Source organism: Halichoerus grypus, chromosome 6 (genome assembly GCF_964656455.1).
Source record: "Halichoerus grypus chromosome 6, mHalGry1.hap1.1, whole genome shotgun sequence".
NCBI lineage: Eukaryota > Metazoa > Chordata > Mammalia > Carnivora > Phocidae > Halichoerus > Halichoerus grypus.
This window is the reverse complement of record NC_135717.1, coordinates 54,953,420-55,097,598: the sequence shown is the minus strand read 5'-3', so window position 1 is coordinate 55,097,598 and position 144,179 is coordinate 54,953,420. Positions and strand designations below refer to the sequence as shown.

At 36.3% G+C, this 144,179-nt stretch overlaps 1 protein-coding gene across 4 annotated transcripts; it reads left to right on the top strand.

Annotated features, from left to right (window-relative positions):
* The first annotated feature begins 53,737 nt into the window (after positions 1–53,737).
* Positions 53,738–140,419, top strand: MINDY3 (MINDY lysine 48 deubiquitinase 3). 4 transcript variants are annotated; one of them, XM_036097042.2, is made up of 15 exons: positions 53,739–54,066; positions 65,929–66,008; positions 69,929–69,989; positions 71,674–71,847; positions 75,096–75,147; positions 76,007–76,121; positions 78,785–78,858; positions 79,701–79,780; positions 93,916–93,986; positions 98,843–98,923; positions 116,660–116,732; positions 131,668–131,740; positions 133,927–134,014; positions 137,549–137,620; positions 139,452–140,419. In XM_036097042.2, exons 1-15 carry the CDS (start codon positions 53,973–53,975, stop codon positions 139,599–139,601), a joined length of 1,338 nt encoding a protein of 445 aa, XP_035952935.2. In that variant the 5' UTR covers positions 53,739–53,972; the 3' UTR covers positions 139,602–140,419. The 4 variants fall into 4 exon arrangements, with proteins under 4 accessions (XP_077931303.1, XP_035952935.2, XP_077931304.1 ...); XM_078075178.1 differs by lacking the exon at positions 65,929–66,008 and adding an exon at positions 73,626–73,800 and having other exon boundaries at positions 53,740–54,066; XM_078075177.1 differs by lacking the exon at positions 98,843–98,923 and having other exon boundaries at positions 53,738–54,066.
* Positions 140,420–144,179: the final 3,760 nt, after the last annotated feature.

Here is a 144,179-nt window from a genome sequence, read left to right as displayed (position 1 = left end):
TGTTCTCTTTGTGAAGGGCTCATATTAAATATTTTTCTTTTCTTAAGTCTTTAGTAGGTTAAGCATTTTATTTTTTATAATATATAAAAGTATTGATGTGCTAAATCAAAATGTGCTGTTACCTAAATGAGTTGGTTTTAGAGGAAACTAGTCCGTTCCATCCTACCCAACTATGACAAAACGAAGTAAACTGACATGCAGTTTTACTTAAAACATGTTTGACGAACCTCCTAAACATACTAAATAAATCTTTTCCAAAGGACTTCAGATTTTTCACATTTTTTGGCAATTATGGGATACAATGTTTGCAGCAACATACAAGTTGGACTCTACCATTTTGGCAAACAGTCTAGTGGCTTTTTTTTTTAAGATTTTATTTATTTATTTATTTGACAGAGAGAGAGAGAGCACAAGCCGGGGGAGCTGCAGGCAGAGGCAGAGGGAGAAGCAGGCCCCCCATGGAGCAGGGAGCCTGATGCGGAGCTTGATCCCAGGACCCCAGGATTATGACCTGAGCTGAAGGCAGACGCTCAACAGACTGAGCCACCCAGGCGCCCCTGGTCTAGTGACTTTTAAACTGCTGGTTTCAGTTAAGAGTCCACTGCCAACACTGGGTGCTTTTCCCATTGAGGACCATTGGTGTGTTTGTCAAAATACTAAACTGTGTTTACTATTCTACACATACATATTTTTAAAGACATTAATTTGCTATATCAGCATGTCAATTTCAGGTAAGTATCAAATACATGCTACATATCTGTAGTTTGATGGACTCAATATGTATAAAGTCTTCTATTTTCAAATTTATTTAGACATCAATATTCTCTTTAGCCAGAAATGTGAAAATTGTTATCTACTTAAGTCCAATATAGAGCATAAAGAGGATTTTCATAGAACTAAAGCACCATTTACTCAAATTTAAATTGAAGGAAGTAGTCTAAGATAATATACTATTTGAAAAAATTGCATATTGCAGGCAATACACAGTGAACCCAGTTGGAGAAATCTCTTCACGTTATTAAGAAGAGTGATGCAAGAGGAAAGCATTTTAGTGAACTGAGAAATGTATTCCCTTATGGAATGAAATATCCCATTAGTGCAAATGTGGCCCTGAACTCTGTATGAAGATGAACCTTAGGTCAAAAGCAATGTAATCTGTGGAACTCAATTCAACCACCTTCCAGCTAATACTGTACAATTGAAGGCTTTGTGGGCTCATCATTTCTTATCACCCATTGCAGTTCCCGAAGGTCAGGATTGCTTTAATTGCACTTAAATAAAACTAAACACAAGGAAAGTACTGATACAGTGGACTTGTTTTTCTGCTGATTTTATGGCTTTCTTTAAGCAATATGAATATTCCATTGAGAAAGTACCTGCATTATCACAAACAGTGATCACCGTGCCCTGTAACTCCCAACACCCTCCAAATCCATTCTCCATCCTTCTCCATGGATGCAAGAGGAAGTCAGCCTCTAAGGACCATAGCAACATGGTTGATTCCTCCATGGCTTGCTGTTGGGTAGGTCAGTCTGGAGCCCGGAAGACCAAAAGGAGAAAGAAGAGTGCAGTTGTTTCCTCTGGATGGTCCTCTTCCTTGACAGAAGGTCTGTTTCCCTCAAAATATATGATTTTCTTTTTTCAAGTTCCAGTACTCTGAGGGGGTGGCCACATCCCTATTGATATTAGCCCCAAAGTTCTACACTACCTCTTGAAGTTTCTCACCCCTTTTCTGTACTCCCCTTATGAAACATATCCCAATCCCCCTCTCCCCCAGTGCATTATCCCAGTTGGAGTGTGCCGTCAGATTCTACTTGGGGCCCTGGCTTATAAAAATTAACAACATAAGAAAAAAATGTTTTAAGCTCTCAAATGTAATACATTAGCATTTAGAAGTTGTATTAAAATTCTCTGTGAATCAGGGATATATAACCTCCCTTTTATGTGTAAAATAGTTTAAAACATTTTAACTAAAATAACCAGAGAACTTACTAAATCCTTTCTTTATCCTTTACTGGACAATATAAATGACATATCAATTTCTGACTTAAAAGACTGTTCTCCTTTTTTTTTTTATTGAGCACTTATTATATACCAGGCACTCTGCTAAGCTATGAAGATGTAATGATTGATAAGAAAGTGATCTCTGCCTCTGAGGAGCTCAGATGTATAAGCTGATAATTATAATGGCATGTGACAAGTATGATGATGAATAAGAGAAAGAACATTATAAAAACTCAGCTTGGGAATACATGAGAGAGTGTCCTGCAGGAAAAGGGATTATTTTAAAAGATGTAAGAAATTGATTTTTTTATGGCCTTGAGAGAAGGAGCAAATTCCTGGAAAAGATACCAAAGTATTGAATTAAGAATAAGAACAAAATTAAGGTGTCATAGTCTAATGCCGTATCTTTAAAAAAAAAGAAATTCTTTAACAAGAGATACCTTCTGTTTACTTGGATGATGCATGGTAGAGTATTTTAAATTATTAAAATCAGTTCAAGTGCTGCAGTCCAGAAGGAATCTATCTCAACCTGAGGATTTATTATCACTCAGCCATCTGTGACCAATAGTCCCAACAGAATTGTTCCAAATTTATTTTCCAAAGTTAAATCTATGATAGAAAAAAAAAAAAAAAACTGGCACCTTTTCAGTAGGTGAACATCTGGATTCATTCTGAACAGGTAAGAACCAGATACCTGATATTTTAAATTTTTAATGACCATAAGGAATAATGTAGAAATATTTTATTCTATTGTAATAAAGTAGAAAGAATTACCTAGGGCACCTGGGTGGCTCAGTCATTAAGCATCTGCCTTTGGCTCAGGTCATGATCCCAGGGTCCTGGGATCGAGCCCCACATTGGGCTCCCTGCTCCATGGGAAGCCTGCTTCTCCCTCTCCGACTCCCCCTGCTTGTGTTCCCTCTCTCGCTGTGTCTCTCTCTTTAAAAAAGAAAGGAAGAATTACCTAGCTAAACTGGAAGAATACTGAAAGTGGTTGGGATATTAAAAGGTCTACAAAACTGCAGAATACAGTTTTTAAGATTTCTTTGTAAAACAGCAGGCCATTAGGGGAAAAAATGTTTAATTTAGGATGGGTAGTCCCCAACTTTCTTTAAAATGAAAGATTGGTAATTTAGAAGATTATCTTGAAAATGCATTTCAAATCTGAATGTCTGCAAGTGAGGTAACATGCATGTAATAGGGCTGGTGAAGGGGTGGAGAGCAAAATATTATAGAAAAATTGTTAATTATAACCTCCCTAAGACCAAGGAACTAGGAGCATAAGAGTTATCAGAAACACCAGTTTGAATCTATTTCTATTCCCAGCAGTCCTGAACACAGGGTGCTTCCCCCCTCACCTCGATCTACCCTAGGGGTCAATGCAGATGGATATGTAGTTCCTAATCTTTAAACCTCCTTTTTAATAAGCGGTGAGTACCACATTTTATATTTTCCATTCACCCTCCAGAGCCACTCTCACTTGTAACCTGCAAAAGTGATGGAGGACAGGGGTCTGTCTTCCCAGGCCACAAGACTAGAAGCAAATCGAGCCTCTGTGCTGCTCCCTCCCAGACTGTACTATACCTTGAATGTCTGTGTCCCCCACCAAGGCCATTTGTTGAAACCTAATCCCCAATATAATGGCTTTGGGAGGTAGGGCCTCTGGGAGGTGATTAAGTCTGAAGGTGGAGCCGACATGAAGGGGATTAGTGCCCTTTTAAGAAGAGACTCCAGAGAACTCTCTCACCCTTCACCATGGGAAGACACAGTGGGAAGAGGGGTGTCTGTGAACCAGGAAGCAGTCCCTCACTAGACATAGAATCTGCAGGTGCCTTCATCTTGGACTTCCAGCCTCCAGAACTGTGAGAAATAAATTTCTGTTCTTCATAAGCCACCCATTCTATATTATATTACAGCACTCAGTAAGGAGTACTGTGACCCCTGTGAGGTCATCCACATAGGAGCTGGGGATTAAGATGTCAGGAAGGTAGCTCTCTCTTGTCAGGAGGTAACATCAGAGCCAGAAGTGAGGGGTCCCTTATGAAAAGGCAAGCTCTGGGCCATGGCCAGCAAGGGGGGTTCCAAGGGTCACTCCTGGCCTTGCCATCAGGAACTGTGAACATCCCTCTCTTCTTCAAAAGTAATGGGATTATCTGCACATTTGCCTTTATATGAGTTTTCTTATATTTCCTTAGAATTTATAAAGGATTCTTAGTAGGTTAAGTGTATGAACTTTCTAAGGTCTGTGGCATACACAACCACAACCAAGATCCTTTTTAGAGAAAGTGTAACCAATTTTCACTCCTACCAACAGTCTATGAAGCGTTGCCAACAGTGAGTAGCATCTTCTTTCTTTCAGTTGTAGCTAATAGGTGCAGAATTGTTTTATGTTGTTATTATAAACTGTATAAATGTGATGAGACTAAAATTGTTTTCCACTTGCAGTCACTTCTGCAATGTGCCTGTGTGAGTTATCTTAGATTGCCATTCTTTTAAATTGGCCGTATCAATATAATTTCATCTCTTTACATACTAATGTCATGTCATGCTAAGTATAATGGAATTTAGTCATAAGGTTACCCAACATATGACTTTCAGCTGTTTGAGGGAGCTTTCAGAGACTGTGCAGTATTTGCATTTTGATAGAGGAAAATTATGAATATTTGCTCTATCCTTTCTAGGTTAGTAAGTCAAAAACCTTAAGAAATTTATGGAGAAATGCCCTAGGCTTGGCTTAACATAGCAAGTCTTATAAATAAAGTATACAAAATTCATTTACTCAAACAGGGTAGTACCCATACAACACTTTTTCCTTCCTATTCAAGGGCAAAGTATGGGAATGAACTCATTGTTCTAAATAACGAATATATCAGTGCTATCTTTTTTATAACATGTCTTGATTCAACACATAATGCATCTTTAAAATAATACTTTTTTCCTTGTAAGGGATCCATAATCATTTTGCAAGAGAATTTCTTAACCACATAATGTTTCTTAACAACTCGAGATATTTTAAGACATTTAAATATATTTCAAGTGCTTTCTCCAATTCTTATTGTTAAATCCTGAAGTTTCTAATTAGCACAGAGTTCTTTCTTACAACTATTTTTCGTTTTAGAATGAATAAAAATTCACTGTCAACACATTAGTGTAATACAAATTAGGTAATTTCAAAGCCCATTATTGCTTTCAAAAGTGATAGCCCTTCAAACTGTAATAATTTAGCCACATATTATACTTTGATCCTTTTATTTATTGAGCAACCACTATGAGCTGACACTGTGCTCTGAGGTTATGAATATGAACAAGATAAAACTCTACTGTCAAAGTGCTTATGATTAGGGTTACCCAGCTTGTCAAATAAAAAAACAAAATGCCAGTTAGATATGAATTCCAGATAAACAATTTTAGTATAAATGTGTACCAAATATTTCATAGGACATACTTAGACTAAAAAAAAGGATTTGTTGTTCATCAGAAATTCAAATTTAACTGGGTGTCCAGTATTTTATCTGGCAAGCCAAATATGATATAGTAGAAGAGTAGCAAAAAACATTATTTCTTCTAATAAACATAAATAGTTGTATTAATGCTATAAAACAGGAAATTCACCATGCTATACAAATTCAGAGTTGGGAGATCAGAGGATTATTAAAGAGTTATTTCTGAACTGGGTCTCAAGCAAGACAAATTTAGAGAGGTGATCATCATTGATGGTTCAGAAAAGGAGAAAGCATGAGTAAAGGTGGATGGGAAAGGAAGAGCCAAAAATATCTTGGTAATATAGTCCATTTCGACTGGCAAAGAAATTCATACCGGGAGATATGTAAAAAGGAGTATCATAAACAATGTATGCAGAAGTCCCAAGTTATAAATTATGAAGGATATTAATTATAAATTCTAGGGTATAATAGTTTAAACTATAGGTTGGTGGCGTTATTTCTACCTGGAGAGAAAAAACTCTTTATATCAAGAGTCATAGCTCCCTCTGCTGGTCAAAAGTAGAAAAATCCTCAGCTGCTATCAAAGATAATTGTAAGGTTGAGACAAAGACTGGACATTTCATTATAAACTATTTGGTAATATTAGCGATATCTTGGAAGATCTTTTTTAAAGTTAAGCATGTGGGGTTTTTCTATATACCGCAATTCAGAAACTTCTTAGTGACAGAAAAGGCTCGAAAAGTTGGGGGATTCGTTCAAAGCCATTAAATGGAAAATGTCAAATTGCTTAAATGAACTTTTCCAAAGGTCTTTCTTCCTCATCATGGCTGTCTTTTCTGCCTAATCTCACTGAAGTCAGGGCAAACACTAAATATGTTATCAAATGCATTTTCTAACTATCTAGAATAGAGCTATGCATAAACAAGATTCGCTCTGCAAGCTTATAAAAACAGTTTCTATCCAAAATCCACTGAAACATAAATGCCAGAAGAGGGGCTTGCCAATCTGCACTTTTTAAAAAAAGATTTTATGTATTTATTTGACAGAGAGAGAGCGAGAGAGCACAAGCAGGGGGAGCTGCAGAGGGAGAAGCATGTTCCCCGCAGAGCAGGGAGCCCGACATGGGGCTCAATCGCAGGACCCTGGGATCGTGACCTGAGTTGAAGGCAGACGCTTCACCGACTGAGCCACGCAGGCACCCCCAATCTGCACTTTTAACAATTGCCCCAACAATTCTTTTCAGACTAGTGTAGGAAGCACTTCTCCGATACAAACATTCCTTAACAAACTAAAACTCTTTAGCTAGCTTGTTGCTGAGCAGCTGACTTCTGATTATCCTCAATTAAATAGCACCACCTGTTTAACAAAAGTGAATCACTCCCCATTGTCTATTAGATCAACTCTCAAACCACTCTCTGGCAGGAATTCAGGCTCTCTACCAGCTGGTCTTGTCTCCTATGCTCACATCCGTGTCTGAAGCCCCAATTCCAGCCAGGCAGCTCTTCCATTGGTCCCCACTCTGCCCTGTATCTCCCTGAACAACAATTACCCTGCAGGAAAATGTGACTTCTCCACTTCTTTTGAGGCTTAGCTCAAGTTTCCACATTTACAGCACTGACTTATAGAGCCTGCCATGGTCTTAACTCTCTGAATCCTATATGTGTTTCCTGTTTTAGACTTGCTTCTAAGTGCTATGTAGTATTTATTGGTTTCTTACCAATTTATGAGCCGGTACATATGTGAGCAACGCCAACAGGTTTCTAATTCATACTAGTTAAACATTAGTTTAACTTTTATGTAAAAGAGAGGCTGGTGTGATATGGGGGAAGGACACAGGAGCACCAAATGCTCAGCCACTACTCTACTGTTCCCAAGACTTTCCTACCCCACTCCCCAAAACACAAACCCTGCATTACGGTATGCCATCTGGGCACCTCACCATTCTCATCTTTGTCATCAAAAAAGCTACACAAAAATACTTATTCCAACTGCCCAATGTACAGACCTTAGAAAAGTGCCAATAATATGATATTTTCAGTCTTATTCATTTCTTTTTTTATGTTTGGCAAAGCCTACAGACATGAATGTGCAGTTGCGGGGCCAGCCTACCTCATGGCCAGCTCTCCGTGTATCAGAGATAGGTCTCAGCTACCCAGCAAAAATATCTAGCTATTTTTTTTAGACTTCTGTATATTCCATGGGATCTCTCATGATTCAGTGCACACTAAAGCTCTTCAATAAATACTGGAGAAGTTCACCACAGTGTGAGCAATCGTCATCATGCCTTACTTAGCATAAAGTCACTTTGGCAATTCCAAACCTGTGGAATTCATTCATACTTCAATTTCTAGCTATATGGCTGACTAGGTAACCTGAAAACATCAACCCTAGGGTATGACAGGTGCTATATAAGGATAAGCAAATATTCTTTTAGATATATTAAAGACAAATTTTTAAAAGATTTTATTTATTTTTGCGAGAGACAGAGCAAGAGTGAGCAAGCATCAGTGGGGGGAGGGGCAGAGGGAGAGGCAGACTCCCCACTGAGCAGGGAGCCCAATGCTGGACTCAATCCCGGGACTCCAGGATCATGACCTGAGCCAAAGGCAGATGCTTAACCAAACCTACTGAGCCACCCAGGTGCCCCTAAAAGCAAAATTTAAAATCACTTCCCATATACCCAACATCCAGCCAAACAACCATCAACCACTGTCAACCCATCACCCCATCCAAACTCCCATCAGTCCACTTAATATGTGAAAGCAAGTTTCTTATATCACCTGTATGGATTTGCATATGAATCTCTAAAAGGAATGACTTTTTTTTAACAAAACCATATGCCAATATTACACCTAAAATATTCCTTACTATTCTTAAATATCCAGTGTATAAATTTCTAATTGCCTCTTAACCGTCACTAACGGATTTTTTTAAGCATTAAAAAATTCAAGATCTATTTCTTAAAAATAAGAGAATCAGGATATCATCCAAAAGTTTTTTAAAAATTAAAATACCAAAAAAATTATAAATGCCAGGCATATTTGACAAAGAACCAAACAGAACTAGTGATTACAAGATAAATGTACTTGCTACAACAGAAGCCCCCTGAATAGTCAAACTTTAAGGTTATTATGTTCACTTCTCTGACATAAAATTTTTGTCTGCAATTATGTCTCTGCTGTCATGAGCTAGAACGTCAAACTGTTCTGACTATGTATATTATATTCAGGGCTGATTTTCAGCCAGATCCCTGCGGAGTGTATGAAATGTAGAATATATTCCATAACAGTTTGTTACTTGATTTGAAATGACCAAACTGCCTTGGACTAAGCACTCTTGCCTACTTAACAAGCATCAATTCGATGTGGGAGCACCTATCCTCTATTAATTAGACAAACAAATAAATAGACCAAAACAGAGCAGAACTTATGTATCCAATTGATCTGATGAGGCTGCACACTAGTTGTACTAGTTTCCTATTGCTGCAAAGCAAATTACTATAGACTTGGCAGGTTTCAACAATCCCCATTTGTTATTTCACAGTTGGATAGGTCAAGGGTCTGGGATAACATGACTGGGTTCTCTGCCTAGGGTCTCACAGGGCTGAAATGAAGGTGTCAGCAGGCTGGTCTGTTACCTGGGGGATGTAGCAGAATCCACTTCCAAATTCATAAAGATTGTCGGCAGAATTTCATTCTTTTGCCATTGTAGGACTCAGGTCCCCATTTCCTTGCTGGCTGTCAGATCCTGGGAGTCATTTGCCATCCATGGCACGTGGTCCCCTCTGTTTTGAAAACCAGTAACAGTGTATCACATGTCCCTCAAGCTTTGGATCTCTGACTTCATTCTCTTCTACCAATTATTACAACTCTGCTTTTAAAGGGCTTGTGAGATCATATTATGCCCACCCAGATCAACTCCCTTTTGCCACATAATATAATCATGAGAGTTGTATCTAATTTCACCACACTCAAAAGGGAAGGGAGTCTACAAAGGCAAGAGTCATTGGGGACATGATAATCTGCCTACTGCATATGTCAAGTATATAACTTAGTAGTTATGTTTAATTTTTTTTAAAAAGATTGCGTGTGTATTTATTAATTCAGCAAACATTTATGGCACTCCAGCTATATACCAGGGCTGTTCATACAAAGTTTAATAAACCATGGTCGGTGCCCTCAAGGAGAGTGAATTATGAATCTATCTTTACTGTGATGAATGCAGCAACAGAGACCCTAAAAGTTACTCTGGTGGCATAAAGGAAGGAGGGGGCAGATCTGAATTTTGATGTAGGATTGTAGGTGGGTAGTTGCTTAGGAAGAGGATGCTAAAGCAAAGTAAAGAATTTTTACTAAAGTAAAGAATTTTTACTCTACTCCATAGACAGGCTAGAGCCATTGGTGGTTATTACGCAAGAGAATGAGATTCTCCCAAACACCAGACACTGAGACTGTGAAGTTATCGCTAGCAATAAATAGTACAATACCAGCTACACCATATGCAGACTGACTCACTATTATCGTTACTGCGTTTGGGAGAAGTGAATTCTGATGACCTAGTGGCCAAAAATGTTAGTGCAATCTTCAAAAAAACCTAATTTATAACCAGATCGTCACCTAGGCACTGAGAAAATCTGACTCAGCCTGGCATCTCCTCCATCACTATCCTGTGACAAATTTCTAATTTACCATAATCTATGTCATACCTCCGAAATTCCATGACTTTCTCACCCTCTTCCAGACTTTTCAACTACCTACAAAAAAAGGTTTTCTTTTATATACTAGAATTAAAGCTTTGCACACATTAAAAAAAGAAAAAATGCACATTTCATACCTATACTTGCTTCCTGAGAAAAGGTTACAGGAATCTCAAGTAAATTTTAATGAGTTAGATTCTTAGGTCTCAGAACTGATTTACGTGGGGAAGCATTTGAGATTTTGTAGTAAGTTCACAGTCAACATGAATTATCAGGTAGGTGTACACCATTCCACATGCATTGTCCCCTTATTTTAAAAAGTATCCAAGTTACAGAAACGAAATAATTTTTAAATATCACTGTTGGATCTCTGGTAACTAAGTATATAGAAAATCAAATTTCTGTTTCCTAGAAGTGACTCATCATTAAGTTTTCGTCGGTGAAATACATTGTTTAAGGAAATAAAAGTGAGGGAGGAAAAATTATTTCCTGATTGAGATGAAGGGGGAAATTAAGTAGCTCCATTCCCATTATCTTCTGTATTTGTACATCCATTCTCGTCTCCCTCATGTTACCAGACACGTGTATGACTCAGACTCTTTTTTTTTTTTAAAGATTTTATTTATTTATTTGACAGAGAGACAGCGAGAGCAGGAACACAAGCAGGGGGAGTGGGAGAGGGAGAAGCAGGCTTCCCACTGAGCAGGGAGCCCGATGCGGGGCTCGATCCCAGGACCCTGGGATCATGACCTGAGCCGAAGGCAGACGCTTAACGACTGAGCCACCCAGGCGCACGTATGACTCAGATTCTATTTGAAGTTTCAGCTCAACTAATCTCCCCTTAGAATGGAGTTTTCTGCCAAAATCTATGAAGTAGAGAATTAGAGGAGCATGAACATTCAAGGTTTCTGACTTACAAGAAGACAGGTCTTGGGGCACCTGGGTGGCTCAGTCGGTTGGGTGTCTGCCTTCCACTCAGGTCATGATCCCAGGGTTCTGGGATCGAGCGCCAAGTTAAGCTCCCTGGTCAGCGGAGAGTCTGCTCTTCCCTCTCCCTCTGTGCGCACGCACAAGCGTGCACTCTCTCTCTCTCAAATAAATAAATAAATCTTTAAAAAAAAAAACATGACAGGTCAACATTTTTAAATAGGAAAGATAAAAAATCAACATATTAGTAGAAACTCAAAGGAATATAATGTCATCTTTTGTATAGATATTATTTCAGAAATTCATATCACTATAAGGTAATGGGAAATTTTAGGGCTTCTAAAAATTACCTTTTAAACTATCTAAATTTCTCAAAACCCATTTTATTTTATTCAACCAAAAAAAGTTTTCTGAGAACTTACTGTGTGGCAGCATTCTACTAGGCATGAGAAATATAATAGTGAATAAGGTACTTCATCAGATTTTATTTTAACCATAGGGTGTTGGGAGTCTTGTCCAATTTTTTCAAATACCAACTGGATATAGGAAGTGGGTTTTTTATTTTTACTTCATTTTTTTCATTGTTATTGATACTTAATTGGCATATAACATGATGTAAGTTTAGATGTACAGTGTGTTGATTTGATACATTTATATATTACAAAATAATCACCAGTATACTGTTGCTAACACCTCCATCCCATCACATACCTACCATTTCTTTTTTGTGGTGAGAACATTTAAGATCTACTCTCTTAGCAACTTGCAAGTATATAATACAGTATTATTAACTACAGTCACCGTGCTGTACATTAGAACCCAGAACTCATTCATCTTGTACCTGGAAGGTTGTACCCTTTGACCACACATCTCCTCATTTCCCCCACACCCAGCCCCTAGCAATTACCATTCTACTCTTCGATGAGCTTGGCTTTTTTAGATTCTCCTTATAAGTGAGATTGTACAGTATTTGCCTTTCTCTGTCTGACTTATATCACTTATCATAATACCTTCAAGCTCCCTCCACGTCATTACAAGTGGCAGGGTTTTCTTCTTTCTTGTGCTGAATCATCTATCACACATATATGCCACATGTTTTTGATCCATCCATCTGTTGACAGACACTTAAGATGTTTCCATATCTTGGCTATTAAATAAAATGATCTTCCCAACCAGATGTTATGTCTTCTCACTCTGAAGAATCCAATTTATGTTTGTCTTTCTTAGAGCCCTTAGCCCATTCTTCTTTGTATTCAAATTACTTATCTATTTGTCCATTTAATCACCACTGTCATACCATCACTGTTCACTATACCCTACCCCACCCCAACATACCTCTTCTGAACTAAATCTCCTAAAACAAGGACTTTCTGTTTCTTCCACAGCCCTCAGCACAAGTGTTAAGGAAATATTTGTCAGATTGAAATGTATTGATTAAATACATGTAATTATCTATAACTTCAGTGACTCAGTGAAGATTCCAAGTGCATGATGTGAGGATTTCATAGAGCTATGAAGGAGTTTCATGATGCTTCAGAGCACCTATTCCTGTGGTCTCACAGAGTTATGGAAAAATCTATTATTTTGCCTTTCTCTGGATTAGCAAAATTGCCAAAACACATAAAGCCCATTGAATAGTACTAAGGAATAAAATCTTATTCCTTATTTTTAATACTGTATTAAAATATGGATTGTCAGCAATTTAAAGGACTTGTCCGATTCCAAGGATAACTCCCAGAGTCATTTGGTATCCACAAACCAGGTCAGCCAAATTTCTGTGAGATAGGCCTCTGGGCAATTTTACAGGTTGAAAAATTAACCTTCCTTGCCTTAAAAAATACAATAATTGGATAATTTTTACCAACATATATAAGAGTATTTAAATCTTTGTTTCTACATCAGCCAAGATATTAGATGTATTGAAGAATTTGGAGAATTAACAAATATTTCTGGAACTTTGGATAATTAGCAAATAATAGTTTTCAAGAACAAGATTCAATTCACTTAATCTACCAACAGGCTCCAAATTCACAGACTTTGAGTGCAAACTAGAGCACCTACCTTTTGGCTGGAGATCTTCTGAGTGACAAATAGCTTCCTCTCGTGCTACCAACAGCGATGGAAAATGGCTTATGAGTGATTTTCTTTGTGGTAAGTACCTTATCTTATACTTTTCATGAGATAAAAACATACTAAAAATAAGATAATTCCCACTCTCAACCACACTCTACTGTTCTAACACTCACCCCTTGAAATCAGATAGAATCCTTGTTGTAACAGCAAACATTTTTAGCAATGTCCTCCTTAACTTGATTCCCCTGATATTAACAAGTATTCATATTTTGGAAGACACTTGACCAGACCGCTGTTAGCCTAAAGTCTTTATTTGACAGGGCCTGGCAGGGAAAGTTCTCTAGGGGTATTCTCTCCTGGGAGAGGAAGACAAGATGTTTTATAAGGCAAGAGAGCATCACCAAAGTGTAGAGGAACTGTTACTGAAAGTCAAAGGAAATAGAGGGTGGAGAGGAACAAGTACCAGAGACAAAAACATGTAAATGCCAGAGTGGGAAACACTCAAGTCTGAATTCCTTCAGGGTTTACACAGCATTGGTAAGTATGTTGACAGTAAAGTCCAAAACAGCCTAAGAAAATCAAATTTTAATAACATACAACGACAAAAACCCATAGTAAGTGGATAGCTTCTAGCTCACTACATGTGTCATTTCTAATAGTGGCTTTTGTTAAAAGTCTTTTCCAGCTCCAGCTGAGTAGAGGATATTAATCTTTGTTAACATTTTGCAGAATGATGGGGTTACTTGTTGGCAGAAATCAATTTCAAACAATGGTTACATGAAGTCTTTTTGTAATTTAAAACAATATTAGCTTTGGTTACGTGATTTTTGTAAGTATTTCTGTTTTGGTTGCCATGTAAACTGCAGAACTACCTTTTATGCATTTTTTATTTACTTGTTCATTTTTAAAATAGATATTTATTAAACCACTAATAGAAGTAAAATGTTTTGCTAGGATATTATAGAAAATAAAGTGTTGGATTTAGAGGCTTTGACCTGCTTGGGATAAAATAGAGATAAAAATATTAATGAGAATCATTGGCACCATACAGTACATCATTAGTTTGTGATGTAGTGTTCCATGATTCACTGTTTTCGTATAAACCCAGTGCTCCATGCAATACGTGCCCTCCTTACTACCCATCACTGGGCTAACCCATCCCCCTACTCCCTCCCCTAAAAAATGCTCAGTTTGTTTCTCAGAGTCCATAGTCTCTCATGGTTCATCTCCCCTCCAATTTCCCCCCCTTCATTTTTCCCTTCCTTCTCCTAATGTCCTCCATGCTATTCCTTATGTTCCACAAATAAGTGAAACCATATGATAATTGACTTTCTCTGCTTGACTTATTTCACTTAGCATAATCTCCTCCAGTCCCAACCATGTTGATGTAAAAGTTGGGTATTCATCCTTTCTGATGGTTGAGTAATATTCCATTGTATGTACGGATCACATCTTCTTTATCCATTCATCTGTTGAAGGGCATCTCAGCTCTTTCCACAATTTGGCTATTGAAGACATTGCTGTTATGAACATTGGGGTGCATATGGCCCTTCTTCTCACTACATCTGTGTCTTTGGGGTAAATACCCAGTAGTGCCATTGGTGGGTCATAGGGTAGCTCTATTTTTAATCTTTTGAGGAACCTCCACACTGTTTTCCAAAGTGGCTATACCAACTTGCATTCCCACCAACAGTGTAAGAGGGTTCCCCTTTCTCCACAACCTCTCCAACATTTGTTGTTTCTTGCCTTGTCAATTTGGCCATTCTAACTGGTATAAGGTGGTATCTCAATGTGGTTTTGATTTGAATTTCCCGGATGACTAATGATGATGAACATTTTTTCATGTGTCTGTTAGCCACTTGTATGTCTTCTTTTGAAAAGTGTCTGTTCATGTCTTCTGCCCATTTTTTGACTTCATTATTTGTTTTGGGGGTGTTGAGTTTGAGTTCTTTATAGATCTTGGATATCAGCCCTTTGTCTGTAGTGTCATTTGCAAATAACTTCTCCCATTCCATGGGTTGCTTCTTTGTTTTGTTCACTATTTCCTTTGCTGTGCAGAAGCTTTTTATCTTGATGAAGTCCCAAAAGTTCACTTTCCCTTTTGTTTCGCTTGCCTTTGGAGATGTATCTTGAAAGAAGTTTCTATGGCTGATGTCAAAGAGGTTACTGCCTATGTTCTCCTCTAGGATTTTGATGGATTCCTGTCTCACATTGAGGTCTTTAATCCATTTTGAGTTTACCTTTGTGTATGGTGTTAGAGAATGGTCAAGTTTCATTCTTCTGTATATAGCTGTCCAATTTTCCCAGCACCATTTATTGAAGAGACTGTCCTTTCCATTGCATATTTTTTCCTGTTTTGTCAAAGATTATTTGACCATAGAGTTGAGGGTCCATATCTGGGCTCTCTATTCTGTTCCATTGCTCTATAAGTCTGTTTTTGTGCCAGTACCATGCTGTCTTGGTGATCACAGCTTTGTAATATAGCTTGAAATTGGGCAACGTGATGCCCCCAGCTTTGTTTTACTTTTTCAACATTTTCTTGGCAATTCGGGGTCTTTTCTGATTCCATACACATTTTAGGATTGTTTGTTCCAGCACTTTGAAAAATGTCACTGGAATTTTGATCAGGATGGCATTGAAGGTATAGACTGCTCTGGGCAGCATAGACATTTTAACAATGTTTATTCTTCCAATCCATGAACATGGAATGTTTTTCTATCTTTTTGTGTCTTCAATTTCTTTCATGAGTGTTCTGTAGTTCCTGGAGTATAGATCCTTTACCTCTTTGGGTTAGGTTTATTCTGAGGTATCTTATGGTTTTTGATGCTATTGTAAATGGACTTGATTCTCTAATTTCTCCTTCTACAATTCATTGTTAGTGTATAAGAAAGCAACTGATTTCTGTGCATTGATTTTGTATCCTGCCACATTACTGAATTGCTATATGAGTTCTAGTGATTTGGGGGTGGAGTCTTTTGGGTTTTCCACATAAAATATCAAATCATCTGCAAAGAGAGAGAGTTTGACTTCTTCTTTGCCAATTTGAATACCTTTTATTTCTTTTTGTTGTCTGATGCTGATGCTAGGACTTCTAGTACTATGTTGAACAATAGTGGTGAGAGTGGGCATCCTTGACATGTTCCTGATCTTAAGGGAAAGACTCTCAGCTTTTCCCCACTGAGGATGATATTCGCTGTGGGTTTTTCATAGATGGATTTTATGAACTTGAGGAATGTTCCCTCTATCCCTATACTCTGAAGAGTTTTAATCAGGAAAGGATGCTGTACTTTGTCAGATGCTTTTTCTGCATCAACTGAGAGGACCATATGGTTCTTCTCTCTCCTCTTATTAATGTGTTCTATCACATAGATTGATTTGCGAATGTTGAACTACCCTTGCATCCCGGGGATAAATCCCACTTGGTCATGGTGGATGATCGTTTTAATGTATTGTTGGATCCTATTAGCTAGGATTTTGTTGAGGATTTTGGAATCCATATTCATCAGGGATATCAGTCTGAAATTCTCCTTTTTGACAGGGTCTTTGCCTGGTTTGGGGATTAAGGTAATGCTGGACTCATAGAATGAGTCTGGAAGTTTTCCTTCTGTTTCTATTTTTTGAAACAGCTTCAGGAGAATAGGTATTATTTCTTCTTTGAATGTTTGGTAGAATTCCCCAGGGAATCCATCAGGCCCTGGACTCTTGTTTTTTGGGAGGTTTTTGATCAATGCTTCAATCTTGTTGCTGGTTATTGGCCTATTTATGTTGTCAATTTCTTCCTGTTTCAGTCTTGGCAGTTTATAGGTTTCCAGGAAGGCATCCATTTCTTCCAGGTTGCTTAATTTATTGTCATGTTGTTGATAAATTTCTAATAATTGTTTCCATTTCCTTGGTTTTAGTTGTGATCTCTTTCCTTTCATTCATAATTATATTAATCTGGGTCCTTTCTCTTTTCTTTTGGATAAGTCTGGCCAGAGGTTTATTGATCTTATTAATTCTTTCAAAGAACCAGCTTCTAGTTTCATTGATCTGATCTACTGTGTTTCTGGTTTTTAATTCATTGATCTCTGCTCTAATCTTAATTATTTCTCTTCTAATGTGTGGCTTAGGCATCGTTTGTTGCCTTTTCTCTAGTTCTTTAAGGTGTAGAGTTAGATGATGAATTCGGGATCTTTCTATTTTTTTGAGAGAGGCTTGGATGGCTATGTATTTCCCCCTTAGGACTGCCTTTGCAGTATCCCATAGGTTTTGGACCGATGTGTTTTCGTTCTCATTGGTTTCCATGAATTGTTTAAGTTCTTCCTTGATTTCCTGGTTGACCCAAACATTCTTGAGCAGAGTGGTCTTTAGCTTCCAAGTGTTTGAATTACTTCCAAATTTTTTCTTGTGATTGAGTTCCAGTTTTAAAGCCTTATGGTCTGAGAATAAACAGGGAATAATCTCAGTCTTTTGATATCAGTTGAGACCTGATTTGTGACCCAGTATGTGGTCTATTCTGGAGAAAGGTCCATGTGCGCTAGAGAAGAATAAGTATTCTGTTGTTTTAGGGTGCAATGTTCTGTAAATATCTATGAGGTCCATCTGGTCCAGTGTGTCATTCAAAGCTCTTGTTTCTTTGTTGATTTTCTGCTTAGATGATCTGTCCATTGCTGAGAGTGGAGTATTGAGGTCTCCTACAATTAATGTATTATCATCAATATGACTCTTTAGATGGCTGCTCCCATGTTGGGGGTGTAGATATATACAATTGTTAGATCTTCTTGTTGGATAGACCCTTTAAGAATGATATAGTGTCCTTCTGTGTCTCTAACTACAGTCTTTAGTTTAAAATCTAATTTGTCTGATATAAGAATTGCTACCCCAGCTTTCTTTTGAGGTCCGTTGGTATGGAAGATGGATCTCCATCCCTTCACTTTCAGTCTGGTTGTATCTTAGGTTCAAAATGAGTCTCTTGTAGACAGCATATGGATGGGTCCTGTCTTTTTATCCAATCTGCAACCCTGTGCTGTTCTATGGGAGCATTTAGGCTGTTCATGTTGAGAGCTATTATTGAAAGATATGAATTTATTGTCATCATGTTGCCTGTGAAGTCCTTGTTTCTATAGATTATCTCTGTAAATTTCTGTTCTATGTCACTCTTGGGGTCTTTCTCCTTTTATGGAACCCCCCTTAATACTTCTTGCAGGGCCGGCTTAGTGGTCACATATTCTTTCAGTTTCTGCCGGTCTTGGAAGCTCTGCATCTCTCCATCCATTCTAAATGACAGCCTTGCCGGATGAAGGATTCTTGGCTGCATGTTCTTCTCATTTAGTACCCTGAATATGTCTTGCCAGCCCTTTCTGGCTTGCCAGATCTCTGTGGGTAGGTCTGACATTATTCTGATGTTCCTCCCTCTGTATGTAAGGAATCTCTTCCCCCTAACTGCCCTTAAGATGGTTTCCTTGGTTCTAAGATTTGTGAGTTTTACTATTACATGCCAGGGCGTTGGTCTGTTTTCCTTGATCTTGGGAGGGGTCCTCTCTGCCTCAAGGACAGGAATGTTTGTTTCATTCCCCAGATTAGGGAAGTTCTCAGCTATGATTTGCTCAAATATATCTTCTGGTCCTCTCTCTCTCTCCACCCCCTCAGAGATCCCAATAATTCTGACACTGGAACGTTTCATGGCATCACTTATTTCTCTAATTCTGTTTTCATGGATTTTGAGCTGTTTCTCCCAGGCCTCATCTTTTTCCTTCTTTTCTATTAATTGGTCTTCTAGATCACTAATTCGTTCTTCTGCCTCATTTACCCTAGCTGTTAGAGTATCTAGATTAGATTGGATCTCATTGATAGCATTTTTAAGTTCTGCCAATTCAGCTTTCATTTCTGCCCTTAGAGACTCTATGTTGCCATTAATTGATTTCTCCATTCTAGCTATCGTCTTCATAACTGTTACCCTAAAGAAATCCCTAACTTACAGAGGAAGACCCCTAAGGCTAGCTGCAGATCTCTCCACAGAAACTTGGCAGGCCAAAAGGGAGCAGCATGATATATTCAACATGCTGAATGGGGAAAATATACAGCCAAAAATACTCTATCCAGCAAGGTTGTCATTCATAAGAGGAGAGATAAAGAGTTTCCCAGACAAACAAAAACTCAAGGAGTTTGTGACCACTAAGCCAGCCCTGCAAGAAGTATTAAAGGAGAGTCTCTGAGTGGGAAATAAAGACCAAAAGTGACAAAGAGTAGAAAGGAACAGAGAAAATCTCCAGAAACCATGACAAAACAAGTAAGAAAGCACTAATAACTAATAAAGCACTAGGAACAAGCACTAAATACATATCCATCAATAATTATTCTGAATGTAAGTGGACTAAATGCTCCAATCAAAAGACATACAGTGTCAGAATGGATTTAAAAAAAAAAAATCCATCTACATAAGCTTACAAGAGACTCATTTTAGACCTAAACACAACTGCAGGTTGAGAGGGAATGGAGAAACATTTATCATGCAAATGGATGTCAAAAAAAAAAAAAAGCCAGAGTAGCCATACTTAAATCAGAAAAATTGCATTTTAAACCAAAGACTGTAACAAAAGATGAAGAAGGGCACACTATCATAATAAAGGGGACTATTCAACAAGAAGATCTAACAATTACAAATACTTATGCCTCCAACATGGGAGCACCCAAATATATAAAGCAATCAATAACAAACATAAACAAACTCATTGATAATAATACAATAATAGTAGGGGACTTTAACACCCCCCTTACATCAATGGACAGAAAATCAACAAGGAAAAAATAGTTTTGAATGATATACTGGACCAGAAGGACTTAACAGATATATTCAGAATATTTAATCCTAAAGTACCAGAAAACATTCTTTTCAAGTGCACATTGAACATTCTCCAAATAGATCACATACTAGGTCACAACAAGCACAAAAAAATTAAGATCATACCATGTATCTTTTCTGACCACAGTGTCAACCACAAGAAAAAAAAAATTGGAAAGACCTCAAATACACGCAGGTTAAACAACATGCTACTAAAGATGAATGGGTCAACCAAGAAATCAAAGAAGAAATACAAAAAAATACATAGAAAAAAAGTGAAAATGAAAATATGACAGTCTGAAACCTTGGAGATGCAGCAAAAGCAGTCATAAGAGAGAAATATATAGCAATACAGGCCTTCCTCAAGAAGCAAGAAAAGTCTCAAACAATCTAACCATACACCTAGAGGAGCTAGAAAGAGGACAAGAAACAAAGTCTAAAAGCAGCAGAAGAGAAAATAATAAAGCTAGAGCAAAAATAAATGATATAGAAACTAAAAAAAAAACATGTTAGAACAGATCAATGAAACCAGGAGCTGGTTCTTTGAAAGAATTAATAAAATTGATAAGCCCCTAGCCAGACTTATCAAAAAGAAAAGAGAAAAGACTCAAATAAATAAAATCACAAATGGGAGAGGAGAAATAACAACTCTAGAGAAATACAAACAATTATAAGAAAATATTGTGAAAAATTATATGCCAACAAATTGAACAATCTGGGAGAAGTGGATAAATTCCTAGAAACATATAAACTACCAAAACTGAAACAGGAAGAAATAGAAAACTTGAACAGGCCAATAACCAGCAAAGACATTGAATCAGTAATTAAAAATCTCCCAAGAAACAAAAGTCCAGGGCCAGCAGGCTTCCCAGGGGAATTCTACAAAAACATTTCAGGAAGAGTTAATACCTATTCTTCTCAAACTATTCCCAAAAATAGAAATGGAAGGAAAACATCAAAACTCATTCTATGAGACCACCATTACCCTGATTCCAAAACAGACAAAGACTCCACTAAGAAAGAGAACTACAGGCCAATATCCCTGATGAACATGGATGTAAAAATTCTCAACAAAATACTAACAAATCGAATCCAACAGTACATTAAAAGAATCATTCACCGCAATCCAGTTGGATTTATTTCTGGGCTTCAAGGGTGATTCATTATTCACAAATCAATCAATGTGATACACCACTTTAATAAAAGAAAGGGTAAGAACCATATGATCCTCTCAATGGATACAGAAAAAGCTTTTGACAAAGTACAACATCCATTCAAAATAAAAACTCTCAACAAAGTAAGGATAGAGGGAACATACCTCAACATCATAAAAGGCCATTTGTGAAAAACCCACAGCTAATATCATCCTCAATGGGGGAAAAACAGAGCTTTTCCTCTATGGTCAGGACCAAGACAGGGATGTCTACTCTCACCAGAGTTATTTAACATAGTACTAGAAGTTCTGACCTCAGCAATTAGACAGCACAAAGAAAAGAGAAAAGGCAGCCAAACTGGCAAGGAAGAAGTCAAAGTTCCACTATTTGCAGACAACATAATACTCTATATAGAAAACCCAAGAGACTCCACTGATACACTAATTCAGTAGAATCGCAAATCAATGATGTACAAGATCAATGTACAGAAATCTATTGCATTTCTATACACCAATAATGAAGCAGCAGAAAGAGAAATCAAGGAATTTATTCCTTTTACAACTGCACCAAAACCATAAGATACCTAGGAATAAACCTAACCAAAGAGGTAAAAGATTTGTACTCTGAAAACTATAAAACACTGATGAAAGAAATTGAAGGTGACACAACGAAATGGAAAAACATCCCATGCTCATGGATTGGAAGAGCAAATATTGTTAAAATATCTATACAACTCAAAGCAATCTACAGATTTAATGCAATCCCTATCAAAATACCATCAGCATTTTTCACAGACCTAAAACAAACAATCCAAAATTTGTATGGAACCACAAAAGAGCTGAAATAGCCAAAGTAATTTTGAAAACAAAAGCAAAGCTGGAGACAATTCTGGATTTCAAGTTATATTACAAATCTGTAGTGATTAAGACAATATAGTATGGGCACAAAAATAGACACATAGATCAATGAACAGAATAGAAAACCCAGAAATGAACCCACAAATGTATAGTCAATTAATCTTTGACAAAGCAGGAAAGAATATCCAATAGAAAAAGACAGTCTCTTCAATAAATGTTGTTGGGGGGGCGGGGGAGGGCGCCTAGCTGGCTCAGTCAGTTAAGTGTCTGCCTTCGGCTCAGGTTATGAATCAGGGTCCTGGGATCAAGCCCTCCATCGGGTTCCCTGCTCAGTGGGAAGTCTACTTCTCCCTCTCCCTTTGCTGCTCCCCCTGCTTGTGCCTCTCTCAAATAAATAAAATTTTTTAAAAAATGTTATTGGAAAAAGCAGAAAAGAATATCCAATGTGGGGAAAGATAGTCTCTTCAACAAATGGTGCTGGGAAAACTGGACAGCAACATGCAGAAGAATGATATTGGACCACTTTCTTACACCGAACACAAAAAAATAAATTTAAAATGGATAAAAGACCTAAATGTGAGACAGAAAACCATCAAAATCCTAGAGAACACAGGCAACACCTCTACGACATGGGCCACAGTAACTTCTTACTAGATAGGTCTCCTGAGGCAAGGGGGAAAAAAGCAAAAATGAATTATTGGGACTTCATTGAGATAAAAAAGCTTCTGCACCTTGAAAGAAACAATCAACAAAACTAAAATGCAATCTTCAGAATGGGAGAAGATATTTGCAAATGACATATCTGATAAAGGGTTACTATCTAAAAATACATAAAGAACTTACAAAACCGAACACCCGAAAACAAATAATCTAGTTATGAAATGGGCAGAAAACATGAATAAACATTTTTCCAAAGAAGACATCCAGATAGCTAACAGACACATGAAAAGATGCTCAACATCACTCATCACCAGGGAAATACAAATCAAAACCACAATGAGATATCACCTCACACCTGTCAGAATGGCTAAAATTAACAACATAGGAAACATGTATTGGTGAGGATGCAGAGAAAGGGGAACCCTCTTACACTGTTGGTGGGAATGCAAACTGGTGCAGCCACTCTGGAGAACAGTACGGAGGTCCCTCAAAAAGTTAAAATTGGAACTGCCCCACGACCCAGCAATTGCACTACTAGGTATTTACCCAAAGAATACAAAAATACTGATTTGAAGGGATACATGCACCCCAGTGTTTATAGCAGCATTATCCATAATAGCTAAATTTTGGAAAGAGACCAAATGTCCATCAACTGACGAATGGATAAAGAAGATGTAGCGTATACACACACACACACACACACACACACACACACACACAAACACACAATGGAATATTACTCAGCCATAAAAAGGAGTGAAATATTGCCATTTGCAACAATTTGGATGGAGCTAGGCGTGTATTATGCTAAGCTAAATAAGTCAGAGAAAGACAAATACCATATGATTTCACTCATATGTGGAACTTAAGAAACAAAACAGATAAACATAAGGGGGGGGAAGAGAGAGAGGCAAACCAGAAAACAGACTCCCTTTTTTTTTCAGACTCTTACCTATAGAGAACAAACTGAGGGCTTCTAGAAGGGAGGTGGGCAGGGGAATGGGTAAAATAGGTGATGTATATTAAGGAGGGCCCTTGTTGTGATGAGCCCTGGGTATTGTATGTAAGTGATGAAACACTAAATTCTACACCTGAAACTAATATTACACTGTGTTAACTAACTAGAAGTTAAATAAAAAAATTTAAAAATAGAGTATTTAGAGCCCCCCAAAAAAACTAAGTTTCTAATATCTCCTGAAGCTAGTATTTTCAACTTGACCCAGAAGTTATATAAAAAAGGTATTTTGTATATTTCTAGGTATATTTTTATTAATCCTTTGATATTAATTTTTATTTTATTGTTTTGGGACCAAAAATGTGTCCTGTATAATTTAAACATTTACTGTGAAATGTATTTGTGACCTAAAATACCATTGATTATTATATATGCTCTAAGGCAATGTTAAAGAGAGTGTTTATACTCATTTTAAGAAGCAAAGTTTATTATATCCATATATACAAGTATGTATTTAACTGTAAAATTCACTTGGTTTATTATATTAATCACATGTGCATTTTTGGAAATATGATATACAAAATATCCTGACGTTTTTTTCCGTCTTCAGACCACCTAGAAATGATAGATAAAACCAAACAATCCCCTTTAAATTAAGTGCTGAACTTTCCAGAAGTAAGGAAAATTCTTCAGAAGATAAACAGAAGTGGAGTGTAGGCAGCAGGAATCAGAGTGGTAGCTGAAGCTGAAGCTTATTGACTGTTTTTATGAGACTTTTAGGGGACAGGAAATACACCTGTACTTACCCCCAAGGAGTTGGAACTGAGAACCTACCACTCACAGCTGTTAAAAGTTGCAGGGTTTCCAACATACATAGAAGTAAAAGGTATGGCAGTAACAGCACAAAGGACAGGACAAAGGAAATGAAAATTCACCATTTCAAGATTGGTACACTCCATGTGAGGAGGTAAAGGCAAGCTCTGATGATTTAAAGATACATAGTAAGCCCAGAGCAGCTACTGAAAGATAAAGCTAGCCAAGGAAATAAAATGGAATTCTAAAAAAAATTCATTTGTTACAAAAGAGGGCAGGAAAAAAGAACAGATAGACCAAATAGAAAACAAAGAGCAAGACGATAGATTTGAAGGTCACCGAATTGATGATAGTATATGTAAAGTAGGGACCTAGAGGACTCAGTGAAACAGACCTGGGCCAGAACTTCATTTATTACTTTGCCCCATATACCTGTACTCAAATAGGAAGTGTGGGGCAAGGATGTCATTATTTTGGGTCCCTCAATATCAGCATCAGCTTGGACCTTATATCCATCAGTTTACAAATGATCTGGGAGTTTCCCCTTCCTCAATCTACATTTATCAAAGTAAAGGGTCTTTGTTAAAGGACTAGGAGAATCACTATCTTCTACACCTGCTGTGGAGTTGCAGAATCCTTGCCAAAGCATGAAAAAGAATTAAAAATGTATCCAAATTAGAAAGGAAGAAGTAAAATCATCTTTATTTGCAGATGACATCATATTTTATATAGAAAATCCTTGGAATATCACTCAGCCATTAAAACAAATGAAATCTTGCCATTCACAACAACATGGGTGTACCTAAGGGTATTATGCTAAGTGAAATAACCCAGAGAAAGACAAATACCATATGATTTTACTTTTATGCAGAATCTAAAAAACAAAAGCAAATAACGGTGCAAACCAACAAAAAACACACAGACTCATAAATACAGAGAACAAACTTGTGATTACCAGAGGGGATGGCAATAGGGGGTTGGGCAAAATAAGTGAAGGGGATTAAGAAGTACAAACTTACAGTTATAACATAATCAAGTCATGGGGATGAAAAGTACTTTTCATAGGGAAATTAGGGAATACTATCAATGATATTGTAATAACGTTATATGGTGACAGATGGTAACTAAACACAGTGACCACTGCAAGTATATATAGAACTGCTGAATCACTATGTTGTACACCTAAACTAATCCCAACATTATCTACTATACTTTGATCAAAAAACAAAATCCTAAAGACCACCAAAGGCTGTTAGAACTAATGAATGAATTCAGTAAAGGAAAAAAGAAAGAAAGAAAGAACGATGAGTGGAGGCTGAGGTTTGTGCCCCAGTGGAAAATCATGAACCTTTGTCTAGTGACTAAATGCCAGAGCTAGTTTTCAGACTCTGAACTGAATAACTGAGAAAGAGATCTGGTTCCCATGAGGAAGGACTCTGTGATAGATAGATAGATAGATGGATGGATGGATAGATAGATAGATGATAGATAGATAGATAGATAGATAGATAGATAGATAGATAGATAGATGATAGATAGATAATAGATGATAGATAGATGATAGATAGATAGATAGATGATAGATAGATAGATGATAGATAGATGATAGATGATAGATAAGTGAACAAACAAAAAACTCACTTGATATTTTGTTGAGGAATTTTGCATCTATGTTCATCAGGAATATTGACAGGTAATTTTCTTTTCTTGTAGTGTCCTTATCTGGTTTTGGTATCAGGGGAATACTGGCCTCATAAAGTGAGTTTGGAAGTGTTCTATCCACTTCAATTTTTTGGAATAGTTTGAGAAAGATTGGTATTAATTCTTTTTTAAATGTTTGGTAGAATTCACCAGTGAATATATCTGGTCTTAGACTTTTGTTGTTGGGAGGTTTTTTATTATGGATTTAATCTCCTTACTAGTAATTAGTCTATTCAAATATTCTTTTTCTTCATGATTTGATCTTCATTCTTTATTTTTTTAATACATATATTAAGCAATACCTTTATTGACTACTGTTATGGACATTGTGGTGCCCCACTCAGATCCCTCTTCAGTGAAGGACTTGATATCCCAGATGCTGGTGCCAATGACAATGGCAGATAGTCTTCAGCTGCCTGCACTCTCAGGCATCACCTGAGCTGCAGAGACACCCTCAATTAAGGTCACGCCCCTTCTCAGAGTGGTACACATCCAATGACTGCTTGATGCACGAATATAAAATGCTAGCACTTTGAGGCACCCAGGTGGCCCAGTCGGTTAAGCATCTGCCTTCAGCTCAAGTCATGATCCCAGGGTCCTGGGATCAAGCCCCACATCAGGCTCCTTGCAGCGGGAAGCCTGCTTCTCCCTCTCCCTCTGCCTGCTGCTCTCCCTGCTTGTGCTCTTTCTCTTTCTTTCTGTCAAATAAATAAATGAAATCTTTTTTAAAAAATGCTAGCACTTCACCTCAACTTAGGACAACTCTATAGGACCCTTTTGGCTCCAGAGCTCTCATGTGGTCAGCCAAGGCTGGTGTTGGGTCTGCAACACAGCTGGATCTTCCTCTGCCCAATCTTGTTTCCATGCCCTCCCTTCCACAGGTGATTATTCCAAGTACACGTCTAATAAACATCTGGAACACTAAACTCTGCCTCAGAGCCTGCTGCCCAGAGAAGCCAAGCTGCAACAATTGGTACTAGAAATAGTCCGTGAAAGCAGGAGATAAGATGGGGTTTTGGAGCTGGATTACTTGCCATGAGGACAATATCACTGTTAGTAGGCAGAGCAATGAGGACCATATCACTGTTAGTAGGCAGAGCATAGGTAGTCCCAGGAACAAAGTAACAATCCAATTGTTAAAACTTCCACTGGTGATGAACTGTGGTGGTAAGTCAGTGGAAGAGAATGCACTAACTGCTGCAGTGAATCAAGCATTTGAGAGATATGGTGGAAATAGTAACTACAGGGGCACCTGGGTGGCTTAGTCAGTTAAGCGTCTGCCTTCGGCTCAGGTCATGATCCCAGGGTCCTGGGATCAAGCCCTGCATCGGGCTCCCTGCTCAGCAGGGAGCCTGCTTCTCCCTCTCCCATTCCCCCTGCTTGTGTTCCCTCTCTCACTGTGTCTCTGTCAAATAAATAAATGAGGACTTTAAAAAAAATAGTAACTACAAAAATAATGAAAACGGTGAATATGGTTAAACCGTATTAAATGCTGGAAAAAGATAACAAAAAGCTCAGAGTGATTAGTGACTAGCTGAAAGCTAAGTCTGAAATCCAGATGGTTTCCTTTGTAGTTTATCAAGTATTGGGAGGGCAGTGAAAGCTGAGGATCATGCCCAGGAATAAATTTTCAGTGTACAGTTACACTGAAACTCTAAAGAAAGATGAAGTCAAAACTGAGACCGTTCTGGGTCAGGGTCTGATTGGGAAAGAATGGGTCCTGACACATGAGAAGGATACATCTGGCTTAATGGCCTCAAAATCTTGAATCCCAAGATTCTCCTGAATCTTCTGAACCTGCACAAGTGTTCCACCCCTATTAAAAGCTAGCATCCTCTTAAAGAGAATGCAAAAGCCTTTTCAAAGCAACGTGTACCCTTCTCAAGATCTGCCCCATCTCCTCTCTTGGTGTCTAGGCCTATAACTAGGATTATGTCACAATATAACCCAGTCAGGAACGTGCTGGGCCTGATAACAGAAGAAAAAGACTATACTTCAAAAGAACTACAAGATTAGCTTATATATACTGGAAAGAACCAGGAATATTCTCATAGGATTAGATTCTAAGGGAGTTATGATGAAATGAGCTAGTACATAAAGTTGAATACATATTCCAAAGATTCAGGATTTAATATCCTGGCAAGGACCCCAGAAGATGGTACTAGAAGCATGGAAAAAGCAATGGACCACACTATAGGAATTTAAAATACCAGAATTGCCTTGGAATATAGTAGAAAAACAGATTCAAAGGCTCAAAGAAGTGTTCATGCTAGAATGAATATATCATGTAAGGCCAGGAAGCCTATCAAATTATTATGTTCTATTGGAAATACAAAAGAGACATTATTTCCAGTCCATAAGAAATACACTGGTGAGAGATCACCAATGACATTAAAAACTTCAGTAGTACATCTCCTATGTAGTCTGGGACTGACCGTAGGAGAGTCCTTTAAAGAGTCTCCCTGGTAACTATGGGGTTGATAGAAGCCCTTACAAGTTAGAGTCCAGGTGAATGCACATAATCACAGGAAACCAGTTAGGTGCAATTATAATGGGTAGCAAAGTTGGAAAGGCATCTAGTTGGACCTTATACACAGAGAGTTGTGGAGATGGTTTAATAGAACATGCTCCCCCAGGGGAAATATGGATGGATAGCCAACAAGGTTACTATTCAATTTGTCCCATCAAAAGAAAGAAAGGATTGATATTGAAGGCAATTGCCACAATTTTTTTGTGGCAGCTTCCAGACCTCAATCAGGTTTTAGAGATGGAACTCATTGCCTTAAAAAAAGACTGGGTCTCCAGGAAAAAGGATCTTGTAACAATAAAGCAAGTGTACACAGGTATTTACTCATGTAACTGCACTGGGGAAAGGGAAATACCCAAACATTTCTAGAACTCTTTTCAACACAGAATCCAAGTTAACAGTGACACCCAGAGGGGCACCTGGGTGACTCAGTTGGTGATGCAACTGCCTTTGGCTCAGGTCATGATCCCGGGGTCCTGGGATCGAGTCCCACATCGGGCTCCCTGCTCATCAGGGAGCCGGCTTCTCCGTCTGCCTCTGCTTGCCACTCCCCCTGCTTATGTGCTCTCTCTCTCTCTGTCAAATAAATAAATAAAATCTTAAAAAAAAAAAAAAACAGTGACACCCAGAGACCCAAAATACTATTATGGCCCCCTATTATTTCAGGAGCATATGGGAACAAGGCATTAAAAATTCTGGACAAGATGTGACCCTCAGTGGGTTCACTGGGTCCATGTACAAACCTGATGGTCACTTCCCTGGATCCTAAAAGAAAAATTGGAATTGACATTACTTAGAGATTAGCACAACCCCCACCTTGGGTTCTTGGCCTACAGGGTAAGATCTATCATAATGGGAAAGACCAAGTGGAATCTCTGAATCTGCCTCCCATTAAAGTTAAGGTAATAAAAAATTGTCATATTGGGCATGGGTCAGGGGCAGAAATGAGTGCCACTCTTAAAGATTCAGGATGAGGGAGTGATGGGTCCCACTACCTAATTCACCAGCCTGGCCCCTGTAAAAATTAGATATTAGAGAATGACAGACAACTACCACAGACTTAACCAAGTACTAGATTTAATTGCAGCTATGTTGCTAGATGTGGTCATCGTTGCTAGAGAAGATTACTAAAGCCTTGGGTACGTGCAGCTGTTGATTTGGTCAGTGAATTTTTCCAATCCTATGATCAGAATCTGTTCACGTTCCCATGAAATGGACAACAATATATACTACGAATTTTCCCAAAGGCTCTAAATCTCCCACCTTTTGTTAAAATATTGTCTGAAAAATATGTGGACATCCTTCAGAATATCACATTGATCCACTATATTGAATGTTATCATGCAAAACATCATGTGGCTGGCATGCTGGAGACCTTTGTAAGACACATATACTCCAGAGGTGAGAGATAACCCTGCCAATACTCAGGGCCCTGCCACATCAATAAGATGTTTAGGGGTTCAGTTGTCAGGGGTGCACTAGAATATCCCATCCATGATAAAGGACAATTATGACATCTTGTAACTTTCACCAAGACGAAGGAAGTACAAAGCCTGATAGATATCTTTGGAGCCTAGAAGCAGCATATTCTATACCGGTATATGCTCCAACCCATACACTGGGTGGCAAAAAGCCTGGAGCAGGAAAGGACTCTATACCAGTTCCAGACTGTGGTGTAAACAGCCCTGTTCTTTGGTCTGGACTACCTATTAGACACTATGATATTAAAAGGATCAATATTGGGAAAAGTTGCCGTGTGATGTTTTTGGCAAGCCCCACATGAGAATCACTCCGCAGAGCCTTAAAGTTCTGGAGAAAGGCCATTCCACCTTCAGATATGCTACTGGGACCTAGTAAAGACTGTATCCAACTGATGAGACAACAAGAGATCATATGGCTACAACTGCCCATCTTGAGGAGATTTCTGTTAGGCCCAACAAGTCTTCGTGTTCAGAAGCCCAGCAATAATCCATCACAGATAGCAGTAGTACAACTGGGATCAAACCAGAGCAGGACCAGAGAGCACAAATAAGCTCCATGAGCAGATAGCCCAGACCTCCAATCATCACCACAGTTGTACTAGTACCTGTGTCTAAGTCACACTGAGGGATTCCTTATGTCCAGGTGACAGGGGAGGAAAAAGTTCAAGCTTGATTCATGGATTGGTCTTCTTGGAATGTGGGTGCAAGCTGAAAATGGATGGCAGTATAAATCTACTCAAGTACAGCCTTGAAAAACAGGAGAGGAGTGCCTGGGTGGCTCAGTCAGTTAAGCGTCTGCCTTCAGCTTGGGTCATGGTCCGAGGGTCCTGGGATCAAGCCCCGCATCTGGCTCCCTGCTCAGCAGGGAGTCTGCTTCTCCCTCTGCCCCTCACCCTGCTTGTGCTTGCTCTCTCCCTCACTCTCTCTCTCTCTCTCTTTCTCTCAAATAAATAAACAAGAAAATCTTAATAAAAAAAAAAAAGAAAATAGGAGAGAAGAAAATATCCTCCTTGTGGCCAGAGCTTTGACAATGTACCTGGTCAGACATTTTATGGAGAAAGAGACATTGCTCAAGGTTAAAATATATACAGACAGATTCTTGGGCAGTGAAAATGGCTTGGTCATCTGGTCAGGGACATGTAAGGGAAGAAAGATTAGAAGATTAAATACAAGGAGGTCTGGCATAGAGGCATGAAGATGGGCATGTCGAAAGGGCATGAAGTATGAAGACATTCATGGTACTGTCCATCAGAAAGCATTCACTATGGATGAAGTATGACTCAAGCAGATGACATTAGCCATCTCTGACCTCAGTTGTTCTACCACTGGCACAATGGACACATGTCCAAAATTACAGGGATTGAGGACTTTTGTAGAGTAAACATGGACCCCACTTACCAAATGTACCACACACCAGCAAAAAACTAAATCAGAGTCCCTAATATGGCACCATTTCTTGGCCATTCGCTGGCAAGATGACCACAATGGACCTTTTCAGCCCTGGAAGAGATAGGAATTTATTTTAGTAGAAATAGATATAGCCATTACAGCTTATGCTATCCAAGTTCTGCAGTTCCTTTGATGAATAATGCCCTTCTTTCCTAAGCAAACCCAGAAATTCTCCAGCTGGGTTATGTAAAAGCCATCAGGAAGAGCCACTCCCTGGCCAAATTGGAGGCATTTGGGGCATCAGAATAAATAATGATAGTAACATATTCAATGATGATTTAAATGATTATAAAAATAAACAAAAATTTCATAGCAAATATACCAGAAATTAATTAATTACTTTAGTACTTGATGACATATGAAATGTTTACATAATTTCAAAGTATCCCATTATAAAATACTTATTAATGGCAAAAGAGGAAAAAGTAACTTTGTAGTAGAAAGGCCTAGAAGTCACTATTTTGATCACTTGAGTGACCAAAGTGAACATCATTAGTAATGGGATAAATTGAAATCACATGCCATTTGACAGGATGCCATGAAGAGAACACAGCATCACTATCAAAGATGTATAACCTGAGTCTCATCATGGGAAATATTAAACAGATGCAAATTGACTGATATTCCACAAAATAAGTGTCCCATATTTCTGAAAGTGTCAAAGCCATTGTTATGAACTGAATCATGTCCCTCACAATGCATATGAATTTTGGATTGAAGCCCTAACCTACGATGTGACTGTACTTAGAGATAAGGCCATTAAGGAGGTAATTAAGGATTAATAAGGTCATAAGAGAAGGCTCCTAATCTGATAGACTGTTGTCCTTATAAGAAGAGGAAGAGAGAGAGGAAGATAAGGAGTGAGAGAGAGAGAAAGAGAACAAGAGATCTCTTGGCGTCCGTGCAAACAGGAAAAGCCATATGAGGACACAATGAGAAGAATGGCCTAGAGGAGAAAGAGGTCTTATCAAAAACTGACACTGACATCAGCTTGATCTTGGACTTGCAGCCTCCAGAACTGTGAGAAAATAAATGGCTGTTGTTTAAGCCAGTCTGTGGTATTTCCTATGGCAACCCTAATAGACTAATACAGCGTGAAAGTCAAGAAGACTAAGTAACTGGCTTTGCCTTTCTAACATGTACACATGAATCTTTCTTAAGCAAAAGAATTTCTGAAATTATATTAGCCATACTATTTATCTCAAATGTCTTCTTTATGAATTTTGTAGAAAACATTGTGGTTAACTCCTCAAGATCCGATTTCATCTTTCTGCCACTATATGGCAACAATATGGTTGAGTAAATTGCTTGAGCTCCAGGAATGATTTCTGATTAATACAAACCAATCATTGCAATCATAAAACTCTTCTTACAGAGTGGTTCCTAACTTCAAACTTAAACCAACCTCAGCATAGCAATCCCCTGGCAACAGAGATGGATTTCTAAACTATTGGCCAAATTAAGGAAGAACACTTCTTCAAAGGTTGAGGAAGAGATGTTCTCTTTATTCCACTTAGACATGAATGAGGAAATAGCCATCATCTTAAAACTCCAAGATGAACAAGCCTTAAAAAGAAGCATATACTTTATATACCAGAGATGAGCAATAGTAAGATTATAGGTCCTTGAGGACATTCTTGAACTACTGGATCAACCAATCTTGACCTTTATTCTACTTCTGGACTTCTAGTTATGTGAACCATTTTCATTAATGATTTAAATCAAATTGACTTGTGTTTTCTATGTTGCAGATTAAAGCATCCTAATTGAAGCAGTAAGCAATTATTTTTTCAACAAGTACAACCATGACCCAGGCACTCTCCTATACATGAACAAAGCAGAAACAATTGCCTTTCCCTCATATAGCTTATTCTAGCCAATTATCTTTATTTTGATTCTCTATCCTCTCTACCTACCATTATCTTACACATTGCTCTAATATTTTGTATAATCTTCCCTCTACTTCCCTACTATATTTTTAGTTTCTTCACAATCCTCTCCTATTGTGAATCCATTTGGTGTCATCCATCTTCACTTTCCTTTTGATCTACTAACATTTTATCTCATATTTTCTATCTTCATTGGTTTTTTGATAAATAAAGGGAATTTCTTTTTTATACTACTGATGATGCAAACAATACCTTAAGTTGACCTCCTACAGTATTTTCCACTGAAAGCATATTGTCTTCAACCTATTGTAACTTCACCTGTTCTCCATGACCTTCAACAATAACAAAAAATTAAATCCTCTATTTTCCCCAGTTTCTTAAGTTATACAAACTTCATTTGTTATACGTTTATATGTAATATACAATATGAATATATATAACCACTTTGCATAAAATTTCTGTGAAAGAAAATGATAAGCAACAACTTTTTCAATGAATAAAAGCATGCTTTCTGCTATCAAGGAATACAAAGTCTCAAAAAGATAAAATGTCCAGCCTAATTAAAAAATCATTATTCACCTCCCTGGCATAAAGAAAAAAGGGGCAAATGTAAAATCTTATGATCTCTCATAGAATGGATAAGTACCTGCAAACAAACTTTGAGAGAGTATATGGCAGATAGGATTTGAATATTAACAAAATAAGTCTGGAATATGCCTTTATTCTGTTTTGTGCCAGGAAAAATGATACTCCCCACTCCTAACTACTCCAGCCAGAAGAAGAACCACATCTGAAAATCAGAGATTCTGCCTTCCTAATTTAAACCCTAATGAAGAGTCACAATATGGTAGGATAATTCATGGAGAGGATAGGATACATATCATCTGTTAACATGATTTAATAGAAATAACATTTGTACTATTCTGTACACTGCCTTTGTCCTCTTAACTTCCTCACTTACTGTACTATAGAGTAACTATTGTAGATAAAATTTAATTTTTTCAATCCCTATTTTGTAATGAAAAAGAACACATAAATTAGAGTGATCTGGCTTAGTCTAGGCTACAACACTTAATTTCAGTGTAACTTTTGAAGATTTATCTTAACTGTGAATTGTGAAAAGAAATGGATTGTTACAGAGTTGTATAGTAAAATCAATGAGAATAAATTTGAAAATATGTCTTTAAACCATAGAAATACGTTAAAAAAATTACATATTAAATTTTTCACTAAAGGAACATAATTTTAAGAATATCTCTTAGCTTATTAATAAAACCAAATGTGTTTACTGTTTGATAATTGTATCACTTAACATATAGCCCCTAACTTGGGTCTCTGCTCCCAAATGGATTATATTTTATCTACTTTGAACTGAGTTTTCCATCTGCTGACCTACTCATCTAACCAATACAAATGATTTTAAATATGTTTGTTTCATTTGTTAATATTAGTGTTGCCTACATTTTTAGTACTGCTGAAGAACTGTATCATTTTCATTTACTTTTTCTCAGATCATCCATATCAACAACACAGGACTAATTAGCTTAGAAGAGCTAGCTGTTCCTGAAATCACTGAGGAGAATCACAAGAAGCCTCAAAGTAATCTCTGTCAGTGAGTTCCCACTTCTTATTCCTACCTTCTGTGATCATGCTGTGACTTTGACAACCACCCTTGAGGGAATAGTTTTGCCAACTTACATAGTGAATCAAAGGCAGAACTAGGAAAAGGATGGAGCCCAGTATTTTCCACTATTTGTCGTCTTTATGCAGTGCATACAGGGTTTCCTATTCCAAACTGACCCTGCATGACTTGCTGCAACTTGATAGCATCCCCACAGTGGTGGTATTTCTGGGAACACTTAGGTACAAAGAGAGCTCTTGACATAGCTGTGACCAATATAATATTTAATAGCATACATAAAAGAAAAAACATAAATGGGTATTGTCTTGCTCTTTCGGTATTAAAAAAAATGCAGTGTTTTTACAAATACAAAAGAGTACTTTGAAATTTATAAAATTAAAATGAGAATTTGTGATGATCTAAAATATTAAATCATATATCGTAGATAAGTAGATATCAAAATATGTAGCTACCTGTCACAAATATTATTTTTGGTTATGAATTGCTTTGTAAACAAAATAGCATACAAGTGCTTCTACAATTTCTAAAAGTATAATATACATTAGAAGAATCTGGCCAATTTTATTCCACATGATTGTAATAATATAACAATTTTATAAAAAGAAAACCTAAAATCATGGGGAACCTGGGTGGCTTAGTCGGTTAAGCATCTGACTCTTGATTTCGGCTCTGGTCATGATCTCAGGGTCCTGGGATGGAGCCCCAAGTCAGGCTCCCCGCTAAGCAGGGAGTCTGCTTGTCTCCCTCTCCCCCTAACCCTCTCCCTGCTAGTACACATACTCTCTCACACACAAATAAATAAATCTTTAAGAAAAGAAGAAAACCTAAAATCACATTTTCTTAGGGCACAAAAGCAATGACAGAATCATCTAGAGAAGGTAGTGAGATGCTGACTGAAAGGTGCAACTATTCCAAAATGTTTTTTTTTCTTTTGCAATATTCAAACCATAATACAATGCCACCACCTATTGATGGAATGGCAGAATTAAAATCCAAAAATTACAAACAACACAGTATCAAATATTCATGGGAATTATAAATCAAGGTACAGAACATAGGTCATTAACCATTGATTAGATGACATATATCAGTAATACGTTTAGATGGTAATTGATTTGTTTACATCAGTTGCTTCTTTGACTTTCTGGCATTCTGTGGAAGGACACAGCATTTCTTTAAGGGCTAATTATTGCTTGAACATAAGAAAATACATAATTGATTTTAGTTTTCTTACATATATTTAAAAGTAGATTTTAGAAGAAAATATTGTAAGAATTATTTTTTCATATAACACATAGTCACACTGGATTGAATATTAGGGATCTGCAGAACACATTTTGGGGAATCTAGACTTCATTTTCTGGAAATATGTTGGAATGGATAACATCCAGTAAAAACATTTAAAAATAAACTTTATAATAAGGAAAATATACTCTCCAGTGCATACTTACCCTTGCAAGAAAGCAAGAGACATCCCCATACACCAAACCTGAAGAAGATCCCCAAAAGAAGAGCCATAGCCAATGAACTAAATATCCCCCAACTGTCCTGAAGGAATGTGTATCTGTGTTTGGGGGATAGGGATTGCTTTCAAAGTTCTTGGGTTTTAAGAGTCAAATCAAAAGATAGTAACCTGAACTTGTATGATGTTTTTAGATGAAAGTGAACCTTTCAAATAGCTATACCTTTAGTAAAAGTACAGAATAGAAAAAAAATACACCCATCAACTTGGGAAAATGACAAGGAAGTTTGTGTTGATGCGAATCTAAATGGATCAATAAAAAGTTGGGCTTAAGAATTTGTGATATTGGAGTTTTCCTCTGACAGGATGAAGTTCTTATTTCCACTATGTAAATGGCCCAGGAATGTTTCAGCCGAGAAAGCAAGACAAAATTAGTCTATGGCTCCATTACTGTACAATATCACTGGAATATCTGGATGAATGAAATTCAAAATCTCTTTGAAGGACAAATCATCTAGATCATACAGCCATACAAGATTCTCACAAATAAAGCTTCACAGAAAATATGCTTATAATCCAAAATCATAAAACCAACAAAGAAACATTTCATCATAAGTGAGTCAGATAACACTATTAGAAAGCTCTGGCAAATCTGAAAAACAACCAAATATTTTGATTTGTACAAATTAAAAACAATCATTGATATTTAAAATTCAATAAGTTGGTTAAAAGCAGGTAAAACAAAGTTAAGTAGAGAATTAATAAATATAAGACTTTATTTCACATATATAATGCTGCAGCGACAGATAAATGAAAAATATGAAAGACAATTTGAAACATAGAATATTAAATGACTAACCTAATGTGTGTTTCTTCAGATTTCCAGAGATAGACAATAAGTGGAATGACTGAGAGAAAATATTAAAATTTAAGTGGTTGATACATTTCCCAAGTTGATGAAAAACATAAATCTCGAATTTGAAAATGTAACAAATACCAAGCAGGATAAATAGAAAAGAACCACACCTACACAACACAATGAAACACAGAAAACCAAAGGTAAAGAAGTACTCTCATGTGCAAGCGGAGAGACAAGACAGATTTCCTAAAAGAAATGACAATTACATAAACCACAGACTTCCCAAAAGAAACAGTAAACAGCAGACAATGGTAGAATGTTATGGTTAAGCAATGGGAGAAAACAACTCTCACATTATTCATGTATTTTATTTTATTATTTTATTTATTTTATTTTATTTTTATTGATGTAGGCTTGACACATAACATTACATTAGTTTTGGGTGTACAGCATGGTGATTCAACAAGTCTATACCTTATGCTATGCTCACCACAAGCGTAGCTGCTACTTTCTGTTGCCATACAACACAATTAACAATATCATTAACTATATTCCCTATGCTGTATCTTTTTTCCACTTCACTGTTTCATTCCATAACTGGAATCCTGTATTTCCCACTCCCCTTCACCCATTTTACCCATCCCTTTTCCCCCTTCACCTCTGGGAACCTTCAAATTGTTCTCGATATTTATGAGTCTGTTTCTACTTTTTGTTTGTTTTGTTTTTTTAGATTCCATGTATAAGTGAAGTCATATGATATTTGTCTTTCTCTGTCTGACTTATTTCACTTAGCATAGTATCTTCTAGATCCCCCCATCTTATTGCAAATGGCAAGATCTTATCCTTTTTATGGCTGAGTAATATTCCATTGCATATATCATTTCTTCTTTATCCATTCATCTTTGGATGGACACTTGGGTTGCTTCTATATCTTGGCTATTTTCAATAATGTTGCAATCAACAAAAAGGTGCATATATCTTTTCTATCTAGTGTATTTGTTTTCCTCATGTGAACATCCAGTAGTGGAATGACTAGAGCATATGGTAATTCTGTTTTTAATTAATTAAAGGAATCTCTAAATTGTTTTCAATAGTAGCTGTACCAATTACATCCCCACCAACAGTGCACAAAAGGTTCCTTTTTTCCCACATCCTCACCAACACTTGTTATTGCTTGTCTTTTTGATTCTAGCCATTCTGACAGGTGTAAGGTAATATCTCATTATGGTTTTGATTTGCATTTCCCTGATGATTAGTGATGTTGAGCATCTTTTTATGTGTCTCTTGGCCATTTGTATGCCTTCTTTGGAAAAATGTCTATTCAATAGGTCCTCTGCCCATTTTTTAATTGGATTATTTGTTTCTAGGGTGTTGAGTTGTATGAGTTCTTTATATATTTTGGTTATTGATCCCTTACCAAATATATCTTTTTCAAATATTTTCTCCCATTCAGTAAGTTGCCTTTCTGTTTTGTTGGTGGGTCCCTTCTCTGTGCAAAAGATATTCTTTGGTGTAGTCCCAATAGTTTATTTTTGTTTTTGTTTCCTTGCCTAACAAGACACCTCTGGAAAAATGTTACTACAGCTGAGGTCGAAGACATTACTGCCCATGTTTTCTTTCAGAAGTTTTATGGCTTGAGTTCTCACGTTCAGGTCCTTAATTCATTTTGAGTTTATTTTTGTATATGGTGTAAGAATGTGGTTCAGTTTCATTCTTTTGCATGTAGTTATCCAGTTTTTCCAACACCATTTATTGAAGAGACTGTCTTTTCCCCATTGTATATTCCTGCAATGTTTTCATAGATTAATTGACCATATAAGTGTGGGTTTATTTCTGGGCTCTCTATTCTGTTCTATTGATCTATGTGTCTACTTTGTGCCAGTACCATACTTTTCTTATTATTACAACTTTGTAGTATATCTTGAAATCTGGGATTGTGATGCCTCCAACATGGATGTGTCCTGGAGAATGTTCCACATGCACTTGAAAGGAATGTGTATTCTATTGTTTTTGGATGGAATGTTCTGTTTATATCTGCTAAGGCCATCTGATGTAAAGTGCTATTCAAAAGACACTGTTTCCTTATTAACTTTTTTACCTGGATGATCTGTCCATTGATTTAAGTGGGTGTTAAAGTCACCTACTATTATTGTATTACTGTCAATTTCTCCCTTTATGTATGTGTTAGTATTTGGTTCCTGAGCACTCTGCACCAGGGGTGCCCTAGCAAGCTATCTGGATTTGAAGTGACAGAGACCTGGAGTGTTCCCAGTGCAATGGCTGGAGCTGTAGAAACAGGAGTGTCGCAGTGTGCACCATGTTGGGACCATATAGGTAGAATGGCTGGAGCTGGTGTGGTCTAGGTGACCAGGACTCACTGAGGCAGCAGGCTGACTATAGAGTCTAGAACCCTGCTCTTGTCCACACTACCAAGGAAGAGGGGGAACATAAACTGGGACACTTGCCAACCCCTCTGACCCAGAGAGTTTCAGCAACTCCTCCAATATTTGTCATAATTCTAGGCCTCATTCCTTTATATTCTGTTGCCTTTTTTTCTGCACCCCAGGGCATCCAGAGCTGGGGAGGGCTAGGGATCTTGCTCACCAAGGCAGCAGACCAGCTATGGTATCCAGAACTAAATATCAAATACTACCACTACTTATACTAATTCAGGTAATTACTTATAGCTAAAGGAATAATTTTCCAGATAGAGATAGCAATTTTAAATTCATGGACACCTAATATAAAATATAGCAAAATATAAAGCTATATCTGTCACAATAAGAAAAATATTGACAAATCCTCCTTAACAGTGGGAGATTTAACATTCTCTCTGAATGACTGATCAACTAGATTTTTTAAGAAGTTTTTCAGACTGTGGATGGATACAACAATGAATTAATCTCTTAATCTATTAGTGATACATAGGATGATATACTAAAAAATCAGGGAGCAGATACTCCTCTCAGTCGTGGACAAAACTTTTACAAAATTTGACCATGAACTAAGCCTAAAAGCAAGTGTTTCCAAATACCAGAGTAACAGAATCACAAAATGTGTGTTCACTAAACAAAATATAATTAAACTAGAAATTAATAATAAATTGACTAAGAAATATTTGAATATTTAAAATTTACTTGGAAATAAATTGAGGGAGAAACTATAATGGGAATGTAAGCATATTTAAGTGAAGGATGATTATGAAAATAGTATATATCAAAACTTGTTTAATTCTTGCCAATTTTGTAGTACTAAATACTATATTAGAAAGCATCAGAAAGATTAAAAATAATGAAACTAACAATCTAACTCAGAAAATTATTTTAAAAAGAACAAATAAAAAGAAGATAATCATTTTGCAATGCCTAATGAAGTAATTGATTCAGGCCAAGATTTTTAGTGGATGCCAAACCATTAGACAAAAAGTTGACAGAAAATGGAATTAATACAGAACTAAAGTAGAGCCCACACATTCCTTGCTGGTGACACCTTACACTGTGATCAATATCAGCAACATTAATAATTAGACAGCCAGCTTTTTGATGTGATGTAATAAGAAACACATAGTATTGTTCTTAAAATATTCTTGCAAAGGGTGCCTGGGTGGCTCAGTTGGTTAAGCGACTGCCTTCGGCTCAGGTCATGATCCTGGAGTCCCTGTATCGAGTCCTGCATCGGGCTCCCTGCTTGGCAGGGAGTCTGTTTCTCCCTCTGACCCTCCCCCCTCTCTCTCATTCTCTCTCTCAAATAAATAAATAAAATCTTTAAAAAAATATATTCTTGCAAAGAAGATTTTACCAACTTAATAATGTATTCAAATTAAATCAAATAAAATCTTTACACCTAAACTTCCAATTTATAGGAAGTACCAAAACCTATAGTGATACCAAATATCAAACAATCCAGAAAGGAAGCATATATACTTTAAAAATCAGATATTCTAAGGGAAAACTGATCTGATCTCTTCAAAAAACTAATGTCATAAGAAAGCAGAGAGGGAATGCTCTATATTAAAATATCCTTTAGAGAAATACTATATATTGCCATTGATTGAATCACGGTCTGAAGAAACTAGATTTAAAAGGAATTGTATGAACTAATGGAATCATATGGATAATATTAAATAATATTAAATTATTTTAGGGAATGATTAATTTTGTTAGGTGTGATAATACTGTTGTGGTTATGTAGAAAAGTGTCTTAGTTTTAGAGATGCATACTGAAATAATTAGGAGTATATTGTTATGATATCTTTAATTTATATTTAAAAATTTACCAAAAACAGATGAAACCAATGATTTAATTGTTAAATCTAAGAGATAGGTGTTTATAATTCCCTTCATTTTTTGCATATTTGAAATTTTTTATAATAACAAGTTTCAAAATAAAAAGCAAAGAAAATAGAAGCAGCCTCAGAGATCTACTATTCTTTGCTAATGTGAACCAGACGTTGGCCCATCTAGGCTCCAATCTCACCTAAAGCTGCCTCCCAGTGTTGCACAATGTATGGCACTGAAAGGTTTAGGGGCAGAGGTCATTCATCCCACAGCAAGCGTGGCATTCTGCCATGAGTGATCATGACACTAATTCAACTTTCTCTGGTTTTATACTTAGCACTCCAATATGAACTTGAGTCAAGCAAATTTGGACAGCTCCTACTTGAGATAACCAAGAAAACTGGGGAGACGTTCTGAGATTAAAAGCAGTTTCAACTCTTGGAACCAATTTTCCTATCCAGTTTTACCATTGCTGACTTGGTTTAAATCCTGCAGAACATTTCTTTTCTGGCTGTCTCATTCTATCCAGTTTATAAGCTTTACCCAACAGAAGTTGCCATTCTTCTTCCAGAATATGGAAAAAGAATTATATTCTTATATTGATAAAAATTAAACAGCTGAACTTCATATTCATTAATATGAGCTTCAATCTATCCAAAGTGGCATTCACTATGTGCTGTGAGGGACTCACAGATAGGCAAGCCCTAAAGGAAAGCATAAGTGACATTGGGAGAGAAAGATCTTGAGCATTAAAGGCAAACTTTGCTACAGAAATTCAGGGAAAAAGTACTACCTATAGAATGAAACATGGGGCAGGCTATGAATAATGACAGTTTTGTTTCTATCTTATTCACCCTTTCATTTCTTTTTCTTGCCTTGCTGACTATGACCTCATTTATTATGTTGAATGAAAGTGACAATAGCAGGCATCCTTTTCTTGTTGCCAATCTAAAAGGGAAAATTTTCTAGTTTCTCCACTAAGTATGATGTTGCCAAAGGCTTTTTTACTTTTTGTTCCTGTAATGGATTCTATTGGTTTCCACCAAGGTTCTTTTCATTGAATCAGTCAGTGTAGCCCATGCCCAGCTACTGAAAATTACTGACAGTTAAAGTTTACAGCTGCTCTTTTCCACAAAAAATTATCCTGGATCAAACTGGAGCCAGGATGGCAACCAGTATCTACTGAGTGAAATAGGATTACAAAGACTGACCACTTTGTAAATACCATTGGGACATTGAAGAAAGAAAATTACAGGCTCAGGTTTATTAATCAGCAGTCTAAGACAAAGTATGAGACTCAAAATTCTCCTTGGCAGCATTAAAAACAAAATTTCTTGCAGTAAGGGAGTAAACAAAGCTAAAGGCTAGATATAGAATTTATTTGTGAGAATATCGAAAATTCAGAGGAGGCCAGATTCTCCTTGCCTAGGTCAGGGCCCTCATAATAAAGTGGGATCCTGAGGTTTGGGATAGGGATATGCAGCCTCACTTCCTCTCTATATGTGCCTATCCACAGACAGCTTACATATCTTCCCATTATGGCAGCTGGCTTCCCACAAAGTGGAAGATCCAAGAGATCAGGCAAAAACTTCAATACTTTTCATGACCTAGTTTTAGAAATCAGGTACCATTACTTCCACAATACTGTGCTGGTCACACAGTTCAGTCCCATCCAGTGGTAGGAAACCACTCAAGGGCATGAATATCAAGAAGCATGAATTATGGTTACCATCATGGAGGCTGAGTCCCCCAGACCACCATTTGGCTTTTAATAATTCAAGTCTCTCCTACACATGAATATTCATAAAGTCTCATACCCTTGCCACATCAGCTTGAATTCCACGGACCTCATCATCTAAATTAGGGACAAGCATGTATGAGCTTCCTTGAATGTAGTTTCTGAAGACTAGTGAATGAAGAGACAGTTATCTGGTCTGCACACCCATCAAAATGGTGGGGCAGGGATAGGATAACTACCATAGACTCTTCCATATAAAACTGGTAAAACAGGAGGTACACAGGAGTTATGGGCCCATTTCTAAAATCTAGAACATCAGACACATGTTCATAGATCTTTGATTAGGAGTTAAGTCTTGGGAATGATTCAGTGTGGTTCTGGATCTGCCTTCTGAACTTTTGGTTCTACCCTTCCTTTACTATGAAGGGTATCTCAAGTTTACAACTGGTCATGTTCTCAGCCTTCTTCCTACATAAATTTGAGGATTCAAAGTTCAATTTTTATTTTTATTGTCCCTGTTCCTTTCAGTTCAAATTAGTGCTGCTTCCATAAGTATGATTATTTTTAAATTATATATTAGTGTTTTTTTAAGTTTTTATTTTAATTTCAGTTAGTTAACATACAGTGTAATATTAGTTTCAGGTATACAATATATGATTCAACACTTGCATACCAGAAATGAATTCACAACTATATGGTCAGTTAATCCTTGACAAAGCAGGAAAGAATATCCAATGCAGGAAAAGATAGTCTCTTCAACAAATGGTGTTGGGAAAACTGGACAGCAACATGCAAAAGAATGAAACTGGGCCAACTTCTTATATCATACACAAATATAAATTTAAAATGGATTAAAGACCTAAATGTGAGACCTGAAACCATAAAAATCCTAGAAGAGAACAAAATATGTTTATTTTTAAAATCTTTGTGGTTCTCCTAGGAATCTTACTAAAGTTTAGTCCTTTAGATAATAGCCACACTGCAAGTCTCTTTGAGATAACCCTTTTTCTAATTGGACTTCCCAGTGAGGCTACTGAAGTATAACACACTTTAGATTCTTAGAAGCCCTACTATTTAAAGTAGAAGGTCCATGAGACACGACTTTAAAACATTACAAGGACTTTTGTTTGACTGATTTTTCTAAGGTCTTTACAGGCATATTGTCCTCTTCATCTTTAGACCATATTTTCCTGAACTTTTCCTGCACTTAATCTTTGCCTGGAATCCATTTTTAAATGTTTACATCATTCGTCCTATGGAAAGTCCAGGAATTCTCCAAACCAGCAAATCCTTGATTTTCATGCTTAACAGTTATTTCATGAGCATATCTCTCTCTTCTTGGATTTTACTACAGGCAACAAGAAGAAGCCAACTGGCATGTTCAACAGTGTGCCTAGACGTTACCCAGTTCACTAAGGAAATTTTCTACTTTCCACGTTAGTGCAGGAGACGGCATGTTACACAGGGATCCCCTTCACTCTAGTTTCCAATAGTATTTTTCTCACTGTCCTGTAAGCCCTCACTGTCCATCTCCTTGGGATCACCTGGCTCCCATAAACAGTCTCATTGCTGCCATTTCCCTAACATTTCTTTTAAAGGCCTTCCACCTTTTACCTCCTTCCTAGTTTCAAAGCAATGCACACATTTTTTAGATTTTTTTATTTGAGTGGCATCACAGTCCCAATATCAAAATCTCTATTAATTATCTATTGCTACATAAACAATTACACCCAAATGTAGTGGTTTAGAATAACAATAAATATCTTCTATCTCTTAGTTTCTTTAGACAAGAATTTAGGTGCAGCTTGGCTGGGTAGTTCTGGCTCAGGGTTACTCATGAGGTTCAGTCAGACATCAGCTGCAGCTGCAGTGATCTGAAAGCACAAATGGTCTGGAGGATCCACTTGAAGATGGCTCACTCCCATGGCTATCAAGCTGATGTTGGCTATTGGGGGAAGGTTTCAGTTCTTCTCTATGTGGGCCTCTCCATGAGACTATCTCAGTATGTCATGACATGTTAGCTGGCTTCTCCATGAATAAGAGATCCAGAAGAACTAAGGCAGAAATTTTAACACCCTTTATGACTTAGCTTCAGAAATCACACAATGTCATTTCTGCAGTATCTTATCTTCTGAGGTCACACACCTCAGCCCTATTCACTGTTGGAAGGGACTACACAGGGCACGAATGGCAGGAGGTAAAGGGCATTGAGAGCCATTTCAGAGACTAGCTACCCTGAGATGGCTCCCTTCAACCAAGACAGAAAATCAAATACAATATTTCATTCTGGAAAGAATGTCAAAGATTAGTGCCATGCTAAAAGACTTCAAGGATGCGGAATAATGATCTCCATCATAGTCCCCATTTAATTCACCAGTCTGGTCCCTTTCAGAACTGGATGAATAGAGGTGGATGTTGGTAGATTACTACAAACAGCTAAAGAACAGCCCTTCTTGCAGCTCCTGTGTGGGCTTTGGTAACTTTACTACAGTAGATTCATGCAACTTTGGATGTGTGGAATGTGACTACTGATAAAATAAATGCGTTTCTTCGATACTTTTCTGTAGGAAGGATCAGAGGCAGTTCACTTTCACATGGGATGGACTACAATACATATGCGTTATCTTGCCCCAAATTTGTATTATGTCTACTGCTTTCTGTTACAAGATAGCCCCGAGAGATCAGGACTATCTAGAAATTCCATGAACATCACACTGGTACAGTATATTGATGATGTATTATCTGTTGCTACATAATGAAGTGCCCCAAACCTTAGGACTTAAAATACCAATAAACATTTATTACCTCACGTGGTTTCTGTTGATCAGGAATTTGGGAGAAAGTTAGGTTTTGGCTCACGATCTCTGAGGATTTTACAGTCAAGGTGTTTGTCAGGGCTGCAGTCATCTGAAGTCTTGACTGGTGGTGGAAGTCCCACTTTCAAACTGGCTCACCCATCTGGCTGGCAAATGGGTGCTAATGATTAAGAAGAAACCTTAGCTGGATCTCTCTGTAGGGCTACTTGAGGGCCCTTATAACATAGCAGGCAGCATCCCCTAAGAAAGCAAGGAAGAAGTTTTCATGACCTTGCCCTGGAAAGATTGCCCTATTCAATGTGAGAGAGGAATGCAGAAATAGAGGCATAGCAAGGGGAGAGAATCACTGGGGACAGGCTTGGAAGCTGGCTGCTATACATAACATCATGTTAATTGGACCTGCTAACTAAGAAATGGCAAGTACAGTTGATCCTTGAACAACAGAGGGGTTTAGAAGTGCTGACTTCTCATGCAATTGAAAATTTGTGTACAACTTTTGACTCTTCAAAAACCTAACTACTAAGAGCCTACTCTTGGCAGGAAGACTTGCAAATAAAATAAGCAGTCAATTATCATGTATTTTGTATACTATATGTGTTATAGACTGTACTCTTAAAATAAAGTCAGCTAGAGAAAATAAAATGTTATTAAGAAAATCATAAGAGCTGGGGCGCCTGGGTGGCTCAGTCAGTTAAGTGTCTGCCTTTGGCTCAGGTCATGATCCCAGTGTCCTGGGATTGAGCCCCGCATCGGGCTCCGTGCTCAGCAGGGAGCATGCTTCTCCCTCTCCCTCTGCCTGCCTGCCTGCCTGCCTGCCTATCTGCCTACTTGTGATCTTGTTCTCTCTCTCTCTGTCAAATAAATAAATAAAATCTTTTTAAAAATTTAAAAAAAGAAAATCATAAGAGCAAATTTACAGTACTGTACTAAATTTTAAAAATCCACATATTAAATAGATCTGTGCAATTCAAACCTGTGTTATTCAAGGGTCAGCTGTACTCTGGATGCCTGGTAAGAAATGTGCTCCAGAGGGTGAAGGATAAACTCTACAAAGATACAGGAGTCCTATCAAATCAGTGAAACGTTTCTGGATTTATTGGTCTGGGCGTTTCTGGACGTCCCTCCAAAATAACAGATAAGTTATGTACCTTGTACCTCCAACCACTAAGAAAAGAGCGCAATGCTTAGTAGCCTGCTTTATGCTTCAGAGGCAGTACATTCCATACCTGAACACAATATTCTGTCTCATTTATCATGTGGCACATGAATTCTTGAGTGGAGTCAAGTGCAAAAAGATACCCTGCTGTAAGGTCAGGCTGCAGTAAAACCCCTCTGCCTCTTCCACCATATAATCTTACAGACCTTGTGGTTCCCAAGATATCTGTGGGAGAGAAAGAAACTGGGTGGACCCCTAATAAGCCCCAGTAGGAAAGTTGCAGCAAAGAAAAAAGGCTATTTCCTCATTTGTCCCCAACCTCAGTGTGCAGCCTGCAGTTCTGCCAGCTAACCTGGCTTTCTCTCCATTTGTCTTTGCAGGTGATATTTCCTCTGCCTGAACTATTTTATCATTGTATATCTTGGCTCACTCTTTCATGGCTCTGCTTACATGCAACTTTATCACGAGTTAGGGAAGGACTAGATAAAATTGCAACCCCTACTCCTCACCCAGAGCTCTCCTTCTCTGCTTTCCTTTCTACAGAGGGTTTAATGTAACACACCAAATACTTCATTTATTTCTTTTTTGTATGTTATCCATATTAGAATGTAAATTTGATGAAGGTAAGAATATTTGTCAATTTTTTAACTACTGGATCCCCAGTGTGTGTATATATATAGAGAGAGAAAAGTGCCTGTATAGTAGACAGTAGGTAAATACTTATTGGATGGATAAATGCTAGACCCCAAATTTTAGTGAACATCTAATGAACATCTTCATATCAATGCCCTTGAGACACTGATCATTATCTCTCATTCCATTTGGCAGACAGAAGAATACCTCCATCCAAAGATGTTCAGGTCCTAATCCTTGGAAATTGTGAATATAACTTGTGTAGATTATGTGGAAAAGGGGAATTAGGTTGCAAAGGAAATTAAGGTTGCTAATTAGCTGACCTTAAAATAAGGGCATTATCCCAGAGCAGCTGCGGGGACTCAGTGTAATCACATGAGTCCTTAAAGCTGGAAGAGGAACAAGAGGAGGAACTCAGAGTGGTGTGATGTTAGAAGAACGCAACTAGCTTTTGTTAGCTTTAAAGGTGGAAGAAGGGGGTGACAAGCCATGGAATGCAGGCAGCTTCTAGAAGCTGGAAGAGGCAAGGAAATGAACCTTTTCCAAAGCCTATAGAAAGAATAGCCTTGGCTTTAGCCTGGTGAGACCCTTGTCAGACATACGACCTTCAGAACTAAGGTAATACATTTGTGTTGTTAAGTCACTAAATTTTGTGGTAATTTGTTATGATTGCAATGGAAAATTAATACACTTCCTCCCTGTTCTCTTTAGATCTACTTATTCTCCTACACCCTCTTTATTACCAGGAACACAGTATAATACAGTGGTCATAGCTTTCTTTCTGGAGCAGGGTCAGCCTCCTCAAATCCAGTTTCTAGGTAGTAGCTTCAGGAAACTTCAGCCTTCGGAAGACAAACTCCTACTTATTTACTCCTGTTTCCATATCTGGAACCAAGCCCACCTATAGCTTTGATCCCCATTTGTGTTTCTATTCTATTTCTGATCAACAGAGGTGCTAATCTTGTATTTAAGCATAGTTAAGTTTTATTAAATTTTTAATGTCCCCTTCCTTTCATAGTAAATCACCAAGTTTTATCCATTCTACTTCTAAAATGTCCAAGGGATTTGCCCCTCACTGAAATTGCCACTAATGCTGTTCTACTTTAAGTCCTAAGCATCTCTTCAAGGATTATTGCAGTATCTTCCTAACTGGTTTAGCTGTTTCCAGGCTTTCCCATTTTAAATCATTGTCCTCACTGCATACTGCCAGTTATAATTACAAGGATGATGTTATTACTACACCATTGAAAAATCTTAACTAGCTCCTATTATATTTAGAGTAAAGTCCATATTATTAAGAACTGAGTAGTATTAAAGGCCACAGGCTCTGGAATCAAACCGCCTGTGTTCTGAACTTTTTGTTTCAGTACAGGTTCTGGGTCAGAAAAATCTGGGTTTGCATCCTAGTTTTTCCATGTATTGCATGACTCAGGGCAAAGTTTTTACCCTCCTAAGAGATCACTGTAGTACTTTTTCCAGAATGGTGAGGGTTCTATACTGTAATACATGTAAATTCCTTAGTACTGTGACTGGCATAAAATGTGATCAATAAATATTAGCTGCTTAACTATGTAAGATAGTATTCAATGTTATTAAGATTCTGGCCCTTTATATTAGTCTGCTCAGACTGCTATAACAAAATACCAAATATTGGGTGACTTAAGTAGCAGAAATTAATTTTCTCACAATTTTGAAGGCTGCAAGTACAAAGATCCAAGTGCCATCAGGGCTGGTTAATGGTTCTTCCTGGCTCATAGACAGCCACCTTCTTACTGTGTTCTCACATAGCCTCTTGTCTCTGTGCATGTGGGATGAGAGAGATCTCTGGTGTCTTCCTGTTCTTATTAGGACACCATTGGGCTAGGGCCCCATCTTTATGACCTCATTTGACTTAATTACCTCTTTTAAGGAACAGTCTCTAAATACAGTTACACTGAGGGTGTAATCCATCCAACATATGGATTCGGAGGGGACACAATTCAGTCTATGGCACCCTCCTTAACCTGACATTCCTGACTCATCTCTTTCTAGTGATACAAATGCCAAGCTCCTGCCATAATAGTATTTCGTGTCAAAAATGCACGTCCTCCCTTTCTTCTCTAGTCAAAATTCCCGCTCAAATGCAGAAATAACTCATCTTCCATCTTTGCTCCTATGGTACTTTGTTCAAGCCATTAACATAGCTAACATAAGATTAGTATTTTTCAGTTGCATATTTCTTTTACATAAGATGTTTTCTGTTAAATCTCATAATCATTGTATGATGTAATTATTATTAATGACCTTCCTTTATGAATGTGGCAACTGAGCCTCAAAGAGGTTGTTTATTCATCCTATCAAAATTGAGAACACTAAAAAATGTGCTTGTTTGTAGAGGATGGTACTATTCACTGATTATGAAACATTGAAAAAGGAGTAGGTTTTATGGAAAAAGATGTTTTATTTGACACATAGCAAGTTCAAGGTGCCTATGACACATCCAAGTATGCAAATATTCTGTACCTATTTAATATAGCCAGTCTTGGATTAACATACAATTTGGGACTTAATCTTCTCATTCCATAATGTTAGCACAAGTAAGTGTTAAGTGGCAAATAACCTCTTTTAGTGGTTAGTGAAGAATAATGTGTTAGTGAAGAATAATGCTAAATTATTTGTTTATTCTATATGCTCGACATTCTTTTTCTTCTCACTCTTACCATATATCTTAACTTCTTAGCAGACAATTTTTTAAATCATAGAAGTGGACAGGGTGCCTGGGTGGCTCAGTTGGTTAAGCGACTGCCTTCGGCTCAGGTCATGATCCCGGAGTCCTGGGATCGAGTCCCACATCGGGCTTCCGGCTCAGCGGGAAGTCTGCTTCTCCCTCTGACCCTCTCCCCGCTCATGTTGTTTCTCTCTTTCTCTCTCTCAAATAAATAAATAAATAAAATCTTTAAAAAATAAATAAATAAATAAATCATAGAAGTGGACAGAATCTGAAGTGAATGACATCTTAAGAGATTATCTAAAGGTAGTTCTTTTAATTTATAGATAAAAAAATAGTATAGTTAAAATGACTCATCCAAGGCCACAGTTAGTACTCACATAAGAAGTAACATTCATATTTTCTTTTTTTAAATTTAAGTTTATACCTCTTAATCATATTCATATTCATAACATTCATATTTTCTCATTCCAATCAAAAGCCTATTCCATTATACCAGTGATTCTCAAACAGTATTCTGCAGAACATAAACTATGTGAGAAGCTCAGTGAATAAAATTGTTCAAATGACTTTTAACTCTGAATACAATCCTCTCTCTCAGAGTTGCAGTGAACAATTAACTTTATTTAACCCAGAATTTAATGATAGAACCCCTTTTCCAGCATGTATTAATGCTAGTAGAAGATGCTTTGGGAAATGATGCACTATGCCATATTTTAGAATGACAATGGTGGGCTTAACTGCTTAGTAGGAAAATTATCCTGCTGAGATGAAGTCAGGCTAATGCAAAGGAAAGAATTTCATTTGTTTAATAGATTTATGCTGTTATTGGAAGATGTAGGGCATATTAAAAAATAGTTTTATGGGGCGCCTGGGTGGCTCAGTTGTTGGGCGTCTGCCTTCGGCTTAGGTCATGATCCAGGGGTCCTGGGATCGAGCCCCGCATCCACCCTCTCCCACTCCCCCTGCTTGTGTTCCCTCTCTCGCTGTGTCTCTCTCTGTCAAATAAATAAATAAAATCTTTTTAAAAAAATAGTTTTATTAGTAAGTGAGTTATGGGATTGTTTGAGTAACTTGCCTAGAATGTATTAATCATATTGTAGGGTAGGTTTTTTAAAGATCTGATTTTTCTTAGGTAAATGGAATGTAAATACACTAAATTGGGTGTTTGAGGGCTTCCAGTTGGAGAATTCTTCTTTCCATGGTAGTTGCTGGGAACCAGGTAATGAAGTCATTGTGTTTTGTTTGACAGAGAAATTCTGGGAAAGACAGGAAACTAAACACAGAGTTAGGATTTGATGGAGTAGTTGCTGTGAAGTAGTAAAGAAGACTCAAGGGAATTAATCATGATGGAAATCTCAGCCCAGTTTTATGGCTGTGCACTGACTTGAATTTGAATTAAAGGGAAAAATTACTAATAAAATTTACATATGAACAGAAAGTTTCTGATTTTTTTAGGACTCTCTTTTAGGACTAAAGATCATTCATGCAACCTGTGTACATCTTAATGATACACATAGATAGTACTAAGAAATAAATATGTGCTAAAATATGGAGCAATATAAATACTTCAAAGTAAATTTATATAATTTTCAAGTTATTTTGGTAAGAGAAAGGCATTATTGTCCTGTACCAGATATAAATGCAACAAACTCGACTGCTTTCAATATGTATTATGCTTATATACAGTGAATAAGAAAATTTAAATATTAATTTGCATTTCTATTGTATTTAAGCAAGTTCACATTTTAGATGTTATAACTAATGAAATAAACAACATAATTTAACATTAATCAAATCTTCCTTGTTAAAAATATGCCCTGCTAATTAAAAAATTTTAAACATTGCAAATAAAGAATATAACCTAAAAGTGGAAAGGACAGATTTTGCCAGCTCTTTGTAGCTGGAAACTTAGAAAAATCACAGATCAAGAAATATTCTATTTTTAAAATTACATTTTGGAAGTTTAGCCCTTTTTTCCCATATCTATAGATAGTTAATCAAATCTATAACTACCTGTATAGTAATGGAAAGAAAACAATTGCAGCAAACACCTCTGAACTTAGAGGTCTGCCACTTACATCCTCTATGAACATAGACCCTTCTATGTCTTTCAGGAAGTGAAATAAACCTATAAATTGTAAACCACCAAGCAAACATTAGATATTTAACTGGACCAGTCAGTACTACTTCCCCTGATCCCTCACATGCTGAAAGATAATGAATTTTTAAATTCCAGTAAAGGCAAGTATCATTCCTTCTACTAATACTTATTGATCCAGCAATGTTCAATGCACCACTAGGTACTATGAATAAGACAAGTCCTTGACTTCCATAAATTTATATCCGTAGTATAAGTAAGTAATTCTTTGCAAATACTAGGATGAGTAAGTAATTCTTTGCAAATACTAGGATTAAGGTAACGGTCATAAGCAAGTTACAGAGAAGTTACCACGACAGGCTGCTTTGAATCTGTTTCCCTATAAATAGCTTTGTAATTCTGCATTACATCCGGTAGAGATATTTCTATAATGCACATTACACCACACCCTTCGGTAATGTATATAATAGTTGGCTAGACTTTATACGATTTATCGAGGCATACAGGCTGACAGCCTTTACATTATTGGTGGCTCTCCACACAAACATGGATGTTTCCTCGCTGAGACTCAACCATCGTCTTAGAGTGTAGTTCAGTATAACTAATATTACAAATTTTAAAGACTAGGCTATGTTCAGGCCCTAAGGTTTGGTCCTCAGAGCCTACAGCTAAGACCACGGCAGTGCGCCGAGGAAAGTGTTCCTGGATGGTAAAAAACATGCCACCGCCCAGGGAACGCGGCGTGTCTGCCAGCACAAAAGCTACCACCCCACCTAAAGCCCGGGGCTGAGCTCAGGAAGGCGGGCGACCTCCCGAGAGGTCCGAAGCTCTTCCTGCCCCCCCACTTCCGCTTCCGGGGAGGTGACTCCGGGGCCCTCCTGGCGTGGGGGGCGGTAGCGAAAGGGGAGCCGGAAGTGGCCCGGCACTTCCGGTACGGGAAACTCCTTGCTGCCGCTTTGGCTGGCTTGACAGGCGCGGTCTCTGCAAGTAGATCTCCTTTCGTCTTCCTCGCGTCCAACCCCCGAGCTCTTTTGCCGCTGCCGTCCTGCAACTCCTGTCTCCGAAGGCGCCCCTTCCCCATGTTCCGGGGCAGGAGTCCTGAAAGCGAAGACCCGCTCGCCGGTACCCCATCATGTCCGAACTGACTAAAGAGCTGATGGAGCTGGTGTGGGGCACCAAGAGCAGCCCCGGTCTCTCTGACACCATCTTCTGCCGCTGGACGCAAGGTACCCTGGCTGGGCTCTGACTTCCAGCCGCTTGCTGTGCCCCCTGTCTTGCCCCGCACTCTGTCCCGGTTGCCCTGCTCAGTTCTGAAACTGGACTTTCTAGAAACGCCCTGCCTGCCTTGAGGGGAGTGGTTGGGTAGGAGAATGGTAACAGCTAAATGGTTACTCTAAAGCCCCGAAGCGCCTCTGCCACTCCCTGGGCTGCCCTCCGGCCGGAGAGCAGAGGTGGTTGTTGGGCTGCAGTGTGCGGCACTGAGGGTGCGCTCTGTGCCCCGGGGTCAGTTTCTCGGGAAGTGTTGCGGCCCCCTGAATCATTACCCACTAACAAGGCTTCATGATATTTGTGTTTGGATTAATTTTGGAGAGAGCGAAGTCCACAGGAAAGTCAAAGTGGCTAATTCCAGAAAGCAGCTCTGTTGTTTGTATTTTAATTACGTGGCTAGCCGTAGTACTCGGTGTATGAATATAGTGTGGCTTGCTATCGGGTGCTCTCTTGACCCAAAGCATCCCGGGCTTTGAGATGGTTTAGTATATATTACAGTTAAAAGGAAATGTGGATCATAGCACTTTCTGTACTGGTCTAATTATCCAGACAGGATTTTGAGTTATGTAAGAAGTTTTATTAATACGAATACTAATGAAATAAAAACTACCATTTATTGAATTTCTGCACTGTGCCAGGCCCTGCGTTAGGTACTTAAGGATGCTAGCAATTATCTGTAATTCTGAAATTATAATAAAACACAACATTGCACACTATTTAAGGTGACTTCAGAAAGACTGGTGAAGTTAGGTTAAGAGCCTTTGGAGTCAGAAGGATTGGTAATGTAAGTATGTAAAACATCACAGGCCAGTAAATAATAGTTATTCATTCTTATTATTAAATCATTTATTTAGAGAATACCTGTTCTCAAAGGATTTGGGGCAATTTTAGCATAGTAAATCCAAGTTCCTACCTCATAGTGTGTATTTTGTAACAAAAATTCGGGGTTTAAGTAAATCCCTTCCTCTCTCCCAGATATGCCTCATTTAAGAGCTGGTAAAATTAGACTCATAATGTATTACAGTCAGCTTATTTAGTCCATCACTCTTTTTTTGCTATCAGGAAGATGAGTGGTGGGGCTAAACAGGACAAAGTTGCACAAATTTATAGAATGGGAGTGAATTACAAGTCTCCCAATTCCTAATACAGCACTATATTCCTTTGAGTTTCCGAACCTTAACATGTAATTAGTTTGGTTCTTTTTACACATTTTAATTACGTCACTGAAGTAATATTTTCTGAAATCTTGGGCTCCTGCATTTGCAGATTTTAAAAAGCTTACTTTCTACTTTGACTTAATTTATCCTAATAGTGAACAGCCCAGAAGTATACAAGGCTGTGAAGGATTAAGAAAAATTTACTTCCTGTGTAAGTAGTTAGCATTAATTAAGCTTTTACAACATAGAATAAGATAGTATTCAGCCTTGTTTATGTTAATGCTGTGATGCAGATTCCAGGAGAATTCAGAGGCCATTCTAATAATGGTTAAGAGAAGGCTTTGGAACAGGTGTGCTTTGGTTCCAGATTCAAGTTGTTTAATTTACTTAAGCCTCAGTTTCCTTCTCTGTAAAATGCAGATAATAGTAGTGTCAACCTTACAGGGTCGTTGTGAGGATTGAAGGCATGTAAGTCCATTGAGGCACTTAGCACGATATCTGACATACAGTAAACACTCAAGACAATGGAGGTTCTTAAGACTTAATTTAAAAAGCGTTTAATTGTAGGCTAAGCCAAAGATCACTCTCTAGCCGTGACCTGACAATTACAAGAAATTGTTTATTTGATGAATAATCATTATTTTTTTACTTTTATTTTATATTGAAGCATAGAGGATACATGATCATTATTTAAAATACAACTTTATAATGACATTCGAAAATGCTGTGCCACAAGAAGTTCCTTAAGATTCATTCAGTCATTGCCATTTAAAAATAAAGGATTTTTTTTTCTTTTTAGAGTATGTTTATATTGTGGATATATAATTCCTCATGGTCTTACATTGATCAAGATTTTCAGGTGACCAAATATGTATTTTTAAGTTACCACCTCTGAATCAGAGGGAGGTTGGTTACTGGCTTTGCGATGTTAACTGTTGTATTCATTTATTCATTTAGAGGCAGAAATCATTGCTAAAGATTGCTTTGGCAGTCATTTGGGATTATGAGAATAGGCACAAGACCTTGCTTTGCTGCATTTGCCTTAATGCATTTGTAATGTGACACCAACTTTGGCTCTATTTTCTAGTCTGTAACTGTGCTTTGACAACTGTAATCTTATAAGTTTTTGGAAGCAAGTTAAAGTGTAAGATGTTTAGGGTAAATATTTGTAAAATTATGTTTAGGCACATTCCATTTATGAACCCATGTTGATCACATTAAATTTTTTTTTTTGATACATTAAAACAAGCTGCAGGAGTTGCTGCAGCACCGAGTTGGGTTTTTTTCTTAATTGATCTGGCAGTTTCAGATAATTTGTGAAGTCAGTGAGCCACAGAAGTGGCACATAGTTTAATTCATTTGGCAGTTTTAGATAATTCTCTTCTGCAATTCCTTTTTCTTTGCGGAAAAAAACAGGGTTTTATGGGGTTTTGGTTTGTGTGGGTTTTTTTTTTTTGCCAGTTTTTCTTTGAAAGACAGTAAGTCACATAATTTAAAGATTTGCAGTTGTTATTTTCTAACTTGGAAATTGAGTCTCTACTCCTGCCTCCTTCCCTCCTGCTCAATTGCCTGTGATCATTTTTTAAGAAAAGTGTGTATTTTCTACCTCTTATTCAGAAGCACCATTTATCCTCGCCCCTTTCCCACAAACTATAGCGGTGTTCCTAGGCCTCTGCAGGTTAGACTTGGTAGGTAGGATGGGAAGGCAGACAAATAATAAGCATAGCACAAATGAAGTACATGTAATAGTTAGAAGGTAAAGAAATAGGGAGTTGTGGAATGGGGTGGTGTGGCTAGGCCTTATTTTAAGAGGAGATTTGAGCAAACACTAGAAGCAACTGAGTTAGTTATGCAGTTATCTGAAGAGTGTTCTAGGCAGTGAGAATAGCCATTATAAAAGACTTGAGGCAGAGTATTCCTGGCTTTTTGTTCAAGGAGCAGGAAGGAAACTAGTTCAGCTGAAGAGGGAATGAGGGAAGGGGAGAGTAATAAAAGATGATGTAAAAAATAATTTTCATACAATGGCCAGTAAAGCCTTACAGGCCATGGTAAGGACTTTGGCGTTTATTCTGAATGAAATGAGAGGTTATTGCAAGGTTTGGAGCAGAGGAGAGAAATGACATGACAAGTTTTTAAACTGACTGCTGTGTTTGAGGATAAAGTGTAGTGGCTTGAGTGAGACAGCAAGATCAAACGAGAGACATTTGCAGTAATCCATTGGGGTAGAGATGGTGGCTTAGACCAGGATAGTAGTACTGGGGATGGTAGCAAGTGGTGCGATAGAACAACTCCCAGCAGAACCAAAATAAGAGTCATCTAGATCTGACAGGAGTAAGTATAAATCTTATTATAAATGAAAACATTTTGACTTACTGGGAATTTCTGTTTTCTTTTCAGTATTGATTGTCTAGTTCAGTGTTTGGCAGACTTTTTCTGTAAAAGAGTCAGCTGCATTTATTGTTTCTGTCTCAATACTCCTCTCTGCCATTGCAGCAAAAGCAGCCCTAGATAATATAGGTATGGCTGTGTTCCAAAACTGCATTTACAGAAACAGGTCAACCCCTGATCTAGATTATAAGCTCTGAGAAATCATTTTTTTTTTCCTTTTCCCCCCTCTTTCTCCTAAGCTTTAAGTTATTTTATTGTTTAGTGTATAAGATTAACCCAAGAGAGAGAAACACAATTCCTGTTTATACCAGTTCATTGTTTTGGGGGGCCTCATGGAGGTGGAAGGGGAATGGAGCTGTAGTTGGCTGAAATTAAGAGTTTGGACTTTTGATATAGGACAATTTTTGTTATGTAATATGAAAAAAATAACAACATGATAAGTGAGGGATCAGTTAAAATATAAGTATCAAATGTATTTACAAGTTAATACATTTATTATAATGATTTAACATTTTACCAAAGTAAATGATAAACCAGTATAATTATTATTGTTATTATTATTGAGAGAGGGTGAGCAAGCATGCACAAGTAGGGGGAGGGGCAGAGGGAGCTAGAATTTTTAGCAGGCTCCCAGCCCAGGGCAGAGCCCAACATGGGGCTCTTTCTCATGACCCTGAGATCATGACCTGAGCTGAAACCAAGAGTCAGACGCTTAACCAACTGAGCCACCCAGGCACCCTGATACACCATTATTAATTAATTTTTCTTCCAAAATGAGAATAATGTGGATCATACCACTTCAGAGGTTTTTGTTGTTGGATGCCTCTTATTTCTCTCAAGGATATACTCCTTTCTCCAGCCTACCTGAATCATGTCACCTAAGATCCAGTTCTTTTAAACTTAAAATTTGTAAGCTTATATGACAAAGTTAATTTCTTGGTACTTTGAATACAAATACTTTTGTTTTTTAGTTCAAAGTATCTATCATAATATCTTACATTGCATTATGCTTTACAGTTTTTGGAATTCTTATTTAATCCATGCAATAACCTTGCGAGATAGCAAAGGATAAATGTAGTTTTCCTCATCTTTATAGAGGAGGAAACTAAGGCACAGTTCAGATTTGACTCAACCAATATCATTGAGTTTGTAATGACAAACCAAGTCTTTCTAAGGGCTTTGTTTACTTGGGAGCCTAGAATTATGGAGGCAGAAGTTAAAAAACATGATTTGAGTAACGTATATATGCATAGTAAGTCATATGAAAGTAAAAGATTGGAAAATTACAAAGAGGTTCATGGCTCAGGTTTAAATTAGTTACAAGCTATAAAACAGATTTCTATGTCTGTAGTACTGTGGAATGTGATACAAAATTATGTATATAGGATCAGATGCTTTAGATGGCTAATTTCAGATCTAATCGGAAAAAACCATTTTGTGAAAAGATAATTCCTTTTAAAAGTAGGAGATAATTTGAATATAAGAATACAAGAAAAATAACTGTATATCCTAAAAAATTAAACTCAAGTGAAACCTTATTATAAAGGAAGAAGCCTACTTAGCCTAGTCCTGTTTTAGCATAGAATACTTAATTTACATTTAGTTGACTTTATTTCATTATATTTATTTCATTATAGCCTTTTGCTCATTATCAGCACACTCAAACATGTATACATAATTAAACAGAATTTGGAGTACAGCAGATCTGCCTAGAATTCTCGCCATGGGATTTTTATACAAAAGCAACTCATTGTAGTTCATTTCAGCTATAAGCCCCCCCATGGATCTTGAAAACTGCATTACATTATTAGTAATTTTAAGGAAGGTAAGAATTCATTCCTGATTCATGTTTATTACATACCCCGAATGTTTCATAGATTCTAGTTTTCGCTTCTGCCCTTAGGCCCAACGTCAGGGATCCTTTGCTTATTTCCAGTAGGAACAGAACTGGACAGAGTGGGGGGCCTCTTGGCTTCATCTCTTGTTCCTATGTTGGACCTCAAATTTGGTTGTCTTGACATGATAACCAGCACCCTTAGAGCTCATTTGTCCTGTGCATCATAACTGTTTCTCATCCTCCATATAGCCTGTCATCATTTCGTTTCTCCCAGGCTGCTACGTATCAATGGAGAAAATTGTGGTCAGCATCAATACAAATGCAGTAATCAAACCTTAGCTGAGCCCTCAGCATTTCTCTCAGTTCTTTATCTTGTCAGCTTTTCCTGTTTTTTAGAATTAACATTCTCCTCAGTTCTCTCTCTCTCTCTCTCTCTCTCTCATTCCCCTCATTCTTATTCAGTAATATCACTTCCTCTTTGCCTATATATTTAATTTAGAAGCCTGCTAAGATTCACTTCTTCTGCTAGGCCAGTGGCTTTCAAGTTTTTTTTAACTTGGGGCCCCATTATACTCTGAGAAATTATTAAGGACTTCAGTATGAAAAATAAAATTAATGAGACCTGAGGCATTGTTTTACATTTCTGTAAGTCTCTAATGTCTGGCTCATTAGAAGACAGCTTGGATCCTCACATTTGCTTCTCTGTTCAATCTGTTGTAATATGTTGTTAGGAAGTGGATGCAGAAAATCCAGCCTCACCAAGATTGTAACTGGTAAGGTAGGAGTCATACAACAGCCTTTTCAGGTAATTGTGGATATTTGTCTTTGATACTACACCAAAACTTGACAGTAGTTTCTTAGAGGTTATTCTCAATACGCAATCTGAAACCACATGAATGAATTTTTTGTACTCTGTTAAATTGAAAACCATTGGTTTGTCTTGTACTTTGAATGGATCTTTACCCATGCATTCATTTCTAACAGCAATCATCAGTCGTTTGAAAGTTATTGGTCCACTGGTTTATTCAGACATTCCAAATGATAACACATTTCAATATCAAAAATCACATTTATTACTATCACCACTGATCTCATTAGAAAAATATCTAAGAATTGAGATGTCAAGTTCACAGTGGCAGATGCAGGTTTTCCAAAATTTTAGTTATGCTTGAAAGCCTGAAATTTTATCACTGGCGAATATAACTGAAAGTTATTTTTCTTGAAGTATCAGGCTCACTTCATTCACTTCTGAGAAAGGGTTTGCCACATACCCAAGTCTGAATAATCATAGTTTGTCAGTAGCTCTTCAGAATAAAAACAGTGCTCTACAAAAAAGTACTTACAGCTTGCAATTCAGAAATTACACACATGCTTTTTCTTGAGACAAAGATCAGTCATCATCAAGGTATGTAGCACAGGTGCTTTATGGGTAGTTTCCTTTTTGTCATGCAGAATAGTTTTAAAAAGGACGCTTTATTCAAGGTCAAGATTTAATAAAATTAGCATCAGTGAGGACATTCTTTAGTTAAATTGGCTTTTGTGTATGTGTGTTTGAGAGAGGGTGGTTTTGTTTACTGGTATGGTAACTGCTAATACAGTTTAACGACGCTGCCTTCGTGTGTGTGTGCTGAGACACCAGCAGTCACACCTACTATCTGCTTTTGTACCATGGCTCTGAATGTCAACACAGTGTAAAGGGCAAATAATGTCTTAGTACCCTTATGAGAATTATTTTTACCCCTAGTAGATCCCCTGAAAGAGTCTCAGATTTCCAAGTTTCCATAGACCACACTTTGAGAACCTCTCTTTATCCAGTCCTTCCCCCCTCACCCCCCCAACCACACCACAACTCTAAGACTTGGAGTCTTTAAACTTCCTCTTTGCCATGTAATCACTCTTTTCCTGTTTTTAAACTCATGCCCTTCGGTCTATATAAATAATAATTCTTTATCCAGTTACCCTTCAAGTTACCATATTTTTTGCCTTCATTTGTTTAAAAAGTAGTTTGCTTTTACTCTTTCTCCTTGTATTCTGAATCACTTTAAATCACTTACTCTCTCCAGTGCTCTAGATTTCTTTTTTTGTATTCCCAGAGATGTGCTTAATCCAGTGTTTTAATTTATGTTTTTACTCTACTCAGCAGCATTTGTAGCAAGTGACTACTCTTTGCTTCCTGGAGGACTTCAGTGTGTTTTTCTCTTACCTTTCCAGTCTTTGTCCATCTTCGCTGACTCAGCCTCTGCTTATTTTTTAATGTTCCCAACTCCATTATTTTTGTTTACTTGTTCTCATTTACTTTGACTGCCAGTGTTGAGGATGATTCAAATTGCTGTGTTTAATCCTAAATCCCTGCCCTGAGCTTCAGACCCATATTTCCCCACTTCTAAGAAATGTTGCCAAATGGTGCTTGAGTGGCCCATTCAGTTAAGCATCTGCCTTCGGCTCAGGTCATGATCTCAGGGTCCTGGGATCAAGCCCAGCATCGGGCTCTCCTCTCAGCGATGAGTCTGCTTCTCCCTCTCCCTCTGTGATCTCTCTCACTTTAACTCTCTCTCAAATAAATAAATAAAATGTTAAATAAATAAATGTTGCCAAATGGTTATCTCACAACTGGACTTGGCACACCTAGAAACAGACTCCCCTGTTATCTTTCCTTGCAACAGTTCAAAAAGCATTTATTGAGCATTAACTACACTAGGAAAACTGGTCAGCAGAACAGGCAAGATACCTATAAGGCAAATAATAAACAAGTAAACAAGCAATAATGAAGTAATCATAGATTATAAAAAGTACTGGTTATGCTGATGGTAGGAGAGACCTACTTAGGTTTATCAGGGAATATCTCTGAGAAGTTAACACCTAAAATGAGTCCTTAATAATGAGAAGGATTCAGGTTTCTAAAGAGAGAAGGGGAAATGCATATAGAAGGAACAGCAAGCACTAGGGCTAAAGTAAAGACCTTGGGATGTTCTAAAGTCACATGAGAAGCCACTGAAATGTATTAAGTAGGCTGTGACAAAATCCGATTTCCAAGTCTGAAATATTCCTCTGGTAACTCTATGGTGAACATATAAGGATGGGGGGTGGGGTAAGTGGGGAGGAATGGGGGCATCTACTTGGAAACTTAACAGTATTCTAGATGAGAGATGACAGTGGTTTGAACCTCAGGGTAGACCAGAGATGGGATAGAAATGGACAGATATAAGTCATGTTTTGGGGTCTTGAACCAAGAGGATCTTGCCTCAAGATGACAAAGAAAGGATTAGCAGGTGTTTCAAGTGCAGGGCACAGTATGTTCAAAGGGTAAGAAACCTGACAGAAAATGGATATTTGAGGACCTGAAAGATGCTCAGCATGCCTGAAGTCCAAGAGGAAGAGTGGCAAAGGATGAGGTAGGAGATTTAGGTAGAAATCATATCATACAGGACCATGTTAAGAAAACTAAACTCTGTTTATGTCTGGAATTATAATCTGGGCTCTATTTGAGAATTCTCTCATTATAACCAGTAATGGAAATCTTGAGAGTAGATGAGTTACCTAAGGAAAATATATGGAATGAAAGAACCATAGATCCTAAAGTCAAGGCATGAGGAACATTAGCATTGAAGAGGAGTTGACCAAGGGAACTGAGAAGAAACTGAAAAGGAAAATTTGCAGCAAGAGGGACCAGTAAAGCCAAGGGGCAAAGGTTTTTCAGAAGTCCATGGTCAGCATTTCAGGTGATTCTCTGGAGAGTAAATAAAAAAAGACTTGAGAATTTGCCTGTATTGGTCATTGATGAACTTGGTGAGAATGAATTTGGTGCAGTCAGAGGTTGAAAACCAAATTTTGGGGGTTAAATAAATTATAAGGAGAATAATATTGTAAGGTTGAATAATTGTAAGGAGATTGAGAGAGTGCATATAAGACAAGTAGGTGGGCTTTGAGAGGGTGGTGGTTGGAGTTTTTGGTGTTTTTTTTTTTTTTAATGGTCAGCTGGATTTTTTAAATTTAGACTTCACTTTTTTAGAGCAGTTTTCGGTTGACAGCAAAACTGTGGGGGAAGCTACAGAGGTTTCTCATATACCTCCTGCTCCCACAACACGCGTAGGCTTCCCTATTAGCGTTAGACACCCCACCAGGGTGGAATATTTGTTAATTGATGAACCTGCACTGACACATCATTATCACCCAAGGTCCACAGTTTACAGCTCACTCTTGGTGTTGTACATTCTCTGGGTTTGGACAAATGTATAATATGGTTTCACAGTATTTTCACTGCCCTAAAAATCTGTGCTTTGTGTATCATCCCTCGTCCCTTTCTCCCTCCACCAATCCCCGGAAACCACTCATCTTTTTATGGTCTTCATAGTTCTGCCTTTTCTAGGATATCCTATAGTTGGAATCATACAGTATGTAGCCTTTTCCAGTTGGTTACATCATTGAGTAATATGCACTTAAGGTTCCTCCATGTCTTTTCATGACTTTTAAGCTCATTTATTTTTTAGTGCTGAATTATATTTTGTTGTCTGGATGTACCGCAGTTCATTTACCCCCCCATTCAGTTACTGAAGGACAACTTAGTTGCTTCCAAATATTAGCAATTATGAATAAAGGAGCTGTAAACATCTGTGTGCAGGTTTTTGTGTTTACATAAGTTTCCAACTCTTTACTAAAAGAAATTTGGGTAGATTCTTAAGGAGGATTTTTTGTTTTTTAAATATGTGAGACATGTTTAAGTACTGTTTGAAAGAGAGGGATTGAAAGGTTAAGAGAGCAGAGGTGGGATGGAATGGGCTCCTCTATGCTGTTTCTTATCTCAATTGTTATCACCTAGTGTCTCAAGCTAGAAACTTCAGAATCTGCTCTCATTTCTTTGCCCCACTTGCACATACTCATCAAATCTTAATTTTTACCTAAGAAATACTATTTAGATAGAGTTTCCCCTCTCCATACTATTGTCAATTTTATTAGGTCGATAACATCTCTGTATGGCTGTTGAAACAGTCTCATCCCCATTCTATTCCTTTAAAAAAGAAAAAAAAACAGTATTAAACATACTACAGTTCACTTAGTACTTGTCAGGGTCTGGCCCTTCCCAGTATTAACCTCTTGTCAGCTTTCCCTCCTCCCATTTACCATCTCTCCCATCCTACCCCCATGCTACCCTTAAGCTACGTTAAATTTCCCCCTGCCCCATAAACTTGTCTTGTTCTTACCAAACCTTTTTCCTTTAATAAAGGTAAGTTTTCTGTACCTGAAAGTCATTCCTCATCCTCGTCCTCACAAATTCCTGTTCAAGATCAGCCTCAAAGTCACCTGTTGTGACTTGACTCAGGCAGAGTTAATCGTTCCTTTCTGTATCCATAATACTGTCTTCATACTTCTGTTTTTTGTTTTTTTTTTTTTAAAGATTTTATTTGTTTGACAAAGAGAGACACAGTGAGAGAGGGAACACAAGCAGGGGGAGTGGGAGAGGGAGAAACAGGCTTCCCACAGAGCAGGGAGCCCGATGCAGGGTTCGATCCCATCAAGACCTGAGCCGAAGGCAGATGTTTAACGACTGAGCCACCCAAGCGCCCCCATACTTCTGTTTTAACATTCACTTCTTCTTTATTATTTATTTGTTCATATGTCCATGTTCACCTATACTGTTGGCTCCTGCAGACCAGGGACTTTGTTATTCATGCATACATCCTAGATGCTTGCTGTAGTATTTTATGTTCATTAAGTGTTCGTGGGATGAATGACTGAACTACAACCATTAGTGAAACTTTACATATTCCTAGCATGTTGGAATTGGAAACGATCATTTTAAAGATAAGTACACAGAGACCTAGGGAGGCGAAATGATTTCCCAACAGTGATACAGATAGTAACTCAGTCCTCTGGACTTCTGGCCCTATGCTGTCTGTAGGAACATCTACTAGTTGCTCTCAGTCGGTGCTGGTTGGGTAATTGTGAAATTGAGATAGAGCTAGTATGAGCACATTCCCTGTCTATGATGCCTTTAATTTTTAGCTTATAGAATGTGACTCAAAGATTTGGTTGAAAAAATACTCTATATGGAAAGGATCCTAAAAATTCTATTTGAATTCAGTAGATAGACTTGTCTTTCATCAAATAAAGTATTTAATTTAGTATTCTTTTACTAAGGTCCACACTTTATCCCCTTAGTCCACTTAGAGGGATCCCTAGGTGCAAACTTTGTGTGCGCACGCGTGAGTGTGTGTGTGTGTTTACATGCATTTGGGGCACAGGGTGGGAGCATAGGCTCCAGATCTTTTTTCAGAGAGTTTCTTGATCCCCCAAAAAATTAAGAACCACTGTGCCTGAATAAATTGGAGATATTTTGCTTTTGTAATAAGTGATCTTTCTCAAAGCAAAGTACGTTAAAAATTCTTTGGGCTGCTGTTTGAATTACCTTTTTAATCTTTGCTACTTGCTTTCATTTTTAGGGTTTGTGTTTAGTGAAGCAGAGGGATCTGCATTAGAACAGTTTGAAGGTGGCCCCTGTGCTGTTATTGCACCTGTTCAGGTAACATAGACTACTTTACCAACTCCTTAGAGGGACATGTTCAAACGTTTCATACTTGACTTTTCGTTTTCTACTATCTATATGTAATGAGACATGATCAGTTATCTCTTAACTTTTGTTCATGTAAATTGCTATAAATATCCAAAATAAAAAATGAATTCAGAACATAAGCAGGTCATGCAGCAATAGCCTTTGGACTGTCTTTATTTTCAAGAAAACATAATAGGTGTTCCCTGACCTTCAGAAAATGAGGAATTAATGATAATGACATCTAATACAGTGATCCTGTCAAGTCGTAATGTTTTATGCTATTGTTAGGTATATCATAGCAATTCTTTTCATTTGTTCTTTCTGTAAAAATGATTTTCCTACAAAGTTGAAGATGAATAATATTTTCATGCTCTAAAACCTTATACATTTTTAAAATAAGCTGTATTTACAGTTTTAGGTTGTTGGCTTTTAAAATAAAATTAGTAATAACTGACTTCAAAGAATTTCCAAAATTTTTAAAAAAGGTTTTTTCTTTGGGCAAGATAGTGTTAATCTGAATATATTTATTTATTTATATATATATATATATATATATATATATATATATATATATATATATGATTTTGAATCCTAATGTTCGAATTTCAAAGGCCGATTTGCTGCAGATGTTACGTTGTTAAAACCACAAATTGAATTTTCAGTTTACTGTAATACTTAAAATGTCTGAGCAGCAGTGTCACTTCACATCTGTTCTAAGAGAAGCTGGAATTTATTATGTTTTAATCAGCACATTTGGAAAATACATATTTAATGTGATATTTATTATTCATTGGGCATAAGGAACACATTCCTGAACTGTTAGCTGCAAAGTAAATTTGTCTCAAGCCTTATACTCCACATTATTAAATTAAAAATTTATCTCTGAAGGAGGCAAAAAAATCTTTCATGCCTGATTCCAAAATAGAACCTTTATAGGTCATCATTTTATTTCTTTAAAGGGTAAAATTGATTTTTTTTTTTTTGCATTAGTAGAATTATTAAAAAAAATTAAGAAAAGTTTGAATGTTTGAACGTTGCCTGGGAGTAACTGAATATAAAGAATAAAATTTAACTGTAAATTAATATTAGAGTTGTTATACTGTTATGCTGGGGACAGGTTTTGGTTGCTTGCAGAATCCTACTATCTGATTTTGAAGATTCGTTGTCCTGTCTGTGTTTAAATTAGATTATATTAATATTGCCCCTTCTGGGTTTTACTAAAAGTCTATGAATGTTGTTAAATGCAAGGTATACCACAGGAGCTCCCTGTTTTATAAAATTCAGTATATTTCCACAATGATAGCTATTTTTTGCAAGGGATAATTGTGATGTTCAAAGCCCTCTTGTATCTTTGAGGTAGTAATTTAGTTTCATAGTCACATAAATCTTTTCAATCATAGAAGAATTTTGGTTTTTTTTTTTTAATATTTCAATGTAAAAGTCAAAACTAAACCATTAAGCCTAATGAAGGGAAATGAGCAAGTCTAGATACTAAAACTTTTTTATTTTTTATTTTTTATTTTTTATTTTTTATTTTTATTTTTATTTTTTTTTTAAAGATTTTATTTATTTATTTGACAGAGAGAGACACAGCGAGAGAGGGAACACAAGCAGGGGGAGTGGGAGAGGGAGAAGCAGGCTTCCCGCGGAGCAGGGAGCCCGATGTGGGGCTCGATCCCAGGATCCTGGGACCATGACCTGAGCCGAAGGCAGACGCTTAACGACTGAGCCACCCAGGCGCCCCTAAAACTTTTTTAAACTATAAAAATTAGAACATGGTACTATTGCCAGAAGAATAGGCATATTATGGAACCCAGTAGTTAATACAGGAGTAAACCACATTACATATAGCAATTTACCAAGAATTTATCACATACTACAAATCAGTGGTAGAATAAAATGAAATTTAATGAATGTCACTGATACGCCTGGTTGCCAATTTGAGGGGAAAAATGAGTTTAGATCATCTGATACCATATACCAAATATGTTCTTGATATAATATTTAATCACAGAAAAACTAAACTAATGTATTGTCAACACTAGAGAAAGGATGAGTTCCAGGCTCAGAAAAATATTTGCAGTGAATTAATATTGCAGTAAGTGGATATTGTCTTCTTACACAAAGAACTTGTACAAATTGGTTAGAAAACACTAAAACTCCAGTGGTGAAATGATGTGTATGCGGTCATCACAGGTGGAATAATGATAGACAACCAGAGAATCAAGATGTTCAACCTCACTAGGAATCCAAAAAAGTACAAATAAAACTGTAACTATATTCTGTTGGTTACTCTTTCTAATTTTTAAATATAAAATAATTGCCAGTGCATATATGGGTAGGATGGTGCTGGCATATTCATATTACCGTATAGTACATTTGTACTTTGATTTGGGGAGGGAATTACATTATAACAGGAAGCATAATGCAGATTTTTTTTGATGAAATCATTGTACTTCTATGATTCTTAAAAAAGTAATCCTTAATATGGAAAAGGTTGTGTTCAGTAAGTTTTTATAGTAGTAAAAGAAAAAATTATAAACCTAATATACTGTAATGTAATTTACACATGAAATGATGTTTGAGTACATTTTGATAGCTCAGTAGACATTTAGTGATTAAGAATTACAGTTAGGAATCCTGTGGGAAAACAAAAATGGGAAACATAGTCACATACCTTTTATGCTTCTCACTTGTAATAAAAGATAAAACAGGTATGAAAGAAAGACTGGAAGAAAGTATATCAAAATGCTAACAGCGTTCGTATTAGTGGTGAAATAATGGGTATCCCACCTCATTTTTCCCAAATTTTGGAATGTAGTTATACTCCTCAGTTTTATGGTTGTTGCCGTACTGGGGAAAAGTCAGAAACACTTGATTATAGTATTGGTAGATTTTACTTCTATAAGAATGTTGTAGAATATTACTTAGTTTTTTGTTAAAATATTTTGAAATGATTGCTTATTAGGTGGCAGGTACTGTGCTAAGTGTATTACGTGTATTATTTCATATAATCCTCACTGCAGCCTTTTAAAGTTTATGCTATTATTATTTTTAGTTAGTAAAGTAGTGGAACCAAGATGCATACCTAGGTGTGTCTGACTAAAAGCAGTCCTCTTATCGACACACTACTGCTTTCAAATATGTAAGTGAGAAGCATCGAAGTAACGTTTTTCTTGGATCTGCCCCGTGGAAATTTAGATACAGCAGGTGGCACATAAGGGTCTTCATTTTTAATAAACAAGTCAGGTGACGAGGATGGAAGTGGTCCGTAAACTGCACTTTGAGAAGGAAACACTACTGAACTGTTTTCTATCAAATCATTAGTATAACACACTTGACTCACTTAAGGAAAGGTGAGAGGTCAGTTTGTTTTTTTTTAAATCTTGTAACTTTTTTTAGTTAAAACAGAAGTTGGAACTCATAATAAAGTGATGAGACTTGTAGTGATATTCTCATATCACAAATCAGAGCTAATAGAGCAGAACCACGTTTGTATTTTGATTTCTTTTTCCCCAAGGAATCTAAGAGAAATGTAGCCTTTTTCCTGTTTCTAGGGTCTTCACTTTGTGAATGAGCAATGAGTTTCTTTATGTGTTATGTTATGCGTCTGTTATTTTGAGTCAATTGAGTCAGTTCTTCTATTTGCCAGCAAATACGTATCATGAAAGAAGAATTTTATGGATCTAGAATCAAGTTTATATAGTAGTATATTCTGAATAATATGCTCAATTACTGTTGAATGTGAAGGGAAACTATCTGAAATTTTTATAACACTACTTAGTAGATCATAAAGGGGTACAAATTAGGGTTTTTTTTTCCATTTTAAAATAATAGAATAAGGTATGTTTATAATGCATTCTAATAATTATTGCTTTAATTGTGTAAAGGCATTTCTTTTGAAGAAGCTCCTGTTCTCTTCAGAGAAGTCTTCTTGGAGGGATTGCCCAGGTATGATAGTGGTCTTCTATAAACTTTTCCTTCACCTTCTAATTTATAGATGATCTGTGCAGCTTTCAGTGGCAGTAGTTTAACTGAAATTATTTATCTTAAAAAATAAACTATAAACGGGATATTTTTTCTTGAGGTTTATTTTTTTCAGTGTTTCAGAGATTTTCATCAACAGTGACTCCAAATGTTAATATGTGTATTCCCAAATTTGGTTTACCCAAGAAGTCTAAGACAGGATAATAGAACTAAGGACAAAAACCTTTGGCCTCTCACTAAAAAGTGGTGCCATTTCCCTGAACTGTTAAATGATAGCATACCATAAGGAATAGTCATTTGTGTTTGTTTTGTGTTACTTAGCTCTGAGCAAGAACTGAGTTATCTTTGTATTCCTGCAGCTTTTAGTACAGTGCCTTAAACAGTGCAGATAACACTGCAAATATCTCTGGATTAAATTGCAAACGAAGCTGTTCTAGCTTCTGCAATATGATTAGGTCAGAGAGCTGTGTGGTGCTACCTGATAATAACAAACATTTGCATTCCACTTGACAGTTTACAAAGTCTTTCCTTCAGTAGTGAACAATTTCATGGGAACATCACGATAACTTCTGGAAGAATGGTATTATAATCCTAGTTTGATATATAAAGGCAAAACAGTTTCCATTCCAAACCATACCCTTAGAATCTTCTAATGATTGTGAATTTAAGAGCTGAAGTGTCACTCATGTATTTTTTATTAATTAATAGCTGAAATGCAAAATAAATTGTAGTAGAGAAGAAACCAAGAGATACTATTATTAACATCAATGTTTTATTTATAAAATTTATGATATTTGTTATACAGGAATATATTCACATTGATAAAATATATAGCATTGTCATAAATGTAAATGTCGTGGTGGTTATAAAATGACCTAATTCTTGCCTTTAAAGAACTGCTGATCTATTAAGAGAAGTAGAATTCTCCCCATAGCATAAAATTTTACATAGGATGTGTACACATCATATCCCCTTTGAAAGTTTCAGGGGCAGTACTACTTTTGGAGAGCTATACTGCTTGAAAAGGGGAGGTGGCTAAGGCTCAGGAAGAAGTTGTCTGAGCATTTTCTGATTGCCCTTTTCTATAAAAGTCTAATGTCCAAATCACTGCAGTATAGTATCGGGAGCTTCTGTATTATGCAGCATAAGCATGATGGCGTCTGCTAATGTAAAGAATTGTGGTATTGTATGTGCTGACTATGTATTATCTCATTATCCTTACCCCTTTGGGACAAGGAGACCAAAGACATTAGACTAACTCAGAAATAGAAGTCTCAGCAGGCCCTCACACTGTGCCTGGTTCTGCAGTCAAGGAGACCTCATGGCTCCAGGGCTCCCTTTGCAGCATAAGAAAGGGGAGCGATCAGTACCAGGTTATTCCAAGTAACGTATTCTTTCTCCTAATGTTTAATTCTTCATTTTTCAGGATTCTTTTTCTAATTAATGGCAATATTTAATAGTGATGACATATTAATCCTCAAGCACATTGTTTTTTTTTTAAACAGATTGTTTATTGCGGGGGAGGAATCCTCCACTTAAAATGCTTGAATTTCGGTATTAAATTAAAACAGTCTTAATATTGTTATCCATGACAGGATTTTTTCTTTTCAGAGAAAACCATTATAACTGATACTTTGGTTATTTTTAGAGGAAGAGCGGAAGGAACTCCTTTGTCATACCTTATGTGATATTTTAGAAAGTGCTTGTTGTGACAACTCTGGATCATACTGCTTGGTTTCCTGGTTAAGAGGAAAGACAACTGAGGAAACGGCTAGTATTTCTGGGAGTCGTGCAGAGTCTAGTTGCCAAGTGGAACATTCTTGTAAGATACATTTTTATTTCCTGAAGTAATTTCTTGTACCTTTGTTTTAATAAAACTATTGAAAATTTTAAAGAAAAAATATTTTAAAATTTTCATAACACATCTGTTTTTTTAGCCTGAGCTTAATTCATGAGCTTTAGTATTTTTCATTTCCCTGTCAGTTATTTTAGTTGTTGGAGGATATTGCACTTACCGTGTCATTTTTAGAAAAAAAAATTGCATCTTTTAAACTTTTCTAAAAGTTTTAGTTAATTTCTGCTTGATGACAATCTCTTCGGAGCTTTGGAACTCTCATTTAAAAAGTTTAAAGAACATAATCCTACTTACTTTAGTTTTAGATGCTTTAATGTTGGTTTTCTTAGTATTGGAAAAAAAGGATTTTTGGGGACATTAGAAAATTTCTTAAATATCTTTAGTTTCGTAGAGCAGAGATGGGTACATTATTCTTCATTACATATTGTTTCTTTTCCTCCTGAACTTTTTGGACATTATGTTAATACAGTCTACATATATGGATCATTTTAAGGTAGTTTTAAAAAAAGGATTTTAATTATTCCTTCATTTAAGTTTTTTTATTATTGAAGATTTCTCTATTAGCTATTCTTATTCATAAAAAATATGCTGTGGAATTTAGCCTTTGAAAATTCTTGTGCAATCGACCTCAAAACTGCCAGAATACACTAGTAAAATGGAGACTTCTGGTGGTACTGAAGGTAGATAAAGAATTGCTGTTCTGTTTTACTTTTCAGGAATTCTCTTGCTAGTGTGTGACTTTTGATAATTGGTAGTTCCACGTGCTTATATTGAAGAAGTGACTTATCCTACCTATGATGCATTCCATTAACTATCATCTCTGCAGAAATTATTTTTAAAGAAATTGGACACCTGATTTATAGAGAGTAAATTTTGATTACTCATGACATAATCTCGATTTCCATGTAGGATGATCCCTGAGGCACGATTGTCTCCCACAGGCTGAAATGACTGATATGTCAGCGTCTTCTTTCTCCTGCAGTTATAGGGGCAAATTCTACTAGGAGTACATTTGCAAGGAATAATTTTTAAAATTTAAACAGTTGAACGATGTTTCCATTTGAGGCCTTTTTAAACATAGCCTTTCAAAAAGAATTTAACATACTTTGAGAGTTGATGATGACAGTTGAAGAAAACAAGTGGAAAATATTCACAAGGATGATAGTCAAAAATCTTAAGGTTGGCTTTAAAATATTTTGCAGGTTTTACTGGGTTTCATGAAAGCGCGTTTAATAGTTGCATTTAGGACATTAAAATTCTGATAGAGGAACAGTTGAACTAATTAAAAGTTGTTTTAAAGAATATCTGCATAAAGCCAATCTATATATTAATATGCAAGAAAATAGTAAGATCTTTTAATGTTTTTTGTTAGTATTTTTGTAGTACACTGTACTTACCAATGGGGTATACTACTGTACATTTTTGCAGGTAGAGGTTAAATCGCTCTAGGTTAAATAGCCTCATAATGTATTAACTTTGGTACTTGAGTAACTAATTTAGGTGGGCATATTAGATTTAATTTCTCTTCAAAAAACATAGTAGTTTTCCAATTTACTTTGCCCCATTTTAAAAATGGATATGAAATAAAACCATATTAAATCTGTTTTTAGGACTGTAAAAATTTGAAAAGTTTTGTTAACTGAAAATTTGAGAATTTACCTTAGATGTTGACAAATGTAAAGAACTTACATTAAAGTTTTTATTCCGTATAACAATCTTTTACCTGTTCTTTCCTTTGTTCCCAGCTATGTTCTTTTTCTTGTGTTTTATATTTTTTCACCATCCTGCCTGCTAAGCTTTTTATTTTGCTTGCCTCTTTTTTCTAAATTACTATCTTTATGTCTACTTTCATAGTGTATACCCAGTAGAATTATTTAGGTAATCAAGCGCTGCACAGCAAATTAGTACAATTTGGAAAAGGTTAGGTCGAATTTTTATTTTATCCTGAAATTTTACATGTGAGTTGTTTTCCCCTTTGTCAATAGTACATTGTGCACAAACATTAATTTCATTGGCTTGTGTGGTGTGTGTAGTTTTTGGCTTTTGGTAACGCACACTTGTTTGCAGTAGTGAATGCTCAGGTTCAATTTCAGTTTGTTTCCCACACATGTCAAAAGCTTATTGAAATTAACCCATTTGGACTGGTAAAGATTTTTAAAAGTAGTTTAAAACATTTGAAAATTAAAATGATTTTAAAACGATAGCCTAAAGAAACATTTTTAATTGTAATTCAAAAAAATCCAAATTTTGAATTCATAATGAATTTATTTCATTCTCTAGTAAGAATTAATATTTAAAGTACTAAGATTTGCTTTATAAAATATATATGAAATTGTTCATTGTGATAAATTTAGAGTATCTTGATTCATGTATGAGATCTTTAAAGATGTTATCTTTGTAAAGGGAGCCAAGACTCTCTGGATTCAAATCTCGGCTCTGCTGTTTGTTGCGTTGTGCTCCAGGGAGGCTTCTTCTCTGCCTCGGTTCCTCTTCTGTAAAATGGGGATGATAGGGTTGTTAGAGGATTAAATGAGATAAGACCTGCAGAGCATTTAGAAAGGGCTCTGGCACTTGGTATAAAGTGCTACATAAACATCACCTTGGATTTAAATGATTTCTTTTATTTCCTGTTTTTTTTTTAATTTATAATTGTACTGTATTAATGATCATAATCTAAATAAGTTACTGAAAACTTCTCTAACAGTTGTACAAACAAATGAGGAAACAAACTTAAAGCTGTCGTTGAACCTGTGTAGTTTCAAAGTGCTATGCCTTTTTATACACATTAGTTTAATAATTAAACATTAACCTAAAGATTTTATGTTATAAAGAAGGAAGATTAGCTATGGTGATTTTATTTGGATCTGTGAATTGAAAGATTATTTAAAAGTGCAGGACACATTTCAGTGATGTGTGAAGCACTCTCAATAATTTCTCATATTTTATATACTAGCCTAACTGAATTGAAAATAAATGTTTATTATTTAATCACCCTCTACATTCTCAGTATTATGTCCATTTTAGTTATAATCATGGTAACTAAGATCCTGAAATATAAATTTGTGTTATAGTAAAGTTGAAAATAAACTGAGAATTTTAAGGGAGTAAGGAAATAGGGAAAATTTTGATTGCTTGAAAGTATTTACAGCCTGCTGTGTGTATCTTGTGTCATTTATTTGCCATGTGTAGTGCTGAAAAGTGTCTTTTATGTATAGCTGCCTTGGCTGTCGAAGAGCTTGGCTTTGAGCGATTTCATGCATTAATTCAGTAAGTAACATTGGAACATTTAAAATACTTACCTTGTGGACACATTGCCATTTTAAGTCTGTTCATACTGTGGAAAGGTACTTAGATTTATATACTTGAGGATTAATTTGTTATCAGTTCTTTTTAATAATAACTTATAAATGTTTACTTAAATTATTCTGATTCCTAAATTAGCTAACTACCAGAATACACTTTTTTATATTAAAAGCTTCTTCATCATTACAACGAAAAAAATCATTCTAGCTTAATGTTTCTCTGACCTGAATGAATACAAAGATTTCTAATAGGATAAATATTTGAATTACTATTTCATTTGCCAAAATATGCCTTCTATGATTCTCGTCAAAAGTGCCATATTTTCATTAGAGCGTTAAACTTTTTATTGTAAAAGGTAAGGATAGCTACATTGATAGAATTACAGGTGGCATTTGAAATACGACATTAATTTCTTTTAAAAGAAGCCACAAATGTACACCTTATCTTTGGTATTCAGATATTTATTACATAATTTTCAGGCTTTACAGAGTCAAGTTTTCTTTTTTCTTGAACACTTCTTAGAGCTACTTCATTCTTTAAAAATGTATAATTATTGTAGAATTTATTGATGCCAGACAGTTCACCTAAGTGATGAAGAGTTTTCCTGCCAAGTAGGCATTCTATTTTAATGGTATATATTTAGCGACATTTGTCAGCAATAGCTTTTGCTTTTAGTGGCTAAATTTGTATTTGAAAATTTGAGACACAGAAATCTCATTTGTACATATATAGTTTAATGTATAAGACGATTTAAAAATTTTCCCATTTGTCAGTGTAGTCATTCTTGTCATAATACTAATACTTAATTCTTTTTTCCCCCTAGAAAAAGATCATTCAGAAGTTTATCAGAATTAAAAGATGCTGTCTTGGACCAGTATTCAATGTGGGGAAACAGATTTGGAGTATTGCTTTTTCTGTATTCTGTGTTACTGACAAAGGTTTGTTTCTTCTGGCTTTTATTAGAGTTCAGTACTGTTTTTCATGCTGTGATGAGTAATTTTATTTTTCATACTGTTTCTAAATCTCAGATTAAAAATCTCTTATGCTGATAATAAGGAATCATCAAGTTCTCTTTCCTCACCACTCACTTAGTACCTAACCACTTTCAAACTTAGTTTTACCCCTGATCTTCTGTGTTATAGAGGTTATCAGTAATGTTCTAATTATGAAATGCACTCAGTTCTTCTGAATTTTATTTTCTTTCATCTTAACAGTATCTGGCATTTGACACCTTAATACCTTCTGGAAGCTCTTTCTGATGCTCAGTCCCTCTCTTAACTTACTGATAAATCACTGTGCTAGTTCCCTTTTTTTAATGTCTAATGATCCCACTTCCTCCCCCCCCTTTTTTTTTGATAGCTTCATTTTCTTTCCCTGTTAACTCCTCCTTTCTCTCCCCTTCTAAGTTTTTATATCACAGAAGTTTTCAGTCCCTGTCTACTGTATGCTTTTTCTTTTATGGGCATTTTATTCTCTCAACTTTTATGTGGTTAATTCCAGTGTGTACACTTCCTGTCCTACCTTTTTTTTCCCCAACTGCTAATCTCCTATCTCTAACAGCCTGTTAGTCTCAGTTGAGTATCCTGCTAGATTTACCATGTCTGCTATCAGACTTCTGTCATTTGACAGGTGTTTATTGGGCATTGACTCTCTGCTAAGGGTTGGAATTATGTGAGAAACAATTTTTTTAAATGATTCCTCTTCAGTACTATAAAAAATAAATTGACACATTAATAATTCCATGATGACACTGTTTTTAGATGTTTATTTGTTGCATGCACAAAACATGGGGGAAAATAGAAGAAGGTATGTCTGAGTCTTAGGTTTGGTTTTCTTTCTTTTTTTCTTTCTTTTTTTTTTTTTTTGGTGGAATCAAGGACAGACTACATAGTAGGGACGGTGTGGTGGGTATAGCGTCTTGATGGATGAGGAAAAGTTTTCTAGATGGAAAAGCTGTGGGAAGATTTTCTGAGCCATGGAAACAGCAAGTATAAAGGCATAATGAATTTGGGGGTGTAACACTGGAAGAACTATAAGGAGTTCAGTATTACTGCAGCATAATATACCAGGAAGGCAATAATGGGAGATGAGACAGTGCACTTACGTAAAAAAGGCTCAGAATGTGAAGGCCCTTGTAGTCTGTGCAAAAAATAATTGGCAGTCTCACCTGGCTGAAATTAGAACAGAGCAAAAATTTTGGACACGGTAATAAGATCTTTTTGTTGATAAGGTTCCTTAAATTGAGGTTAGAGTTGTACAAGAGGGAGTTGGTGGTGGGGTTGAAGACTAGAGTCAGGAAAACAAGAAAGAGTGGTTACTGAATAGTGAACCTCAGCTAGGGCAGTGACCATGGAAATGGAGAAGAAAGCATATTTAGAAGCATGTTCTAAATTTGGAAATTTAAAAACATTTTCGGAGCACGTTTAAGAGAAAGAAGCAAAAGTACTTTGTAGTTGGTTAGATGTGGTGAAGAGCAATGAGGGTGGGATCTGAGATGACTGATCTCTTAGGAGTTTGGCTTTGACTGTTCATTATTCCCCCCATTTTTTATTCTCAAAACTTTTGATACCTCCTCTTCCCTTTACAGCCAATAAACCATCATGTCTAGTTGTTCTTACTTGAGCTGGTCTTTGAGATGATGTCCCCTCCCTCACCAGTGATTGTCACTTGTTCTTATTATTGCTTTTGGCTTTATCATGGCCTGCTTTGTATTGTTTACAAGGCAGCAAGTGCAAAATCTCATACTTGTTTGTATTGTCCTACAATATTTAGGCATTCGTTAAATATTTGGACTGTTGATTAATGTCTTTAATCCTTAGAAATGGCCTTAATCTGATAGAACCAGTGGTTAAAGTTAGGTGAATAGCACGGTGACGGGCAGTTATTCTTTGTTCTTTCAGGGCTGATGAAATGAAAATGACCAGGTCTTGTACTTACCTAGACTTCTGGGGATTTGGATGCCCTTTTGAGGAATTAAAAAAATATCAGAAAATTGGTTTTTAAGAAAATAAGTTCCTGCCCTCCTAGTTTTACACTTCATTTTGTCAGTACATGTTTAAATTACTGATATTTCTGAGAATGCACAATCAACTCTGTTTTCTTCTGTACCACTTAGACATTTTGTATATTTAAATAGACATCGCTATCAACACTCTTGTGTATGTCTTTAATACCAATAAGTTTTTTAAAAGGCCTGATACTTCAGATGCCTTAGCAGACGTATTAAGTCTGAATTTACTTTAGCCTGAAATTAAATGAATATTAACTCTTAAGATTTAATAATTTTCTCCTCCCTCCTCCTGAAACTTAAACATCTCTCAGTACCCCTTGCACCAACATGCCGTGAGATCTATTACCCATGAGATAGTCAGTGCTCTTTGTATAGAGCCGAGGAAAGAAAAGATATTCTTGGAGGAGCTCCTTCTTAACCATTATCATCTCATGTGTTCTCCCACATCAAATCTGGATAATTTTTTGGGAGAAAAGTTACTTAAATAAATGTGTTTTACTCATTTATAGTAAAAAATGGTCAGTTTGTAAACTACTGTAATTTTCATTTTTAGTTTTTAAAATAAGTCAATGAATTTTTTGGTTCCTTTAGGGCATTGAAAACATAAAAAATGAAATTGAAGATTCAAATGAACCTTTGATAGATCCTGTATATGGACATGGCAGGTAATTAACTGAAATCTGTTCTCTCCCTACATGGACTTAAGTTTTTAGAAACTTGACTTAATCTGAGTCAGATACTTCATTCAGTGTTGACAGCGTAAAGTATGTGGATTTGAGTAGTCTGTGCTTTATGCATTGCTGGCTTTATGTACGAAATGATAATTTCCACTTCACATTTATGTATGCATTGCACTTACCGTGGCACATATTTTCTTTAAAGATGACAGCGGGTGGTATTTTAACAAATTCTGCTTTATGTTCCACTTAATTTTTTAATGAATTTTTAAGTGTATCCTTACCTATTTGTAAATGCTTTCCTGCTTGAGGGAAATATTTTTTCTTTATTTTTCTCTGAAACCGTCCCCCCAAGCTCTTTACAGTTCTATTAAAATCAGTGAAACAGTGATAGTTAACCCACTCTATTGCATAAGTCCTTCTCTTTAGATCTTTGTGCCTCAGATGTTAAAATTCAATTGACCATCAAACAAAAAATAATAATTACATAAATATTTATAGATGATTATAAATATTAAGTTATTAGTCTAAGTAATCTTTTTTCCATCCATTTAAACATGATATCTTTTTTTTTAAACGTGATATCTTAAAGTTGTTAAATTTAGATGAATATATAGAACAGTAGATACCATTGTGATGATACACTCAGTGATACATTTCGAAAGCTGTTGTTCAGTTGAGTGTATAAAATAAAAATGGAAGGTATTCCCTAACTTTGTTTCTTAACCAACATAATGTAGAAGTTGTTACTTTATGCTTTACCACAGGGATCATTTGATGTGAAAACTAGTTTATTCATGCTTTAATTACTTTTAAATTTTTATTAATAGCCAAAGTTTAATTAACCTCCTACTGACGGGACATGCTGTTTCTAATGTGTGGGATGGTGATAGAGAATGCTCAGGAATGAGTAAGTATATTTTTTGCTGTGTTTACTCTTTGATGAGGACTATTTCCTTAGAGTATGGTTGACTGTTACTCATCTACTTAATGGCTCTGTGTTACTTAGAGGTTAACATAAGTGCTTTAATATAGAAGAATCATTCCCTGTCTTCAAGGCACTGTCACTTAAAGAGTGTGGAATGGAGTTTGGAGGCAGACAAACTTGGATTCAAATTCCAAGTGTAAGACTTTAGTCAAGTTACTTCTCCCACCTTTAGTTTTCTCTAGTATAAAATTGGGATTGTAGAACTAACTTCTTTAGAAGGTGTAGATCTCTTTTTATCTATAAATCTAGTACATATTTATCCAGTGGTATCTGTAAATCTCAGACATTATTGCATTTTTTTAATATTGAGAATTACAAGTAATACTCTTTGAAATATTTGGTGAGTCTAGTGGTTTTTTCCTATATTACATTTAGTGTGTATAATTTCCTTTGAAATGCTGGGCAGATTTAATGTTATGTGAGAATTTTAAACTACCACCCCCTCCACCACACCTCCATTTCTGGTCTCAGTGATTTCTTTGCTGTAGTTTTGTGCGTTCCCAGGGACCTTGAAGTGAAACACATTATTGGCCAGTTCATCCACTTAAGAGCCGATAGATAGTTCCGAATAAAATTCCCTTCAGCTTATTACCGGGTCAGTCTAAATTCAGTTATTTACTCATTCAACTTATTTTTTTTTTTTAAAGATTTTATTTATTTATTTGACAGAGAGAGATACAGCGAGAGAGGGAACACAAGCAGGGGGAGCGGGAGAGGGAGAAGCAGGCTTCCCGCTGAGCAGGGAGCCCAATTCGGGGCTCGATCCCAGGACCCTGGGATCATGACCTGAGCCGAAGGCAGACGCTTAAGGACTGAGCCAGCCAGGCACCCCTCATTCAACTTATATTAACTACTATGTATCTCTTTTTGGAGTATGTAAAGCATAGGATGGGAAGCTTCTGTAGTTTCTACAGTTCACAAAGAAATTTATTTATAATACTTATATTTTATAATTTTATAATATTATAAAATTTATAATAATGAGATGAGACTGTCACCAGATAGCAGAAGCAAATATTATGATTGAGTTGCTGCTTTTTACTCCCATTTAAATGAGGGAATCTTGATCTTAAATTTGAATTTTTCTCAAATTTTAAAAATAGGTATAGTAAAGAAACAGGAAAGGATATAATATTAAGGGAGGGAAAGGTCAGTAAAAATAATAGAATTTCAGGTTTAAAAGCACCATAGCACAATCCAGCCCTTCATTTATTTAAGAAGTGTAATAACTACCTTCCCGCCGTACATTAGATAAAATAGGCAAATTATTCACTCGTGTTTAGGTTAGAATGAGAACCTAGTTTTGCTGATTTTCGGCAAAGGACAAAAAACTCATGGACAAAAAAACTACACAAGTTACCTTGCTCTGTTTTTTGTAAGTGAGCCCATTCTATTCTTGAACCTTCCTCTGATTCAAAGCTGTGAAGGCATTTAATCCTGCCAGTTAAAGGTATGTCATTCTTTCTTCAGTAATATGCCCTCACCCACATGGCTTCTACACACCCTCTCTTTTTCCTTCCCCCTACGGTTTCTGGGGCCTGAAGTATCTTAGATCATCTCAGATGATCAGGGAAGGAATATCTGGTTCCTGCTGAACTTGGGTTGAGGTATCTCATCCCACCTGTCCCTGTCTTGGCTACTCCTCATAATTCTACAGCTCATAAGTCTTTCCACCTGGACTTTGGTGCATTGCTCTGGCTCTTGATACTAGTTATCATGGTCCTCCTTTCTCTTCATTCTGCAAATTCTCCTAAGACTCTCCTACTTTCAGACCCAGGCTGTTCTGTCTCCCTAGGCTTTTCCTCACCTATCCTCCCATAGGCTTTTTTTCTTGCTGTGAATTTGTTACTTGCCCCATAGAGTATTAGTCACTTATCCAAGTTTTGGTTCTTGATGTGTACAAATTCATTCTTTTCTGTTGCTTGAAATATTAGCTTTGAAAGCTATTGTCTCGCTGTGAATTTTTTTTCAGTATAGTTTAACTATCAAAACTAAGCAATGACTTTAAAGTACTTATCTTGGAAAAGAAAATAGGCAGGGCATATTTCTTTCATTTTCCCTTAATTGTTAGGAATGTTGACTTGAAGTTGAATTTGTTTTCAGTCACCAAACTTAAAAATCTGTATGTTATTCGGCATTTATTGGATGTTTTTCTGATCTGACAACATGGGAGGAGGTTGTGATATATGTAATATACAAAGAAAAAGTATAATTTAAGAGTTACTAGTTGTAAAATCCTTAGGCAAGCCACTTTACTTCTCCTAGCTTCAATTTACTTAGTTATAAAATATGGAGGTTTAATGCCTTCCTCAAAGGGATGTTATGAAGATTAAGATCATATTTCTAAAATGCCTCAACTGGCCCATAGGGAGAACTTAACTTTCCCTCAAAAGCACACACACCTAGTTTGGGGAATTAAGAACGTGCACACAAATAACTATAATGCAATGTGAAATGAAGCATGTTGAAACAAAGTATTACAGAGGAAGGAGAAAACTTCTACTGTGATTATGTTGGGGTAAACAGAAATACTTTAAGTAGGAGTTAACATTTTAATGGAGTGAGATGGAATGAGCGAGAGGGCATTTTGTGAAAAATTACAGGTTGTGTTTAGGGGCTAGAGACAGATCAGACTAGCACCCTGGTTCTTAATCCTGACTACACCTGACCACTGGGGAGCTTAAAAATATGTCCATGCTATGGCCTCAGCCGAGAGTAAATAAATGTTAGGATCCCTAAGTGGTAGAGCCTGGGCATAATAATTTTAAAATTACCCCAGGATGATTCTGATGTGCAGGCAGGTTTGAGGACCAGCAGATGAAAGCACTGGATCTGTGAAGGAGACTAGTAAGAGGAAGGATCATAAACATGGGGCTGAGTAAGAACTCAGAGGATCTTGAATACTAAGAAGTTTACATTTTAGATGGCAAGCATTAGGAAGACAGTCACTGAAGGCATTTGGAATAGAAGAAAAAAGACAGCGACTAGTATTTATGTACTTTGTGCTAACCAGTATGTTTTTAGATATGTATCTTAACTTTGATAGATAAAAAGGCGAGCCTCAGATGATTGAGTAATTTGCCCGGCGTCAAACTGCTTTGGACCACACCCAAAGCCTGTGCTCATTCCACCATAGCACGTTCTCCCCCTGTACCGTTCTGCCTCTGTCGGAGAGACTACAGGAAGGTAGAAGCTATAGAATTCAACTGATGAGATGCGTGAGAGTAAAGTACAAATAACTAGTAGGTTTTCCGATAAAGCTTATTGAATAAATGAACACATGAAGAAACATGGCAAACGGACTTGAAGTTTCTGTGGATCTTTTGGTGGCGGAAAAAACAGTCTTTGTCCTCAAGTATTTCATTTTCTTTGAAGAGCGGGTACAGCTCCTGATGATGGTCAGGAGTACTCATTGTACAGCAGTGGTGAACATTTATTTAACAGTGCTAAGCACTGCTCTTAGTACCTAATTACTGTATTTTCCCCCCATTTACTCACTTCATTCTTAGAACTACTTTGTGAAGATCATAGAGGAAACTAAGGTGCAGAGTGTTTTAAGTATCTTGCTTCATTTCACACAGCTTAATAAATAGAGCTGAGATTTGAACAACCGTAGTCTGAGTCCATGTAACAAGCATACTTAATCATTATGATAGGCTGCCTCTTATACTACATTTCACAGAATCGAGCGCAATAATAAATATATAAGATGATGTGGGAAAAGTTTATCTTACTAAATTTCATACCGTGAGAGGTAGTTAGTGCCTCATTTATGGAGAGAGACTGATTTTGAGAATTTAATCCAAAGATTCTTGTCCATGAAACAGAGTCAGTGAATGAGCCATGCTGTATTTCTCATTCAAGGAGAATGAGGACTAAGAATAGGCTATGAATTTAGCAATTCACAAGGTCTTCGCATTACAAGAACAACTGAGGTAGAAACCAGATCATAGGGAGTAAATATTTCAGCCATGTAAGCAAGGAAATTGTACTGGTGAAAGAGGGAAAGTGGAATTGATTGCCCAGGTGAAGAGATGGTGAATGTAGTTTTTGTTTTAAGGTATAGAAATCACTTAAATTGTTTCTTGGCCCGATGTTTATAGCAGCAATGTCCACAATAGCCAAACTGTGGAAAGAGCCAAGATGTCCATCGACAGATGAATGGATAAAGAAGATGTGGTGTGTATATATACAATGGAATATTATGCAGCCATCAGAAGGAATGAGATCTTGCCATTTGCAACAACTTGGATGGAACTGGAGTGTTATGCTGAGCGAAATAAGTCAATCAGAGAAAGACATATCATATGACCTCACTGATATGAGGAATTCTTAATCTCAGGAAACAAACTGGGGGTTGCTGGAGTGGTGGGAGGTGGGAGGGATGGGGTGGCTGGGTGATAGACATTGGGGAGGGTATGTGCTATGGTGAGCACTGTGAATTATGCAAGACTGTTGAATCACAGATCTGTACCTCTGAAACAAATAATATGTTAAAAATAAAAAGATAGGAGGGGAAGAATGAGGGGGGAAATCGGAGGCGGACAAGAACCATGAGAGACGGTGGACTCTGAAAAACAAACTGAGGGTTCTGGGGGGTGGGGTGGGAGGATGGGTTAGCCTGGTGATGGGTATTAAAAGAGGGCACGTTCTGCATGGAGCACTGGGTGTTATACGCAAATAATGAATCATGGAACACTACATCAAAAACTAAGGATGTAATGTATGGTGATTAACATAACATAATAAAAAATAAAAATAAAAAAAATTGTTTGTTGGCCAAGGGAAGGGAGCCACCTTTAATCAAAGTAAATGGGGTCAGGAGTAACAGTAACCTTGGAAGGATGCACAGTTCTTCTAAAATAGGAAAAAAGAATGTGCTGAGAAAAGAAAAAGACATTTGAAGTGTGAAAGATTTAAATAGGGAGAACTTTGAAGTCTTCTGAGAATGAATGGACAGAGGTAAAGTTGGAGGCATAAAAGGAGAGAAAGAGTTTGAGTCCACTGCTTTAAGAAGGAGTGAAAAAATGGATCATGGGAGAGATTTTTAAAAGTGCAGTCAGCAGTAAGAGGTAGAGATGAGTTTGCATAGAGTGATTTGGAGTGGATCCGACCGGTAAAGCTTATAGTTAGGCTTTTTCCTGGCAGTAAGCATCTATCTGGCAGTTGGAGAGAAAATGAATATTATATATATCTAGGAAAGTCCAAGAAGGAAATAGGGCATTTTTCTTGCCTTTAACTATTAAGGATATCAATGCTTGATCTGTCATATATTTATATTTATATATATATATATATATATATATATATATATATATATAAATATAATATAACGTACAATCAACATATTTTTCCTAGTTTGTCTTTTGCCTTTAGTTTGCTTATGGTGAACATGTATATTGTTACCATTTTTGACTGTTATAAACAAAAACTGCAGAGAACATTTTTGTATATAAATTTTTACATATTCAAATATTCCTATAGGATAGATTTCTAAAAGTAGAATGTGATAAAAATTTAGGCATCTGTTAATTTTTGTTACTAATAGCTTTATCAAGATAGAATTCACATACCACACATGTGATACTATTTAAAATGTAAATTCCATGGTATATATGTATGTATTTATTTCAATTCTGTGGTTTTTAATATAGTCTTAGAGTTATGTAATCATCACCAGATCAATATTAGAACATTTTTTTGTGCCCATTTGCAATCACTCCTCATAATCGCCTGCCCCTCAGCTCCTAGCAACAATTAATGTTTTCTGTCTCCATAGATTTGCCCAAACTGGGGATTTCTTATAAATAGTTCTATAAATAGTTCTATAAGTAGTTCTATAAATAGAATCATGTAATATCTGGTCTCCTGTGACTGGCTTCTTTTACTTGGAATGTTTTCAAGGTTCATCCATGTTTTAGCATATACCAGCACTGTACTCCTTTTTATTGGTGAATAATATTCCATTGTGTAGAGAGACCATATTTTATGTATTCGTTAGTCAATTGATGGGCATTCAGCTTGTTTCCACTTGGCTGTCCTGAATAATGTGGTTAGGAATATTTATGTAAGCTTTTGTGAGGATATATGTTTTAATTTTTCTTTGGTATCTATGAATGAAAATCCTGGGTCATATGATAACTCATATATTTAATCTTTGAAGAACATTTGTAAAACTGATAGATAAAGCCAGATTACCTTCTAAAGTCTGCTTTACCAACTGCTAATGTATCAACTTGGCTTTTAATGATGTAGGGGGCTTCCTGTTTTTCTGTATCCTGGCCAATACTCAGAACCGTGATGTAGGGGGCTTCCTGTTTTTCTGTATCCTGGCCAATACTCAGAACCGTGCATCTTTATTATGTCATCTTACTGATAATTCACATTTCTCATTCCCCCTGAGCCTGTGCTTGATCATCTTTTTTGTGTGTTTGTCAGCTTTTAGTATTTCCTCTTCTGGGAATTGCTTCTTTCTAGCTTTTGGCATTTTGAAGGGAAAGGTTATTGTCTTACTCGTAATTGCTAGGAACTCTTTATAAATTCTTTCTTTTTGTTTTAAAAATGTGTTGCAAATATTTTCCCTCAGCCTTTTCTGTGCCTTAACTTTGTTAATGGTATCTTTTATCATACCCAAGTTTTTCATTTTTATAAAGACAAATCATTTCATCTTTTCTGTTATGGCTTCTGTTTTAATTTTTTTCTTGAATCAGTTTTGTATTTCTCCCACCACAATATTAAACTAATATTTCCTAGTATTCTCTTCAAATGATTTTGTAGGCCTTTTTTTAATGTTTAATTCTTTAATCCATTTGGATTATTTATTTGTGAGTGGTATAAGATAGAGATCTACTTTTTTACTTTTTCCCAAAGAATTGCCTAATATCCTAACTTGTCATTTCTCCACCTGACACACCTACTTGATCAAATAACAGATTTTCCCGTATGTATGAAACACTCTTTGTACTCTTCTATTCCACTAATCTATTTGTGAGTTCTTTGCCAAAACTACCTTATTGCCTAGTTTTATGTTCTTTGATATTTGTCAGCACGTGTCCTACTATTATTATAATAAAAATATAATAATGTAAAATTATTATAGCCATTTTTACATTATCTAGTCCAGTTGAACTTCTTTCAGCTTTTTAAGTTGCAGTTTTAAGAAATTTGTGAGAATTCGAATGAGTTATGTTAAATTTGTAGATTATTTTAAAGAAGTGCCATCTTTACAGTAGTAAGTCTTCCCATTTAGATTGGGCTTTTTTGTACCTTTTAATGAAAGTATATAGTGTTGATCATATAGGTTCTATAGTTCCCGAATCCATGTACTTTATTCTACCTCAACTGTTAAAACTATCTTTTGCTTCTACGATAGAGTACACATAAACCTGCAGTAGAACTCCTCACTTAATTTCAATTTTGCCCACCCTCTAGTCTGTCACAGTGGCTAGTGGGATATTTTAAAAACTAAGTCAGATCATGACAGTTTCTCACTTAAAACCATTCAGTGACTGGCTTCCCCATGCACTTCGACTCTTTACGAAGGCTCTCAAAGCCTTTTGTGGTTTGGCCCCGGTCTACCTGCCATCTGTCTTTATTTTGTACTAATGCATGTCTTTTGAACTGAGATTTTCTTTGCTTTGTTTGCCTATAGATCGGTTTTTCGATGGTCTCTTTCCTACCTTTAAGGCATTCTGTTGTATTTGTGTGCTGTGTTATTGTATGTATTGTACATTTATTGTTTATGTTTATTTGATTATTTGAATGTTTTCTTCATTTTATGGGATTGAGAGAGTCAGCTTTTATCAATCAGAAACCCAGAGCTTGCTTTCTTTTTCCTTTTAATAGAAATCATTATCACAGTCCATCCAGGCTACAATTAAATAGTTCATTGAACGTTGATGAACTTAGGATACTAAGAGAATCTAAACCGAAAATTAAGATCATTTTGATTTTAAGTAATATGAATTGCAATTAAGTGGCTAGTTGGTATACAAATTTGAAGTGTTTGGTTTATCAAAATTTGAGAAAGGGGCAGAAGTGCTTATTTTCTCTATATTTTATTACTATAAAAGTTAATTAGCTGGAGCTAAGTTGCCAGATAAAATACAGGACTCCAAATTTATTTGCAGATAAATCATTTTTAGTATAAGTATGTGCCATTCAACATTTGGAATACAGTTTTACTAAAAAAATTACTTGTTTTTTTATCAGAAGTTTAAATTTAACTGGGCATCTTGTGTTTTTATTTGCTAAATTGGGCAACCCTAGCTATATGTCAACGCTGTAGCAACCTGACTTCTTAGGAATATAACAACCAGTAAATGGGTTTGAAAAGCTTTTCACTTTCAAAAATAGATTCATAGATTCATAGGTCAGATTGTTTATATTTATGCAATTTATGTATCAGTGAGATAGCCAAATCTTTCTCAGTATCTTACTGCTTTTTAGTTTAGCTGTTCTAACATTCTTGCAAATAAGTCCGTTCTTTTTAAATTTTTCTAACTACAGATTTTTTACCTTACTTACTCAAGGACCCTGTATAATTTCATTCTAGCTTATTTTCCAACCATCAGAAACCTATGCTTGAAAAAAATTATGCCACTTGCTTTTATTTCTTTGTTCATGCTACGCCTTTTGCCAAAGACCTATATCCCTCCCATTTGTGCCTATGCAGTCCTTCACTGCCTACTTCATATGCCATCCCTCCATGGATAGCTTCCTGATTCTCATGGCCGAAAGTGATGTATCTTTACCTCTGAGCATTTTGTTTTCATGGCACTTAACACATTCTACTTTGATACCTACTATTGGGGGGGAATTTTTTTAATTGTAGTAAGAACATTTAGCATGAGATCTACCCTCATAATGATTTTTTAAGTTAAGATACAGAATTAACTCTAAGCACAAAGTTGTACAGTAGATATCTAGAACTTACCTTACATGACTGCAACTTTGTTGAATAGCAACTCCCCATTTCCTCCTCCTTCCATCTCCTGGCAACCATCATTCTGCTCTACTTCTTTGAATTTGACTATTTCGAATACCTCATCTAAGTGGAATCGTGCAGTATTTCTCCTTCTCTGACTTGTATATTTCACTTAGCATAGTATCCTGAAAGTTCATTCCTGTTGCCACATATGATAGGATTTCCTTCTTTTTTAAGCCTGAGTAATATTCCATCATCTGTATATACCACAATTTCCATATCCGTCCATTCGTTGCTGGACTTTTAGGTTGTTTCAACATCTTAGCTGCTGTAAGTACTGCTGCAGTGAACATGAGAGTGCAGATATCTCTTTGAGTTTCTGATTTCAATTCTTTTGGACTGAATACCCAGAAATGGAATGGCTCTGTCACAGTAGATGTATTTTTAACTTTCTGAGGAACCTCCATACTGTTTTCCATAGTTGCTATACCATTTTACATTCCCACCAACAGTGTACAAGGGTTCCAATTTCTACATATCCTCACCAACAACTTATGATTTGTTTTTTTTTTTTAATTTTATTTATTTATTTGATAGAGGCACAGCGAGAGAGGGAACACAAGCAGGGGGAGTGGGAGAGGGAGAAGCAGGCCTCCCGCCGAGCAGGGAAGCCCGAGGCGGGGCTCGATCCCAGGACCCTGGCATCATGACCTGAGCCGAAGGCAGACACTTAATGACTGAGCCACCCAGGTGCCCCAACTTATGATTTGTTTTGACTTTCTTTTTGATAATGGCCATCCTAACAGGTGTGAGGTGATACCTCTGTTGGGTTTTAATTTGCAACTCTTATGATTAGTGATGTTGAGCATCTTTTCATGAATTGTTGGCCATTTATATGTATTCTTTGAAGAAATGTCTCTTCATGTTCTTTGCCCAATTTTTAATTGGATTATTTGGGTTTTTGCAGCTGAGTTTTAAGAGTTCCTTATATATTTTGGTTGTTAACCCCTTATCAGATATATGGTTTGCAAAAAGGATCTTGTCTTGCTTCATCTTTGTAGTCCCCATGGTAGCTTTGTATTCCTGCAATATGCAGCATTGTTTTCTTGTTTCTGTTTTTTTTTTTTTTTTCCCCAATACTTGGCACTCAGGGTATGTTTCTTAAATAAATGCAGTGCAGTTATCTGGTTTCCAAGTCAGCATCAAATTTAAAAGGCCCAAGTGGGCCTTCCGTAGATGCACTGACAGCAGTGAGAAGTGACAGCTGAAGTGGAAGAGAAGAAGAAAGAGAGGCAAACTGAGGAATATAAAACTTTGCATGTATATACGGTCTCACTGACTGAAGCAGATAGGGTTGATAGGGACTCAACGTGATTAATCTTAAATGCAAGGCTAAGAAAACAAAGTTAGAAAATTCTAAAATATAATGACACAATTATTAGGGTTTTCTGCAAATGTCTTAATAAGTCTTGAAGTCAATTTACAAGTCTTACATAAGTAAATTCTGTAAATTGTACTCTGTGAGATTGGTATATCCTCACTACATTTACAACTTCGTAAACTAATAAATACTCCTAAGGACACACATTAGCTACTAAAGATAAAAATTTTAAATATATATTCATTTTATTTAAAGAAATAGTAATTTTTAAATATTACCATTTAAACTACATGCCTAAATATGTGCTCACTGACCTAATCTGAATAATTCATTACCCAAGAATTATGAACAGCTAGTTTGCTAGAGTTGGTAGCATGATATTATTATAAATATACTGTTTCAGGTATTTGTTTAAAATTCCGAGGAAATAGATGTTGTAGTATCTAATCATAACACTAGGTGGTGGTATCTGATTTTAGAAATTAAAGTGTGGAAATGTTTCTCAACATATGTATTGTTTGAACTTGAAAACATTTAGTGCTTAAACCTCAGAAGGAAGAGGAAGGAAAAATTAGTAAGGTAATGGAGTACCATTTTTACCTATTAGGGTTGCTCACCCGCACTCCCTTTTTTTCCTTTGAATGCTATAATCCAGTGATTCACATGTTGTTTGGTTTCATGCTCTTGACACTTGTTTTTGTTTTGTTTTGGGTTTTGGTTTTTTGTGGGGTTTTTTTTTTGTGGGTTTGTTTTTGTTTTATTTATTTATTTATTTATTTTGCTCTTGACACTTTTAAAAATGATAGAAGATCTTGGGGCACCTGGATGGCTCAGTCGGTTAAGCATCTGACTTGATTTTGGCTTAGGTCATGATTTCAGGGTCATGAGATCAAGCCCCATCAGGCTCCACACTGGGCATGGAGCCTCCTTAAGATTCTCTCTCTCCTTCTGCCCTTCCCCCCAGGCTGTCTTTCTCTAAAAAAATTTAAAAAATAAATGATTCAAAATCCCAAAAGAGCTTTTGCTTATATGAGTTATAACCAAATAATGTTCAGTATTTTTCTTCTTAAAAATTAAGACTGAGAAATTTAAAAATATGTGTTAACTCATTTTAAAATAACAATAATACACCCATTACTTGTTAATACAAATATTTATAATAAGTAACTTTTCTAAAATGAGAAGAAAATTAGTAAGAAGAGTGACATTGTTTGTAAACCCCTTCAATGTCTAGGTTAAGGTTATTAGTGGACATATCTGTTTATAGATTCAATCTTTTGAGGTAGAACAAACATATCATTTGGCCTCTGGAAAACCTCACTTTACACTCATAAAAGCTTAAGAGAAAAAAGCAATTAATGTTTTTCTAATGGAAAGCATTTTGATTTCGTAGTCTCTAAAAGGGTCTTGTGGACCCCTAAGAATCCTAAAACACAATTTGAGAACTATTGTTATACCTCCCGAGTACCTGTAAGAAGCTAGTGAAAAAATACAAACTATATATATAATTACATACACATTCTGTTAATTTTGGACTTGCAAATCCAAAAGGTTCAACAACCAGTTCTTAGCTTATACTGTCTGAATGTTGTTATTTAAGGATACATAGTATGACCAAGAGTTGATGATATTACATTAATTAGAAAAATACAATATCTTAATAGAAAAATGGACAAAACATGACCAGATGGTAAAAAGGAAACAAAGTTATAAATACATTGTATTTACAGTGGGCATAATTTTTAACCAGAAAAAAAATGCTTTTTAGAAATATATATGGACCCAAATTACTATTACAGTTCCATTTAATGTACGTTAGCTGAAAGCTAGTCTATAAAAGATTTGATTATCATTATAATTACATCTCTGTTGTGGAATAATCTATTCTTCATTTTCTGAGCTTTGTCTGTTCTTTATTATCCACATGCATGACCTCAATTCTCATCTCTGTGCTGATTCCCAAAGCTCTGTATCCAACCCTGACCTCTCTTCTGTGTTCCTGAGCCTTACTTCCAGTTGTGAATCCATCTCTAGCTAGAAGTCCTGAAGTTTTCTCCATCCCAGCTTGTCTAAAACCAAAGTCGTGTTCTCTCTCCATACCACTTCAGGACTTCTTAATTTCCCTTACTTAACTTCCTTTTAGTTAATCACCATTTATCAGGTTCCCCAGGCTAGAAACCTTTAAAGAAAGGTTTGACATATTCAAACATTAAATACATAACTTTTCATACTTTGTTGTTTCCTCCGCCTTGAATTTTCTTCATGTTCTCTTCTTGGTGACCTGCAAAATTCCTACATATGCTTAAAGATTCAACTCAAATGTTGTCCCATTTGTTTTTTTCTTTTTTAAAGATTTATTTAGGGATGCCTGGGTAGCTCAGTGGGTTATGCATCTGCCTTCGGCTCAGGTCTTGATCCCAGGGTCCTGGGATCAAGCCCCACATTGGGCTCTCTGCTCAGCGGGAAGCCTCCTTCTCCCTCTGCCTCTGTGATCTCTCTCACTCTTGCTCTCTCTCAAGTAAATAAAATCGTTATTAAAAATAGATTTACTTATTCATTTGAGAGAGAGCTGGAGGGACAGGGAGGGGAGAGAGAGAATCCTCAAGCAGACTCCCCCGTGAGTGCAGAGCCCCATGTGGGGCTCAATCCCGCAACCTATGAGATCATGACCTGAGCCGAAATTAAGAGTTGGACACTCAACCTACTGAGCCACCCAGGCGCCCCTCACAAAAGTTTTAACTTCTGTCTTTTCCATCTGAAAAATGATTTCACACTTAAAAAAACAAATTCCAATATACACCTTCCCTAATATAGTAAGCAGATGTTCTTTTATCACAAGATAAAGTGTATATGGGGCACCTGGGTGGCTCAGTTGGTTAAGGGTCGGTCTCTTGGTTTCGGCTCAGGTTGTGATCTCAGGGTCATGGACTCAGCCCAGGTACCCCCACCCTACCCCGCATCAGACTCTGTGATCAGCATGCAGCCTGCTTGAGATCCTCTCCCTCTCCCTCTGCCCCTGCCCTCTCACAGGCCTGCTCGCTCTTGCTCTCTCTCAAATAAATAATTAAATCTTTAAAAAAAAAAAAAAATATATATATATATATATATATACAGTGTATATGTATATGTAAACAGAAAAAAGACACATTCTTTTCTTGTCTTGATAAACTTAGTCTTTGTAAGGCAGACACCTTGTTCCGTTTGTCTTTATTTCCCAAATCTTAAGCACACTGTGTTTGTTTATAGGAGAAATGGATGGTATCAAATACCCGTGTTTTAAGTATTGTGCAAGTAGGTTCACTGCTATACAGTGATAAATTTTACAAGTAAAGATTAGCATATTTATTTGTTTAAGTCAAAGTCAATTCAAGTTGGCTGTTTTGCCTGGATATTATTAAGTATCTCTTCTTTATTTTTGTCAGTAATTCCTTGGGTTTCAGAGGGGACAGTGTCTTCATTTTAAAAGTTAAAGTTGAATATAAGGTTTTATAAATATAAATACATTTAATGTACATCTGAAGCATCACATCACCCACCACAAACATGATCTAATGGTATTTTGTAATAAGTAGTAATATAATGATAATTTGATGGGAACGCTTAACAATAAATAATGTGCTAGGTTTTAAAGTATACTTTTGGGGAACAGTAAAAATTTTGGTGTAAAATGTATATATGTATACATCTATATTTACATTAAGTAGTTTTCAGATTTATGTATGTTAATGCAGTACAAACTTTTTTTTGTAGAACTTCTTGGTATACATGAACAAGCTGCTGTAGGATTCTTAACATTAATGGAAGCTTTAAGATACTGTAAGGTAAGTTGATTTTTATAGTATTTTTCAATGTTTTTATTCACACCTCCACTATTGTGGACAATATTTTCTCCTATGATGACATGTAGCTTACTGCTTTTACTGTGTACTTCTCAGTTCTTTCCTGATCTCCTTTCCTAAACTGACAGGCATATTAAGGGTAGAATTAAGTTGGCTGATCATGCCAAGTTTCCTATTTGTGAGGTTTATTCCTTTTTGAGGGTAGAGGGCAGAGCCCAGTAAAAAACAGTTCATAAAAATAGACACACCATTATTGAAAATATATTTTTTGGTAAGCCAGGGGAAGAGGATGTATTGTTTCTTCCTCATAATAGTATACTTCACGGAAACAACTGGTAATACTTACCAGGCAAAGAAAAAGAATTTGCTAGATGCCTGAAGTTTGAACTTTTGTCTTTTCCATCTGAAAAATGATTTCACACTTAAAAAAACAAATTCCAAGCATTTCACAGCATTAAATTCTTTAGCACATGGGCTAGGTTAGGAACTGCCATGAACTTCTCATTTATTGATAAATATTTCATTGTTTTCCTGCATCATCTGAAATAACTATTGGATGTTCCAAATAGTTTTAAACAGGGTTCAAATCATTACACTTAATGAGATGGCCTGATTTTGGAGGAAGGAAGAAGTAGATCTAATTTTCTTTTCCATTTTAGAATGGTGGGTCCCTAGCAGTGGTTCAGGTGATGGTGATTTAGTAAAATAACGGTGTCTTGCCCTCTTTCTGTCTGTCTGTCTGTCTTTTAACTGGAAGTATTCCTCTTTCCTGACAACACTTGGAAAGGAGTGATATGGGTATGATAATCAAATAGGTTTCATCCTGCCCTTATCCGTTAGTAGGGATCGTATTGTATCACAGTAGTAACTCTTTTATTTTTGGTGACTTTAATTTACAAGCTAAAGCTATTCTGAAGTAGCGTGGCAACCAGAGCATCAGGCTGCATCCCGTTCTCCCAAGAAACACACACAAACATTCATCGGTCCTAAAAGTGTGTGTGCATGCCTCGGTGCACGTGCACACACGTACAAATGATAACTACATAGAAGTGATGACTATGTTAATTAACTTGATTGTGGTGATCTTTTCACAGTGTATACATATACAAAAACATTAAGTTGCACACTTTTAATATACACAGTGTTCATATGTCAAAGATATTTGAATAAAGCTGTTTTTTGTAAAGCGTGTGTGTGTTTTGCAGGAGGATCGGGTGTGGAGATGATACACTGTGAAATCTTCACCGTCTGGCCTGTAACGCCCTGATCTAGGTCCTGTCTGTCCCTCTTCAGTTGCTTTGCCCTCTCCACTGCTGTGCTCTAGCCCTGCTGGTTTCCTGCCAGACTCTCAAACACACCCAAGCCCTTTCCTGCCTGATAAGACTTCATTCATAGTTGCTGTCATGTCTGCCTGGAATACTCCAGCTTGTAAATGGACGGCTCCCTCTCCCTTTCAGGTCCTACTTAAAGTGGTGCCTCAGAGACCTTTTCCTCAGCCGTTCCTTCAGTGACTCTTTTTCACAATGTCCTAAGAATAATCACTCTTTAATGATCTTTTCTGTTTACTTATTTTTTTAATCTTGAATTTGCTTTTTTATTGTCATCCCCAGTGGATTATAGACTCTCTGAAGCCAGTGACGTTGTCTTTCTGGGTACATATACAGTGTTCAGTAAACATTTGTTGAATGAATGAATGAATGGCCAATTTCACCAGAATTGTAAGCTTTTCTAAATCATGTTTTTGCTTTTCTTTAGCTGTTAGGTAGAACAGGGGAATGCCTGTTTTCCTCCTTAGATCTTAGTGGGAAAACAGTAGTGGCTGTGTATTCTCCTATTACATATTGCTCTAGAGTTCTAGCAGTAACTGGTAGTTTATAAGATTTAAAGATTCTTTTAATGGCCGGACACAACACAGTGGTACTCAGATAGATGAAAGGCAGAACTCTCCGTTACTTTCACTTCCAAACAAGGGAGGGCTACCAGACAGGGCCACTGAGGGGATTATACCTGTGGACAGGGCAACGGTGAGGTGCGACCATAGGGGGCGGCTTTGGTATGGGTGTTGGGATGGAGTTAGGTAGGTTTCATGGGCTCCCTGTAGATTCGATAATTTCAGTGAGTTCTAAGGTTCAGGGGTGAATCTGCTTGTCTGACACCTGGCTCCAGGGCACTTAGGGCAATGCAGAGTGGCCCGGAGTGTGGGAGACCTGGAAGGAAAGTGGTTGGGGTGGTGTGATACAGCTTTTTTGGAAAAACTGTGTTACACTGGTGTGTTCATCTGTATGTAACTGTAGATGTCCCTCTGAAAACCTGTATACATTTACTTTTCACCGAACATTTAGAGAATAACATTAAGGTAATCACTGTGTATTAGTTTTATGAACCTGAACATTTCCCGTTTTTTAATATTATAGCAAATTGCTCTTTAGAAATTAACATTTTCATATCATTTTGACTATATGTGTTCATTAACACAAATGCAAGTCTACACACATAAAATGAATGAAGAAGGTGACTGAGTGCTTTTGACTGCCCCCCCCCTTTTTTTTTTAAGATTTTATTTCAGGGAGAGAGAGAAGAGAGTGCTAGGGTGAGGGGGGGAAGGGGCAAAGGTAGAGGGAGAAGCAGACTCCCCACTGAGCAGGGAGCCCAACTCGGGGCTTGATCCCAGGACGCTGGGATCATGACCCAAGCTGAAGGCAGACACTTAACCACCTGAGCCACCCAGGCGCCCTTCTGTGCCCTTTTTTTAATAGATAACTCACATACTATAAAACTCACCATTTTAAAGTGTGCGGTTCAGTGGTTTTTCACAAGGTTGTGCAGCCATCACCACTTACCTAATTTCAGAATGTTTTTCTTAACTCTCACAAGATCCTCTAAACCCATTAGCAGTCACTTCCCCACTCCTCCCCAGCCTCTGGCAGCTTTATTTCTCTGTGGTTTTGCCTATTCTGGACATTTCATCTAAATGGAATCATAACAATCTGTAGCCTTTAGTGTCTGGCTTCTTTTCACTTAACATACCGTTTTCAGTGTTTGTTCTTGTTTGAACATGTATTAGTACTTTGTTCTGTTTATGACCAAATATTCTGTTGTATTATATATCAGTTTTGTTTATCTGTTCATCAGCTGATGGACATTTGGGTTGTTTCTGCTTTGTGCTGCTATAAATAATACTGCTAGGAACATCCATGTATATAAATTTTTTGTGAACATGTTCTCATTTCTCTTGGATGTATACCCAGGAGTGAAATTGTTTGTCATATAGTAATTACATGCTTAACTTGCTGAGGAGCTGTCAGACTGTTTTTCCAAAGGGGCTGCACTATTTATGCACTCTAACTTATTTATATTAGCATAAGACACTTAATGAGTTCATTCTTTTACCTTTTGATCCTACCATATATTATCCTCATATTTTACTTCTACCTTAATTAAATAACACACAAACGCACATTTTCTAAAAGAGAAATTAAATAACCACTAAACTTTTCACCACAAGAGGCTGCTACCACATGAGGAGTCAGAAAACCTGAGTTTTAATTCCCGCTCTGTACTAGTTACCTGTTTGAATTCAGACAAGGCACTGATCCTGTATATTTGTTTCTGATGTAAAATTGAAGAACTTAGGCTGAGCACCTCTGAAATCCCTTCTACTCTGAACCTGTGATCAGAGCTTTTCCTTTGTCTTTGTCCTTTGCTCTTACTCTGTTTTCCCCAAACCATCATCCTTCCTGCTCTCCTGGTTCACCATTGCCATCACATCCCGCTCATCCTTCCCATCATAGGACAAAGATACTGGTGCTTCTGTCCATGAATACGAGAGAGTACCTATTTCCCACTTCCTAATGATTAGATAAATTCCAAAGAGCCATCATGGTGGTTGAAAGCAGGGCATCCTGTCAGGGCTGTTGACTAATGAGGGAGGAATTGCCCTGATTGCTGCAGGTAGCCACTTGGCATTTCCCCATTCCAGGGAGTCTGTGTGAGAAAAGAAAATAAACCAAATTAGATTGGTAAGGTTGTTTTTAAGTTGTAGTCTCTGTCCTCATAAGAGTATAGAATTGATTGATGTGAACATGATGGCATTTCCCAAGTCTGTTTTTTTTGTTGTTGATTTTAAACTTTCTCAGTCACACACAAAAATGATACTCTCAAATTTTGGATACTGTGGTTTTTATAGATTAAATATATAGCCATGAGACAGGCTGTAAGTGTAACTTTTTGTACGTTGTAAGGAGACTTCATATTGTAGAACTTAGAACTTACCTCCAACCATGAAGAATCAAGTGACAGGATTCGTTCATATTTTTAAATATTTTGGACTATATATTTTGCTTTAGAGAGATTATCATATTGCCCTAGTTCTTTGAAGACAGGATGTGCTTAAGGCTTTTCCCCTTTATGTTATTTATTCGTAAGTATATTCATTTGTTAATTTATAATTGCTCTCCTGATAAAGTAATTATCATCAAGTTTGTAGTTTAAGGATTTGAGAACAAAGCTGAAAATCTAGAAGTGGTCATTCTGTTTAGCAACTTTAGTAAAACCTGAGAATGATTCTTAGGGCTAAACTAAGTTTTTCCAGCTGTGTTAAATCTGTATTATTGTTACTCTGATGTAAAGGTACGATATAAGCTTAGCCCTGGCTGTCTATAACATTGATTTTTACATTCAGCATTTGACCTTTATGGGTGAGGCATTCTGGCACAATACATTATTCCATTTAAGTATGAATTGGACACTTCAGTTATGCTTCTAATATTCGTGGGCAAATATTCAGCAGGCAGTATAAAATTTTCATTTGTTTGTTTATTTTGCTACATTTGTTCTAGGTTGGTTCTTACTTGAAATCTCCAAAATTCCCTATTTGGATTGTTGGCAGTGAAACTCACCTCACCGTATTTTTTGCCAAGGTATGCTTATAGCAGGACTTTTTTTTTTTTTTTTTTAAGTATGACATCAGGCAATGAGTAATCTAAGTCCATATTTAGTTTGGATCTTTGTGCAAAATTCAGTGTATTCCTACTAACAAGTGGATTGTTCCAAAATCTAAAAAATTAATAGTAAAGAAAATATTGTTACACTGCTCTATTTTACAATTATTTCAGTAAACTCTGTCATGATTTAGTTATAATTTCTTTATCTTTTATAACTTTGGAGCTTTGGTTTTCGATATTTTTCAGAAATCACTGTTAAATAACTAAAAGTTTTAGAGTGCTCTTCTGTAGAGAGGTTAAGACTAATTTACATAGTATAAAATAATTTTAGTTATAACATCTAGGAAAATATTTTTAAATCTATTAATAGTTCAGTGGTATAGAAGTGTTAAGATGTAATAAATTCTACAGTTTTGATACATATATGGTTACAGTATTGACATAGATTAAATGCATTTGAATATGTTTATTTTCAAATTCTTAAAACAAACCTGTTTCTAAATTTCATCCTTTAATGATAGTATTTCTTTCTCCACATGGAGTGGTTAAGAGCTTTGGAGTCAGACAGACTTCGTTTGAAGCCTAGCCTTCCCACTTCCAAATGTTGTTCAGCCTCTTTTCCCATGTCTTTAAAATAAGGGTTTCTGATAATACCTCACTCTTAGATTTGTCGTCAGGTTTAAATATAAAATGTTTAGCATTACCTAATGCAAGTTAAGTGCCTGGGAAATTTTGGCTGTTGCCATCATCATCCTCACTGCCATCGTCATTATTCTGCATTTATTAAACATGGAGTTGCTGATGTTGGAGTAAAGGGAGAAAATACAGAATTGTTTATTTTGAGGTTCCTTATGTCTAGAGGACTTCCCTGATTACCCATATGCTTTTTTAGATTGTACTTGTTAGTGTAATTTTACTAGTGTCTGAAAAAAGTATGACTCATATAAATTATACCAAAGAGTGAGCTGACAGTGCTAAGTTGTGGGGATCTGTTTCCTCACTTATTACTGGATTACTTTTAATGTGCTGCCAAAATCTAGTGAGTGGATTTAGAGCAAGACACGTACTTACCTTAAACATAAAAAGCTATAAAATATAACTCAAAAAGTACAGACTTCGACAGGACTACAGAAGTAAAAGTACTAAGTTAAATTTAGTCTGAAAGCTTTTGCTGTTTTAGAAAAGAAGTTAAAAACATAATGTAAACTATAAAAACTAAACAACTTTGAATTCCAGAGGGAAGATTTCATCATTGACTAATTTTTGTGTCAAGTGTTCTAAATTTCCAGAAAAGAAAATCAGTTCCAATTTACATGCAAAAATGTAGTTTCAAGCCAATTATTATTTTTATCTCCAGCCCCATTTTTTAGGACAGGAAAGCTAATAAATTCTGTGAAACAATGTAAGTTTCATATATAAAAGATAATGAGATGAAAATATTTTAAATCTTAAATTTTATGATTGATATTTAAGAAATGAATTTGTTGTTAAGTATCAGAAGAGATTTTACAGAAGGTTAATGGAAGGAACAGTGTCAACTGAGCTATACACATACGCAGGCATTTTGTATTTTAGTATCTGTTAGGTCTTTTGATAGATACCTTCTTTTCTATGAAACATACACTTTCTACCCACCTGCTTTGTGTTCTTTGTTGTTTCCATAGCATTTGATCTGTTGTGCAATTGCATTTATCACACAGTGCATGGTTCCTACTTCCCATACCTTTTTTTGTGTGTCCAGAGAGCCTTGTGTAGGGCAGGGACCCTCTCATTCATCTTAATCACAGACCTCAATCACGTGCAACAAAACGTTGAATGAGAGATGTGACGTGCATAGAGAGAAAAACCCCTGTCTCACAGAACAAGCTCCGTGTACGCCTCCTAAGTCACACAACATTTTCAAATCTCCATTTACTTGCATCCCTGGAGCTACCGATAATCCTGATTGGAAAATGCACAAACGCAGAGAGTGATTAGAAAGAATTTTATGGTAAGATTTTAGGGTCTTCAACTATTTAGGGTCTTCAACTTCAACTATATAATAAGAATCACATATATCAAGTACCTTTTTTCTCTTTTAGAAGTCTTGACTTTATACTAATTGTTTTGGTACTTACTTTTGTATCTCTGGATCTGGTACATAGTCTGGCACATAGTGTAGGGATTCATTAGTTCAATGAATAAAGCCTGTGCATAAATTTTCCGCACTTGGGTTCCAGTGATATTTATATCTTCTAAAAATATTTTTTCATGACTCATTCTGAAGCTTCTTAAAAGCATGAGTACTTCCTCTTCAGTGTATTTTAAAACAACTGAATTTAGACTGTTTGAACATGGTTCTTTAAAAAGAGTTGCAAATAAAGAATTTTTCCCTTTGAGATAGAAGCTGGGAGATCACATAAGTAGTGAATGAGATCAGTAATGCTTCATAACATTTATTAGGTCCAGTTTAAAATTTTTTTAAATAAAGTAGTATTTATGTAGTCTTCGTCAGATAGAAAATATGTAAATTGTGCTGTTCTTTACATTATAAGACCTATTATTTGATCATTCTTTGATATTTCTATATTTGACCAAGTAATTTTGGCCTTGTTTTTGTTACTCAAAAAGTAGTCTAGAGGTTTGTTTTTCTTATTTATTTTTGAGTTTGGGTTTATTTCTTTTGGGGGATTCTCTCACTTTATGTTCCATGGCCTGAAACAAACAGGAGCGTAATGTAAATGCTGAGGTCTTTTTCTGTAAAACTGATATGTTTGTATGGGTATGTATTTCATGTGCTGACCTCTTTGTGCTGATTATGATTAAGTAAAAAAGCATGTTTAAAGGTCATAATTTTCAAAGCGTTCTGTAATTTAACATTTTAAAATGCTTTTGGAAAGCAGTGTAATTCTTGATGTGACACACCGGAGGTGATGGTAGTTGCAACTGTCCTCATTCGTGTGTATATTCATTTGTCAGAAATTTACTGGGCGTATAGTATGTGCCTGGCATTATGCTAGGTGCTGTGAAGACAGTGGTGAGCAAAAATAGATGTGCTTCTGTTCTTGTGGAGGTATACATTCTAATGGGGGAGGCATTCATCAAAGAATCACTTACAAAGCTATAAAATTATAACTATGATGAGGGCTGACAAAGTACAGGTCTATAAAGCTCTTAAGAATGTATCTTAGTTTTGGAAGATTAGGAATGTTTCCTTGAAGAACTGATGTCTACAATGAGCATCAAGGCATTAGTAAGATGAAATTATGGGAAGAGGGAAAAAAGCCTTCCCTAGACAAGAAATAGGAGCCAAGGACTATGGTGGGAACAAACTGGAAGAGAAGAGCGGGAGCACTGAGGATTCGAGGGGCAAGGTGTAAGATGAGGGTACAGAAGCAAAAACAGGTCTTTGACTAGAAAGACTCTGTTCAAAGAGTAATGACAGCAAAAATCGGTTGTGGGAATAGTTTTGGGGGAAATAGGAAGGAAAGAAACAGGATTAAATTTGCATTTTGGAGATGACTATGGCTGATTGTGGAAAACAGACATCCTGAAGGATAACCTAGGGAGTGGGTAAAGAAAACTTTTGTAGTATTCTAGGTAAGCAGGGGATGTGGTTTGGCCAGGGTAATGATGGTAGACATTAATGGAAGTACATAAATTTGAGAGATTTATTCCTGCGGTAAACTGACAGGACTTGGTGACAGATTGGATTGGATAGATGAGAGTTAGAGAAAGCTAATGAGATGAGTGTTTTTAATGATTAATCTTAGAGTCTCAGAAAGAGCTCAGCAGCTTTGCTCTTGTTGAATGTACCCACTCATGATTAAAGCAATTAATTTTTCATTGGGCCCATTGACCCAGTCAAGAGTAAAGACTGAGACACTGTAGTTCGGGGTATCTCAACAAAATGGCCCAGCCACATAACCCCACAGTGCGGTTTACAAGTCCCACCCACATGGGCAATGCTTAGAATGCTTACATGAAAAACAGAAATCAAAGCAATAGGGGGCGTACGTGGATGGGTTAGCCTGGTGATGGGTATTAAAGAGGGCACGTACTGCATGGAGCACTGGGTGAACAATGAATCATGGAACAATGAATCATGGAACACTACATCAAAAACTAATGATGTAATGTATGGTAATATAACATAAAAAAACTTAAAGCAATAGGGGAAAAGGAACTCAAGAAAATAAATTTAAAAAAAAAAGAAAGAATGGAGATAGTATAGGACAGTGTAGGGCTCAAAAGAAAACTTCAAAAAACCAAAAACTGTAAGAGAAGTTATTATATCCATGAAATTCTGGAGGCTATGAGGAAAGAACATTTGACAGACAAACTAGAAACTGAAAAGTTACTGAAAGAATTGAAAGACAAATTGGAGAAATCTCTCCCCTAGATCGTTGGCAGTAGCTTCCTAACTGAGGACTATGCTGTTGCCCTTCGAGGAGCTGTAGTATCTTCTCAATTCAGCAACTAAAATGGCCCTGTTAAAATGTAAGTCACTTCATGTTACTCTTATGCTCGAAACCCTACATTGGTTCCCCTTCATTAAGCATAAAAGCCAAAGTCCTTAGAATAACTTAGTAGGCCCTACCTCACCTCATCTGATTGTTTCCCCATTGCCTTTCTAATCACATTTCCTACTACTCCCCTTCCTGTCTTGCTTGGCCACGCTGATCTTTCCTCTAAGTCAGGAATGAGGCAAGCCCTTTGCACGTGCTGTTCCCTTTGCCTAAAATGATCCTGCCTCAGGTGTCTGTATACAGGATTCTTTTCTTCCTTCAGGTCGGTATTCAAAAGTCACCTCCTTAGTAAACCTTCCCTGGTTACCTTTTCTAAGAGGTCAACCCCTTACTCCCCCCACCTTTTCATTAACATTCTCACAGATATAGGTATATTTTAATTGAGGTGAAATTCACATAACAAAACCGTTTTCAAGTGAACAATTTAGTGGCATTCAGTACATTCAGGGTGTTGTGCGACCACCACCTGTAACTAGTTCCAAAACATTTCCATCACTCCAAAGTAAAACCCCATATCCATTAAGCATGTACTCCCCATTCCTTCTCTCCAGAACCCCAGTAACCACCAATTTGCTTTCAAGCTCTATGAATTTACCTATCGTGGATATTTCCTATAAATGGAATCCTACAACATGTGACCTTTTGTTGGGGATTCTTCCACTGAGTGTAATGGTTTTGAGGTCTGTCCTCTTTGCAGCACGTTATCATCACTACTTCAGTCCCTTCTGTGGCTGAACGATACTCTGTTGTATGCACAGAACACAATTCAGTTATCTACTCAGTGGACATTTGGTCTGCTTCCACCTTTGGCTAGCGTGAATAATGCGAATGTTTCTCTACAAGCACTTGTTTGAGTCCCTGTTTTCAATTCTTTTTGGTAAATATTTAGAACTGGAATTGCTGGGTCATATGACAATTCTATGTTTAGCTTTTTGGGAAACTGTTTCCACAGCAGCTACACCATTTTACATTCACATGAGCAATATACAAGGGTTCCAACACTTGTTATTTTCCTCTTTCCTTTTTATTATTATTATAAACCATCCTAGTGAGTGTTAAGTGGTCATTGTAATTTTGATTTGCATTTCCCTAATTAGTGACTAATGATGTTCATCATTTATTTAATATACTTTTTGGCCATTTGTATATATTCTTTGGAGAAATGTTTATTCAAGTCCTTTGCCTATTTTTGAATTGGGTTGTTGGTTTTTTTGTTATTGAATTTTAAGAGTTTTTAATATATTCTGGTTTTAGGTGCATACTATATATTTGTTTTATATATCTGTCTTTCTCAGTAAGTTCTCTGAAGGCAGGATTTTAGTCTCTCTTGTCTCCTGCTGTTTTCCACTGCCTAGAACAGTGCCAGACACAGTGTTGGTGCTCAGTAAATTTTTGTTGAACAAATGAATTCCAGAAAACACTGAAGATTTTTCTCAGCAAAAACTGTGATATAACCATGTTGGTATGTGAATAAGGGGGAGAGATGGGGACTTAGGAATACTAAGTTGTCTTTGATCATAAGAATTCAATAGATCTCTAAGCTTATAAATCAAGAAATAACAGTTAATGTATTCAGTATCTATACGGAGACTAAAACAGAAGAACTCGCTTTTGCTCTTCTGCCTTATCAACTTAAATACACATACAGATTCTTTCTCCAGATTAGTGAATAAAAACAACTTTGATGAGTATTTATAAATAAGCATTGTCACATATACTCTATCATGTTTAAAATTTCTGTTCATGGTTTGAGGATGGGTAAGAAAATTGTTCCTATTCAGTAAAATAACTTTATAGTTTATTTTAAAAGAGGTGTAAAGTTTGTGATTTTAAATTTGAGTGCCAAACTGTTTACTTAATAAAGTTACCCAGATATTTGAGATGTCCAGTGGCCCAAAATAAAAAAATAACTTTTTTATTTTATTGGAACCCTCTTCCTGACCCATGGAGCTCATTCAACACATTTTGTAGGGTAGGTAGAGATTTTTCACAATTCAATCTTATTTGAAAATCAATGGTAAAAGTAAATTTAATAATTGACTTTTTATGAGCAGGTAAAACTTCAGATTGATTATAACCATCTTTTTTATCTCCTTTAAGTTTTTAAATTTAACTATCTGCCACATTTTATAAATCCTCTTACTCTTCCATCTGACTTAGACAAGTGATCTTTCTTCTTCTTAAACCTCTGTATCTTGGAAACAACAAATATGATATTGTACTCTTTGATGTATCTTAGAGAATGTGGTTGCAAAACATACATAGAAACCATCCTGTATAAGTGGGACTTTTATACTTAGGTTATGTGCTATTGCTCCTCAATATTAACTGCAGGGATCGCATAGGAACTCAGATTCATCAAGCAGCAGGGGTCCCACAGAACCGTGTAATAAGAGGATGTGGGTGAAAATGGACTTCTTCAAAGAAGGAAACTTAATTTCCATTAAGTAGGGTGGAGAATTCTCCAAGCAAGTCATTTAAGCCATGACAGAATAAAATTTTCAGATCAGTGCATTGTGAGAGAGTGTGCCTTATAGGTATGGGTAGTATGTTAAAAGTCATCGTACCATGGTACTTTTATTTTTAATTCAAGTACCGTGGTACTTTTGATAAATTGAAAACTTAAGAACTTACTGCACAGGTAAAAGAAATGATTTTGAGTAGTAGATGCTTGAATACAGAACCTATATTTTTAAACTTATCTTTTTTGAATTATTTCCCTTAATTTAAAAAAAAATAGCTCTTATTGTTAAAATAGGCTGTGTAACATTTTTAAATAATCTTTTAGGAGTCAGGTCTTTTCATACTGAAACATATATTCTTTAAATGCCCAAATATCACCTGACAGAATATTTGGGCAGTTGTCCACTTACCTTTTTCTTCTCTCTAACCATCAATTTTCCCTTTGATTTTTTGTCTTCCTTTTTTTATATTTTGGTTTTAAGATTAAATTATTTGCGTCATTTTCATTATTTCCTCGTGAACTGGAACTAATTACGAAATTAATTTTTAGAGCAAATTGAAGATGAGGGCTTTACGTTTGAAAATATACTTTTGAGTTTGTTAGAATTATATGTGTATAAAGTAGTAGACAAAATAAATTTGTTGTTTTTGTTTTTATTGTGCATTTCAATCTCAATGTGGGATGACAGCTGCTGGTTCAATATAAAAATAGCTGGACCTTACCTATGTAACATCTAGTTTCATCTTCGGAAGATCGGTGACTAATTTCCCTGGTAATCCATTTCATACTGTCTTTTGAAGTTGGAGAGATGAGTTTTACATCTCTTTTTGTTCTCTTTTATGGTTATAAAAAGGACTCTGTGTGTGCAGAGTATCACCTTTGACCTTTGCTGTGATAAAGCAGTTTTCCTTTTAGGTAAGAACACATAAAATGAAAACACATGACTGTTGAAACTCAGAATATATAAAGAAACTGAACTGAATGCGAAGGAGGAACAAAACATGTAACTGTTCCCGCATGAGCTGACTACTCTTATGGTGGTATCTGTTACTGGGAGTCTGTTTAGAATTCTTTCTCCAGGGCAAGCTCCTTTTGTGTTGTTCATCCTTGGATGTAACGTTAGGAAGACTACTGCGATTAAGTGTTAGGTTTCTTTTTTTAGCTGTTTAAAAACTGGACAGCCCTACTTGACCATTAATACATTTCTCTACATGTCATAAACACAATTTTAAGAAAAAGTGAAACAATGCTTTAGAGACTTTGTTATAAAGAAAATTCAGCCTCTGTGTGTCTTTCCTTGTTGGGTCAAAGTCGTGGAACGTGGAAGGCAGGTTAAATTCACAGGTGGGCATTCTGTAACATGTAGAATGTTGCAGTCTGCTATATTAATGTAGTTAGTCACCCCATCCATTTATCTTAAGTAGATTTGTGAGTCTGTGCTTATGTTTCAATGTCATGCCTTCTCTACTATAGAAAGGAAATGGATTTGAGACCTAAAGTATTTATTTTTATAGTTGAAGTCATAACTTGTCATGTGTGCTTTTAACACCTATCCTCTAACGTAAGAATAGCAGCTGGTATTTGAACGACTTGGAAAGTTTGGGTAGAAGTCTACATAAATTAACAATTTTCATTTATTTAAATTATTGAAAAACTGTGAATTTTTAACCACAAACTGTTTGCTAACTGCTTAGCACACTTTGGAGCTAACCCTCATCAGCTATCTGTAGAGTTATGCCAAGGATTTGTGCCATCATAAATTTTATTTTTAACTGTTTTTATCAGAGATGTTTCAAAATATATTATAAATATTCTTGCCTCCTTAAAGTGACAAATTGCTCTTACCTTCTCTTTCATACTACTCTGAATGCCCTTAGGCAGCCGTTTCTGTGTCTGGTTTTTATTTTTAGGATTTTGCTTGTTAATCATGTCAGTCATGTCAGCCTGCTGACTGAAGGCCATCCCTCTTTCCCTTTCAATTTGTTTCTAATATTTTTTTGTGACGGTAGTCATATAATTATCCAAACAAGGTAAAATATCATTGATAAAAAGGCCTACAGGTGTTCTGTCATGAGTTTTAATTAGAATCGGTGTTGATAGGTCGACATCTCTAGGTGTCTGTCTATAATTGATGGAAATAATTGCAGTAAATACATTGGCTAGCAGAAAAGAGCAAAAGCTCTTATGTATGTAATGTATGATAGTGTTAGCAAGTTTGTGATTTTATTTCTCTGTGTTTTTATTTATGTCACCCTCTGCCCAGAATGCGACCAAAATCCTGCTCATTATTCATGGTCCAGCCTTGATGTCTTTTGTGTTTTGACTCCTGCTTCTCTTACTCCCTTGTTGCCCCTAAAATTTCTTCCAGCTTTTTACCTGCTTGTGATCACTGGTGTGAACTGCGCTTTACCTGTTTTCCCGCAGGACCCAGTATAGCTACCATTAGGCATTGTACTAAGTCCTCTTGAAGTGCAAAGATGAATGATGCGGTGTAATAATTTTCTGTTTCCGTTTACTGAGCGTCGCCTGTGTCAGGCATTATGCTAACCATCTTGCATGCATTCCTCATTTAGTCCTCAGGGCACCCCTGTGAGGTAAGTACCGTTTCTCATCTACATTTTATAGCCTGGGGCCAGTGAAAAATAACCTCTCCAGAGTTATATACTAGTGAGCGCCAAAGCCAAGATTCAAACTCCAGTCTTCTGACTCCGTAGCTTTTCACTTTTTCTGTCCCTTAGGATAACAAAAAAACAAATAATTACACAAGGGTGGAATAGAGACTGGAAGAGGGGAGAGGTGAGTGCACAGGATATGATACTTGAATTAAAGGACATGATAAGTTTTTGACTTAATATGAAGTAAGGGCAATATTCTAGGCTTGGAGAAAAGATAAAGTGAAAGGACGAGATGGGGGATGTGACGGTCCATGCTATATTTGGGGAATAGTAATTGGTTTGGTATGGCTGAACTATACTGGTTGTGCTAGAAGACTAAGAAGGAAGCAAAGGTTGGGATCAGATATGGGACCAGCTGGAATAATCCTTTATTCCCAGACCATCTTCACTCTACTATGTCTGCATGCTTAGCTTGATATGGAAGGCTTAACGTGAATTTCCAAGGCATGAATGTAAAGCATGTACATGGAAGTAGAATAACCTTCATAACGAACAAGAAGAACTTTTCCGTAAAGCTCTGATAAAAGTTAAGAGTATTAGAAATTTGAATATTGTGACTATTTTTCATAGTCAAACCTTGTTTCAAATAATATAAAAGGAAGGATTTGTGGGCGAGGGAAGGGTGTATGGTCAGGGTTGTCCCTTACTTTGCATTGATAACTAATGCAAGCCTGCCAACCTTAAATTACATAGTGTTATGTGGACTACAGTGTAATCTTCGTAGGCATTCATTTTCATATGAAACGTAGAAAGTCTGTATATGTGGAGATTCCCCTTTATGCAGCTTACAGTATTACAATCAATGTCAGAGGATAAACATGAAGGGAAAGACAAGAGGAAAAGGTAGGCCAACTATGAACAGGAAGAGCAAATGTACATGTGGCGCAAGCAGAATAAAGCCCCAGCCAGGATATGAGATTTTAATTCCTTTTGCCAGTTTCTTGAAGTAACAACCCTGAAATTTCAGTGATTTATTCCATATTCAAGAAGGAGGCGGGTACCTGGGTGGCTCAGTTGGTTGAGCGACTGCCTTCGGCTCAGGTCATGATCCTGGAGTCCTGGGATCAAGTCCCACATCAGGCTCCCTGCTCGGCAGGGAGTCTGCTTCTCCCTCTGACCGCCCCCCCTCATGTGCTCCCTCTCATTCTCTCTCAAATAAATAAATAAAACCTTAAAAAAAAAAAGCGGCGGCAATGAGAGCAGTCCACCCCAGGCAGGAGGGATATTAGACCACTAGAATTATTTAGACTTCCCTGCATGTGTTGGTGATTATAAAAGCATTTCAACAAGGTGAGTTTTGTTATATTTAAATCCTCTATAGACAGTGCACCCCATATTTGCCTATACTGGGTACACCGCTCCCACCATACCCCTTCTCCCCAAACACACACCAGAGCTTATTTCTCTCTTAGTTTACATGGTGGCTGCAGGTGTGTTCCATGTGCCTTCTTCATTCTAAGATCTGGACTGAAGGAGCAGCCTGTCAGAAATGTGCAATTCTCCTGGTAGAGGGAAAAGAGAAAGACACTTGGCAAAGCCACGGGTGGGCACTTCAAGCTTCTAGGAGCTAGCAGAATGTCACTTTTGCTTATATTGCTCTGGCCAAAAGAAGTCACCTGGCCAAACCTGATGTCAGTGAGGGTAGGAAGTAGACCCCTCCCAGAGAGGTACTTCACAGCCCATAGCCACAGGCCTTGATAAATAATCCTCTTACAAGGCTGGGAGGCGCAAGAAATTGAGAACAACAATACCACCTAGCACCATAAGTTACTTTGAGTCCAGGTGTTTTAACTGAATTTAAAACGATTCAAATGATAGAGTCTTTACTTAGAAATAAGGAGGAATTTTCTGATTGATTTTTATCCAGGTGATCATTGAATATTAACTTAAACCATTTAAAGAAGTCAGAAAATCGGTCTTCTTGAATTATGTAGGTATTCATGTGCGGAGAGAGGAATGGCTTAGGTTAGCTGTTCTCTTCATGAAATTCAGGAGTTGATGGGGCGCCTGGGTGGCTCAGTTGGTTAAGCAACTGCCTTCGGCTCAGGTCATGATCCTGGAGTCCCGGGATTGAGTCCCGCATCGGGCTCCCTGCTCGGCAGGGAGTCTGCTTCTCCCTCTGACCCTCCCCACTTTCATGTGCTCTCTCTTATTCTTTCTCTCTCAAATAAATAAATAAAATCTTTAAAAAAAAAAAAATTCAGTAGTTGAAAGGCTAACAGCTTCTTCACCTGCTTCTTCACATAAGCAAGAGAACACAGAAAATGATTATAGATAACCCAGCAGAGTCATTACTCAAAGCGTTAGGCCTTAGGGATGAATTCTTTGGCGGAAACCAGTTGAGAAAGGCTAGGATTATTAAGGTGAGTTGTATAGTTACGACAATAGGGAGAAAAAGAAGCCCATTCATTAGTAGTAATAATAGTAATGATTCTAATCATGTCCATTGGAGATTTCCTCCTACTGCCGTATTTCTGCCTGTACATTTAGAGTGGTTTTTTTTTGGAGAAAGAATCTTGAAGGGCTTTTCTTTATGTTCCTTCCCTGACTTCTCTGCTAATGCAACACAGATCAGCACTACACAGCAGCGGGCTGTTGTGGAGAGAGCCAGGGGCTTTTGCCCATTTTGGGAGAAGTAATGGAAGAATAAGGAAAAAGTCCACTGTCCTAGCTACTTTCAGTTGACGTGGTACTACCTGAATTGTTTCTGACATTTGCACTGAAGAGTATTATGTACTTGAGAGTATTTGGTAATTGATTTAAAATTGGTTTCGTAGTGATTCCCAAAATATTTCCAGAAGTGTAGTTAGTGAGTGTGAGTCAATATGAAATATAAAGTGATTTTAAAGTGAAACATTACTTAAAGCTTAAAGGGAAATTATGTACCAGTTAACTTTTTTCTTTTGAAGAGCTCTTCGTGGCACTATGAAATGTCTGCAAGCTAAAATGTTATATATGTGTGATCATTCCTGAAGTTAGGTAAAACTCTCACAGGTTCTTTGATTACTTAGGAGATTTATCTTGATAATGAAGAAAGGTATTATGAATAAACTTTAAAGACCTTTTTTCAGTCATGAGCTACTTATACCTAGCCAACGAACTGAACACAGGCCTGCCTTATATTTCAGTAGGTGTTTAGAAGGATAGCTAATGTTACATTTTAAAAGGTTTATGGTGAACAGCAAATAATTATAGGAATAGTGCAGACAGAACTACACGAAAAAGAGATACTTGTTTCATGACTATAGGATATTAGATAGTCCCATTACAGCTTGGCTTTCTTTTTCCCCTTCTCTTCTATAGCACTTTGTCAGTTAAGGAAAGTTGGTTGGGGCTAGATAATTTTAAAAAGCTATATTGTTTAGCAATCCCTGTTGGCCAGTAAATTGGCTAAATTGAAATTGTTTGTTCTGACATTCCTCTGATAAAAGTATCTGATTATATTTGACCAAGTAGAGAACTACTTTTAGAGTAAAAATAATGTTGATGGTAAATCAGAGTTTAGATAACTAAAACACTATTTAAATAACTATTAGGTTTAGTATCTTTTCCCAGTGGAGATACCTAAAAGAGTTTCAGATGCAATACCCATGGAAATTTTGTTCTGCTTAATAAAGCTAGGATAAAGAAAAGAAAATGCTTACAGCTAGCCTTGTTGACTTGGATAACTTGGAATTACATCATTAGAAACTCTATTTATAACTCAGTGGTTTTCAGAGGGCGGGGGGGTTGATGTATGTTTGGATTTTATTTTAGGAGGTAATTTTCTTAATACTATTCAGCAACATAAGCATATAGTAGCATATTTTTCTCTCTTCCATTAGATTGTGACCATAAATATACAACCTAGGTCTTTACCATTTAACAGGCTTGCCAACCAGTATTCAGAACGTTGTGGGTGTGTGCATAGTTGTATGCAAAAAATGTATTAAATATATAAAAGCTATTGCTATATGAAGTCCTAGAAATGGAAACCTAAAAGGTAAAGTTCTCGCATTATTCCTCACACTACAACTGTTACTGAGAGTTCTCTTTAACTTCATCCTTTATGGTCAGCAAGAAAAATAGAGCAGTTGTATCTCTCACTAAAATATTTTGTCTTAAGATTATAAAGGACACTTTCTCAGTTGAATGAATTCTTTACTTCCCATTCAAACGTGCTATGCAAGTATGAAATACATTTGACATTTAATATATTACCAGATTCACCACATGGATCATTCTGTTCAAGATCCTTAAACCAGGAACCTTGTTCAGAAGTCTTTAAGTTAAATAAATTGGCCAAAATTAGTGTTGGTATTTGTCATTTTAAATCAAATTAGAAAGTTAAAGTGTTCAACACGGAACACTTTAATGGGAATAGGTGGTTTTATAACTTCCCCACATTTCATCCATAAACATTTAAACATTACATAAACTTAAACAACCTTTAACAAAACATCATTTTCTATGATAATCTAAAAGCGTTGTAAACAGTCAAAATAGGCAAGCTAGTAATCAGTTGGGAAGACTGTACTGGCTTTGATTTGTGGATGAAAACTTTGGGAATGTTTTCATTGGAATTTAATGTTGGGGGGGGGGCTTTTCCTTTTCTTTTGTCCCTCTAGCATAAACACATCCTAAAATGAGTGGTATGATTAAAAACAGTTAATTTCTAAGGAGTTTAGCCAATTAGCTATTAGTATATCATTGAGACAAAAGGAGCAAAACAAGATTTAAAAAAAGATCATGACATAATTTACTTTATTAGTAATGACCATTACAGTTGCTGGGTTCATTATGTGGAACCTGACCAGTGCCATTGGGTTTTATTTTGGGAGGAGAAAAGGAATTTCTCTTGAGGTAGTTCACATCTGGGTTGTTTGCTCACGTCCAGGGTTTTGAGCTACTTATTTTACACTTCTGAACTTCAACCACAGTTCCTTTCTGCAGTCCTCAATTCTGACATCTTTGAAGTAATCTGTCCTCCGTTTCCGTGTCTCACCTCGTACGTTCTCCAGCCCTGGCCTCCTCCAGTGCTCAGGTCCTGCTCCCACTGGCCTATGAGCATCTTGCAGTTGGCAGGCATGGAGTGTTCGTAGTGTGCTCAGCATTAGGAGAACTCCATGTGCTCTGTTTGGATACATAACCGTCACCTCCTAACCCCTGGTGTTCACAATCAGATTCATTCTTTCATCAAGGCTGATTTCCCTTCCTCACTGCGGCTTTTCTCACAGTTCTAGTCCCCCACCCACAGCTCTGCTAATTCCTTCCAGCTAGGATTCCCTACCCTCTTTTGAGCTGAGAGCAAAGTATCTTCTTCGTAAAACTTGTTAAGGGACACCTTTGTATTCCCAGATGTGTCAGAAAGAAGGATGTTGAATATAAGTGCCAGTGCACTTGGGGAAATAATATATTCTCTACAGCATGGGGCAGCAAACTGGCCCACAGGCCAGATGAAGCCACCAGCTGGTTTTGTAAAATAATTTATTGGAACACATCCATGCTTATTTGTTTATGTATTATTGTATTGTCTTGCTGCTGAGATCATATGGCCCTATTTACTCTCTGGCCCATTACAGAAAAAGTACGCCAGCCCCCAAATGTTCTAAATGAACATTTGTTAAACCAGAGTACACTGGGAGTTGTGCCCAAGCTTCAAATGATCTTCTAGATCAGGCCAGCATATATAGCCTGTTCAAACAAGAATAATACATTTTCTAAAGCCTAAGTTTTTTTTTATGTTCATAACCAGAGGTAAGCGATATGCAGTGAACATTTCATTAAGTCTGTTTTAATTCTTCTCTACGTTAGCATATTTTTTATTTATAGCACTTAGAGCTTAGAGATAAGGCATCAGGTAGTTCACTTTCAGTTCTTTCACGCGCCTGCATTTTCTGACATCTTTAATGCCAGAGAATTTGATGTAAGCCTTTTTCTGTGGCTAACACTGGAATCTTCCTCATTAGCTCAACAGTAATTTCCCAAAATTTCATTTTGTAAGAATATTAAAATAATACTTCAGCTGTATTCTTTGCCCCCTCTTCCCCTGAAAAGATTTTCTTTTGTGACCGAGAAAAATAGTATTTCCTTTCCCTTTAATTCAAAGTCCTGTTTTAACACCCATTTTAAGCTTTTCCTCATCACTTACTAATAACAAAGGTTGAAATGCAGCAGATGGTTAATAGAAAGAATGTATCCTCATCTTGGGCCAGTATAAGTTTACCCTTGGGTAAAATCTCATCTGCAGCTCTACCTTCTCATCCAGAATTTTAGTGACGAATCCCCAAATTCCAACAGCCATGCTAAAGGGAAGAATTGAAAAGAAGTGGGGTTGGAAATAGTTAAGAAAACTAAAGCTTACAGTGAACTACATGGAGCAACTTTTGTAATTACAGTTGGAAGTGATAAAAGCAGCTAGGGGATCATAATAATAGCCCCAGTGTTAGTAATTGCTCCCTAAATCAGAGAGCTGACAACATGGCAATCCTAGCGTCAATACGAAGTTAATTATAGGGCTAAGGCCGTACTGGTGATGTATTATAAAAAGGAAAGAATGTTTAAGAAATACTATTTTAAATAGGCTAAATAAACATAACCCAAGAATCTGGCATTATCAACCCAAATTACAAATGCATTCTTCCTTTGACCCAGCAGTCCTACTCTGGTGCTCGATCCTACAGATAAAACTGTGCATGTATGAAAATTACATGTTCAGGTTTATTTGGTGCGGCTGTGTTTATCACAGCGAAAGATCAGACATTGTCCAAGTATCCAGCAATGAAGGACTGGGTGATAAAATCAGAAAGGGATTGAAAGGCCAGATGAAAACATGCCACTTGACATGCAGTTATCTGCAAAGTAATATTGAAAGTGCAGGGAAAGGAGACCCTAAAAGTTGCTATCAAGGGGTAGTAAATGGGAAAGAATTGTACATTCCCAAATTTTTCTGTGTTATAAAATAGCACTTCTTAACTTTATTATGTGAAATATGTGTGAGGGCTTGCATCTGTTGTTTTCCCGTTTCCATTTGACTTCTATTTCCATACAAACTGAAGCACCTTGTCTCATCATAAGAACTACACTAATTGATTCTTACACTTTGTTCCTTCATCTTCGAGATAAAGAGGGGAGCGGTGATTAGGGCAAAAGTTACTATAAAAATTTATTTCCACAGAGGAATAGCATTTCAAATTGTATTTAACAGTTTTATCCTATAACTTGTTAAAGAGGATTCAAGAAGGTAAAGGGGATAGTTAGAAACTTGTTCTCTAATGAGGTTTGTATGAATGAACACAATTTTAGACAAAGGCTCAGGCCAACGCTATGAATAGAGGAAAACAACTGTAGCTCAGAGTCTAGATTTCTATCAGTCAGATAGAATTTCGTAACAGTTTAAATATGTGGAGCAAAGGTTTGTGAAGAGTCTAAGATAACATTGAATTCTGTGATTTTTTTGATAAATTGTAATATTGCTTACTATGCAAAGAAATTAGTCGTGATAGAGAATTTTATGGGAAAAAGAAATCTGCCTTCAAGATATTTCCTCTGAGTTAAGAAAAATTAAAATTCTGGACATGCAAAACTTGATTATTGATCTGTGGCTAGGTATTGCTATAATAGGTTTACTAAAGTAATAAATACCAAATGTATTTCTGTGTAATTGCTTGCTATCATATCTCTGGATTTAATTTTTAAATATTTGAAAACTAGATATATTGTAAGTTTTCTTTCTTTTTATTTGAACAATGATTAAAGCAAAAGTGTAAGTCATTACTTTTTGCAGGTTGCATTTTTATAGTAATTATTTAATATTAGACTTTCCACGTGTTTTTATATAAAGCTTCAGTATCATGCTCACAACAATTGCCTGTGGTTGCACTATTATTCCCATTTTTCAAATGTCCAATTAAGGCCCAGAGAGTTTGTGACTTACCTAGTCACACACATCTGATAGAAATATCACTCAAAATCTTCTGACTCCCGATTTCCTAATTTCCTCACCCTAGCCTCATATTTGTTCTGTTTATTTTTAAGGCCGTGATATTATTGTGGCTGGTTGATAGCAGGCTTTTTTTCTTTTCAGGACATGGCTTTAGTTGCTCCCGAGGCTCCTTCAGAACAAGCCAGGAGAGTTTTTCAAACCTATGATCCAGAAGGTAAAAGATTTTCTTTTATTATCATTGACTCGGTGTTTTATATCTTTATATGTTTGAAATGGATTGATACCTGAGTTTTATTCAAAAGTATTTTTGGATTATTGAATAAAATGTAGGTTGCATTTCTTGAAAATTTTAAATTGGAAACGTAAAAATGGGAACAAATAAGGATGCTTAATGATTGTCAAGTTCTCACATGGTGTAAGGTTTGCAGGTTTCTTGGGGTAACAGAGTTATGATTACTTGCGTCTTGACCTCTGAAAGTCTGCGTTAAACAGGAAAATATCACCTTCTAAACAAGCTTTTTGAAAAGGTATTCCTTTATTCTGTTATTCAAATTAATATTAAATAAGTCTTCCAGAATACTTTTTAAAATTGAAATAGACAAATATTCTGTAAATTTTAGGTATACAAAGTGTTGCTTTGATAATTTATATATTGCAGAATGGTAACTACGGTAGCATTAGCTAACACCTCTGTCATGTCACATAGTTACCATTTTTCTGTGGTGACAATTAAGATCTAGTCTCTTAGCAACTTTGAAGTTTATTTATAGCACAATATTTTATACTATAATAACTATGCTGTGCATTAGCTCTCCAGAACTTATTTATCTACTAGTTGCAAGTAACATCTTTAAGACACCTCCCCCACTAACCTACCTCCCCAGCCCCCGGTAACCATCATTCTTCTCTCTTTTTTACAAATTCAGCCTTCTTAGATTCCACATACAAGTGACATTGTGCAGTATTTCTTTTTATTTGTCTGACTTATTTCACTTAGCGTAATGCCCTTGAGGTCCATCCATGTTTTTTCAGAAGGTTCCTTCATTATCATGGCTAATCAATATTCCATTGTATATATAGGTATATAAACCACATCTTCTTTATCCATTCATCCCCTGGTGGACAGTTAGGTTGTTTTCACATCTTGGCTGTTGTGAACAATGCTGCAGTGACTGGGGTAGTGCAGATAGCTCTTCAAACTATTGATTTCAGTACCATCAGATAATACCTACCACTAGGATTGCTACATCGTATGGTAGTTCTGGTTTCAATTATTTTTTGAGTAATTTTTTATATATGTTTTCTTTAGTAGGTGTACCATTTCATATTTTCTCCAGCAGTATATACTGGTGCTCTTTTCTCCACATACGCATCAACATTTATCTCTTTGGATAAAAGCCATCCTAACAGGTGTGAGGTGATGCCTCATTGTAGTTTTGATTTGCACTTTCTTGATGATTAGTGATATAGAGTATCTTTTCATATGCCTATGGGCTATTTGTTGTCTTTAGAAAAATGTCTCTTCAGACCCATTGTTCTTTTTTAATTGGATTATTTTATTTTTTGCTATTGAATTCTATGAATTCTTAAGGGGTTAACGCCCCAAACACATTATCAGATAGAGGGTTTGGGAAGATTTTCTTCCATTCTGTAGGTTGTCTTTTCAATTTGTTGTTTCCTTTGCTGTGCAGAGGCTCTTTAATTTAATGTGACCTCACTTGTTTATTTTAGGGGTTTTTTGCTTGTGTTTTGATGTCTTATCCTAGAAATCACTGCCAAGACCAATGATGAGGGGTTTTTTTTCCTATGTTTTCTTAGAGGAGTTTTACAGTTTCAGGTCTTACATTTAAGTCTCTGATCCATTTCAAGTTAATTTTTGTGAGTCATGTAAGGGGTCCAGTTTCGTTCCATTTCATAGCCATCTCATGTAGATACCGAGTTTTTCCAGCACCATTTATTGAAGAGACAGTCCTTTCCTCAGTGTGTGTTTGTGGCATCCCTGTCAAAAATTAGTTGACCATATATGAATGGGGTTAAACCTGGGCTCTCTACTCTGCTGAACTGGTCTATGTGCCTGTTTTTATGCCAGAACCATACTCTTTTGATTATTATAGCTGTGTAATACAGGTTGAAAATCAGGTAGTATGACACCTTTGGCTTTATTTCTCTTTCTCAGGATTGCTTTGGCTATGCAGTCTTCTGTGATTCCAAACAAATTTTTTCTATCTGTGAAGAATTTCTTTGGAATGTTGATAGGGATTACATTGACTCTGTAGATCACTTTGGGTACTATGGACATTTTCACAGTATTCTTCCAATCCAAGTATACAGGATATCTTTCCATTATGTATCATCTTTGATCTCTCATCAGTGTCTTCATTTTTGGTGTATATGTCTTACATCTCCATGGTTAAACTTATTCCTAAATATTTCATTGTTCCAATGCTCTTTTAAGTGGAATTGCTTTAATTTCTCTTTCAGCTAGTCCGTTCATGTATAAAAATGCAACTGGTATCAGTATGTTGATTTTGTATCCTGCATATAAAATGAAACCATTTATTCTAACAGTGGTTTAAGGGAGTCTTTAGAGTTTTATATATATAAGATCATGTCATCTGTATGAATGCCTTTTCTTTCTTTTTCTTACCCAATTGCTGTGGCAAGGACTTTTTTTCATCATTGAGTATGATATTACCTGTAGGTTTGTCATCTGTGCCCCTTATTACACTAAGGAACATAACCTCTATAAGAAATTTTTTTTTAATTTTTTTATTGTTATGTTAATCCCCATACATTACATCATTAGTTTTAGATATAGTGTTCCATGATTCATTGTTTGTGCATAACACCCAGTGCTCCATGCAGAACGTGCCCTCCTCAATACCCATCACCAGGCTAACCCATCCTCCCACCCCCCTCCCCTCTAGAACCCTCAGTTTGTTTTTCAGAGTCCATCGTCTCTCATGGTTCTTCTCCCCCTCCGATTTCCCCCCCTTCATTCTTCCCCTCCTGCTACATTCTTCTATAAGAAATTTTTTGAGCGTTTTTCTCATGAAGGGATTTCCATTATGCCAAATGCTTTTTCTGCATATTGAGATGATCATATTTTAATTTTATTAATGTGACATGTACCACATTTATTGATTTCTGTATGTCAAACCATCCTTGCATCCCTGGAATAAATCCCACTTGATCATAGTGTATGATCTTTTTAATGTGCTGTTGGGTTTGGTTTACTAATATTTTATTGATAATTTTTGCATCTGCATTCATCAGGGATATTAACCTATAGTTTTCTTTTCTTGAAGTGTCCTTATCTGGCTTTGGTATCAGGATAATACCGGCCTCATAAAATAGTTGAGGAGTATACCCTCATCTTCAGTTTTTTTGGTACACTTCGAGAGGAACTGGCATTAATTCTTTAAGTGTTTGGTAGATTCACCAGTGAAACCATCTGTTCCTGGGCTTTTGTTGGTTAAAAGGTTTTGGATTACTTTGTCAGTCTCCTTTTTGTTAGTGATCTGTTCAGATTTTGTGTGTCTTCATGATTCTGTCTTGGTAGGTTATATATTTCTAGAAATTCATTTCTTCTAGGTGGTCTAGTTTGTTGGTGCATGATTGTTCATAATAGTCTCTTCTGATACTTTCTCTGGCATCAAGTTGTAACGTTTCCTCTTTCGTTTCTGATTTTGAGCCCTCTCTTTCTTGGTGTATATAGCTAGAGGCTTGTCTGTTTTTTCCAAACCAAGCTCTTAGTCTCATCTTTTCTGTTGGTTTTCTGGTCTCTCTTTCATTTATTTCCATTCCGATCTTTGGTATTTCCTTCTTTCTGCTAACTGTGGACTTAGTTTGTCTTTGTTTTCTAGTTTTTTGAGGTGTAATGTGAAGTTGAGATCTTTCTTAAACTTCTCTTAAAACTGCTTTTGCAGCATCTCATAGGTCTTGATATGTTGTGCTTCCATTTTCATTTGACAATATTTCTTGATTTTCCATTTGAGTTCTTCGACGCATTGGTTGTTCAGGAGCATGTTGTTGAATCTCCATGATTTTGTGAATTCTCCAGCTTTGTTACTGATTTCTAATTTCATACCTTGCTGGTCAGAAAAGATACTTGGTATGATCTCAATCTTCCTAAATTTGCTAAGACATTTTTTGTGATCTATCATGTGATCTATCCAGGATGTTCCATGTGCACTTAAGAAGAATATGCATTCTGCTGCTGTTGAATAGAGTCTTCTGTATATGTCTAAAGTGTCATTTAAGTCCACTGTTTCCTTACTGATTTTCTGCATCGATCGTCGTTGTTAATAGTAGAGGAATTCAATACCCCACTTTTATTTCATTGCTGTCTAAAATTCTCTCCCGTGTTAATGAGTGTTTACTAAATTGAGGTGCTCCAAAATATGGTACATAAAGGTCTACAATTGTTATATCCTCCTGATGAATTGATCCCTTTATCATTACATTGTGACCTTTTCTCCTGTAATGGTTTTTGACTTAAAGTCTATTTTATCTGATATAAGTATAGTTAGCCCTGTTCTCTTTGGTTTCCATTTGCATGGAAAATCTTTTTTTGATCCCTCTGAGAGTTCTTCAAGTTTAAGTGAAGTCTTTTGTAGGCAGCGTATAGTTGGGTTTTGTTTTTTTTATCCATGTAGCCACTCTTTTCATTGGAGAATTAAAACCATTTAGAATAATTATTGATAGGTAAGGACTTACTATTGCCATTTTCTTAATTGCTTTCTGACTACAGTTCTGTAGTTCCTTTCTTCTCTTGCTGTCTTGTGACTTGATTTTATAGCAGTATGCTTTGATTCTTCATTTATTACAGGTTTTTGCTCTGTGATTACTGTGAGGCTTTCATCGTATGTCTTACAGCCATCCATTTTAAGCTGGTAACAGTTTAACTTCAGTTACATCAGAAAGTTCTGCCCATTTATGTGCCGTACTCATAATTTATTTTGATGTCCCAGTATACATCTCTTTATACTGTGTATTCATTAACATATTGTAGCCATAATTATTTTTAACACTTTTGCCTCTTAACCTATATGCTAGAGTTCAAAGTGATTTACACACCATTACAGGGTGAGAACGTTTTGTTTTGTTTGTTCATTGAGGTATAATTGACATAAGACAATTTCAGCTGCACAACATAATGACTGTGTATATTGTGAAATGCTCACAATACATAGGTTTTTTTCTTGTGGTGAGACATTTTAAAGTCTATTCTTTGAGCATCTTTCAAATATGCAGTACAATATTACCTGTAATCACCCTGCTGTACATTACATCCCTTTATTTTGTAACTTGAAGCCTACATGTTTGACACCCTTCAACCTTTACATTCTCTATCCCCTACCACCAACCCTGCCCCAAAGCAATAAGTCTGTTCTCTTTATCTGTGAGCCAACGTTTGTTCTTAGATTCCCCACGTAACAGAGATCACATAGCATTTGTCTTTCTTTGATGTATTTCACTTAGCCTAATACCCTCGCCTTCCATGATGTTGTAGAAAATGGCAAGATTTCCTTTTTTTATTGATGAGTGATATTCTATTGTGTGTGCGTGTGTATATATATATATATATATATATTTTTTTTTTTTTTTTTTTTTCCCCACTCATCCATTGATGGACACTTAGCTTCCATATCTCGGCTATTATAAATAATGCTGCAGTGAACATGGAGGTGCACATATCTTTTGGAGTTAGGTTTTTAATTTTTTAAGGCACTTCCATACTACTTTCCAGAGTGGCTGCACCAACAGTGCACCAATGTTCCCTTTTTTCTACATCCTTGCCAACACTTGTTATTTCTTGTCTTTTTGATAATAGCCATTCAACAAGTGTAAGGTAATAATGCATTGTGGTTTTGATTTGCATTTACCTGATGATGAGTGATGTTGAGTACCTCATCATATACCTGTTGGCCATCTGTGTATCTATTTCAGAGAAATGTCCATCCAGATCCTCTACCCATATTTTAATCAGATTGTTCAGGTATTCTGCTGTAGAGTTGTATGAGTTTATGTATTTTAGATATCGACCCCATATCAGATATATCATTTGCAAATATTTTCTCCCATTTGGTAGGAAGTCATAGCTAAGCCATGTCCTAGAGCTTTCCATCTATGTTTTCTAATAGGAGTTGCATGTTTTCTGATATTAAATTTTTATGTATGGTATAAGACAGTGGTCCAGTTTCATTCTTTTGCATGTAGCTCTCCCAAATTTCCCAATGCCATTCATAGAAGAGACAGACTGTCCTTTCCTTTTGTGTGTTCCTTTGTTATGAATTGGCCATTTGTGGGTTTACATCTCTATTCTCTGCCATTACGTGTCTATTTTTATGCTAGTATCATACTCTTGATTACTGTAACTTTGTAATGTACTTTGCTATCAGGAAGTGTGATGCCTCCAGCTTTGTTCTTCTTTCTCAAGATTTCTTTGGGTATTTGGGGTCTTTGTGGTTCCAAACAAATTTTAGAACTGTTTATTCTAGTTCTGTGAAATATGCCGTTGGTATTTTGATAGGGATTGCATTGAATCTGTAGCTTGCTATGGACATTTTAACAGTATTAATCCTTCCAATCAATAAGCACAGAATAGCTTTTTATTTGTATCTTTCTTTCATTAATGTATTATAGCTCTTTAACTTACTCATTAAATTCCTATTTTATTCTTTTAATGCAATAGTAAATGGGATTATTTTTATTAGTGTATAGAAATGCAACAGGTTTTTGTATTCTGCAACCTCACTGAATTTGTTAAACCATTTTTTAGTATTTATTTAGGGTTTTCTATATATAATGTTCTCTGCACATAGTGACAGTTTTACTTCATCCTTCCCAATTTGGATGCCTTTTCTTGCCTAATTGCTTGGCTAGGACTTCTAATACTATGTTGACTAAAAATGGTGAGGGTAGACACCTTTGTTCTTTACCTTAGAGGAAAAGGTTTCAGCTTTTCACTATTGAGTGTTAAACATGGCCTTTTATTGTGTCAAGGTAGTTCCCTTTATAAATATCTGCTGTGTTGAGAGTTTGAATTGTGAATGGATGTTCAATTTTGTCAAAAGCTTTTTCTCCATCTGTTGAGAAGATCGATTTTTTTTATCCTTCATTCTGTTAACATGGTATATTATATTGATTGAGTTGTGGATGTTAAACCGTCCTGACATCCCACTTGATCGTGGTGTATCATACCTTTAACGTATTGCTGAATTTGATTTGCTAATACTTTGTTGAAGATTTTTGCATCTGTATTTATCAGGGATATTGGCCTGCAATTTTCCTTTCTTGTGCCATTTTTTGTCTAGTTTGGGAATATTCCTGCCTCTTCTATTTTTGGAAGAGTTTGAGAAGAATTGGTATGTATTCTTTTAACATTTAGAATTCATCAATGAAGCCACCAGGTCCTGGACTTTTGACAGGTTTTTTGATTACTGATTCAATTTCCTTACTCACAGTTAGTCTGTTGTAGGTTTCTAGGAATTTATCTGTTTCTTCTTGTCTAGTTGTCCCATTATTTAATATATAATTGTTAATAGTCTCTTCTGATCATTTGTATTTTCTATGATCGTGGTATCAGGTGTCGTGTCTTTGATTCTGATTTTCTTTGAGTCGTCTCTTATTTTCTTGGTGCATCTAAAGGTTTCTCAAGTCTCTTCAAAAAAACAGCTCTTAGTTTTATTGATCTTTTTCTATTTAGTATCTATTTCATTTATTTCCACTCTGATTCTTGTTCCTTTTTTCTCCTTCCATTAATGTGGGACTTCATTTCTTTCTAGTTCCTTGACGTGTTTGACATAAACAGTCTTCTGTTACACTTCCAATAGAGGATTTTGAATTTGACTGTATAGTCACCTTTATCATTGACTTTTATACTTACATTTTCATGTTACTAATTTAGTGTCCTTTCATTTCAGCCTTAAAAAACCCTAGTATTTCTTATAAGGTGGGTACACGGTGATAAATTCCCTTAGCTTTCCCAGTAAAATTGTCATTCAGAAAGGAAGGACAGGTAAAGTATTCTTGTTGACAGGTTTTTCTTTTGAGCACGTGCTCTCTTGGCCTGCAAGGTTTCTGCTGAGAAAGCCACTGATGGCCTTATTGAGATTCCATTGTATATGAGGAGTCTTTTCTTCTGTTGCTGCTTTCAAAGTTCTCAGTCTTTGATTTTTGAGAGCTTGATTACAGTAACATGTTTTGGTGAAGAAGATCTTTCGGGATCTTTGAGCTTCATGTACCTAGATGTCCCATCTTGCTCCCCAGCTTTCACAAGGGAAACCCTATAAGGCTATCAGCTAATTTTTTCAGCAGAAACTTTGCAGGCCAGAAGTCAGTGGCTTAATATGTTCAAGGGCTGAAAGGAAAAAGAGCCAAGAATACTCAACCCAGCTAGGCTATCAAAGAAGAGAGAGAGTTTCTCACAGCAACCAAAGTTAAAGGAGGTTCTCACCAGTGAACCAGCCTTACAAGAAAGGTTCGAGGAACTCCTTTAAAAGGCCACAACTAGAAGAAAATTATGAAAAGGAAAAGTTTCACTAGTAAACGCAAACATTATAGTAAAGGTAGTAGATTAATTATGTATAAAGTCAATATGGAGGTTAAAACACAAAAGCAGTGAAATCAATTACATGTACAAAAATTAGTCAAAAGATGCAAAAAAACATGTAAACAGGACATTGTATACATAAAATGTGGACTAGGGAATAATAAATAATGCTTTTAGAATGTGTTTGAACTTAATATAGACACACACAGCATGCTCTATATGAACCCCATGATAACCAAAAGATACACAAAGAGAAAGCAATTCAAACGCTAAAGAAAACCACAGCACAATGGCAATACATACATAACTATAAAAATTACGTTAACTGTAAATGGACTAAATGCTCCAATGAAAGGCTATAGGCTGACTGAATGGATAAAATAATATTCTGATGTAAGTGGGGTGTTAAAGTCTCCTATTACTGTAGTACTCTCATTGTCTCCCTTGAGGTCTGTTAATTTTTGCTTTATATAATTAGATATTTACAATTCCCATGTCTTCTGTTGGAATTATGTAATGACCTTCTTTGTCTTGTTGCTGCCTTTGTTTTAAAGTCTATATTTTGTCTGGTGTAAGTATTGCTATCTTGCTTTTTTTTTTTTTAACTTCATTTGTATGAAATACCTTTCCCATCCCTTCACTTTCAGTCTGTATGTGTCCTTAGGTATGGAGTTTCTTGTAGGCAGAATACAGATCAGGAACAAGACAAGGATGCCCACTCTCGCCGCTTTTATTCAGCATAGTAGTGGAAGGTGCAGCAATCAGACAAGATATAAAAGGCATCCAGATTGGTAAGGAAGAAGTAAAACTATTTTCAGATGACATACAACTATATATAAAAAACCACAAAGACTCTGCCAAAAAACTATTAGATCTAATTCATGAATTCAGGAAGGTTGTAGGATACAAAATCAATATATAGAAATAATGAATTAATAAGAAGGGAAAGGAAGGAAACCATGCCATTTACAACTCTATCAAACAGAATAAAATACCTAGTAATAAATCTAACCAAGGAGGCAAAAGACCTGTACTCTGAAAATTGCAAGACATTGACATTGATGAAAGAAATTTAAGAAAACACAAATGGAAAGATAGACCAGGCTCTTGAATTGGAAGAATTAATATTGTTAAAATTATTGATATCACCCCAAGCAATCTACAGATTCAGTGAAATCCCTATCAAAATAGCAATAGTGGCTCTCACAGAACTTGAACAAAAAATCCTAAATTGCATGTTGAACCACAAAAGCCATAGCAAGCTTGAGAAAGATGAACAAAGTTGGAAGTATCACAATTCCAGATTTCAAGATATACTACAAAGCTATAATAATCAAAACGGTATGGTGTGGCATACAGATCAATGAAACAGGATAGAGAGCCCAGAAATAAACCCATGCTTATGTGGTCAGTTAATCTATGACAAAGGAGGCAGGAATATACAATAAGGAAAAGACAATCTCTAAAATAAATGGGGCTGGAAAAACTGGACCACTTTCTTAAACCCTACACAAAAATAAACTCAAACTGGATTAAAGACTTAAATATGAGACCTGAAACCATAAACTCCTAAAAATGAACCCCCAAAAAACCCACATTGGCAGTAATTTGGATATCAAACTTAGCACTATTTTCCTGGATCTGTCTCCTCAAGGGAAACAAAAAAAATAAACTATTGGCACTACATCAAACTAAAAAGTTTTTGCACAGCAAAGGAAACCAGCAAAACAAAAAGGCAAGCACTGAATGAGAGAAGGTATTTGCAAATGATATATCTGATAAGGGAGTAGTATCCAAAATATATAAAGAACTCATACAGTTCAACACCAAAAAAACACATCCAATTTTAAAATGAGAACACCGCCATACACATTTTCCCAAAAAAGACCTACAGATGGCCAACAGACAGATGAAAAGATGCTCAACATCACATTAGTGGAAATGCAAATCAAAATCATGATATCACCTCACATCAGTCAGAATTATCTGGTATCAAAAACACAAGAAATAAGTGTTGACAAGGATATCGAAAAAAAGGGACCCTCATGCAGGGGGGTGGAATGCAGGCTGGTGCATTATGGACAGCAGTATGGAGTTTCCTCAAAAAACTAAAAATACAAGTACTACATGATACAGTAATTCCACTTCTGGATATTTACCAGAAGATAAGGAAAACATTGATTTGAAAAGACAGAGACACCCCTGTGTTTACTGCAGCATTATTTACAATAGTCAAGCTATGGAGACAACCCAAGTGTCTATAGAAGAATGGATAAAAATGTGGTCTATACCCAGGAATGTTACTCAGCCATAAAAAAGAATGAAATCTTGTCATTCACAACAACATCGACGGACCTAAAGGGTATAAGGCTAAGTGAAATAAGCCAGACAGAGAAAGAAAAATACCATATGATTTTACTTAGATGTAGAATCTAAAAAACAAAGGAACAAGCCAGCAGTACAACAACAATGGTGACAAGAGAAACAGACTCAAATTGATGGTGGCCAAATGAGAGGAGGTTGCGGGGAGGGGCAAAATGGGTGAAGGGGATCATGAGGTACAAACTTCAATTCTAAAATTGAAGCCACAGGGATGAGAAGTACAACATAGGGAATATAGTCAATATTGTAATATGCTTCTCATGGTGAACGTTTGTAACATATAATTGAATCAGTGTGTGTGTGTATATATATATATACACACACATATACATACACTAAATATCAACTACAATTCAAAATTAAAAGTCAAATGGCTTCCTAAACTGCTAAGAACACTTCTGTTGGTATCCGACAGCCTGGATTCAAATCCCACCTCTGTTACTCAGCTGTGTGATGTTGGGCACGTTCCTAACCTCAGTTTTCTCCTCCCTAAAATGGACTTAATACCTACTTTACATGGATTATTCAAGTACTCAATAAATTGACCATGTCGTTGTTTTAAAAAAAAAAAAAAAGGTGGCACAGAGCTTAGTTTTCTTCAAAGCACTGAATTCTACATAGATGGTATTTGAAATGATAGACACATGTTTGTGTATTACACACAATGGGATTTGTTCTGTTTTCTCTTATTATTCTCCCTCAGCCCTCCCCCTGGTATAATTACATTTCAGGAAGCAGCCCAGTTTGGGCAAGGGATATGTATTTGGATTTAAAAAGAGCCCCTTAAATGCTATTTCTTTAGGTTGATGAGATACAGTGACTGTTTACTATTCATCAGCCCTTAGACATTCTCTAGAAATTGCCTTTTGTTCATTTCAGTCCTCTCTATTCCTCTTAAATGATACCATTTTCTTCTCTGTTCCCTTGCTACTCCCCCCCGCCCCGCCCCCCATCGTCACTGCCATCCTTCACCTTGCTGTAGCAAGGTTAGCGCTGTTTGGTGTAGCCCACCACCCTCCACCAATAGTTTCTCTGTGTCCCCCCGCCATGTTTTGTTTTGTAGCTTTCCCATCACATAATACAGGTGGTTCTGCAGGACAAGCCATAAATTAACTACTCCTTTCTTTCTGATTTTTCATATGTTTACAAAGCATTTTTGGTTGAACCATGGTGCCTGAACAGAGTACTTTGTTGAAACTTTAAGTTAGGACTAGCTTGAATAATTAAATATAACAAGGGTTGTTGAGCAGCTGTTGTGACAAGCAACCTCTGCTTGGCAGGAGCTCACATCTACTGGGGAGCCAGATGAGCAAACCAGTAGTAATACTAAGGCAAAGAGGCCAAGGAACACTGAAAATGAAAATGTCATAATTTCGCCTAGGGACAAAAGTTGCATACTTTTTTCTACAGGTTATATTAAATTGCAGCTATACGTTACTAAATTTTTAATAGGATTAGGTAAAGTATAATACAGTGTTTAGTAAAAAGGAATTTACTATTTGACTAAAACAAATGGCATTAAATTACCTTTAGATCTCAATTTTATTTTCTATTCCCAAGAAACTTGACTCTCACACCAACAGTGGTTTGAAAATGTTACAGTCCTAAGTGCTGCCGTGTTCTACCCCATCCCCTCACAAGTCTCCTGCCTTCTCTGTTAATTCCTGGGATTTGCTTTCCTCCTGCAGCAGTTTAACCAGTGACAACACTTGCCAGGCTCTCCCTTTTATTCCCTTGGCTTTCAGAACAGAAATCAGGATTCAGTGTAAATGGTGAGCTGATCAGGAAATGACTCACTTAACTGCAACGCTAACTTTCCTTCATCGGTGCTTTTTTACATTGAGTTATTCCTCCTCTCAACCGCTCCACACTTTTTACAGTTAAAGCTTCTAATTTTTAAACACACAGCTTTTCCCCTTTTCAAGTGTTTTAAAACAATTTAACTGCTTAAGATCACAACTGGTGCACTCTCTTGTCCTCTCTCCACCTCCTGTTCCTCATTGTTCTGAGCCTTAAAGCCTGTGGAAGTCCATTTTATGCTCATCTGGTTAAGTTACCGATGCATTCAAGCTGTAGAGTGCTGCTGAGGTCTGGGTAACTGGTCAGCAAATGGTCCTCACTGGTATTTCCTCTGCTCTTGGTACCAAGGGCTTATCATTGCATCTCTACTTTAATCGTCTCTCAGGTATTTGTTGCCTAAATACTAGATGTCCTAAGCTTCATCTGCTTTCAGACTTAAGGATTTCTTTTTCTAAAGAATTTGTCTGATACTTTATTTGGTATGAATTCAAGAATAAAGTAACATCACTATAAAGGTTTTTTGGTAAGCAGTTTTCCAAATCGCCTCTTCTAATTGGAGGTATAGTAAAAGTCTTTGGTATATTATGAAAATTACATTATAGTCTAGCTTTAAAATACTGTATACACTAAATGTAGAATCACTGAGTTGGTAGTTACTGTTGTTCTCCAGAATGTCTGTCCTTAAGATACTCATAGGTATCTTAAAAATATGTTGGAATATCTATGTTTGAGGTTAATCGTGTTTGAGTGAAGAAGGTTGTTTTCCTAGTTGTTGTTTGCCTCTCTATAGTGCTAGTTAGCTCCTTATCTGGGTGGAAGCTGAGTCTCTAATTATGTTAAGAAGAGATAAGACCTCCCACCATTCAGGGCTCCTGAGGAACACTGTAATACAGTTTATCAGGTGGATATACACGATAGCCCAAAAAACAAGGAAACCTATGCGGAGAATTGTTCCGGTCAACTAGTGGCCAAATAAAGCCTGTTTTACATTTTGAATGCTGAGGTTTTAGCTGTGACTTAGCTAAACAAATGAGTTTTCTACCTTTTAACCTGAGCAAATTTAAGCTTACAAAGCTTGAATATTTTCACATGTACCTTCTAACAAGTTCTTTACTTACTCTCTATGCCTCAAATTACTGGTAACTTGAAAATTTGGATTTAAACCTTCACTTTTAAAAATTATACATGTTTAATTATCTTAAATGAGGGGCTATCCTAAATGAGGGGGACCTAGGTGGCTCAGTCGGTTAAGCTTCTGCCTTCGGCTCAGGTCATGATCTCAGGGTTCTGGGATTGAGTCCTGCATCGGGCTCCCTGCTCAGTGGGGAGTCTGCTTCCTCTCCCACTCCCACTGCTTGTGCGCTCTGTCAAATAAATAAATAAAATCTTAAAAAAAAATCCTAAATGATTCTTGGCCTTTTAGTCAAGGCCCATTTTTCTTCAAATGGCTAAGCATCTGCTTAAGAGGTTTAAGACTGTAAAATCTTAACTTCTTTCCTTTCTGGTAAAGTCCATGCCACATCCTGAAAGAACCACTACATTTTATTCTGCAGTATGATTATAGAAGCGGGTCTTTTGTACATCTTGTTCTCCATGACAAGACTTTGTTTCTAAATTATCTAATTCCTGAAAAGGATATTGTGTGGAAAGTTGATTTAAAGCTGAAACAGTCTCCAGGAATGAGTAAATGGGTAGAGAAACTCAGACATTGCACATTTAAGGGAATGAACTTGCTTGTTCAAACAGTGATTTCAAATGGCCCTACACGCCTTCTTTGTGTGTCATGTGCTATTGCATCATCCAAGTTTGGGCCCTTTCCCAATGCTATTTCCTCAGCAAGCCCAAGAAAAGGAGTATTTTCCATAAACTAGTCTTCATCAACCATTTGATTCTGTTCTGCATTTCAACTTTTGAATTTTTCCCACTAAATCTATGGCTTTTATTTAAATGAAGTCTGTTACAGGGATAGCTCTTGGTCCTATATTGTCAGATATCTAAATAACAGCACATCATTAACATTCTTTCAAAAAGAATGACATTATAACCAACATTGTAACTAAAGGAATTTGTTGGTAAAGACTTATTTTAATTGGATTTCTTAAAGGGAATTTAAAGGTTCACATTGTTATTCAAAGACATAATTACTAAATAATTATGAAAACTTTAAATAGAAAAACACTTTTATCGTTGAAATTTATAAGCCTCTTTAAAAAGGAGTAATTTGACTTTCAAGTTTCCTTGGAATTCTCAGGTAGAAGTCATGTGGAGTTTTTTTTATTAGAAAAATAACTCATTGCCTCTGTGCCTAAGAAAACTCAAAGAAGAGAGTAATAGGCACGTGATTTTTCTCATAGCATTTCTTGAAGCAAACTCTTATTCAAGATGCTAATGCTACTTTTTTTCCCCCCAGATAATGGATTTATACCTGATTCACTTCTAGAAGATGTGATGAAAGCATTGGACCTTGTTTCAGATCCTGAATAGTAAGCTAAATAGGAAATATTATTTAACTGACTCAAAAGGATTCCATTACATTTAAAACAGTACACACATTTTGGCCTTTTTTAAAAATCTAAACCTGCATATCGGCAGCTTAGTTCTTTATATAAAGCAAAGATTTAGGAAGAAATCAAACTAATCCGTATTTATAGCAGAGACTCAACATACTCTTTTTCTATTGTTTTTTCTCACTACAAAACCTTTTCCATTTTTTTTAAATTTTGTTCATATCTGAAAGTAATAACAATTACCTATAATGTCCGTATTGCTAGTCGCCCTGCTTAAAGGACCAGCAACCTTCTGACTTGGTCTTAAAGACATTTGATCAAAGACATTGGACATTCTATATCATTAAATTGACTGATCTAAAACCTTTGTAAGCAACCCCAGTATGTTACGGAATATAGTTTTCAGTCTTGCCAAATGTTAATATCATGTCCTCTTCATTCTTTTATATTTTGTACATTGATACATCTATAACTTCTTTCATAAATTTGTGCTTTTTGTTATCCAGGAGAATCTCTCAGTAAGGGGATTTATCTTTTGCTCAAATAGGAAAATTTAAAGATCACCTATGATCTATACTAACTTTTCCTCCTTCTGCAGTTTATTTTCAGTCTGAAAGTTATCTGACAATGAACAAATTAGAGCTTACAAAACATCACAGGAAAAGATTCAGCAAAAGCATCATCAAACATATTAGTATACGCAGTTTTTAGAACTTGATATATAAAACTGTTCTTAAATAGCTTGGTGTATTTTCTTTGAGAGTATGAAACACACAAACATTTTCAAATTGCTCACATCTGAATTAATTTGTCTCTTATTACCTAGAGCTATGATATTATTGTTTCCAACTTAAAGAGGAACTCAATTCAGAAGATTGAACTTGTCCAATAAATGGTATAATTGTAATTATGATTTGCAATTTTACAAAATATGTATTTATTCTAAATGGATTTCCAAGTAGAAACCGTCTTGTTTATTGACTGTAATTTGCAAAAGAGAATTGAACTCAAGTAATTTTGGTTACTGACAATTCTTAAGAGGGAAAGGAGGAAAAAAAGAAAAGTTCATTTTTTTTTTTTTTTTTTCAAATTCTTACATATGTGGCTATATATCATCTACTTAATTTTCCTTTTTTCATCAGAATACATAACATACCTTGAATTATAAAGTTAGTATACTAAGTTAGACTGGACTGAGTTCTTCGTTCTGTATTTTGGTCTACTCACATTTAAAATATGTGATGGCCTATAAACGAACAGCACCTCATTAGGATTAATGAATTAAATACATTAAATATGACCTTGCCTTCATTTGTTTCATGTCCTAACCTGCTGCCTTTACTCAGACCCGCTCAACCGTCATATCCTTTGCATTGTAGAACGAGGTATATTTACCCTGGCATGTAGGATTGGGGAGAGAACATGGAAAATGAAAATTTTCTGCAAAGACCATTTTCATTTTTACAACTCTGCCCTCCTAGTCACACATAACCCCTTTCACCAGCCTTGGCTCCACCTAAAGGGCAAGGGCTAAGCAAAGCACCATTCACTGGAGGCTGCTTCTGGAATACTATATATAGTCCATGCCGCTCACTGTCCTTCACTACACCTCAGCTCTCTTTACCTCTTCACCCTTTACCCTCCGGGTTACATCGTCTAAGCTTAAATTTTAAGCTTCGCATTTGGTTCTTGAAAGTAAGTCTTTTGGGAGATGTTTTTGATTATCTGATGTGCCTTTTGATACTGTTTCTTCTTCTCTTTGAGCTTAAACGTTTTTTTAAGTTAAATGCCTCATATGATTGTTAAATTCAGGCATACCTATGAAGCAAAGAGAATTGCCTGTGGGAGGTTATAAGCCTGCCTTTACAAGCCAAGCTTTTTAAATTACTTTACCTAATAAGGGACCATGTTCCAAAGTCATCATCATCATTTAAATTCTAAATAGTAACAGAGTACTCTGGTTTAAAAATAACCAAGTTTTGGCGAATTAGATGTCATTCCTGTGTATTTGTCATTAAGGGTCTAAAAAGAACAGCTGTTAAGATTTTTGGCAGTCAGATGTGTTATAGTACTAGTTATTTAATCTTTATGAAAGAAGGAAAATAAGCTTTTTCTCCTTTGGTATCCACTGATTTTCTTTTTTCTTTTTTCCCTCCCCATAGTATAAATCTCATGAAGAATAAATTAGATCCAGAAGGATTAGGAATCATATTATTGGGTCCATTCCTTCAAGAATTTTTTCCTGATCAGGTAACATAGTTGAAGAAATAGTTAATGTTTTGTTCTACTGGGATGAGCATTTTGTGATTGTTTCAGCATTTCTTTTCTATTCATGTAAAATGGTCTAACATGCAGATAGAAGATGAAGAAAGCACAGTTATGATGTAAATACTTTTCCATACAGAGAGGGTAGAAGGGTATGTGTGTTCCAAAACAGTAACACAAAATTTCTGGGGAGGGGGTAGTGGAAGAGTATACATGCACCACTATATACACATTAAGAAACAGAGAAAGAGAGTAAAAAGAGTAAGATCCTCTTTATCCACCTGCACCCTATTTTCCTTCTCTCAGGTCACTGTTATTCATAGATGGTATGTATCTTTTTGGAACTTTTTAAATACATTTAAATAAATAGAGAAGGTAAAGGAGTACATATGTTGGGGAAACGCCTAAGTTCCAGGAGAATTTTAGTTGAGTAAAAGAAGAACCTTTGAGAGGAGCTGTGCTCTTTCATGTTAGGACTTGTCTTCCACTGGGTCTTGAGAGGAGCTAGTCTCAATACTCCTGAGTTATGAGTACATCATTGACAAAGCCCATTCTGTAGCCTACGCCTGTCTTTTCTTCGTGTTTCCTACCTCAGTGAAGGTTTTACTGCTAAACCAGATGCTAAATTTAGGCCAGATATAGTGGGATCGTTTCATCAGATACCATTGTGGTTTATGTTAAAGATCATTGTTTCAATAGAAATGCCAGTTTCTATTTCACCTCCCTTATAAAGGACATGTACTGCCAAGCTTAAAATGATGGAGGGAAAATGTCAAGATATAAGTGTTAATTTGATGTTTCAGGTTTAAATTATCTTTAACAGAGTAGACATTATTGACATTCAGTCTTGGTAATTAAAAGAGAACCCATATTTTCTGAATCTGGATCTGCTATGGTTAATGTGAGGAAAGAAAGTGAGGTGAAATTCAAAAAGTCAGTATATCACAGGATAGCTAGACTTCTTTAAATTTTGGTAAATGCTTCATGGAAAAAAAAATACTCTTTTCTGACATTATTAAAATGACTACTGGATTGTGGTCTCCTCTCTGTTTTAGATATCTTAATGTTCAGTAAATGATAGCATTAACTTTATAGCATTAAATTAAAAACCATTGCCCTGAATTTGGGGGCAGATTTTGAAAAGTGCTTGGGAAATATAAACAAAGTGGGATAGTTACCAACTCTTTTCAGATGTGATTCATTACATAGTAGTATTTGTAAATATTCTAAGAACTTAGTAGTTCAAGAAATTAAACTTTTAATTGTAGTATTCCTTGAGGTAATTTAAATCCCCTGGTTCTTTCGAAGTGTAATCTCCAAAAGCTTATTAGAAATGCAAATCCTCAGGTCCCTTCTCCAGGGGATTCTCCAGGTGCCAGAGTTTGAGACCTGCTGCTTCTGAGGAAGACTGGTCACACTCCCACCTACTCTCATTCTTCTGAACTTTCTGTGGCGCATCTCTTCTGACCACCGCCCACACCACTGAGGTCATCTTTATACTCCTTTGTACCTAACAGACCAATTTTGTGAAACTCAGTAAACATTTAATCAAGTAAAGTTGCAAAACTGGGGTCAGAAGGGCAGCCAGGAAAATATCTAACTTCAGTAATCTACAAACGCTTAAAGTAGTGCTAGGGAAGAGCAATTTCTTTGCCTGGAGGAAAGGCAGATTGGAGAGGGAGGTTAGGGGGGCTGCAGAGGAATACAGAGAAGCATTTCAAGGCAATTTGTTTATAATAAGAATAGCAGAAGCAACTACCATTTTTTTAAAGCTCATAACTGTGCCCGGGGTTACTGTGTGCCTTATAAATTAGGTACTATAGTCCCTCCATTTTGTCAACGAGGAAATTGAGGATTAGAGAATGTAAGAAAATAGCTTGCAGTCATACAGCTAGACAGTGGCTAATTCAGTCCAGGGTAGGTACTGGCCCCTGTGTCACAGTTACCTTCTGTTGATATTTTAGCATTTTCTGCCAATTGTTAATGAGTGGAACTAAAGAATATAAATTGTGTATCCATTCCAGTAAAATGTTTACTTTGAGTTAAAGTACTCTGAAAATAAACAGCCAAATTATCTAAGAGACTAATTCTACATCAACTCATGTATACAATTAAGAAAATGATCACATTATTGATTTTTCTATTTTTTGTAAAGCATTTTGAGTAGGATGCAAAGAATTATAAGCTTAGATTTATTAGATCTCTTTTTTTAAGATTTTATTTATTTGAGAGAGAGAGAGCATGGGGGGGGAGAGACCGAGGGAGAAGCACACTCCCCGCTGAGCAGGGAGCCCGATGAGGCGTTCCATCCCATGACCTGAGCCGAAAGCACTAACTGAGCCACCCAAGCACGCCGCTTTATTAGATCTCTTCTCAACTTTCAAGAAGTTTAAAAAAAAAAAATGAATGTACAAAGAGCCAACAACAAAAAGTCTTTTCATGGGAAAATGACTTAATACGTTTGTCTGAAACAGAAAATTCAGACAACCGAGTAGGTGGAGAAATGGCAGAAAAGGTAGATTAGGTCCTGTATTTTAGGATTCTTGGTTGCAAATCACAGCCTGAATTGACTGCAGTGGGAGGGAAAGGTAATTGTGAGGAGTAGCTTACAGGCATTCAGGAACGGACGGAGGGAGGACTGGGGCCGTCTGTCCCACTCCCCTCCTTTCTCTAGAACATGGAAGCCACTGTTGCCAGCAGCTCTCTTCTCTTAGTTCCAGAAATGGAACAAATTCTAATACGGACCAGGACCAGTTTTTGTCCCATGCGCATCCTTACATCAATCAGATAAGGCAAGGAACACAAGGCCCTAGGCCCTGAGGGAAATAACTGGAGCCAGGTACCTCAGGTGGGGCCAGACCATTAATGGCCTTGAATACCAGGTTAGGAGAATTGAACTTGATCTTTAGCTGAGAACAGAAGGTTAAGGCAGTAGGGATAACATGATCAGATTTCCTGCAAGTTTAGTAAAATAGGAATTTATAGGATTTCACTTCTTTATTGGGTATTATTAAAGGCTCTCAGCATTATAATTTGCGTTTTCATTTCCCACAAGGCTCTTCTCACTATTTCAAAGTTGACAATATTTAGATGGGGGAGGGTGGGTGGAAACCCCTAATTCAGTATAGTAAGCCGAATGGAAAATATTGGTACAGAGATGTTTGCAGGCTAACGAAAAGTGACATTACTGCTCTTATGTATTTATTGAGAGGAACAAATTATTTACAACCAGTAAAAGAGAGGTAAGATTTTAGGAAATACTTTTGTGTTTTAGAACCCTGTCCTTTAAAAAAAATAAACCAGTACAGAAGAGCTTATGATAAAAATCAATACTTCCCCACTTTCCTGCGTCTTCCCCAGAAGCAACTATTTCAGTTTTTGTTTTCTAGTAGATAAAGTCTTAAGTTTCTTGTTTCAGCAAATGATTTTCCAACCAAAATTTTCCTTTCAACTGCTAATTAGAAATTGCCTAATATAAAAGTATACTTTAAAGTTTTAATAGTATTTTATTTATAATAGGGCTCCAGTGGTCCAGAGTCTTTTACTGTCTATCACTACAATGGATTGAAGCAGTCAAATTATAATGAGAAGGTATGGTCATTCAGAGTAATTTGTCTTCACCTTGAGTATATCAGAAGGTTTGATTCCCATAAAACTTTCTAAGAGTCTCTATTCTCTTTACTATTACAGCGTATTTTAGAACTGGTTATATTTTGATCTGATCAGTATATGTTAGTCATTGAGATCTTCATTGGAGTTTTGGAACAATAGTTTCACTGACAAAATAACTACATTTACTACATTTTGTTACTCTTGGCTGAATAGATATTACTAAATCAAGTTTTGCCCATGAAATAGGTCCTGTTTTATCTGATAATTGTAATAAATTGAGTTAAATTCTTTGTGGACAATTTTTCAGAAATGGAAGTTGTACTGTGGGGAGTTAAAAATGTGAGTTGTAGTCTCATTGTATTAAATTTATTTCATCACTAGAAAGTAATATATTAATGCAAATAAAGATGCAAATGTGTTTTTATGGAAACTCCCAGTTAAAACTAAGAAAGCTTATAGCTTTTATATTGGAAGAACATAATTACAATCATGTGTACCAAACACTGAATATATAAACATATTTGTACTTTGGAAGAAGGCAGTCTGTATCTGTTCCTTTTAAATTTTACATTTGGAATTTCTCTTCCTACAAAAAGAGATTAATGACTGACTCGTTTAATGTACACAGTGAGCCCTTATAATGGGTTGGGGTATTAGTATATTATTTCATAGACAGGTCTGAAAGTTTATTGCAATTAAATCAGAATAAAACTTGTTTCCAATATCCACCTGCCCCTGTATATAAACTACCTGGCTAGTTTTTTTTTTTTTTTAAAGATTTATTTATTTATTTGAGAGAGCGAGAATGAGAGAGAGTACATGAGAGGGGGGAGGGTCAGAGGGAGAAGCAGGCTCCTCGCTGAGCAGGGAGCCCGATGCGGGACTCGATCCCGGGACTCCAGGATCATGACCTGAGCCGAAGGCAGTCGCTTAACCAACTGAGCCACCCAGGCGCCCCACTACCTGGCTAGTTTTATCTGCCAATTTTTTTTGTTTCTGTCCCAACACCCTTCTTTTTTCTCCATGATTTTTCATGCAGTACGGAGTACACTCATGAATAGCATTTCATAATTACAATAGCAAATTTGCCTCCAGCTCTGGAAATTTAACACTTTTAAATTGAAAGAAAGTGAAGTCCTCCTCTGAATATATAGCTCTATTTCTATTACAGTTTCTCATCTCATGAGACAGCATTTCCATTCCAGTGCCTCCATATTAAAGCAGGAAGAAGTATATGTTATATAAATAAAATAAACATTTCTTCCAACTGGTATATGTTAATTAAAGGATGATTTTTTCCTTTATCAAAAACAACCTGCATGTATTTTAGGATTCACTTTTTTTTTTTTTTTAAAGATTTTATTTATTTGACAGAGAGAGACACAGTGAGAGAGGGAACACAAGCAGGGGGAGTGGGAGAGGGAGAAGCAGGCTCCCCGCAGAGGCGGGAGCCTGATGTGGGACTTGATGCTAGGACCCTGGGATCATGACCTGAGCCGAAGGCAGTCGCTTAACCGACTGAGCCACCCAGGCGCCCGGGATTCACATTTTTTAAATCATGATCTTAATCTAAAAATCAACTGCCAAGCTATCAGTTAAAATGTGTATCATCATCTTGTTTCCAAATATATTTTCACATTAACTAGTAAGCAAATATTCTTGCTCATATCTACCAAAATAAAATTAAATATACAGTTCCATATGAAACAATATGCAACGCCTTGTTTGCTAGCCTATGCACAGTTTTATATCCTTCATAAGAATTGGCTAAGAATATTGGTTGACCTTTGTGGCTTGCTTTGTTCAACAGGTAATGTATGTTGAAGGGACCGCAGTTGTTATGGGTTTTGAAGATCCCATGCTACAAACAGATGACACTCCTATTAAACGCTGTCTCCAAACCAAATGGCCATACATTGAATTACTGTGGACCACAGATCGCTCTCCTTCACTAAACTAATTTGCCTATTTATAAGGAATATTGTAATAGCAGATGTTGAAAGAGGGATGCAAGACTGGCAGTCGGCTACATTAAGCTATACACTGGTATCACTGATTAACTGTAAATAACAATTAAAAACACATTTTCGGTGTTTAAGATATGTTTAAATTATTTGTTTTAAAGCTTTATGTTAAAGGTTATCTTATTTTAACTCTTTATGTGAAATTTACTAGCAAATTTACTAGCTTTAATCAGAGTTCATCACTTTTACAGTCAGATAATTGATCATTTATTGAAGTGTAAACATCCTAATACTATACAGCATTTGTATATTGAGTATCAAAGTTACTATTTATAAACTACTTTGGGTTTTTATTTCATTCAGACATTTTATGGTTTCAATGATTCTGGCTTGCAGTCTATCAGCCTCCACATTGAAATGCACAAGAGTTAAATCTTTGTTGTTTCTTCTCTAAAATCTGGTTTCCATTAGGAATACTGATAAATTATCAACCTGGATTCTTTGCCAATTGGCTTAGCTCTGGCATGTTTATAAAAAGTAGAAACTATAAGGGAACATTACCATTTACTCACTGATATTTAGAGGATGTATTTCAAAAAATGATAGGTAAGAGAATCTGTTTGATAGTCTTAACACTGTTAACTTACTGTATTGCCAAATACACTTTTCCAAATTTGTCCCAGCAGCCCTGTAAGCCAGCTTTCTTGTATATTTATGTGATAAATGCATGAGAACATCTGTTATTACATTAGTATATTGCATTATTTATTATGATCCTGGTGGATGGTCTAAATAAACATTTTTTTTTCTTTAACTGTAACTTGGCATTTTTTCTATTAGTGACTCAAAAGAAACCTAATACTCAACAGTGTTTCTGCCCAGCAATCCTGAGAGTACATCATAGAACAAATGCCTAATGAACTTCCACAACACCTTGAAAAGGAGACCAAACCGTATGCTGACCTCAGAGTTCTGTAACTTACTTGGACAGCCAGGAGTACTAGAACCTGAGTAGACAAAGTTACAGAAGCCCCATCCTGTTCATTTTAAAGAGAGATTTTACTTTATTTCAATAGGTTTGTTGCCCAGCAATTTGAAATGTGAATAGCCAGAAATACATTCCTTCCTTCACTTGAGAAGCATTTGTCAAGTATCCTCTTAGGAATTTAAGAACTGAATTTTATAGGCACCTGTGGGACTCAGTTAAGTGTCTGCCTTCAACTCAGGTCATGATCCCAGAGTCCTGGCATCAAGCCCCACGTTGGGCTCTCTGCTCGGTGGGGCCTGCTCCCTCTCCCTCACTCCCACTCTTAAATAAATAAATAAAATCTTTAAAAAAAAAAAAAAAAAAAAACTAAATTTTACCTTCATTGTTTAGCTGAATATATATTTGCTCTGTGAATTTGGGGTTTTATTTAAATTTTATTTTTATAATGTTAACAATTCTAATATAAGTAGGTTTTAGCATAAGAAAAGAATTTTGGTGACATTATGTTCAGGAGTGTGATACTAGCTACTAGAATTACAGCTGTGCGATGTCTTTTTTTGTTGTTACTCTTGGCTTCTTCCAAATGTATATAAAACACATTGTGCTAACTCTGGTCCCAAATTCCATAGGATTATGAAAAAGCATAGATTTTCCCGTAAACATTGAGCCTACAAAATAGTGTTTACTTTTTATGATTGTTATATAACAAACCATCCCAAAAGCTTCGTGGCATAAAACAATCATTTTACAAATTCTGTGGCTGTAGATTTTAAACAGAGCACAGTGGGGAGGGCTTGTCTGCTTCTCAATCTAGAGGCTCAGCTGGGAGACTGGAGGGGTCTTTACTCACATGACTGGACCTTAGCTCGACCTAAGAGACAGATATAGAACACTACACTTAAGGCTGTGGATACATTTTCTTTACACATGCATGTGAGATGCTTACCAAGATCGACTATATGCTGGGCCATAAAGCAATCTAGAGAAATCCCAAAAGTTGGGAAATTAAGTAGCACACTTATAAATAACGCAAGGGTCAAAGAGAAATTGGAAGTTAGAACATGTTTTACTGAATGATAATAAAAATAAAAGCAAAAATTATGGATGTGACTAAAGCAATACTTAGAGGGAAATGAACAGCCTTAAATTAAAGGTTTGGAAATTGGAAAGCTAAGCTTTTGTCTCAAAATAAACCAAAGAAAGTAAACAAGATAAAAAGAGGTATTCACATAACAAAAGAACATTTGTACTCCTACCTCACACCATATGCAAAAAATAACTTAAAATGATCAGAGGTCTAATTGTAAGAGCTAAAACTATAAAGAGTAAGTCTTCATGACCTTGAACCCATAGCAACAGTTTCTCAAAATACCAAATACAAAAAGATTGTCTGGACTTAACCAAAACTAAAACCTTCGTGTGTCAAAGGACCTCATGAAGAAATATTTTCTCCCCATAGAATGGGGAGAAATCATATGTATCATAGGGAATTTGTATCTAGAGTATATAAAGAATTCATAATTTAAATAAAAAACAAGTATTTTTCAATGGGCAAATGATTTGAAGAGCTGTATCTCCAAAGATGATACACAAATGTCCAGCTAGTAAACACATGAAAAGATGCTCAACATAGTTATTAAGCAAAATCAAATCAAAACCACAAAATAACCATTTCACACCCACTAGGATATCTAAAAATCAAAAAGACAAGTCTTTAACAAAGATTAGAGAAATTGGGACCCTCGTGTTGGTGGGGATACGAAATGGTAAAGTCACTTTAGGAAAATAGTTGTATGGTTTCTCAAAGAGTTAAATACAGAGTTAGCATATGATCCAGCCATTCAATACTAGCTACATATATCTGCACAAAACGTTGACACAAAATCTTTTATATGGGGGTTCATAGTAATGTTATTCATACTCACCAAAAATGGCAACAACCTAAATGTCCATCAAATGATGGATGGGAAAAATATATACATACAACTGAATATTTGACCAAAAAAAAAAAGATTTACACATGCTACAACATAGATGAACCTTGAAAACATTACAGTTAAGTTAAAGAAGCCTATCACAAAAAGATCATATATGATTCTATTTTTGTGAAATGTCCAGAATGGGCAAGCCATAGAAACAGCAATGGGATTAGCAGTCACCAGGGGTTGAGGATAAATGGAGTAGAGAACATAATTGGAGAATAACTGCTAATGTGTATGGAGTTTCTTTTTGGGGTGATAAAAATGTTCTAGACTAGATCGTGGTGATGGTTGCATAATTCTGAACAGGCTAAAAAACATTGAACTGTGAGAATAAAAGAAAATGAAATAAGCAGATACATAATAGGGAAAAAACAAATCCAGAAGTTAACATTTGCTGGATATGGATCCTATGTGTATACATACACACACACACACACACACACACGGTGGCATATTACTCATCCATCAAAAAGAATGAAATCTTGCCATTTGCAACGACAGATGGAATTAAAGTGTATTATGCTAAGCCAAATAAGTCAGGGAAAGACAAATACCATACGATTTCACTCATATGTGGAATTTAAGAAACAAAACTGATGAACACAGGGGAAGGGATGGAAAAAAAAATAAAAATAGAGTGGGAGGCAAACCGTAAGAGACTCTTAACTATAGGAAACAAAGAGCGTTGCTAGAGGGGAGGTGGCTGGGGGCATGAAGTAATTGGGTGATGGGCATTAAATGGAGGGCACTTAATGTAATGAGCACTGGGTGTTATATGCCACTGATGAGTCACTAAATTCTACCTCTAAAACTAATAATACACTATATGTTAAGTAACTTCAATGTAAGTAAAATCTAAAAATAGTGAAAAAAATTAAGAATGAAATAACACACTAGAAATTCACTAGGTATTAAAAATACTGGAAGATATTTATTATGCCAATAAATTTAAAATTTTAGATGAATGTACTAATTATATAAGAAATAAAACAGAACTGACACAAGAAGAAAATCTTACATCCATTAAAGAAGTTTAATCAATACTTTAAAGCCTTCCCTCAAAGAAAACTCTTGGCCTAGAGGGTTTCACTAGCAAATGCTTCCAAACACTGAGGAAAAAATAATACAAATTGTAAACCAGTACCCCCAGGAAATAGACAAAAGAGTATTTATTTTATGAAGCCAAAATGGTGCTGAGAGGAGAACAGAATCTGACAAAGACATTATAAGAAAGATTAAAAACCAAATATTTCCAATGGTCATGAAAACAAAAATCCTATACAATATGAAACCCATCAATAAATTTGTATGTGTGTGTGTACAATGTGCTTATATGTAATACATAACTAGTGAGTACTGCAGAAGTATTAAGTTCGTTTAAGATAAAATCAGTAGTTTAACATTAACAGATATATAATGGTATGAAACTAGAAATCAATTTCAAGAACTGGAAGAAAGACAAACAAATGGAGGCTAAACAATTAGCTACTAAACATCCAACAGGTCAATCAAGAAATCAAAGAGGGAATCAAAAAATATCTGGAGAGAAATTAAAATGTAAACACTAGAGTTCAAAATGTTTGGGCTGCAGCAAAAGCAGCTCT

Bases quoted from the DNA above. Each gene is read 5' to 3' on its own strand.
- MINDY3 (XM_036097042.2), top strand. From the start codon at position 53,973: ATGTCCGAACTGACTAAAGAGCTGATGGAGCTGGTGTGGGGCACCAAG. The intron at 54,067-65,928 runs GTACCCTGGCTG...TTTCATTTTTAG, and splicing joins CTTCTGCCGCTGGACGCAAG to GGTTTGTGTTTAGTGAAGCA. The intron at 69,990-71,673 runs GTATGATAGTGG...GGTTATTTTTAG, and splicing joins TTCTTGGAGGGATTGCCCAG to AGGAAGAGCGGAAGGAACTC.